Below are 144,179 nucleotides of genomic sequence, written 5' to 3'. Positions count from 1 at the left end.
TTAGACATGCAAGTTATGATGATGGAGAAACCAAATTTCCACTCTTAAATTTATATAGTATAACTAGTAACAAATCTATTCAGAAAAATATTTTAAAAAGATTTTAGTGGTTAAGCAGCACCTTCCTTTCTGATGACATAATGCTATTCTTTACATCAAATCCAACCTCACTCAATAATTCCTTTTGATATTAAAGCGGAGCCTAGTAGTATGAAAGAATATTAAAACTGATGCAGAATTTAATTTTACATGCTCTTCAAGGCAACTTTAAAAAGTGGAAAGGTAGTCTTGGTATTGGAATCCAGTTTCTTTGCTAGTACATGAAAAGTCTTTAAAGGACTCCTTTATCTGGAAAGCAACAACATACTAGCATAATGCTTACCAGTGAATCTTGTAAACCAAGTGAAAAATGTACCCACTGGATCTCATGGCTAAGGAACCAGCACCAGAATCATTCTCCTTTTGATCTCTCTGCTAGGCTCCATGAAACGGCCTATTATAACACCAAAGAACTCAGGAGAACAAAGACCCGACAACCCTATTTTGCACATCGTGCCCACAGTCCCAAGGTTTTTGGATCAAAGCAGTGTATGCTGTGGAAAAGTGTGGGGCAGAGGTAAAGTGGAAAGCCCGCAGAGTATGTCCTACCAATGAGCTCGCCATTTCTTCTTCTAGGTGAAGCCTCATGTAAAGGGAACACTGCTTTTGTGCCAAAGCTGTAATAACATACAAAATAAATTATTAACCTAAAAGACTAACCTTATAAAAGACTACCCTAACTCCCCTCTTAAGGAAATTCTTAAGGAAATTCTCAAGGAAATTCTCATTCTTCTCGGGAAGTACCATATGCTGTTGGATGTATGGAGAGTGAGCATTAATTATGGAGAAGGATCTAAGTGCTGTACATGCACAGAACGTAAATTTGGTTCTTGCATCAGAGAACTTCCAATTAAGTCAAGGTCAAGAGAGAAGATGTAGATCCAGGCAGACAGGTAAAGGATAAAAGATGCACAGGGACAAAGGAAGAGAACAGCCTTGTGAAAGTACCTGCAACAAGCTGTAGACAAAACTCTTTGTGGGCACTCTCGCAGAGCAAAGGCTCAAGGAGGATTTTGCAGGAAAATATGTGATCTTGTATGCCTACAGAAGAATCCTCTGCCCCAGGAGCAGCAACAGTAGAAGGGAAGCTTGACGTATTCAGCATATGGCAATGCCTCATTTTTAATAGTCTTCACTAATATAATATAGCTCATGAAATGTCACCAACGTACCTTGACCACAGGGTGATATTTTTTAATTATCTTTATTTGTTTTGAAATTTCAGCCTTTAGTGTTTACATACTCTTTAGCATTAACGCTGAACCAATCTGGCTTTATTTTAGCAAGCAACACTTCATTAACACTCTAAAACGTCAAGTTTCCTCAGAAATGCCTTCGACATGCAATTTGGATGACAGCCAGGCATGAAAAGCCACTTCTAACTGAAAAGCATTAAAAAATGGAATGGACTTTGGAATGGAGAACATGTAAGTTCAGTTACCCAAGTCTTATGAAAATACAGCAAACATGAAGAGTAGGTGGTGTGCCTCAGGGAAAAGACTTACACAGGTTGATAGCCTAATCAACACTTCTTTCATGGACGCCGTCTCAGTCACAGCATAGTGGTGACTAAAGCAGTATCAGTGCTTTGAGTTACATTCACATGACACTTCAAACTTTAACTGTATTTAACACATTTGCCTCAAAGGAGAAACAGTCCCATAGTATTCTTACAGTCTACCTCAATCACCCCACCTCAGGCACCCTACAACCGAGGGGGGATCACTTTCTGCAACATAAATGGTAGAGACAAAAGGCTAAATATGATTTGAAACGTTTAGCTAGCAAGTTTTTAAAAGTAGTTTACCTTGAATACGCATCCCGTCTCCCCCCGCCATGCTCTATCAGCATGGCAGAGCTGACAGCAACACGGTGGTGACTCTCTCCACTTCAGCTCCGAGGGTAACTGTAAACCTTCACAACCATGTTGTGCTCTGGGCCGTTTGCTTCAAAGAGAAATGAAAAAAATAAAATAGAAAAAGCAAAACAGGGCACAGCATTAGCACTGCCCGTTTCACTTCTGTGGCTGACCAGGTGTGAGGATTATCTTCCTTTCAGAAATCCTCTAGCCTTTACAGGCCTGAAGAGAAATAAAGAAATTTTGCTTGTTCCTCTTCCTGTGGGTTTAAAACATGACCAGATTTTAGGAACTGAACCAACAGGAGAGGAAAAGTGTTCTCACAACTAAGTGCCTTCCTTGCATTCTTTCCCAGCATTCATGGAACAGAAAAAAAAGCCAGAATAAAGTGCTTACCCTGCCACACCTGGTCGTTATTAATTACACAGTTAATCAAACTGGAAAGGCCACACAACCTAATTTAAGCTTTAACCTAATTTTAAACTTGGACAGAAATCACTTTTTTTACTGTTGATCTTCCACTGCTTTGTATGTGTGGGTTATCAGAAGCTGTCATTTTCAGACTGCACAGACGGGCAAAAGCCAGAACTGACATATTTAACTTGGGAGGGGGAAAGGTGAGATTTATGGTGAATGGCAGGAGCCAGTTAAAAACTAAACACCTGTCATATTAAATAGAAAGAAACCTGCTACCTACCGAAACTCTACTCATCAGAGTCTGACCCCACCTACGGAGAGCTTGAATTACAGGATATTTGTTATAACAAACAGAAAAATAGCTAGGGAACCCAAGCCAGGAGTCAGGCTGGGCAGTACGTTGCAGCTCTCTCCCGAAGGTGACAACCTTTCCCCCAGTGCAAAGAGCAGCCCTGCCAAGGAAGAATTTGTTATTTGCGCAGCCAACCTCCTTTTTCTCCCTTGGCCCCAAGGTTAGGAGGAAGGTAGCTGTGCTGCTGTTCGTGGCTACGGTCCCATGGGAAGTGCTGCCTACTCCTTATAAATGTTTTGCATGAAGTACAGAGATTCTTCAAAAAATCTTCAGACAGGGGAAAGGATAGGCCTATCGACTGGAAGAAACTCTGTAATACACATAAGGCGTCAGTTTATAGCAGCAGAGAGAAGTGAGGAATGTCCTTGCTCCTTTGCTGCCCTTCACTTGAAACACAAGGAATTTATAGTAATGCTGTCACCATTTGTGCAAGGTGAAAAAGCATCTGTCACCATCCTAAATCTCTAAATGATCACGTGGGGAATGCTTGCAAATGACCAGCCCAAAGGTCCTTACCAGAAGAAGCTGGGGAACTCAGGACCTCACGTGCACCCAGGACAGGTCTAACACGGCACGAAACAGGATTGCCATGGGAGGCAATGCACTCACTCCTTGGAATTCAGCCTATTGTCTGCCATGTTTCATGGCTGGCTGATGAGAGAGTATGGCCACAACTCTCTTACAATACATAAACCAGAAACAAATGTCATCAGAAGTATTACAGCAGGGCAAAGGCTGTAGGAAAAGGGAACACGCTCTGTGATAACTTAGTATAATATGGGTGAGAAAATAGATCCCAGCTTAGGGAACTGCTATACAAGGGCATGCCAGGTGAGACCAAACAACTGGTTTAAGTCAACATCCTGCTTCTGATGGTATCCAGCAGCAAATGCCTAGGGTAGGTGTATGAGAAACATAGCAAGAATAAAACAATTCTCCTTGAGATATTCCCTCTTAGCTTCCAGCAATCCTGAGTATTATGGGGGCGGGGGGAATACAGAAAAAATCAGATCACGTTCCTGCTGATGTCCTTTATGAACCTGTGCAAATCACCATCCTTGGGTGTCTACCCTGGATTGACCTCCTTCCCCCAAGTTTTTCTCCTACTCTTTAGACTGAAGAACACCTGGGCAAGGGCTGCCTTGCAGTACATACGAATGGCACTTAATTCAAACAAACCCTCATCTTGGATGGCCTTCAACAAGCTTTACAGAAGAAATTGTAGGTTAAATCCCATCCTCATCCAGAAAAGTAAAATGAAAAAAGGAACAACTCATATTCTGCTTCTGCATGCAAAAAGAGAGGGATGATAGATAAACCCCGTCACTATGTAATCCCTCTCCACTTTTTCTGCTGCCAGAAAAACAAAGGAACTGAAAACAAGGTTTTATTGCAACTTTTTCCTTTTCCATACAACATCAGTAGCATAGAACAAATTCAGAAAGTAAACTCAAATACAGCAGATACAAGACAAGAGCTACTACAGCTGCATTTGCAAGAACTAAACAATCTGATGATCCATTAGAGAACTAAGACAGCACAGAGGATTGAGAGGCCAATCACTGCCTTCCATATACAAACTGAATATGCTATAATTGTTTTCATCTTACTTACAAATAAATCAAAATTTTATTTGAAGGCATAGTTAGTCTTAGGAAGCAATGGCAAGTATAATCCACAGCCTTAGCGAAAACTACTTGCTTTCCAGGGTATTTGGATACCATTATCAAAAGTGCATGCATGCAGCTGAAAGGTTGAACAGCTATAATTGAGGGGAAAATCTGGCCTGGTCTCTAAAATCAGGCTAAAATGATAGTTAGATCCATATTAAGTACAGCTTTTTTTTTTTCCTTTTTTTTTTAAAGCATCAAAACCATTAGTTTCCTAGCTTAAATCTCTCGCTGAAAATGCACTTTAAAATCTGATACTAAACATCCCAGCCATAGTCCTGATACAAAATACAGTACTACAGATGACACACTGGGAAAAATAAAACAAAATTAACATACCAATGTTTGTGGCTGAACCACTATACCATCACTGGCATTTTGCTTATGTAGTGATTCCATTGGTGTTTTGCATTACATGGCAAAACCATAGGTTCCCCTTCTAAGAAAAGAATTGCTTAATGTGCCAAATGGTACATCTGGAGAGAAGTACTGCCAGCCTGCAATGATAAAAAAAAAAAAAGAGGAAGAAAAAACCAAGATTAATCCAATGCCTGGTGGCTAGTTTTCTAAATGATGATGCTCCTCACAATATTCCTATTGAGAATCACATTTTGGTAATGTATTGTCTAAAGCTTACAAGCTAGAAAGCATCTTTAATCCATTATTCTATGGCTTTTTATTTTTTTGGAAAATCCTGTAGCTGCAGGGGAGACGACTGTGGTTTTGGTGAGATAACATGTATTATTAGTGCTTTGCTTTAGCTTTTTAATTAAAATATTCTGTTGCCTTCCGCTGTCAGAGACTCTATCAGGCAGAGAATTTGTTTGATCTTCAAATGAGTAATGTAAAATCAAGCCTTTTCCCTTACAGTGTGGATTTAGCATCACACGGTATTTAAGGTTCAGCACATACATCAGAGAAAACAGGTAGAAAGGACCTATTAGATCATACGTGCTCCATTTTAACAAATTTTTGCAAAGCGTATTACATACTACTGTATAAAGTCTAGTTGGCCCTTCCAAGCAGTGACTTCTGCTACTTCTTTGGAAGGTAACTACACAAATCAAGCTGTCACTGGCAATGGGAGAGGTCCCTGCAGGGGGACCTCTGTGCCCTTTGTCTACTGTTACAGGGCTCTGGGCGGCTAAAAGGCTCCGACTGTGCAACTCCAAGTGGAGATCTGAGGTGTAGCAGACCTCCACCTGAAGTTTTTAAACTAATTAGCTTCAAATTATGCCTCCTTTTTAACAGTACTCTCTTCCTGACATTTTCACAGAAAGAAAGGAAAAAAATCCCAAGCATTTTAGACTCTGGAGACTCAAGTTTGCACAGAACGATACAAGCAGCAGCCAGATCTGCTGTGGTCTAACTCCAGTGATTTAAAATATAACCTCTATTAGCAGAAATAACGTTAACAGATGTTGTGGAAGATGCTACTGCAGCAAGGCACACAAGTAACTCATGGTAGGTTCAAGACATCACCAAACACATCTGTCCCAGCAGACAAGGCAGGGATACAAAGACGCCACGGAGCAAGGCTCTGCATTGCTAAAGCTGTGCCAAACCATCCAAGAACACAACTGTGCAAATCTGCAGCCGTTTCAGAAGCTGAAGGAGCTCTCTGGTTTTGAGGTCTGTAACAGTCCCTGCATTACAAAAGGCCATCCAAAGAATACGGATGGTTTTTTTTCCACTAAAGGTGAATGATTTTCCAACTGAATAACCCCCTGATTCAATGGCTCTAGGCAGGCTTTCTGGAGGTTTTGGAAAGAGACCTACATTATAGATCTCAGAGCAAAAGTTCCCCAAAACATTGCTCTGGAGTTGTTCGTAAGCAATCTGAAATAGCCTGTGGACCATATTAAATACTCAGTGGAGAAAAAAGGTGATGCCTTTTCCTAAAGAATATTTTACACCAAAAAATTCCAGAGAGCAAGCTGAGATAGCTGAGACAGGGTACTTAATACGGCAATACAAATGCTTCAGGGATGACGCATCAGTGCATGTGACAATGTAGACACAACACAGGTAAAATTTTTGAAATTCTGTAAAAGGCTCTAGGTCATTATTACCCGCTCACATTGCTAGGTTAGGGCTGGGAGGGTGAAATGAGAAGAGACATGCCTTTCAGGGTTACATCCCTTGGAAGTTGCCTTTATGCTGTGCAATTTCTTATCGTTTAGAACAAAGACACTGATGAAGTCGGCTTGGTCAAACTGCTGGTTTTGAATGGCACGTGTATGGCCACACTTCACCTGCGTCCCTGCCAGTTTAGGTGTATGTAATTGTGCTACAGACGTACCTTCAGCTCTGCTGGAAAGATACTACTCCAGTATTCAACTAATTAACACTTTCCATAGTATTAATGAATACTGAAAAATGGAATTAAACCCATACTGACCTTTTCAAAAGTCTCTGTCATCCTCCCCTACATGGACAAATTGTCAGCCATCACAGGAAGCTTCTGCGTTTCCTAATGTGAGTAGTATAAATTGCTTTGACATATATCAGTGCTTCCTACATCTGGAAGCACCTCCTCACAAACTGAGTACACGCATTAAAAGACAGACCTGAAGTTTGCAAATAAGTCAGGTTTTGCAAACAAACTCACCTGTCCTCCAAATATAGTGACATTTTTCATCTCACACAGCAGTTCCTTTATTTTCCCAAAGATGAGAATTTTTACATTCCAGGAGGTAGTTTTCAGGATCGCTCTTTAGTTCCTTCCTGAAGAAACATGTTTGAAAATTGATCTTATCTAAGTTATTTCCCTTCTCTGACACAGAATATTAATGGAAATTTGAACAAAGAATTCAGAGCAGCATGCCTGTCGACAAGTGGATGAGGAGTGCCTACATTTAGACACAAGCTACTGAACTTTTCGAACAGCTTTGGGATACTGATCTCTGGAGAGCCTGATATTATTTGTTTACTTTTGATGTCCAGACCTGTGCTTCATCTTCTTGAACAATCAGCTCTGAAGTCTTTCCAGTGGCGTTTAATGTGCATCTCTTATTTTAGTGTCAGACATAAGATCTACAAGTATGGCTCCCGCAGCGTGTACCATGAATTGCTGCTTAACTTGTTTTTATATAGTGAAAACATTTTTTTTCCTGAAAAACAATGTAACAGCAAAAGAACAAAGTTCACAGTGAAAATAGATGTGGCATAGTTTTATCCTACGATAATGTAACAGTTCCTTAATATTTAACTTCTATAATAACAGCTAAATTAGATACATGCTTTCAGAGACACAAACTGTTCCAAGCCTTGCTGTTTCACAGATGGTGGATGCAGAGATTAAGTGACTGGCTGAAAGTAACACAGGAAGTCTGTGGCAAAGTCAAAAACTGATCCAAGAACTCCTGATTCCCATCCACTGTCTGAACCACAAGTCTGTTCTGTCTTCCAACTTGTATTATTATTTTGTACCTGTATATATTGTTTGCCCTTACCATGCTCTCTTAAAAGAGCGCTCGATACCATTAGAAAATACCAGCTCTCATGTCTGATAACCCCCATGATGGGCCTCACAAGCCCTAACTGCAGCTCAGACCTGGACGGAGGTCCAGGAGCCCCTTCCGCCACCGTTCCCAGACACACAGCACTGAGAGCCCACCTCTCGCCAGTCCTATGAACACAACCCCAGAGACCTCCCACCTCCTCCATACCTCTTGAACACGATCTGCCTCACAATTCATTTGCTAGACCTGCAAATCTGGCAGCATAGCTGCTGACTTAAGTGTGGTATACGAGTCTTCTCTGTCCATTAGTCTACCTTAAAGGTATTTGTGGTTCAGAAACTCCTTTCCTATCTGGTCTGGGAGGTCCACTCTCATCCTGGTGAGCAGCTTCAATTCAACCAGCTCTGGAGCTTGCTTAGGAGCAAGCTGCCAGCGCTCTTGGGGGGGGACCATGCAGTAAATATCACCTCTGCAAATACATTTTTGCAGAACTTAAATTCCAGGGAAGAAAACCTCAAAGCTTTCACCTTTTATTTGGGATAACTGAGAACATGAAAACTGAAAGACTGTATGGGAGGGATTCAGAAAAATACAACCAGCTGTTAAACACTTCATATTACTGCGTGTCAATGGGAAATAAATACCAGACGCGTGTCTTCGAAGCCTCCCTGATGTTATTTGTCTAGAGCTGCAAATCGCACACCAGAAGTATAACCCAGGAATTGCACACCATCGTGTCCTGGCACTGATCACCACAGAATGGCTTGCTGCACCTCGCTTTCACACGTGGAGTGCCTCAGGTTCTTGCTAAGTGAAAAGAAATCACAGTGGTTCAGAAGCCATCAAATCCAGCTACCACAAATGTGCTAAAAATGCTGGGGGGCAAAACCAAAACAAACATGAAAAATGTTTGTGTAGAGCAGTAAAGGAATATGGAAGCCTACAGTGCATATAAAATTTAAAATTAATCACCATTTTATAAATGGTGATTATTTTCCTTTTAAAAAATTCCTTAAATTTCACAAACACACATATCTGCGTTTATTGTTCCATAAACTAGCTCATACAGATTTGTTCCTATTAGCCAGATTCCATAACTTACAGTGGACCAAAAACGAAAAGATGGATCCTGTCAATGGATGCCAGATAACTTGTGATTAAAAAAGATTTTTGGGATGGAGTTTCCTGAGTAACCATGGAAAACCCACATATTGATCATTTGAGTTCAGCATTTTCCCTTTCCCAAGGGAAAGAACATAAAAACACGCATTTGTTTACATCACTTTGAAAGGAAGTGGTAGAAAGAATGACTGTAATACTGCCCTGTTCAACATTATTTCCTGGCTCCCTCAGCATCTGCTGACGCTTGAACTGAATCTGCATAAAGCGTACCTTTGCTAAACTTCTCAAAATATATGAAATCTCAACCACTTCTGAACAACAAAACCAAAATAAGGTGATAATGGATATACAAAACAAATGCCACCTTCTCTCTCTCTCTTAGTCCACCCAGCAGGAGGTAACAAAGCCTACCCAAATTTGTATCCGAACCGCACCAGCACCAGTGGGAATGTATTATTCATAAATCTCAGAACAATGGAGTTTATTTCAATACTGCCACTAATTTCTAGTCCCTGTCTCCAGCTTGACCAGTTCCCATAGAAAAGTGAGGAAGCTGTGGAATAGCAATGACAGCAGACAAGGAAAAGAGGCTTATCATCCAAGAGATTTACCTTACAGTGATCATTTGTCAATATTTGAGTTATGCCCTCCATTATCATAGCATTGGCCATATACTTTCTATTATAGACATAGAAATGCTGAGGAAATATTCATTTCAAACTATTAAGTTATCCCAAAGGTGATAATTTTGAAAAAATAGAATAACTTATTCGTGCTACTCATTAATTTACTTGCACAACATAGAAAACAGGACTGCACTATTCCTAACAAGCATGAAGTGGAAACAAATAGGTTTCATGTGGAAACTCATGCTGCCAATTTGATCAGTAATCCCTGGAAGACACTCTGTCATTGGCATATTATCCTCCTGGTCCACAAGACATCCAACAATTTATCGACAATTTATTTCTCTGACAATTTGCTATTACTCCAGGGTGTGCTGGGCAGCCTCCAGTGTGCAGCAGGCTCCAAAAGAGCATGCTCCTGGACTTGCAGTGCCTCATAGGCTCCAGTAATGATTAAAATGAGAAGGGACAAGATGCTGAGCATTTCCTGTGAGGGTTCTCCTGCTTAACGAGTGACCAAAAATTGGATTTGTAATCCCATTAATTTTGTTACCTCCATAATCATAAACAGGATATTTTTTTAGCTTTTTTTTTTTTTTTTTTTTTTTTAAGGGACTGATAGGAGATAGCAGGACAGCAGTAAATGAAATAGAACGTATCTGTTTGGCATTCAGTTCCTGATAGTTGCTAATGTAGTGGGTTGGAACATTTTAATCTAGAATTTCCCTTAAAAGTCAGAGAGAAAAAAAAAAGGTAATAAATAAAAGGAGATATGTGACTGTGGTGAAGGAACCCTGGGGGTCCCGCATTTGGAGAACAATCAGTGGACTGGGCACTCAAGGAGAAGCAGCACTACCCTTCCTTCTGTACCAGCTTCCACACAATCCTCCCCCCCCCATCTCCAACACATCCTTCACAGCAACAAGTTGTCCTTGGCATGACCCATGTTTCCAGCTAGTAAAGTCCTCCTCTGTTCCCCCCATTCCCTCAGAAGGCATCAGTTTTCTATTTTAAAAATATCAAGTCACCCTATCTCAGCTGCATTATAAACAAACAAAACAACCCAAAACAGTTTTGTGTGTGTGGAACAAGAACAAAACACTTCAAACCCAAAGAAGTTTCCAATAAGTCACTCATTGAAATTCAGGAAGAAAAAACCCCAAAGGGTAAAAATACCCCCACGTATCCAAGTTCTCTGAGGCCATTTCTTTCCCTCATCTGTGTTCCATCATCTTCTTCCTTATCCAAAAAAGTTGCGGTGTCCGTGGGAGTATGAAAAAACATTGGTGTGACCACCGAAAGGAACTCTCTGTCTGGCAGCATAAAGCCACGCGTTATCCCGTCTCCAGGAACTCAACCCTGCTTTGACGGTCATAAATATTCTCTGATGACAAAGCAAAGGGTAGTCATTCATCCAGACTGAATAATACTTTAAAACCTTGAAAGGCACACTGGGATCTGTTTTTTGACCCTGGCCAGAACGTAAGATCCAGGGGAAACAACCCCTGATTGGCCTTGCATGTAGGACACCCAGCACTGACCACCTCCACCTTCAAGGTGACCCAGGCAGGACAGAGTATTGGGCTTCTCCCTTTCAGAGGTCCCAACCCACCTGGTGGCCATTAAATTTATCTGAGGATAGTATGAAACTTTAAAACCTTCACAATTCCCTCCCTTGTAAAAATACTTTTTGGGGTTTTTGCTTGCTAGCCTCATCCTATCTTGAACGTGTATAGGAAGCCAGTCTTCACATTACGTAGGCATCACTAGAGGTAGTTTCACAGGACAGCGAATTAAAATACCATACCTGTGAGAGTAATCTGCCTGAACTACATCACTGAATGACACGCAGACACACAAAGGCTGAAGAAAGCACCCAAGCACAGGCTATCTGATTAATGATAGCTAGTGATCAATATCAAAGCGTACCCAGAAAGTTACATCACCTTTTAAGATACACTCTGCCCTTGGAAGTTTTCGAAGCTTTACAAAACATTTACGTACTTGTTTTTAAAAGGGAGGAAAAAAAAGACTCATTACAATATTAACTGTACATTATACTGCGTAATCAGAGATCTCCTAATTTTCAAGAGTGCATTACTTGGCATCTTGTTGCATAAATATTCTGCTTGTACAAGCAGATCCATGAATGATCAGTAATGTACGTCATAGTCTTGCAAAAGCTACTGATGAGAAAGTTATCTTTATGACTAGCGTTCATTTAGTCAGTTTAGAAAAAAAAAGAAAAAAGATGTAAATGTAAACCATTCTCCTCTTTTGGCCTCCCTTTCCACTGCCCATCCCAGAAGTTAATAATATATTTACAATGAATAAATAATAACTTTATGCTTACCTATATGCCTTCTCCTTTTACAGTAGTCTTTTAAATTAAATTTAATCTTGCCATTCAAGGTAGAAACAGGTAATAAAACTGACCTGTTTATTGGTTTTAGAACTATATTCACATTTCTTCCTTTGAGAATGTAACTGATTGTTGACACAATGGAGGCCAAGCATGCATTTATGGTGCATGATATCATTGTGTGGCTAATAGAGGGAGTTTACTTATTCCACAGATGACTGCCACAAGAGAATGTAATTGCTCAATAATATGTCGATGTACCCATGGGAAGGATTTAAGTCATCTGAGACCTGTATTGGGAACTTGCCAGGGACCCCAGCACTACCTCTAATTTGCACGAAATGGAGGAATTGTGGCCATCTTCTGCAATAAGGATAAACAAAACAAGGGAGGGAGTCAGGAAGAGTCAAAAAAGCACGCCAAATCAAAAGATCGGTTAGACTTTCAGCTGACATGAATAAATCGGAGGTTTAGTGATTTTAAAAAAAAAAATCAAGTTTAAGTTTCTACCCTTAAGATTAAAAAAAAAAAGCTTTTAAAAAAACTTTAGTTTTTATTTTTTAAGGGGTCCAGGATGTAAAGAGTGTTGCCACCTAGCCATAAGCTCCTAGCCAATGTATATGTCTCCTCGTAAAAAAATGATTATTACATGCTACTTTAAGAAAAAGAAAAAAGAAAAAGTATTTCTCAGAAAATTGAACGCACCTAGAAGGGAAAAACTATTGGCCAGATGCAGGAAATAAAAGCTTTAAGAGTAACAAACTTCCAAGGGCACAAGTCAACGTAAGTGTGATGTACTCCAGTTACACAAGATGATCTGCATCAGATAGAAATTACCTCATGAAAAATGAAAGGCTCAAAACCAGATACAACATGAGACTGAAAAACTATTTATGGACAATGAAATCTTTGCAACATTTGCACTATGGCTTTATTTTTTAAATCACGTATCAAGTTAAAGTGGAACATCTGATTGATTACATATTAGTGTGAGATAAATAACAGTCAAAGCAGAGTTAAGAGCTCTAAGAATATTGCAAATCAAGCAGCACAATTCAGGAATGACTTAATGAGTGTTTTCCGTACTTCTCAAGGATGCAAGGAGTCACAGGCTGAGATTCAGCTTGGTGGATGTCTACTTTTAAGTACATAACTCCTTCCATTGATTTTTGAGAAAGCTACCCAAAATGCTTTAGTTCAGGTACATGCATAAAAAAAAAAGTATCTATCTGGGTGAATGAAGGCTTGGTTAGGAATTCATCACTGGATGCGTGGAGAAGCTTTTCAAACCAATGGAAATTGTAACTCCCTCCAACAAGACCCATAATAATGTAAAGATACCCTTGTTATAATACCCTTACGTTATTAAGTTAAAGTGAGAATGACCAGACAGCCCCCACTGTCTAGGGCAAAACTGGAATTTAACATCTCTCCCAGCATCCTGTTGGAGAATTTTTCCTGAATTTTCAAAATGGTTTACAGGATGTTTTCTGTCCACCTTTCCTCAAGACGCAGCTCAGAAGAACCTGCCCGGTCTTAGCATGAAAGAGTTCAACTCAAATGATCCGATTCAATGAGATGCACTGTGTCATGATGTGATGCTCAGCTCAGGGCCTATATGTAACGTACTCCACTTAAAAAAAAAAAAAAAAAAAATCCTATACTAGTTCTGCTAATTTCAGGTTAGTTTTTCAAATTAGTCCTTCCTGCCAGCCTTCCCGCTCTTTCTCCCTCCCATCCTGATCTGATTTTTCCCATTTTCAAATAAGATTTAGAAAACTGCCCAATGGCAGGTGGGTGGAGGCGCTCCAGATACTATGTTTGTTGGTAGCCCAGCAGTTATTTGTGGTTGACTTTTTTGGTTGCCCACAGGAATTTCCAGGGTGGTGTAAACAGACAGATGTGGGTTCTTTTCTGCTATATAGATGACACCATAGAGAGATATCAAAGGAAAAAAACAAATCCATGAATAATGCACTAGTGGCAGCGTTTGAAGCTCAGAACTTTAAAGACTGGCCTCTGAATTTATTGGTTTAATTATTGGGTATGGACATTTAGGCCACCAGATAGCTTTTGAAATCAAAACATCACTGAAAGACTTCCCGAATATTTAAAAGTTCATACGAAGTGAAAGTGGGCTCAAGTACTGGCAAATTCAAGGCTGCTCCTGCCCTGACAGCACTGCCCTTGTGTTAAAAGTTAAAATGGCTCTTTCCTTCTTTTCCTCAGTATCATATTGGTTTGCTTTTTACTTCAGTGAGGCATCTCAACAACTATTCCATGGCTCTTCGCTACTATAACATTGTCAAGCTAAAGGGGAGGGCTTCAAGGGTATGGGTGACAAGACAGACCTTTTGCTGGCATAGGTTAGTAAAGCTCCACTGATCTCAGGCTAACTCACATTAGCCAGGAAATTCTGCTCCTTGTTCTCTTTTTCTTTTTTGTTTTTACTGGTACCACTAAGCAAAAACCACTGTTGCTGTGTGATTTTTGTGTGCCTTGTGCTCACACAAGTAAAACATCACGGCATTTTTTCCCTTGAGATTAACAAGCAGCACACGATTAAAATCACGTTAACTCAACAGTGCAACTTGCTAATCATTCTTACTCTGGAATTGCCAGCTAAAGCTTTTTTCATCATTTATTTTTTCAGGAGAATTTGTATATGTTTCTGTCAGTCTATTTCAGAGCATGGCAGGTTACAGAGGCGTTTTGATTCATGGCTGGACATAGATTATTTTAAGTGGAAGGAAAAAGGAGTCTTGGTTTTAACAGCATTGCACTGTCATCTTGCGGTTGCAGCGCTCGGTTCCTAACCCTTATTTGGAAATGCCTTGAACAAGAATTCGATGCGAGCAGGAAGAAACGGTGATTGCCTCACTCCCGGGGCTTCGGTTTGTTTGGAGGCCTCCTTCCTGCCACTCTTGTGACAACATGACAGGCTGACCTTGCCAACTGTTTCCACTTCAGTTCTTGCCATCTCCTTCCTTCGCGAGAGGAGAGCGTGACCTCCTCCATAAAACCATCATTATTTAGAAGGCTTCATCTCCTCCAGACTTCCAGTACTTCTACTGTGAATGCTTACTCGAAGACACATTTTCAGGGCAGTGTTGTGTACAGTCCTCCTCCCTGCCTGAGCTCTAAAGAGGGAATGCTCTACCACCGTCAGCTCCTGATTAGTTATACATCTATTTCACAACTCAGGCAAATCACTTCAAACACCTTCTTGGCTTAATTCACTTTTTCCAACTTGTAAACAGCAACCTTTTTTTTTGCTTCTTTTTCTGGACGGCTCAAGATACCAGCCAGTATGGGATTCTCCTTGTAGACCCTTCCAATGAGCTCAAAAGAGTTAATTTCCTGAGCTTGTCCAAAACAAAAGAGAAAGCCCTGAGCTAGGCTTCTCTTCTCTTCCAGCTAGAGCACTGCTCTCCCACCTGCCTCCTTAAATCCTCCTGCTGGCTAAAAAGAAACCATATTCCTGAAAGATACACAAAATGAATCCAGTCCCAGTGAAGACTGACCTAATCATTTATCAGTGGATGACTAGAAATGATGAAATGGTAGTCAGCCTAACTAGTTACTTGGAAGCATGCAGCGTGATGCTACCCCTAACTTAAACCACAGATTCCCAAACCTGCAACCCTGTCCTCCTCTTCAAAAGGCAATATATGAATCTCCTGTTATACAGATTCTTCCTTACCATTTTACCAATATCAGGAATCAAAAGCTTAAAAAAAATCTACATTGTTTCTGTTTGTGCTCTTCACTTTAGCCATTTCTGTAAAGTTAGAAAATAAAAACTTCTAAGGTCACTATTGTTACCTTCAGTGTTAGCTTTTGTATTTGGGCTGCCAATACTTTGAGGGAATATTTATTTTTGCAGAAACCACTGTTAAAATTAAAAGTCGGGGGGGAAAAAATCAGAAATGGGTTCCTATGGGGCTTAATTTAGTACTTGGGAGAAAAAACACTGTATTTTGATTAGACTTGTGTTACTATTGTTCCCCTGAATGGAATTCAGAGTATGCATACTGAATTCCCCATTTTCAGAAAGAACTGCCTACAGCTTAAAATGTTGTAAACCATGTTTACTTCAACTTTTTTAACAAGTGAAAATTTTAATGATCTTGCAAATGGATTACCATGGGTAGACTTAGGCATCGACCCAAAATCTTACTACCAGTAGAGGGATCCTCTGTGAGCTTTGGAATCCATTAATGCACTATTCAGAGTACATGAGGGTTATATTCTAACACTCCCCAATACAAGATATTTATTGCAAAACTCTTTTTATTTTTGTTTTAGGTATAAGGTATTTTAAAAGGTCAGAATTATCTATTTCATCCTCACACTTTCAAAATGACTAGTTTCGGTTTAGCTTCAGAAAAGAACAAAACTTCTTGCAGAGATAAAATGGAAAAACGCTTCAGAAAGGGGACTGCAAAACGATGGGGGGTAGTAATGGAAACTTTTGGAACTGACAGCTACCACCAGTGCTATTGCCATTATGAAACAAATGGACTGAAATGTGAAGAATCTTATTTGTGGTAGATTTAGCGGAGATGTTAGGAGACTAATCTGACAGATAAAGGGTGTGTGGGAAAGACCAGCCACCAGGTATGGAGATGCCGCTGAACACAGGAATAGATGAACTGCAGAGGGCAAAGCAAAACCAAACCAAAACGGGGATACGGCTCACAGCTCGATACTGTGGGAGTAAAAAAAGTTACAGTCTCCCCAGAGGGAGAAAATCCACATGCACACACAATCCAGACGGCGTCAAAACCAAGCCGCTGCTGCTGCAAGACTCCAAGAGCTGGGTGCCTTGGCTCTGTTTCGGGGAGACCACCTCTAACAGCAGAAGACAGCTCGATGGCTAATTCAGTCCTTCGCCTCACTTACCGATACTGCCAACAAGGCTGCTAATTAGTACTAACTGTGACGGTGGTTTCTGTGATGTGGACAGCTGTTTGTGAAAAGCTGGACTGAGACCACCAACTCACTTCAGACAGGCCACTAAACAGCCATCTGAGGGTAACCACTAGGTCGCTGGCAACTTGGGTTAGATTCAAACTAGTGACTTCGAGGTGAAAAGGCTCCGTATTCAATTACCAGTCCCCTGAGTCATCCCATCCACCCTCTATAGTTATTTCAAAGTGCTTTGGTAAGCAATATCTGAGGACATTACATGTGTTCAAAATGCTAAAAATACACATCTAAGAGGGCAGGGAAAAGATCAGATCACCCAAAAGTTTTCCTTTCTGCTTAGGAAAAAAAAAAAAAAAGAAAAAAAATCACAATTCTAACACTTTAAGCAGGTCTTTTTTTTTTAATATATAAAAGGCCTCCTCCACACCCCGCTTTGCCATTCCATTTAATTTCTTGCAAATATCATTAGAATACTAAAGAAAGAGAGACTGTCCTTAGAAAAAAATAATAATATTCCTTTTACCTTTGTATTTTCTAAATAGCCAAATCAATAGTAGAAAGAAGGGGAAAGTACTTGAGGGCGGAGGGTGTGAGAAGGGTAGCAGGAACAAAACAAAACGCTAAAAGATGGATTAAAAAAAGCCCCATGCTGAAAATGACAACTCCCAGGGATTCCACCCAGGGCTTCTCAAACTTGCAGATTTGTTTTAAGAGCGACGCTGCCCTCTGGTACCCTGGGATATGGTACTTTCAATGCAACTCCAGAGGGCCACCAATCTATTTTTGTCACCTATCCTGGGATCTGACAACTCTCACCAGGGGCTCAGTTAAACAAGCCTCCAGTTTTTAAACAAAGTGGATTTTAATTGAGAAGCACCTGTGGTGAGAGGGTCTGCTGGCATTATTAAAAAGCAAATTTATCACAGTGAATCATAGAGGCAGGGGGTGAGGGAGTGAGCTGGGGGGGGGGGGGTGTCCACACATACGTCATACCTGCAACACAGTACCATTCCTTTCATAAAACTCCCTTGAAGAAATGTGTAGGATTTGACTGCACCCCATGAAGAGTGTTTTTCCCAACAAGCTGTTCCCAGGGTGTTGAAAAGCTATCATTCATAAAAAATTATTGAGGGGGAAGGAGGTAGCAAAGGGGAGTTCAGAAGGCCAGGGACGCCAGTGGAAACCACAGAATGAGACCCTCTGTAAAGCACGCACCTGTTTATGGCCACCATAATAGCTTAACTAGAAAGCTTAAAGTTCCAAATTGTGGGAGGGGGAGAAGGGGGGAAAAGAGGGAAAACATAATGAAAGCCTGTTCTAATATCAAAATACTCTTTAACCCATGGAGTGCAGGCTCCCAACGGATGACTGCAATTTAAAACAAAGCACTGACAATGAAAAATACGCAGAATTCAGGAGGACCCTCTTCAGACACATCTTGGTATCATTAAACAGACATGGGCTTGAGCCAAAGATCAGAAGTGCACTACTTTATAAAATATGTGGCCAAAAAAACCTGCTCATTAAATAATATTTAATGTTGGCCCAGAGAGCAGCTGAGAGTAGAGAGTAGGTGCCAAGGTCTGTCTAATTGAATTAACAAACAACTTCTGTAACAAAGAATTTACAAGGAAAGGAAAAAAGAGTGAAGCCACCCTGCAAAGACTTGGATGATACACAAATGTTTAGAATGACAAAGAATGTGCTGTAATTTTAATGACACTATTAGTAAAACCCCTGTGTGATTTGTAACAGTGTTATGTATGCACTTTGCCTTCAGTGAGTAGTAAAAGTGAGGTACTCAAGCCTGTTGGTCCAGCTGAGAAGACTTGCCATTAAGGATGAGACTCCTCCCAGGTATTAGTCAGTAAGGATGCTGGTTTTTCCCAGGAAGGAGCTAGGCATTTTCATCCCTTATTCCCTTATGAAGTGGCTTTGTTGACATTTTTGCCAAAACGTTTTGAGAAAACAAATCTCAAATTGAATTGAGGGAAAGCAAAGGCAGGGGAAATACACACCTCCCAGAGAGAAGGCGGGCTTAAATTTTTTATCTTAAGTATTCTGAGCAAGGCTGGAAGGCTGCCTTTGATGCAGAGCACTCAGTCTTGTTGACAAACTAACACTTCTGGTAGAACCTATAATGGTGGGCCTATAAAAAGCAGAACAGGAGGGCTGCCTCAGGAGTTTGAAGGGGAACTTGCTGTAATATAAGACAGTTGTAAGCTTCTTTTCATTAATATTGTTGGCCCAACATTTTTCCATTTATTAGTGCACACACAATACTGCATTTGTTTTTGCCTTGTTCATATAGATCAGCCTCCTGAACCTCACTTTTAATCAGAAGTAGCAACAGTCTACGATGTGCAGAAGAAAAGAAATGCATGGTGCAGAAAAATGAAGGAACTGAGCAGAAATATCACACTATGTCTGGGAAAATATTATTTTTAAATGGTTTATCAACAATTTCTGTGGGTTTTTTCCTTTTACAATCACCCCCAAAGTAATAAGCTACTTTTGCCCTTTCAGAGGGCTTTGATCTGCAAGGCTTGCCTTAACTGTTTTTTTTTTTTATTTTTAGAAAACACAGACAACTTAGACTGTTTAGATCTGTATTTCTAGGTCTAATCTTTTTTAGTCAGCCTGTCTTGCATACTCTCCCAGCATGCTCTTCCCCTCCTCCACTTTAATTCTTACATATAACATTAACAGCTGAAAAAGTTCTGTACCAAATGTAGGCAACTTCATCCACAGTTAACGAACAGGTAACCTGAGACAGCGAATGGATGCTTCTCCCCTGCATCCCGCCAAAAAAGCCCACAAAAATAAAACACATCACAAAGCCCAGTACAAGACACTGATCTAGCAACATGAGACCACAAGTCCAGGCACTCCAGGCAGAACATGACAGATTCTTATCGCTCTTTCCATCGCTCTTCCTAGGCATCACTCTGCCCAAATTGAGTATCAATTCCTGACATTTCCAATAACGAAATACTTTCAGAAATTACTGGGAAAAGATCATCCCTTACCATTTAGCTAGCCAAGCTGTGAATTATATAAGTAATTAGCCACAAGACAGTCCTTTGTCATGAATCTTTACCTTCCTATTTTTTCCCCAATTTGCCCATAAGCAGTTTATCTTACAGCAGTCCATATACACGAGTTTCATGATCTGTTCTGTGAGAAATATGTCAAAAATACATTACACGCTAACGCTCAGTGTTAAAGTGATTTCTCATTAAAGTTATTTAAATATATTTAAAAGCAGCAATATATAAAGGATTTATCATGAAAACCCGAGAAAATGCTTTTATAAGCATTCAATAAACAGCTCACCAAGGGTAGATTTTAAAAGGTATGTAACAATAGAAGGATTCAGCTTTATAATAACTTTCAGTAAACACAATTTCAAAACCCAAATTGCCCAAGCTAACAGCTGAAAATCCCCTCTATACCCAGAGTATATATATGATATTTAAGATGAATTACATAATCCATATTTTTTTCCTTATTATTGTGCTGTGGATACAACATAAACATGCGTTTCTGCAAAAGTGCTCCAAAGTAGAATAGCTATCTTTACCAACATTTGTAATACTTATGTTTCAGTGTTAACATCACCACTGAGACGCCTGTTCAGTTCACACATTTCAGATGTATTTTTGAGATATTTTTTTTTCCTTAGGCAACATAGCTTTTGTGCCTACTTTGATCACATTTTCAAAACCCCATGAGAAGAAAACCTCTTAAGAACAACCCCACCAAAAAACAAATTAGAGATTGGACTGTTCATCTTATAACAAATACTGACTATGAACATATGTCAAAAAGTGTTAAGATATTCAGAACTTTTGAATTATTACAAAACATTCCACCAAAACTCAAGGCATTGCATAACAACTCTACAAGCAGGCGGACAGGCTGAAATACTACTTGAATGAATAAGTAAAAATTCAAACAGAAATCCCTTTTGTGCGATTGTGTCTCTAAATTTATGTTTGCTTGTACTCAAAAATGATAGGAAACTTTTAAGTTTAGCCTAAATATGTTATGGAAATTACCTGAAGTTTAAACAAGATCAAGTGCAAATTGCAGTGGGTCTTACTAATGAAGCTTCAGTGATGTATCTACATCACTACTGATGAGGCACTAGCTGTGCTTCTGAACTGAGGTGAGATGCCACGCAGCAAAAGAGGATGAGGCAAATTTTAAATGCTCTAGACTTCCATCTGTCTTCACCTCCATCTGCTTTTTCCCTTCCTATGAAAAGACATGAAAAATTAGAATTCTCTGATTTATTTATATATTTTCTCTTTTTGATTTAAATATTCTAACTATTTAAGTATTTTCTGAATTATATACTAGTTTCAGAGTAAGCTGTAAGACTGCAGAAAATGTTGAGCCAGATAGCACAGTATCCTTGATTCCGATAAGGCAATTAAAAGCAGTACAGAGCCAATCCTATCCATAATAAATTTGAAGTGAAAGTGGACATTGCTTTGATCCTAGTCTGGAGAGGGGAGGCTCTTCCTACAGGATATCTTTTGGACAGCAAACTTACGCAACTGTCAGAGTCTAGGAGGAATGATGTGAAATAATCACACTCCCTTGTTTGTTTTACATACAGACCGATAACGCGTTCCCCATCTTCCAGTAGTCATCTCTCAGACCTAAACTACTCCCTCTCTCAGCCTCTGAGATCCATTTTTATTTGTTGCTGCCTTCTCCAGTCTAAGCAGTTTCTAACTCCATGTTAGACAGACACCACCAGGCAGCTCTCAGAGAAGTGCAGAGAATCTCTCAGTTCTTGATCTCTTTTGCCAGCACCACACTAGTGAGGAGCAACAGCTGTTGAAAATGCCCTGTACAGACCCTGTATTCATGACTGGAACAAAGAAAATAAAAAGCAAGTTTAGCAAATTTAGTAGCTCAGCTCTCACAAGTCTCTACTTACACTGTATAAACTAAGGATTTCCAGAGTTTACAATGTGGCCAAATTTGGACTGCATTATGACAGAGGAAAATGCATAACCTTCATTTATATCGGGAATAGTTAGTCTTTAAAAAAAATTATTTTAGAGATACTATTAACGTATACAAAGAACAATGCCAGTTTTTCATCCTCATAAACTACTGGATCGTGTCAGAAATCACTGAGAGAGAAAGTTCCTGTATAGAAACGAATTAAGCTTAAAGCACCATAGAAAATCTCCACTTGAATGGTTACAATTTGGCCAAGCTACAAGCAACTGGAACCAGATCTTAACATGGAAAGCATCATTTAACCCTAAACAGAGACACTGCTAACACATCTGCCCATAAACAACAAAGACCTAAATATCTTCCACATGTAACACAGTAAGAAGTATTTTCTTTACTGAAAGGGTTATCAAGCATTGGGACAGGCTGCGAAGGGAAGTGGTGGAATCGCTATCCCTGGAAGTATTTAAAAGATGGGTAGACATGGTGCTTAGGGACATGGTTTAGTGGCGGTTTTGGCAGTGTTAGGTCGATGGCTGGACTCGATGATCTTAAAGGTCCCTTCCAACTTCGACGATTCTATGATTTGTCTTCAAGTATACTTTAAAAACAGCACGCACACCGTTACCCAGGTGTGACCTCACCACACTGCAGAGAAACTCCAAGGGCAAACGAGGAAAAGGGTGGCAACAAACCCACGACGTTTCTTTCCGCGTGAAGGGCCACCGGAAGTTTGCAGAGCTCTCCTCACGCCGAGCCACGGGCAGTTTTATCAGAACCTTGGACAGCACTGAGGGGACACCGGCGGCGCCGAGCTCCGCCGCGCCGGCTCCGGCCACCCCGGCCCCGGGAGGGGCGGCCACGCCGCCGGCCCCCACCGCGCTCCCTACCCCCGGCTGCCACTGCCGCCTGCGGGCACCGCAGCGGTGGATAATCCATAAGGAAGCCTTAGGGAATTGAAAAAGGAAGTGAGAGGCAAAGGAAAACGCGTCCTTCTGCATTACTTCATAAATTTCCCAGCCCCCCCCCCGCCCCGCTTCCCCCGGCATTTAATACGAAGACTACTTAGAATTTGCTGTCTTCTTGCGGTACTCTAAAGTCAACATAAACCAAACAATGATATGCATAAGGCTAGGTACAAAGAAACATTTAAAGTGATTTTGGGTGTAGCTTCACATTTTTATTGCTTCTTCATTTGCAAATAGATGTCGAGGTTTTTCTAGAGTCTTGCTATTCAAACACAGCAACCTCAAAATATAAAATCAACTGTGATATAAAGACCGTGACAATGGCATTAATTGCTTGGGATTTTATTTCTGTATACAATGTATTTTACAAGCCCTTTAGGCAAAACAAACCTAAATTACCAGAAGCAGTAAAAATTCAGAGCTTTGCAAACATTTAAGTTCATTTCTCACAATTTGCAAGAAAGCTCTTTAAAAAATCTATCCACTTATGATGAAAAAACAACTCCCTATTCCCTTTTAATAAAAAATAGACCTTAAAAAAAAAAAAAGATCTGATCACTATTGTTTAAAAGCACTCGAAAGCAATGAGATGGTCACAAGACTTGATCTGACTGTTCTGCCCCTTTACAAAACTCAATAAAGCTTGCTTTTTATGACTGATTGCTGTGCTGTATTAATCCCCTAGCATATAAAACAAGCCTATTGGAGACTGCGACTCCACTGGGGGAGGACAGGGAAGCTGTTGTGTTCTGAGAATTAATCCATCTAGGAAAATCAAAAGCCAGCCACTCACAATACAGTAATCAGCATGTTCTCCACTGTGAAAGCCCTACATTTCCCATTTAGAAAACACAACTATTACTCCATTATGTACTGAAACACACAACCCCCTTTAATTTATTTGTGTTTGTTATTATTTGGCTTATATTTATGCGTTTGTGCATATTCCATTGGTGGGTATACAACCATCAAGTTAAAACAAAAAGCCTGCCTATACCCAACTGCTTAAAAGGAAAAAGGGACTCCCACTGCTTTTTCCACAACCAAAGTTCTTTCTGGATTTGCTTTGTGAACAGGATTTTAACTCTTTATTACCCTAAATAAAAGGAAATTCTTTGCATTTTTTCCTTTCACAGAAAGTTCATTTTCTCTTCAGGATAATGATGTTATTTTTTTTCTCACTTTGTTAAATTACCTACCATGAGTTTTGTAAGTAGAGGTGCTAAAATAAAAGTGTTTGAAATTTTATAATTTCTCAATTGAAAATGACTTCACTTTTCTAGATGTTACTATATTTGATGCTCCTTTGTTAGCAAAAGTTTAATTCTTTCCTTTTAAAGTTGAATGATGCGGCCTTCCAAATAAAACTTTTTTTTTTTTTTTTAAGAGTAAAATTCTCTTTTTTGCCATTTAGGTGCTAGAAGTATGAATTTTCCATTGTGTTATGGAGATAAAGATTAAAAAAAAAAACAAACCACAAACAAAACAAGCTGTAAATCTGATGTGACGCAGTAATTAAACTGCTAAATGAATTCTGTCCTAACACAAAAAATAAGGCTTATGGAAATCATTGAGAAACCACAACCTGATAGACCATGTGCTCAAGAAACAAAACCACATAGTCTTTTCCATTCAACTAGCAAAAGGCATGTACCTGTATAAGAAATGACTCTATATACCAGCACCTAAACACAACAGTTTTTAATATCCGCTGAAATGTCCCTGTCAAATTATTTTAAAAAAGCCAATTGCTTATATTTATTCTTTGCTAAAACAAAACAAAGAACACTTTTCTCCACCATTTGTTTTTTAAAGTAAGAAGTCACTAAAAGCAACAAAAGTTAGACTCTTTGTTCCTATTGGCATTATCCCTTTATATACATCCTTTACTTAACAAATGGCTAAAGCCAGCAGTTTTATATCATTGCCTTTAAAACCAACAGATGACTAAAATCCAACTAGGTCAATTCCACAGTCCCACCTGGTCAGGATGGCAGACACTGAAATCTTACGGTTAACTTAAAAAGATCTTAGTAGTCCAGCTATACTCACCATCAGTTTTAAGTATTACCATATATTTCTCATAGTTCAAAGTACGATGTGTTTTTTTTTCATTTTTAAATCAAAAAACAAATTGTATGTGCAAAAGCTGATGCACTTGGCTGAATGTTACATGCACGTGCAGTTTTAGGACGGAATCTTCCCTTCCCATTTAAGAATGGGATTAAAAGATGACAACAACGTGAACAACTTAGCTTTTCTGGGACTTTCCTGTTAGACACACCTGAAGATAACCAAATGACAGCAAGGATACACAAGTGCTAGTCATACTAAGCTGTAATTGTTTTTTGTAATTCTTGTAATGCTTATGCACGCAGGATTACATTTCTTGGCTACCAGGGCAAAGCTATGGCGCACACAGTGTTAACCACGTCCCCGTCCCCCCACCCCCCCCCAGCCCTTTCTTCACCCCCCTTTTCCCCCATCTCATTCATGCCACATTCCACAGTGGCAGGGTCCAACAACAATATAGGAGGGTACCCAAAATGAAGAGGCAGGGCCTTCCATTCTTCTGCCTCTCTTGAATTAATTAACTGGAAATGAGTTTTGTCAATGTTTTGGAAAGGCAGAGGGGTGAAAAGAAACTGCTAGAATTAATCACAGTGAGAAACTACCTCTTCAGCAGTCTGCCAGAGTTCAGAAAACCCATGAGAAGTGCAAAATAAAAGGAAAGTGGGCTGACTTACCATCCAAAGGAACAAATAAAATTCAAACAAACACCCAAGTCTCCAAAACAGAGACATGCCCCAGTGCAAAGGAATGTAGCATCTGTTGCCACAACAGCTTCAGCTTTGTTTTTAATATACTTGTCATGAAGACAGAAAGGTAACAAGGTAGAAAAGACAATTTACTAATAATTTAAATACACAGAAGGCATGTTGTGTTTGATTCACTAAGTATTTATGTACATCCAATGTTCCACTGATCGTTATATAAGAAGAGATATTAAAGCACTATGATTGAAAATGAGTAACTTCATTGTTTAGCCCTGACTCAACACAGATCTTTTAAATGGAGAAGGCAGGCTGCAAAGTTATTTCTTTCGTGAGGTTTTAATGATAGTTATTCTCCAGGTTCAGCAATGGAAATTATAACAACTCAATACTGCACACATGATATCTTTCTACTAAAAAAAACAAGAAAGTAATGAAATTTCAACCATCCTAAAAGAAGGATTTTTTTCCTTGGTTAATTTACCTAGGTATTTAGAAAATGTGTAGGTGTCCTTTTGTTTACAACAGTGAAGGTGAAGTATCATTTGGCAGTTTTTCTGAGAACAAACGTAACACTTCCAGCAGACTGGAACTAAAACTGAAGAAATCTTGATTGTCTGAGCAGGGAAAAATATTTTAAAAGAGAAATCCTCTTGTAATGATTTGACTGCTCTGAATTTTTTGTTCATGAGGGCTTTTTCCTGACAGATCTCAGAATTAACTTGTCATCTCGTTTCTCTATCTCTACACCCATACTCTCCAGAGCAGAATTGTCTGCCAGCCCCTTCTCCTCCATCTGCGCAATAAGCTCTTGGTTTCTCTCATTCTGTTCGGTGAGATTTCGGATAGCATATACTGCCCACTGGTTCACAACTGTTGGACAAAGTTAAGGATAATTTATTTATTTAAAGATGAAACAATGCTTATTTTATTACTGCATTCCCCTCCCTCTGCCCCCTCCAATCCCTCAAACCTAGAAAAACAGTAGAAATCAAGGGTTTGAAAAAGTAAGACATTTACAGGCAATGACTCTGAACCTGCAAATACTTGCATATGAGGTAATTTAAGTTTAAATGAGGTATGTCCATTAACTTCAGGCAAGTTCACTAGGTTTTATCTTGAATTTAAAAAAAAAAAAAAAAAAAACACCAACCAAAACACAAGCGAACTGCAGGAATTAAAAGGACATATTGTTTAAAACCCAAATTACAGTTAATTGAAATGTTCCAATGATCTTCCGAGTGAGATTAAAAAAAAAAACCCACAAGTCAGTCACTATGTTTACAATCTGCACACTTCAACACCACACTTCCATGGACTGGCAAACAAAATGAGCCACAAATCAGGTACAAGAAAGATGACAACTATTATTGTTACTGTAAAAGTTGAAGAAATGTAGAAAAAGAGAAATGTATCTTATCCAGGTTAACAGCTGAAAATAGCACAAATCGTGTGGGAGACACTTACCAATGTTTAACTCCTAGTGTTATCTAAACTCAGTTCTTTGTGCCCGGGTGCTTTTACAAACTTGCCAGCAGAACAGACACTAGGATCACCAGCAGGTAGCTCCTGCTCATGTTTAAATGGGCACAAGCTGCAACTTATTCACCTTCTAAGGTGGTCCCTTGAGGCCAGGACTGAGGCACATGTCAGGGCCGTAGACAAAGGATTTAAATTCCCAGGATTATCAGTCAGGCATCTTCCAAGTGAACTACAGTGTTCATTTTATGAAGTGTCAGAGATGTTAGTCCCAATTCTGCAGCTGAAAAGCTATGTTATGATATAATCTTTCCCAAGTTACCCATATGGGAGGCAAGCCATTCTGAATCACACAAAAGTGGTTTGCCTGCAGGGCACCAATTATTTACGACATGTAGCTTCACATCCAGTAGAAGAATATGCATAATTTACTCATCTCCTTGACGTCTTTTGGGTTGGACAGTGTCTAAGCACAGAGATAAGATACTGTTCTTATGGGCATTTGCCAGAGGGTGACTGGAGGGGAGAAATCCTCCATTGTGGAAGATGGGAACTTCAGCCAAAAGAATAAAATACAGGAACTGGACTTCCTTACACAATCTGTCATGACAGCATTTGGAAAATGCAGTACCACTGCATGCACATTCTTACAGTAGCGGTCTTGCCATTTTCTCTGTGCACTTTGCACTGACTGTTGCGCCTACCTTGCTGACGCCTCCAACTACCCCTTAGGCAGTCTCTCATGCTGGGTTGTTGGATGCACCAGGCAATGTGGATGAACAACAGAACGCAGCAGAAGCAGCTTTCTTAATATGAGACCCGGCCTTCAAAAGCTTACATTTTAAGAGAGAGGAAGTGATAAACTGAGAATACGGGGGACAAAAAAAAAAAAAAAAATGACCGCTATACCTAACCGCAGTGCTACTTAGATGCCAAAAGAGAATAGAAAGAAGGGACTGAAATAAAAAGCACATGAGGAATCATCAATAGAGAGAGAAGGGTTTAAATGAAGAGCAACTTGAACAAACATCCCAGGAAATATACATGCTAGGGAACAATCCTGCACTGGCATCCACCAGTGAAACAGCCCCCTGTCTTTTAATAGCAGTTTATATTTATTTTCACATTCAATCAGCCCAGAACTGAAAATCAAAAATGGCAAAGCAGTAACAACTGTAAGGCGCTTTTCCGACTGAGTTCTTTAGACCTTGTGAGGAAACATGCTGCATTTCTCCTTCATTAAAAAAATTCTGTCTAAAGGCTGGATCCAGGTGGGGTAGTAACAGAGGAGAGAAATCAAGAAAAAACAATAATTACGTACCAGATCAAAGCCTTAATAGGCAAACAAGACTGAGAATATCAATGCATTCTCCTCTTTCAGCACATCTCCACCATGATTAAGTGAAAAGACAACTGCCAAACTGTAAGTTACATAAACTGAATATTTGCACTGAAGACTACATTTGAGTATATAAAACAATAAAATACCAAAGAAATCAAATCATATATAAGCAGAATCTCACTCATCAGCTCCAATGGTAAGAATAAATTTCAGAATAGTAAAGTATGCAAGCTGACGAAGGTACATGAACAAACAGATGAATAAAGGCCGATACCTAGCAGGTCTTTCTGAGGTCTGATTTAAGGCATTTCACGAGTGCCAGGAAGTAACATGAAGTTCTCCCAACGGACTGTGAGAAACATGCTACCACCCTCCCCGGCTCTGCTCCTGGGATGAGAAGCAGACTTGCTGTGCTCCTAAAATACAAGTCCGCATAAAATGGAGCACTTGCATAAAAGAATACCTCCTAAAAAAAAAAAAAAAAGTTATTTTCAAAGAGTGACAGTTCTCAATCATGCAAAGTGCCACACAGAGAAAAAGTACTCTCAAAACATTTTTTTTATGTATTAGCCTTGGGAATAATCCTGTAACCATCATCTTTATGTCCTTCAACACAAAAACACTGCTAAACCCCACAGCAAATGATGTTCTCCTATTATCATATCCATTCATGCTTACATAATATCTAAGACATCCCCATTATCTTATGAACTCTATCATCATTATGGCATTTATCATTATTGACTACTGTAGCTGAAGCTGCAAAATGGTTTCAATAACGTTTTCACTCACTCAAAAACTCTTTTCTGTATGTAGGTTTTCCATTGTAAATTCAGTCATGAATATGCATGATTTCCCTTGTTCGCATGCTGTGTGAGGCTAAGACCTTTGGATGGCTGTATGCAGACCTAGACAGACTTAAGTGTCAGCAGAGATTAAAGCTAGTCCCCAGCTAATATTCACATTACCCTCTTGCTCCTCTCCAAAGATAGAGACACAGAGAGAAAATTAAACATATTCCAGAGTCTCTAATCCTACCAACACTTTAAGCACTTTATTGTATGCTCAGCTTTAGAAAGAGAGCTTCTAAAGTTTCCATAGTTACTACAAATAAGAGCATGAGCCTGTTTGTTGTGAAAGTGCAGAAAAGAAAAGAAATGCAGCAAGCACAGTAGATCAGATCGCGCAGACTTGTCTGGATTTTTCCAAGAGGACACGCCGCACTCTCAAATTAATTAATCTTATAGACAAGAAGTGAAGATTACAATATCTCTGTCACAGTGCAGAAGGCATACAAAAGAAAAAAATTTTGCTTTCGTTTTGCAGGAGCTTCATTACTAGACTAGGGAATGAAAGTAAACATTTGTACGCGTTTATAGCAATTCTTTTTCAATATCCATCAATACTGTATGCTATGGGATTCTATGGTAATTTTCACTTATATAAACAACAACAAAACTGAATCAACTTGCCTTGTGTTCCATACTTGTGTAACATCTTCATACAGCAATTTAAAATTTATCATCTAAATTCCTTTGGGTCGTAGCTTCAATTGTCAGGGAGGGGGGCATACAGGGAGAAAGGAAGAGAGCTAGAGAAAATGTACTGGCAACCTGCCCTAGAGGATGAAAAATTTTACTATCTGGAATCAAAATAAAGCATGAAAATCTATGCCACTAAATGCTGTGGAAGTTTTGCCATTGACTGCAAAGGAACTTTACACGATTCTCTTGTTTCTTTTAATATGGATTCTGCTACAAGAGGTTGCTAGAGCTAATGCTAGCAATAGCACAGTGACTATTTTATAAGTTTAATGGTGTGTGAAAACACAACCACATACTGTCAGGAGTCGCTAACCAATACCATATTGCAATGCATTACTGGAGCGGACGACTTACAAACCATTTCCCAAAGAGAGTATTCCAGCTTTTAATTCTCATATTAGGAGGCCCAATTTGGACTAAATGTTATTGGCAAGTCTATTGCAGCCATCAGGATCCCTATGAATTGTTGTATAAAACAATTTGGATTCTATGGATGAAAGATAGTAGACATAATTATTAATGAGTTTTGAATCTGATGAGGTAGATATACAGCAATGCATAAGTAATCTTTCAAGCAACATACTTTCAAAAGGCAAGTAGTGAGTTTTAGAAGTTAAGTATTATCATTAACTAATATAGGATACTGAAAAGTGGTGACAAGGAGAATGAAATACATACATCTGCTTTCTTAAGTCTCCTTAATAGTTATTAATACTAAGGAATTTCTAAATGTAACATCCTTGGTGGAGAGTTTGATTTACTACATACTGTAGATACTTCTTTTTTTAGTTAGAACATTTCCTGCACTACAGTTGATTTTCAATGATTAAGTGATTAATTAGGAAACCTTCTTTCTTAAGAGTCATTTGGCCTAATGAGAAAAAGAGGATACTCTTTGCCCAATTCCACTACCTCATTTAAATCAGATTTTTGACTATTTAAATATCAACTACATTTTAATCAAATAGATTAAATATTTAAACAAACAGATGATCTCCAGAGGTCCCTTCCAACCCCTACCATTCTGTGATAGGAAGAGATATAAAACCTTACCGAGAAAGACAAACCGCATGGATTGGAACCCTAGTCAAATGGGCTGTTTATGCAACAGCTAAAGCCACCCAACTTCTCCAAGAGCTTTTTTTGGAACAGGTCTATAGAGCTAGAAACCAGAGATACTGAAAATACAATTCTTGTAAATTATATTTCTTTATGGTCTTCAACAAGTAATCCAATTATCACTGAAACTTCTGTAGACAGGAATGAAATACTAAAGCGTCACGTTAGAAGAATCACTTCCACTTACAGACCTGACTGGACCACACTGAAAAGACATAAACCATTTCCCCTTCAAGTCTTTCAGTCCTTTTAAGTACTTTTGTTTCACAGCAACACGAAGATAATTCTTCTCCCCATTAAAAGAGGTCTCTAGGCAGCCACTGCAACTGTTAATCACGGTTTGGACCAATGCACTGTGATTGACCACACGTAGTAGACAGTCAGGATTTTGGTCCCTCACAGTCAGCCAAACTGCTTACAAAGCTCTACAAATTTCTTCCTGTTGGGGGTTTTAGTAATTGTATGAAGTCCTAGAAGGTGTATACGATAATAGCAATTCCTTACAACTCCTTTACACGATAATAGCAATTCCTTACAACTCCTTTACCTTTTTTACATAACTTGTGCTTAAGACATTATCAAAAAACTAGTCACAGAAAATGTAAAGAACAAAAGGTTTTTATCATAATTTATTTACTTATTTTAAAGAAGCTAATTCATATTTATACCTGATGTTAAATTATAAGCATCAGAAAATTTCAGGAATTTAACCTATACAAACTTAAATTACTCTGCCTAGAAGTTAGAATAAATAGGTCTAAAATATTTCACCCGCCTGTATTTTTATTCCATAGCAGTTACCAGCTATGATTGCAGTCACTGCATTCTGGGTTTAAAAGACAGAAACAGGCAGTGCTGTATCAGCTGGAAATGTCCTTCTGTCCTTCCCCTGCTTGACTTGGCTCTTGCAGAGCAGACACAGCACAGCTCATTTAACCTAGAAGCCTCCAAGGTGGAGAGGCACCATTTGATGATGGAAGAGGCATTTATTCCTGATCACGCTTTTTAGGGATAAGATTTGTAACGCTGGGGAAGCTAAAGCAGAGGTTCATTTCTGCTACAGGTAACTCTCATCTGGTCCAAGAGATCAGTAGGAAGGCTGGACCATCCACCGCCAAACAAGCTTCAATCTCCACCACTACGTGGCAGCAAAACTTCACTGGAAATGCATGAACTAAGATTCCTGCAGCCAGCCCTTTCTACTCCTTACTGGGACAGGAAGACCAGGGTGGGCTGCTCATGCTTACTGCAAGCACTCTCCATACAAATTTGCTTCCACAAAATATTTTGGTAAAGGCAGCAAGCCCATCCCCAATAACCTGAACAGCTCTGTAGAAGACCATTGCTTTGCCAGAGAAAGATCTCAAAAGATACCATCTCATAATAGACAAATGGGCAAAACTACTCAGTTTAAAGCAATCAAAATGGTTTCAATACCAAGGCAACATTCTCTGCAATTCACAGCCTACAGAAATTAGGAAACATCCATAGCAGAGAACAATCGTACATGAAATACTTTTTCCAGTGCCCAAGCTTTCACTAACCTGCCACACCAGTAATTATCTCTTCCTCTAGCAGACAAACACCATCTTTCTGGCTACCTGTATTTATACCTGTCTCTGAACATCCTTACCTATCATCTGTAATGATGAATCGACTTCTTAAAGTGTGCCTTGTGGGAGAGAGGTTTCTTTAAAATGGGACTGATATCTACTGTATAATCCAGACAGGCACGTTGTATCTTATGTATAACTTTCAGTGAAAGTTCACCCATTAAAGTATTTATGGCCAACAAATACACTTTAGGACCAGAATGGACAATTATACCTCTTTTTCCCAACAGTTCTGCACAGAACACAGACGACCAAAAGTCAGTCACTCTTGAAATCAATTCTGTTTCACGTACAAGATATTTTCAACACCTTTTTCTGAAAGACACCCAATCTTGACCAGATTTCACTGTGTCCCTAAATAAACTGTTCCAGTGGCTAAACTCATTACAGCCCATGATTTATTTCTGGTTTAGATTTGTCTAGAATTATTTCCAAACACTGATTTTCATTATAGATTTTTTAAAAAGTAATTCACAGGTGATAATCAAGGCACTCAGTAAGCATCTTTTGCATGAACTAAAGACAGAAACTAAGGGAGATATGCCAAGCGTTGCATAATTCTTGTACCTCTTTCTTCCATTCATATTTTTCAGCATCCCTTTTGAAGCATCGGCATCAGAGCTACATAACAAATTGTGCCAAAATTTGCTATATGGCTGATTACAGGTGCAATGCAGTTGCCTATTCCTTCTGCCTATTAGTAATTCAGAAAAAGTGAAAAATAAAACCTCAGAGTATTCAGTTTCCCTCTCACTCCTAGCTACAAGGAATGCCACAAGTAGAGCCCAAATTCTCCAGGTCATTCAGAAACACATTTTCAGCACTGTCCAATTCTGACACCCAGACCCAAATCATAAGGCTCATTCTTAGTTCCAAAGCTTGACTGCATTTAACTACATATTCTTCAGTGATGTCCAGCTAAACAGTACACAATGTTCATTAAAGAGCTGCTTACTACTTCAGAAATGTGGGTTACTAAGACATGCCTTACCTAGAGCAATGTGGGGATTTTTCTCCCCAGATCACTAGTATTTCTAGGTTAACAGATTACACAAGACACCAATGAACAGCATTATATACCCAGACTGCTAGTAGTCTTTAATGCCTGCCAGCTAAATGACATTTAATCGATATTGCGTGCACCACCTTTCATGTTCTGTGGGACTTAAAAGCACAGTGCCAACACACCTTAGCATACTATGAAATTAAACACAAAATTTCAGCCAAGTACTCCAGAGCTACAAAAGCCATACTACATGTTTAGCTATGTCAGGCTATTTTTATTATATTGTCTCTTATGCCAAAACTTACAGAACTTTAAAAAAAATTAAGCCATAATCTCTAGTTTGTTTTACTTTTTCCTATACTCAAACTTGTAATTCTAGCCTAAAACCATGAATATGACACATTCATTTTTGCTGCTTAGGCTGCCAATTTTCAAAAAAATTACGACTTACATTTTTAATAGAAACCCATAATTTATGAGTAACTATAAATCATCTGGTTTTAAAACAGAAAGAATCACACTCTTGATCAATCTCAAGCTAATGCTCCACAGTTACAATATTCTATTCTTCCAGTCCCTTCTATTACACTAATCCTATTTTAAGAATTCATGAAAATTAAATCTGTTAGTTATCTGTAAGAGGTACTGGAGAGTTAGCAGGTTGTTACATTAAAAAGAAAAAGCTTCAATTGCTGTTACCTAACTGTTAAAAATGCCTTAGCTTATCTTATTTTCCCAGGTACAGAAAAAAAAAAAGGCAAAATTCCATTAAGTTGAAACTCGTGTATCAAATTACTATTAAAACCTACCACAACATTGAGATGTAAGGCACTAAAGCATAGGGGGATAGCAATTGTGTTCACAAACTGATTAAATATCAGGCAGACCGTAGTCATTTTGAATTTCCTTGGACATGTAAAGAAAAAAGCTCCACCTACACAAAGAAACATATTAATGTCCATTTATATGCATACATATGGAAATAAACAGCCCTTCTAAAATGCTGTAAATGAAAGGTACAGAAGTCAAATAAAACTTTCAAAAATTTGGCAGTAGTCTCAAAAACCCAACCTAGTTAATACCTGAGATGTCGTCAAGCTAATTATAATTTATCCCTCTAAGGCAGACGACAAGATAAGCTGAGTCACAATTTGGACAGAAGCTCTTTTTCTATTTATAATCTGTGGAGATTAATCTATTTATATAGATTCAACAAGGATCTGTATGCCAGTTTATCTATCAGCACAGTGCTTGAGTATTTTATTGATTCAGGGTTTCTGAATAACTTACACGGCATAACTCCCATGCTTGCTGCTTTTGGTAATTTCAAACATCCCTTTATGACAAATAATCAAAACAAGGAAGGTAAATGAATCTCCAGTTCCAGTCTCATAGACATCAGATGATGTCCAGTGTGCATCCAAAAATAACAACAGCTAAATAAATGGGTGCTTTGAAAGATGCAACTGAATTATAACCAACTAAGGTTTTTCTCCCATGTTTTGCAAAATAGCCATTAGCCACAATTGTATCTGCTACAATTTCAGGAAATGGTTGCATCTCCTTGAAGAAATCTCAGAACACCAAGAGACAAGAACAAATGAACAAGGTCAGCGGAATGGACTGCAGAATATCCTTAGTAAGAAAGAAATGGTTAGACTTTGGAAACCATTTTGGAAATAGAAAAACAAACTCTAAACAAAGATCTGGAGAAATGAGAGAAAATGATTTAAGGATCAGGAAGGAGCTACATAGGACAATGCATTCACCAGCTGAAGTTACAGATTGTTTTAATAATAAAGCCTGAAAATAGGACAACAGAAAAATGTCAGAATAAAGATATTATGCAAAGCATTGGCTATATGACATCTGAATATTCTTTGGAGGCATGCAACATCAAGACAGACTGAAATATGATAAGGCGGTTGTAGAAGGCATTCCATTCTCAACAATATTTTTGAACCACTCCTAGCTTTATTTAAAAAAAACAAAAACGTTTGGGTCTCAAATTTCTAGTGCTCTGTCTCAGCCCAGAGGGGAATTTTTCAAAAGAAAGTCTACAGAAAAATCAAGCAAGCTGTTTGAGCTATAAAAGCAGTGAAATATTATATTTTCTCTGTTTCTTTTTTTTTCCTTTTTTTTTTTTTTTTTTCTTCAGTGCTCCTGGTAACTAAAGATCCGCTTTCTTTCAAGAATTCAAGCCTGTCATGGATTTAAATCCACCAAGAGGATTAGGGCAGAGGACAAATATGACAATATTTGGTTTAGAAATAGAGTTATTAACTTTAATTCCTCACTTTCACATGCATGAGTTGGTGCCTACAGAGATTACTCTTCTCAAGGGATTAGAAATATTATAATGTAACATTTGAAAGAGACTTCTTGCATTCTGTACAGCTCTGTCAAACTTTCTTCATCTCTAAGGGGGACCCTGTACATCTCACAGGTTTCTTAATGATGGTAGTTGTATGTACTGGAGCTGCGTAGAAGTGAGATACTGAAGAACAGACTTAATATTTACATCTCTGCAAATCTGCTTCAGTAATTTATATACTCTCAAGGAAATTAATATTCCTCTGGCCATGAACTCTGAATTTCAGTATTTTAATCATTCTGCAGATGCACTAAATAAATTGCATCCTGAAATTATGGAACCAGCAACCTGAAATCTACCATTAGAAACTACAAATTTGTTAAATGTCCAAACACAAAACTTAATCCGTGGTCATTTATGGAAGAAAAAAAAAGAGACAGCGCTTTCATTTCCCAGAGCACCTTTTCCTGTGCTGCACACTGCGTTCCTCTTGTGGTCTTAGTCTTTTTCATGTTACGGAGAACTTTGCATTTGACACGAGAAAATTAGTTTTTGGGGAACAGTGTGGGTTACTGATATAGGTAGTAGATGCAGAACATCTCACAAGAAAACGTCACATTTTTGTTTTCATTCTAAAGTAAACATTTTCTTAGAACAAACATTTCAGAAGCGCTGTTTTGAGTCATAAATTAAATCTAGCAAATATCATGCTTAATCCTGATGTGGTAGGTTTTTTTTTCTTGATTCTTCACTTTTAGGTGAGTTCTGTTCCAAAGAGTTTGCAATATACAGAAAAGATAAACAATGGGTTCAGGCATGGCAGTTGTATTATCCCAACTCTTCAGATGCAAAGCCACTGTCAAGAGTAATTTACAATAGGATTAGGTTACACAAATGCCTCCTGTACCCTACCCAACAGGGACTGCGTACCTAGTTCCTCCCCCTGCAGAGCTTTACAATAATTACCCTTTAGAGACTTTTCTCAATATCATCTAGAAAAATCCTACTCAGAATGAAATCCAGACCTCTTCAGTCCATTAACAGTTCTGCAAGAAAAACCCCAGTTACTTCCAACGCTTCTTTCAAGAGTGTAAAAATGCCCTGATGCAGAGTGGCAGAAATAGGCACTGGCGGTGGGCAGATGACTTCCCCAAATAAAACCAAAAGCACTGTTTGGGAATAGCTGTGTTTCCCCCTTTCACCGTGAAAAACAACAAGAAGGTTGAAGACTCTTGGGAATCATTTAGGAAACTGGCCCACCACTGCAGCTAAAAAAACCCCTTATCATACAACACTGAGGGATTCCCTGGTGAGCCACATAGCTCCATCAGTATCTAACAAAACATAGCTATAAGGAATTCACAGCAACTTGCAGGAATGGGATAGGATTTGGTCTGCTGAATAAGGTGAAAGAAATAAGACCCTCTCAGAGACTGTTCTTGCTCAATGAATAACCACACTTGTACCTGTTCCAGTTTCTAGTCTGACCAGTCCATCTGAATATAATTGTAAGACATAAAGAAGGAGCTAAGGTTTGTGCATATGCCACAAACAGAAATCCTCCACACTCTCCAGGGTTTTCGAGAAGAATTCTCAGCGTGTAGGAGTTGAATTGGACTGAATTGGAGTATGGCAGTACAGCGACTTCTTCTTGCTTGACCATTTTTTTCATTCTAGTTCCAACTATGGTAGTTGGCTGCCACTCAGTTGATATCTTGTGTTGGTTTTGGCACTAGGAACCTAAAGGTTCAGGCCAACAAATTTCTGCTCTTTACCTGTGCTAACAAGTCTCATTCTTCCACTGCCAACCTCTACCACTGCTAGGTTGCTAAAAGCTTACTATCTACTTTTTTGTTAAAGTCATAGTGACAATCGGTACTGGTTTACAGAAAATAATCTTCTAATAGTGTTCTGTCTCCGAGGATAAGGGCTGCAGCTGCAGCAGCCTGTAATAATGCAAAACTTAAGCCATCTACCAAAGAATACACTTCTATTCAGCCTAGGTAGACTTCAAACTTACTTGAGCAGCAAGGCAAGTGTCAAAGGGATGAGGAAAAGCGCAATTTTTCCCAGGCGAACAGAACTTGACTGGGCATGAGGAAGTCATTACTGCTTTCATCAGTAGTCTTGGTCTTTTGCATTGACCATATCCACTGAAATAACATGATTTTATGTATGCTTATGGAAATATAGAACCAAATAGGTCACCTCAAACTACTAAATGCATTGGCAGTGCCTAAAGTGAGCTTTCCAAAGAAAGGCAGCCATTACTAATGTAACATTATGCTGTATTTTCTTGCCAACATACATGAGATAGATAGCCACATTTACGTGAAAATGCTCAACTCTATCATGGTTTACTCTAAAAAGTTAACTCACACTCCTATTTTTGCTTTCTACTGGCTTCTATTCAGCTGTGAGGCTTTTTTACAGTATGTGGCCTATTTTAGGTTGCACTCTGTAACTTAGAAATAAAATGTCTGTCAGCTCCCCCCAAAGTCTTTGATGGCATCTCGCAAAAACAAACTGCCATTGTTGTAGACCATTGCAACTTGATTTCTTCTAGCTTTAGCCAGAAGTTTCATGAACCACAATTATACTTGCTGCTGCCATGAAGTCAGAAGTATTTTCAATCTACCTCTCAGATGACTTTCAAACCGAATATAATAGAAGAAGCTTAGGGAAGGAGTATCTGAAAATTAACTTATATTTTCTACATTTTCATCCATTATTCCAACTAACGGGCCTGTGTATGGATATCGACAGCAACCACAGTTTTTGCTTTCACAAATGCTGAAAATTCTTACTCTTAAAACATAGCCAGCTGGGTGTATACTCATATATATAAACATATATATATGTGTGTGTATATACACACACACACTACACAGCAGGGTATTTTTTCTTCAAGTATGACTCCCCCTTTCTGCTAACAGAAAAACATGCCTGATTAGGGGTTAATATAATATGGGCACTTGCATACGGTCATTCCAATTAAATTCAGACATTCACAAAACCAATTTATCAAGAGACCTACTAGAAGAATCTCAAAAGGGTAAGACTGTCAAGCATCCTGAAAAAACAAGAATATTCCATCTTCAAAACTGCATTTAACTTCTGATTTTCAAGTTTTATCAGTTTAACTAACAGCTATTACGTTTTAGTACTTTGGATAATACGTCTTTTTTCCTTAACTTAGTAACAAATATTTTTAAGGACAGCCATTAAATAAAAAAAAAAACCAACCAAAAAAACCCAACACCCCCTCCACCCTCCCCCCCAAAGCAGAGAAGGCACATCTTTGTGTGTTACCCATGACCCTAAATGTTAGGGAGGAGCATAAAACCAGACAATTTAGTTAAGGTAAACTGCAAAGCCTTCAATAATAAACAGGCTAGTTTATTTAAAGTCTTCCATAAGCACCTTTTCTGTACGGTTAGGGTCAATAGTCTTTTGATCAGAACGGGCTGGCCTCCCTTCTTATGTTTGCCTTAAGCCAGCGGAATCTGCGAAAGGTCAGAAATGAAGCTGAAAGGAGCAGTAAGTGATTAGCATAAGGTAAAAGACAAGAACAAAAAGAAGGGCTCTTGTCTGATGCTACAGCCTGTCAGAGATGAGGAAGATGGTGGCTCAGAGAGCAAAACAGAAGAGATTTTCATTTAGAACACCTTTTCAACCCAAGTAACCTGAAAAGCAGGATCTGGAGTAAATTTTTTAGTGTTATTACTCAGAGAGGCATCTCCAACCCCCTCTGCTATTCTGTGGCAGGATAATTTATTTGTTTTTAAATACCAGTTACGTAAGTAAAGCATGACACTCCCAACTTTTCAGAAGCAGAACAAGAAACTGCATTTTCAAAACCAGAAATTTATCTCATGAAAGAACCTTTCCTTAATGCAAAGGCAAACAAGTCCACTTGCATTTTGAAGCACCCTTTTTTCTTTTGAATACAGAAGGACCGTTATGATTAGGATACAGCCAATCCAACATGGAAGATTTAAAGGGTATACGAAAAGTTAAAGTGACATTCAGCCTCCTCTGAACTTTAACTCTTCAGACCCCAAGATCTGTAATGAACTGTATCTCCGCAGTCTCACTCTACCTTTTACTCTGTGCTGAAAGACTGATTGCTACAGTTGAAAATCTGGCATCTTTCAGCCTTTCTCCATTGAATTTACTTGGAACCATGCAAAGTTATAGTAGCTGAAAATTTAAAATACCAGTTCAAATAATCTTTGCAAGAGGTACAGAAAATTTGTTCTTAACTGTCCATAATCATCTTCATGTCTGTTACTAACAAGGGTGGGGTTTTTTTTGTTACTTTTACTCAGGAAATATCCATAAGGAAAAAGTACCATTTGTTAGTATAGTTGAAGACGACACAAGTCTGCCTGAGATGTAATTAGACAAGGTAACAGTTCTCCCAAAATGGGCACTGAAAGACGAATTCAAACCTAAAAAGCTAAAGCAATGCAAACACGTCAGCTGAACTTCAGCTAGCAATCTCATAAGCGATGAGCCTCCTGATATTTTTACGCACATTACAAAACTGTTCAGAACCTCAAAGGATGCAATTTTAAGGTAATGACAGGTTTACAAAGGAATTTATTTTGGGATAAGAGCAGACCCATTTCCTCTTTCAGTATGCTTCCATACGCTACAAATAAAAAGATTTATCAAAGGATTTCTCCTCTCAAAGGTAATAAAAAGCTCTTTTAACATCTAACATGGCAGTCCAGCTTCTCCTGATTAATTGCATACTTTAGGGAAACTATTTTTTTTCCCATCCAGAAAAAAAATCCCATCATTTTTACCACAGAAGTTACATTTTTCTTTGGAAAATTTTGTATGTGTAATTTGGAGGCAGGACTTAGTTACTAAAATGTAGGAAATCAGTATATCAATTCTGTGTTCAATAGAAAATATAATGACATCTTATCTGTCGACCTTGGGTGTCTCCAAAAAGATAAAGCTCAAAGAAAAATGTGTATCTACGAAGACTTTACTAAAAAAAACCTAAGACATTCTTATATAAAAGGAATCTGGATGAAACTTTTTCCAGTTAGCTTTATCCAAGGAGAAATCCGAGTAACACAGTCTGAAACCACAAAAACAGGCACTAGAAACAAGAACGTAGAGAGAAGTTTCTGGACATGACTCCCTGAAGGAACCCTGGCTGAACAGCTACATCGAGCTTTCCCTTGCAGCTTTCTACGTCACCTTGGCAAACAGCAGCCCCACTGAGTGATCATATTTGAATTTTGGCAACTCTCTCAACACCCAGCTCAAGAGGTGCCGAAATACTTCCTTTTAATTAGTCTTCCTTGAAATGAGAAAAGTGAAGAAATATATTCACTCTGGATCATAAAGTTACAATGGGGGCAATTTTAAGATGTTCCAGTTTTAAGCAAGTAGGCTTTCAAATCTTAGTAAAAGATTCCTCTGGTTTACAAGCATCACAAAACAGATTTGTCCCAGACAGGGGTGGGTGCAGAGAGGGAGGAGAGAAACAGTAGAATCTCTTCAGAAGATTGTTATGCAATGGAGTCAGGCACCTACATGCTACTAAGGACTTGGTTTGTAGTGTCTAGAAGTAGCAGTGAAGCCGGTGAAAGTAAAGACAAATTCAAACTGCAAACTCCTCTTCTGCTTCCCTGCATAAGACATGCTGAGAACGCAGCAGATGAGGAACGTCAGAAGCAGGAGAGCAGCAGGGGAGCATTGACTTCACATAGCACAAGAACACCTGGAATAGCTCTAGGTCAAAATGATAAACAGAGCAGCAGCCAGAAGCTGTGCTCCAAAAGCTGACGCAGCAAACTGTGTCACAGCAGGCTAGTCCACCCTCTGCCCAAGCGCTACTTACTTTTTCGTCTACCTGAATACCATACACTACAGATCAGTGGTGAAAGCTCATATTAAGAGGTGTCATTATGTCTAGTAAGTCTTTATAAACCAAGTAAGCAAAGTTTTATCCTCTGGTAAGAAGTTTATAGTACAGCCATAAAATGTCAGCCTGTATCAAAAGGTGTAAGAAGTTCCACATTGCTCAAAACGCAGTAAAGGCTCCTGTGGCATTTTATTTTCATTTCATTCCAGATCGTAAATTACAACTCTACCCTTTGAAGGCCTCAAACTTTATCCTCTTTTATTAACAGCTAAAATGAAGGATTAATCCTAGAAAGAAATTCTGAAAGTCGTTGCACAGCTGTGATTTCCAGCAAAGGAAGAGTAACTTGGGATTGAAATTCCTTACTAGGTTTTCTCAGACCTGATCTTCTGCTTAGGGAAAGGTAACTTTCCCTGCCCTTCCCACTGCATCCAGGAGTGCCCCTTACCAGCATCGGACTGCGGAAATAAAACTCTGCTACTCAGTGCACTGTCAAGAGACACACCGTCAGACACACTATTGCAACTATAGGAATAGCGACGAATGTAAAAACCTTGCATATAAAGCAACCAAGTGAGTAACTCAGAGGATACTTAACACCCTCCACCCAGCTTGGTAACATTTTGCTATCACCTGTCCCCACATTATTTCATCCTTTTAAGACATATTTATATATAGATGATGTTCTACAGCACACAATTATGAGAAGAGGCAACATTTTCACAACTTTTTTTGTTTTGTTTTATGATACTTGTTAAAAAGCAAGCTTTTCTCGACAAATTGATTTAAAAAACCTGTTTCTCATGTTCAGTATAAGAAAGCTGACATTACTTTAGACAGGAAAGGCATTTGATTTCCAGATGCACTTATCAGAAACTTACAAGGAGCTAATGATTAGATGACAGAAAATAATAGCTCACCCACTGAACAGACCAGCAGGATTACTATGCAGTTCATGAAGAGATGGCTAAGTCTGCTTAACAACTGTTTATCTTCAATGTAAAGTTATTTCCCTCTAATAGTAATCTATCTTGGAAAGTCTCTGCTCTTAAATCACAGGAAAAATAATCCCAAATATGAAGCACAACGACATTTATATTAAAATCTCCCCAACATTTCAGTAATCTGCGTCATTAGTTCTCTCCATTATACACATTTCATTACAGCTTGCTAGCCTTGTGTCTGTGCTTAGAATAAGTTCTCCAGTCAGAATTAACAAGCATAGAGAATTGATGGGGTACTTATTTCAGTCTACTGAATAGATTTCAGTTGAAGGAAAAGCTCTGAGATCTGACACAATGACCAAACGTAGTCTTAATTAAGATTTCTGCCACAGTTAGCTCTCTGAATTGAACATTTGTAAACCAGTAATATTTATTATTTTAGGAAATAGAATATAACCACAGTTCAACTTCCTTAGACTCCAGTTCACGAAAGCATATTTATGAGTTTGCTCACTTCTGAATCTAGCATTTAAATACAACCTAGGCCAGGCAGACTTAGGTATAAGTGAAAGCAATGCTGGCATAAATATATTAAACCCTCACACCTTTTCTTATGAATCATATTCAATAATTAGAATTCTTTTGTAAAGGATACAAGGATTGTTGTCATCAATGCTGCAGTTGTCCAGGATCAAGGGGATGCCATCTAACTCATAAACCTAAATAAAAACAAAAGTTTAATTTAACAGATGTCTCAACAATTCTGATGACGTTTCATGCAAGAAATACATAAAAACATAACAGGGATTTTTGTTTCATCCAAAATATTAAACATATTAACAGGAATTGCAGAGTAAATCTGGTATTATCACCAGTAAGTATCAAAAAAGAGTAACACAGGCAGACATTAATTTCACATTCTTCCTTGATTTAGCATGTGTTTTGACTGAGGTATTGTCTGTGTCATGCTTCTCACACCGAGCCAGAGAAGCTATGCTTATTGGCAGCTCATGCTTGCTTCCAGAAGGAAGAACCACGAAAAACTGCTGAGTGAAAAAACAGGAAAAAAGAAAAAGTTGAAAAATATACCTACACATGCACAAGAGTCAGCACGGGGACACATGTCTTCTGTATGTTCTGTATCTATACAACCTTCAAAAGCAATGGGTTACCTGTATGTACCTAAGCACAAATTCTTTATATCAAATAAGAGCCACTGACTTTTTTCCTTGGATAAGGTGTTCATTACGTTACTAGCAAACCAGCAAAGATGAGATTGACAATTTTTTATCTTCTATATATACATATACATGTGAATTCACAGATTACGCTAATACGTTTTTGTGTGCGGATGAGGTAATAACGTATAATCCTAACAGACTCATACCTACATACACACCCACACTACCAAGAACTCAGGGCAAGCTGATGCTAACTATAAATGTGTAGCATAATTATCTTAAGAAAAGTATATTCCATAAGAAATTTATCTAGACTTCTAAGGTACGCTGTAACACCATAAATGATCATGTATGTTTATAGCTCTAGAAGGTGTCACGCATTTAAATGAAAACCTGTTCTAAATTACCCGCAAAATTTCAACCTTGGAAATAACTTCTTAAGACATATAAGCATTTTTTTTTAATTACAGAAGTATTTTTAAAAAGACTTGAGAGCATAAGGATTAATTGTTTAGATTCTTATACCTGTATATTATTTACATTCTTCAAGCCACCTGGCCATGATCCTGGGCAACCTGATCTGCATTTAAGCAGGGGGGTTGGACAAGAGGTTCCTCCAGAAGTCCCTTCCAACCTGAACCATTCTGTGATTCTGATAGCTAAACTGTGCTTGTCGAAATCTTAAATTCTTTAATTCCTTAAAATTAAATGTCAAACAAAAAGCTGGTGGGCAAAAGAATTTAGACAGAATGTCAGTTTAGGTTGTGGCTTGATGATTGTTGTCTCTTCCATCTTTTTTTCCCAAAACAAGGTACACTTTTATGTACCATGTCAAACAACAAATGAAGTTTACACTGCAGGATGGATCAGATTTCTGAAATGCAAGTTCTATGGTAAGAGAGGGAAGTCGGGTAGGAGGAGATTCAGATGTGAAATACAAAACAGACTATCACTCAGCATAACTGAATTCAAAGACAAATCTGAGCACATCCCTCTTACAAGTTCCTTTTCAGATAATCTTATTGCAGCGTCTCAAGCTACAACATGAGAAAGTAACAGTAACAGAGACGGAAACAGGCAAGGCTTACGTATAACAAAAACAAAGAGCATCACTAGCTCTTAAGACCTGACTGGCACATCTGTGCTAACATACATAACTATACCTACATGAAATACAGTTAATAATACAAGTTTTAAAATAGCCATTCTTTCCACAAAATTTTTGTGTTTTCTCCAAAAGTCATGCATCGTGTATGATGTCATACTTCAAAGCTTGAAGAAACAATGACCTTTCAGTAATACAGTACTTGCACGCGCTTGGGAAACGTTAGTTCTTTGATTTTCACGCTGCAGCCAAACTCAGATATGCCTACAATGTTACCTTTTATTTTCCATCAGTGAAATGCTGAACAGTACAAATTAATCTAGATTAAGCGCTGTCAACTGAAATAAACCATGCAATCTGTTCCAGTTCGATTCAAATGAGACGTTTGGTTAACAGAGTAAGTAAGCATTCGGGGAAAGTAAAATTTTAATTAAAATCCACACATGCTCCAAAAAGTTACTGCGGGAATATAATGAGATTCCTTCAAGGTTAAGCGGGAACAGAAGCAGCAAACCACAGCCTCAGGGATACCTTAACGTAAAAACCAGTTGCTAACTACCACTGCCTTATACACCCACTGAGAGTCTCTTGAACATCGTAGAATTAAGCTGTACATATAATTTGACCGAGTTAGGCATAGTTTTTGTAACCATGCTTTAGTATGTCACCTGTGACTTACTACAGAATGAAATGAAGCAAGGAAAAGAAACCCTACGATGTTCTCACCCAAGACAAATCTACATACTTCTCAGAGTGACTTGTGAGGTGAAGAGCTCCGATTCCTGAGCAACCACCACTAGAGAAGTTCCAGTCCATGCCCCAGCTGTTCCTGAACCACCAGCGATCCACTGAAACAGCATTTTACAGTAACCTAAAATTCATGCCAGTGTTCTGTAGTGTTCTGGGCTGCAATGTGAGACAATTCAGGAATTGCTCTGCATGTAGCAGAGCCATTTCTGCAACGATAATGCCACAGACAGTCAAAGGTAGGAACACCTGTCCCCCACCAGACTGTCCCACTTGTATGCTGAGAATCTCTCAAATCTTCTCACTCTCATCTGCCTGTAATCTCCCACACCAGCAGATTTTGTAAACATAGAGAAACCATCACCCTAGATCTCAACCTCTTACACACATTTATTGGAACTATACTGCCCAATGCGAAGAGGCTAGTGAATTTTTCCAACTAATCATTGGCCTCAGAGCTTTTCCTTTGAAAAGGAATGTCCGTGAAATGCAAAGTGCAGAGTAACGCAGCGGACTTTTTGCAGGGATCTTCTGCAGGGCTTGGGAAAGGAGTCAATATTGCACAAGCCTCAAATCTCACTTTAAATAAGGTGCAAAAGTATCCTGGGAAGAAAACCTGTAGTGGCTGGTGTGAAGCTGGCTGTAATCCATCCAGATTTTGGAAGAAATTATAGACAGAAATTAAGTAATAGGACAGTTCTGGTGTCTGTCTTGTAAACATAATTACGCACATCGGCCTGTGTTACAAAAGATCACTAAATTTATTCTCCATTTACATTATTAACAATATAGCTGGTCAATAACATGGAACTGCACTGGACTGTAACAAAACCACAAGGTTATTTTATTATGAAGAACTGTAATACTTTGTTCTGAACATTTACTGAAACAGTAAATGAAGCTGCAACCTATGTGTATGCTGAAATCTTGATCACATTTAAGTTAATTACAAAGGTTACTTAAGACAACTTTAAAATAAAAAAAAAAATAAAAATACAGCTCTACGCTAGTGATCTCTAGTGCTTCAGTCAAGGCAGTACCAAAAATTCTGCCCTAATGTTATTATGCCAATTTCTGAAATTGTTTTCTAAAAAGCAGAAAAATAGAATATCCAGCATGCAAAGGCAGGTATCCATCTCTGCCAGTTAAAAAAGACATCTTTCACAACACAGCTTTATATTGCCATCCCGCTTGTCTTCTGTACTTGCCTTTGAAACGTAATGAAGATTAGTATCACGCCAGTGAGAAATTTACATGTATTACACTTAAAAGAAAATGCCTTTGCCAGTGACAAAGTGACCACTAGGGTTTTTTCCTCTTTCTCTGTAGCTGGAATTTAATAATGTATTTCAATTACTTAAACCAGATACTAAACATAAGGTCATGTAGGCAGAGGTTCTGTATAAATATTAAACGAGAGTTTATGAAAGTGACCAGCCCAGACCATATATACTGCTCTCACGGACAAGGAAAAATAAAGTGTTTTATTTGGATGGTTTGGGACATGTCAGTCCTGAGGAAAAAGCTATGCTTTTTTCTCTTGATAACCAATGAAAACATTCAGACCAAAATTACAGTTTTTATTTTATTTTACAGAATTCACATTTATTGACCAATATATAAATAAGGTCACCAGCATAATTAAGGATATCTGCCTGAACAGAACTACTTCTGATAATCTCCCACTATTTTCTCATAAAGTTCACAGAAGTAATTATCATTAACACAATCATACACAGCAGAGCCCAGAAAAAGTATAAATTAACCATAGGCTGTTTCTTGAATCTTTCCCTCTAGCAGCAATGGAGCCAAGCTCAGGGGCAAGACTGCAAATTCTCTGAGCATGACAACGCTTGTCGCTGAATCGATGTGCATCTAGTAAAATGCAACTACAAACCTCCAGGTCTGGTGACTCTATAGCCAGTAACAGAAAACCTTGAGCAAAAATAACCTCTTCAAAGAATCATTAACACTTCAGGCATTGGAAACATTACTTAGTCAACTAAAAGAGTACTATTATGCAAAAAAAGAGTACTATTATGCAACCTTGGACTTCAGGAGGGCTAACTTTGACCACTTCAAGAAACTTCTTGGAGAGATCCCGTGGGCTAAGGCTCTGGAAAGTAAGGGGCTCAAGAGAGCTGACTGGTAGTCAAATACCACTTTCTCCAAGCTCAGGATCGGTGCATCCCTAAGAGCAAGAACTCAGACAAGGGATGCAGCAGACCTGCATGGTTGAGCAGAGAGCTTCTCAAAAAGCTCAGGTGGAAGAAGAAAGTTTACAGCACATGGAAGAGGGGACCGACCACTTGGGAAGATTACAAGAATGCCGCCAGAGAGGCATGAAATGAGGAAAGCCAAGGCCTCCTTGGAATTAAAACTGGCGAGGGATGTGAAGGTCAACAGGAAGGGTTTCTTCAAGCGTATCAGAGGCAAAAGGAAAACAAGAGAAAAATGTGGGCCCACTGTTGAATGAGCTGGATGCCCTGGTGACAGAGGATGTGGAGAAGGCAGAATTACTGAACAGCTTCTTTGCTTCGGTCTTTACGGCTCAGGCCAGACCTCAGGAGTCCCAGAATTCAGAGGTAACAGGGAAAGTCTGGATGAAGGAAGACTTCCCTTTGACTGAGGAGGATCAAGTTAGAGATCAATTAAGTAAACTGGATATTCACAAGTCCATGGATCCCGATGGGATGCATCTGAGAGTGCTGAGGGAGCTGGTGGAAGTCATTGCTGGGCTGCTCTCCATCATCTTTGAAAGGTCCTGGAGAACAGGTGAGGTGCCTGAGGGCTGGAGGAAAGCCAGTGTCACTCCAGTCTTCAAAAAGGGCAAGAAGGAAGACCCAGGAAACTACAGGCCGGTCAGCCTCACCTCCATCCCTGGAAAGATGATGGAAAGGCTCATTCTGGGCGTCATCTCAAGGCATGTGGAGGAAAAGAAAGCTATGAGAAGCAGTCAACAGAGACTCACCAAGGGGAAATCATGTCTGACTAATCTGATAGCCTTCTATGATGGCAAGACTGGATGGATAGATGAGGGGAGGGCAGTGGATGTTGTCTACCTTGACTTCAGCGAGGCGTTCGACACAGTCTCCCACAGCATCCTCATAGGGAAGCTTAGGAAGTGTGGGTTAGATGAATGGACAGTGGGGTGGATAGATAACTGGTTGAAAGACAGACCTCAGAGGGTTGTGATTAGGGGCACAGAGTCTAGCTAGAGGTCAGCGACGAGTGGTGTTCCTCAGGGGTCAGTACTGGGTCCAGTCCTCTTCAACATATTCATCAGTGACCTGGATGAAGGGATAGAGTACACCCTCAGCAAGTCTGCCGACGTCAAAAAGCTGGGAGGGGTGGCTGACACACCGGAAGGCTGTGCCGCTGTACAGAGAGACCTGGACAGGCTAGAGAGTTGGGCGGAGAGGAACCTTATGAAATTCAACAAGGGCAAGTGTAGGGTGCTGCACCTGGGGAGGAATAACCCCATGCACCAGTGCAGGTTGGGGGCTGACCTGCTGGAGAGCAGCTCGGTGGAAAGAGACCTGGGAGTCCTGGTGGACAACAGGGTGACCATGAGCCAGCAATGTGTCCTTGCGGCCAAGAAGGCCAATGGCATCCTGGGATGCATCAAGAAGAGTGTGGCAAGCAAGTCAAGGGAGGTCATCCTCCCCCTCTACTCTGCCTTGGTGAGGCCGCACCTGGAGTACTGTGTCCAGTTCTGGGCTCCCTGGTTCAAGGACAGGGAACTGCTGGAGAAGGTGCAGCAAAGGCTACAAAGGTGATTAGGGGACTGGAACATCTCTCTTATGAAGAAAGGCTGAGGGGTTTGGGTCTCTTCAGTCTGGAAAAAAGACGGCTGAGGGGGAATCTTATCAATGCTTATAAATACTTAAAGGGTAGATGTCAGGAGGATGGGGCCAGGTTTTCAGTGGTGCCTACTGACAGGACAAGAGGTAACGGGCACAAACTTGAGCATAGGAAGTTCCACCTAAATGTGTGGAGGAACTTCTTTACTTTCAGGGTGGCAGAGCACTGGAACAGGCTGCCCGGAGAGGTGGTGGAGTCTCCATCTCTGGAGACATTCAAAACCCACCTGGACGCGTTCCTGTGCAACCTGCTCTGGCAGGGGGGTTGGACAAGATGATCTCCAGAGGTCCCTTCCAACCCCTGTCATTCTTTGATTCTGTGAAAAAGAACATTTATGCCTCTAGTCAACAACAGCTTGAACATATATTATTCTTCCACCAGAATGTAACCAGTTCTTTGTCTTCAATCGATGCAGAAGGCAGAATGAGAAATGTGTTTGTTTCAGCCACAGAAATACATCAATTTCTTAGAAGTTTTGTTTGTTCTAACTATAGATAAGCAAAAGGAAATGCAAAGTCCATGTAAGTGGACTACTAACAGTTTGAATAATCCATACTAATACCCACTCTTCCTTTTACATGTTACTGATATGTACATTGACAAATAGAAAAACAAATTTCTAGTTTAAAAAGCAGTTGGGGGCAGAAACTACAGCCTAAAAACAAGTCAAAAAACGTGAACAAGCAGGAACCATTTATATGGAAAAACTCTAGATAAGACATTCATTACACATTTCCTACCAGAGAAAACGTGTCTCCAATAACATTTAGCTCCAGAGTACGAAATTACAATTCACGTTACGTAACTTAAAAGAAAAATGGTTTCTGGGAGCAACAAAACTGGCAAACTTCACATTTTTACAGACTTGGCTCCTTCACTCTTTGCAGTGCTCCTAGTTCTGTCACACAGCTAAAAATGACGAAAAACACCCAAGTTGCAGCACATGGTTCATAGGTACAGGTGTGCTGATGGGTTGCCAAACGTCAGCCTTAGTTTGCAGTTGATCAGGGATTAAGCTGCCGCTACCCAACTTCCCCTCTCAGGAGCACTACTTCAGGTTTCATTTGCTGAGTCTCACGAGGCAAAAAGTAGGGGTAAAACAGTATTTCTGATACCCACACTTCTCTGACAAATTTGATTTAAACTGTCTACAGGATATAAAAGCTAGAGGAGGTAAAGTAAGGGAGAAGGGGAAGAATAACACAGCTGGGATGGCATGACCTAAGAAAACGAACCTATTGACTATATTTTCTGTTTTCTCTTAGCACCCCAGATTACTGAATTTATTATCTTCTAACATAGTTCTCAAGAGCTGAATCATCAAGATCTTAACATCTGTCTTACATGAGACAACAGCATCCTAAGCTGTACCAACAGGAGCATAGCCATTAGATCAAGGGAAGCAATTATTCTCCTTGGTACTCATTAGACTGCAACCTACTCAAGGGGCTGAAGCTATGCCACGCAAAGAGAGGTTGAGGGTACTGGGGTTTTTTAGCTTGGGGAGGAGCACTTGGTGGCAGCCTTCCCATACCTACAAGAAGCTTACTAAGAAGACAGAGCTGCTCTCCTGGCTTGGGTCCACAGTAGTGTAAATACAGCAAATATGATCATAAAATGAAACTGAGAAGGTTCTGCTGGAGAGAATAAAAAATGTTTTACTATGAGGATATGGAGCAGGTTGCCCATAGACACTGCGGGCATTCTGAAGGTCTTCAAGACTTGTCTAGATAAAGCCCTGAGCAACGTGCTCTGAATTCAGCTTTCAGCAGAAGGTTGGAGAATGGACCTTCCGAAACCCCTTCCCGCCTGAATGACTGTGTGAGTCTAAGACCTTTCCATCTCACTCCAACAAAAGCAAAAGGGCTAAGACCGTGGAAAGAAGCAGAAATCCATTCTTTTCTGCACATTAGCTCAAAACCAGATTCTTTCTACCCTACTATGACCTTTTCTGGGTTATAAAGCCATAAAAAAGTTGTCAGAAACAATTTATCAGAGTATGTAGCAAACAGAAAGAGTTCTAGAAAAAAAAAAAGTTTTGAGGAATACAGTATGATCTATTATCTACATCCAGGAGAACGAGAAGTAATGGGCCTAACGAACAGAACATTCACATTACACATTCAGAAAATATTTTTAACAGTAATGTTTAGTCAAGCCCTGCAATACTCTGAAATATGAGTCTCAAAGACTCCTGGAGCAGTCTCCAATATTGCAAGTCTCCACAAATGACCTGAAAAATCTTAACCGTGAATACTCTAACAAGTCCTGCTCTGGACAGGCGAATAGTAATGACCCTTCAAGTCCTTTCTGTCTCTAAGTCTGCACGACTTTCTCAAACAGAAAATCATACTAGAATAGATTATGCCAAAGAAAAGCGATTCAATGAAATACACATTGGGTATTTGTTGACAATCTTTGCTCATCATTAAAGATATGTTTAAGTCTTATTCCTTCTGAATGCACCACATGAGGATTACATAATGACTATGTAATGAGAAATATATCCTTCAGGCCCTGCCACCAAACAGGCTGACCAACAGGAGTCAGTTTTCCTCGAAGACGTGCTCAACAACATAGGTAACTAATAATTAGACATCTGGGTACAATCCAGCATTTTATTTGAGTAACAGAACAGCTTAATAAGAGTAGGAATATATCAACTGGTTAGGTTAACAAATTGGCTCCTCTGCAGCTATGACGGTATTGAAAAGTATTATTTCATTTTGTTCATTTGTGTGTCTTGGTTTGGGTTTTTTTTTTTCCTTTGTTTTTCTAAGCAGCAGAAGTGACAGGAGATACACAGGAGATTCTACTTCAAATGACAAAAGAACACTTTAATCTGTTGGTGCTAGTGGATTCCTAGGTCTACTGCAGACTACAGGCACTTTGGCTTAGAATAGAGGCAGCTGTGGCTTGTGGCAATCAAGTCTATTATTGGAGTTCACCACATCCTGCAGATCTACTGAAATACTTGTGGACAGAGGCTCCTTTCTCCAGGACATCACAGCAGACTTGCTTAGCTAGTTTGAGGGCTCCTTGCACCAGTATGAATGACTTTGAGAGCTAAGAGAGATCTTTATGTCCATTTCAGTCAAGGCAGTGTACAGAGAATACTCTTCCACCTACTACACTGTTTAGGTAAGCATGTATTTAACATTTTAACATTTGAAATTCAGAAATCATGGCAACAAAACTTGATGCTCCTGCTACATTATTTTCAAAGACACTCTCCCTATTTCACCATTATTCCCCAGAGAGACATGAGGTTTATTTCAACTCCCCTAAAAGAGTTGACCCTTGCCTCTTTCTGGGAGATAAAAAAAAATAATTAAAAAAAAAATATCTTAGAATCTACAAGTGGGATTCCTTTGTGCTGTCCTAAAACTCTCCAACGAGAACTGGTTTAGAAGATGAAGATTTTGGCCTTACTGAGGGGGAAGGGAAGAGAAGAGAACACGAAGGTACCAAGCACACAATCAGGACTGAGCCAAAACAAGCAGAAGCTAGAGTGTCCAGCTACTAGGAGTGGGTAACAAGCCATGTCAGCTGCTGAATAATTTTTTCCACTAGTCTTTCCAAAAGCAAAACACAGGAGTTTCCAGCCATTGAGATGACAATATAAACACTTGAGAATTCAGAATAGGTTCCCGCAAGAGACAGTAACACAACTGGTTCATGTGTTTTTTAAACAATTCCGTTTTCATCATCCACTTATTTACAGTTCCTGAAACAGAAGCCACTTTTCAGTAACAAACAGATGCTGCTCTGAGGAGCAGGCTCTTAGCTCTTTTTAGGTTTGGATCTGCTATGTAAGATGGAAAAAGTAAGGTCTGACACAAGATGAATGTCACTTGAAACACCCAATATTTGGTAGTGTGTCTTTGCCTATCCTGGCAGCAGCAGTAAAAGAAAACAACAGTGCTAAGTATCATCCAGTATTAAACCACTGTGCTTGATATCAGCTGAATTTGTACAAATTTGCAACAACAACAGAGTATATGTTTCTCTACTTCTAGTCACTCATTATCCTATTCTCAGTCCACTAAAACCAGTAATCAGATGGTCTTAGTTTGCTGATTTCAAATCATTGCTATAAAAGAGGTTCTCTTAATTTTTTTTCTTTCATCAGAACACAAAAAAAGAAAGGAAATTAAGTGTAAGAATTAGCTACGTGACTAGATCTTGGCTGAGGACACCGCTCATATAAGATCATGAAAATTTCAAAACTGTGTTTTGGTCCAAAGCAGAATGAAAACTGAAGTCTTCAAATTACTCTACAATTCTGAAAAAATACAGAGATAAAGGTTGTGTAAGTCACATGATTCATTTCAGCCCCTATAATCACCAATTGCAATAGGAAGTTCCAAGTCATTTTGGCAAGCCTCCACTGTTTTGGCGGCTACAGTATTTTTGTCAAGCTTAACAAAGCATTTTAAGCATCTCACAATTAAAATGAAGGTCTTTGTTTTATTGGTTGTGTGTATACTGAGTTTTTTTTGGGGGGGAGGGGAGCTGTTTGTTTGGGTTTTTTTTCTTCTCAGTCTTACATTTTATATTATGTTGGAATAGCTTGTCTTCTGGAACAAAAATTCAAACAGTCCATAAAATATCCCAATTTTAAAAATCATTCACATTGATAGAAAAACAGACTACCACAGAGCGTTTCCGTTGAAGATTTCCTCATTAGTGTTCTACACATGGTCACACACGCATCTAGCTAAAAATCAGCACAACAGTCTTGTGACTCCCTATTAACCTCTTCACACTATTACTCACGCCAACTGTGGTGCTTAACTTCATTTCCTCCCCAACAGCCTGCACACCTTCTTGTTACCGTGTTCTCTCAATATTCCAATTGTTCCTTGAAATCCAGTTCAGCAGAAATATCCCCCGAAACTGCCAGCCGCTTACAACTTAGAGTGAGTGGGAATGGAACAGGAGGAAAAGCAATTCAAATTCATACCCTCTTTTGATGAATACATGCCCTCACTAAAGCCATACGTGTCATCACTCTCCCACATTACTACTGTATTCCAAAATTGCTTCCACTCCCAACATCAGGGATTACAACTTTTCCTTGGAAACTTTTGAATTCAGCAAGCAAAATTAAATGCCAATCAGATGTTCTGTGTTCTAGTAATGACTTTTGGGGTGTCCAGCATTACTTAGCATTCTCCTTTTATTTCACTTTGAACCAACAGTTTAAAAAAAAATTCAATGTCAGACATATAAATTCATTTGTGGTAAAGACAGCAACAAACAATATTCAAATGATGAAAATAACGTGAGGAAAGATCTAGGATGATTTAAAAACATACAATGATTTGTGCTAGTGATTGCTGCATTCCATGGTAAAATTCTGCGGCTAAACACAATAGGATGCCACATTGAATTGCAGTGCTTTGAGTGCACTGATAAGATTCAAGACTAGAAGCAAAGTATGAAAAACCACCCAAGTGGTGGCAGTTTCCCATAATTCCCCAGAGTTTCCTCTTGCAATTATCAAGTGACTTTATTAGTGATAAAATTTTCTAATGAACCGTAATGATTAAGTTATTGAGTATATTTTTATCACTCCTAACTTCACAGCCAAGAGGGTGGGGGGAAATAAAAAAAGAAGAAAGTTAGTGGGCTTGAAGATCGAAAACAGCCCATCGATATTATTAATGGCATTCACTATTCTCTGTTTCCACATTCCCTCACATGCAGAGCTTCCAAGATTTTAGTGACGGGTCAAAGAACAACCATTAATTTTCTAGTACGTGTGTAAAAGACACGCGCTCCATTACACATTAAGTATAAAGCTATTCTTGATGATAATTACATTTTTCACTAGGTTAAAGCATAGTAAAATAAAGCGTTTCATGAAAGGAGTGTAAAATGCCTTTCTAGAACTCTACAGAAATTGTAAATGGTAGACTGCGGGACCCGACTGACTACTAAAGCCGGAAGACAGTTTAATGGTGTTTGCTGCTTGTGTTTTAAATCAGACCAGTCAGGGAAGCCTTCAGAAGTCTGAAGCCAGCCATACAACTCCATCACTTAATACTGCCATAAATAATGGTTCTCACCAAGCAATGCCAATTTCACACTCCATTTTATATGAAGCGTTACATTTTCCAAGAAACATATAAATAACAGAACTATGGTCTTCTCGAAAGAAAAATCTCCAAATCTTGCAATTATAATAATTGCTTTGTCTCAGGACTAACAGAGGTGGTCTCAATTTACTAGAGAGCAATACGTACAGCCTACTGGGGACGGTTTCAAAGGAGGTTAATGCAGGTGCAAATCAAGTCTCAAGTTGGGAGAAAAGAAGCTTTAGACATACACTGTACTGCTGAGACCGATACGCCTCTTCTTCCCAATAACACCTTCCTTTATGATACCTTCAAGTCACAGAGTAGTCTTCCTCCAAAATAGAACAGGCGGCACATTATTTCAAATAGAAGGCAAAGCAAGTACACTTTCTTTAATTTTTCAAAAGTAATTAGTTGGCTTCCTGTTTATTTTGTAATCCTGTACAAAATATCAATCCTGGTCTAAGCACTTCCCTGTAAAGCCCTTTCATTTCTTCCTCCAAGTAATTTTATAACCAATTTAGTACAATTTTTATTTACACAATGGCTCAGTACACAAATAAATCCCAACACCTTTCACTGGAACATTCAAGAAAGCTAAGAGAAGGTTGAAGTGTTCAGCTTAACTTCATAATAATGACTAGGTCCTCTTTTAAACACGATCAAACACCAAGCTCCTTTCAATCCTCTTTCACAAGCTCTGTATACTCAGCTATCACTTTCTGCCCATATTACCTAGAAGAACAGCAATTAAAACCTACCACATTTACTTTATATATAGCAGCAACAGACTGACTGACAGATGCTGGGGTTCACATATTTAAGTTTCTTATGCCTCTCTTTGGTATTGTGCTTTTGTAGAAAACATCTGCTGCAAAATAAAACAAATTGTTTGTAAGCAGTTACCATAAATTAAGTGATTATAAAATGAACAGGGTAACTTTTGATTCAGGTTAGCATTGGTTACAAGTCAGATCGAATTTATTTCTTCAGGACTGAAATAATGCCAGGAACTACTTCAGCAACATTTTCACTGAGACAACTATCGTCACACGTTTCATGAATAAAAAAGCCTCATGGTTCAGAACTTTGCCTGAAGATGATACTCTCTTCAAAACAGAGTATCCCAGATGGACCAAATGATTTCTGACATGCTGAAACTGAACAGTAAAAGAAACGAGAAGACTCTCAGTGACATATTTAAAAGACTTCATAGTATTAATGCAACTGTGGCATGACAGAAACATTTTTCAGTGGAAAAAGTGTTCAAATACATTAAGAGGGGCTTTATTCAAGTTAACAATCAGTAACACGATGTGTCTGTTCTCACTTTATGGTGCCCTCTGAAAAACAATGACTTTCACTAACAAATGTTATTTTTTAAATTTTTTTTTTCCCTAAATTAAATTTGATTTGATTTCTCACCAGGTGTGTCTTATATAAACTAGTCATTTAATGAGATGTAGGGATGTACTAATGAAGGTGTTTTGAATTGCCAACCTATTACATATGCTAATATGTCACATGGAAAATATCAGTGTATGGGAAGATGATAAACAAGCATTTTCTGTCATTTAAAGAGAAAAATATTAAGCTAAGGTTTGTAAACTGGCATAGTTGCATTAAAGTGCTATTCTTTATCAGCTTAACTAAGTAAGTAGGGGAAATCCCTACGCACGCATGCTATTCAAGCATTTAATGTTCCTTGTATTTCAGAGCAAAAAAGGGTTTTACTTTGGTTTGGGTCTTTTTTACAGCTTTTAATACAAACAGAAACAAATCCTCAACAATTCCAGGATTTTGTTAGTAATGGTGTTCTGTTTTTAACTGAGAGAGAATGCTGTGATGTGGATGTGAGCCATGCCAAACTCTGCAACTTGCCCTCAAGGCTAGAAATGGTCCCTAACATATTTTACTTGTTGTACCCACTATGGACTGTCCCAGTCCTCACGTGACATTGACTGTGTTTCTTTGCTGATGATCCAGACTTGCAGAAAGTTGAGCAATTATTCTCTACGTTTACCTGATATTCTAAGAATACACATTTTCTTTTAATGATTCACCAAGTATAACCTTTGCACAGGATCAGATTCTCTTATTAAGATAAATTTAGCCACCTTGTTGAGATTAAGATCAACTTTACATTTAGAAAACACAAGAATCCTGATGTTGTGATTTATATGTCTATAAAAGCCATATATTTAGTATGCATGATATACAATAACTCAGGTATGCATGCTCTAGCACTAAATTTCATGCTGAAAGCTTGCTAATGCCTCAGGCTATTGAGCGTGATGATACATGAAGTTGTACATAAGGAGACTGCATACTAGTTTCTTAATTTACCTCTAAATTACAACTACCAGAGGATTTTTTGAGTATTTGTGTCTCTAAATGTTGTGCTGTCTGGTAATAAGAACTGCAGGGACTATGAAAATAAAATTCTCAGCTTCTAGCTGAACTCATATATTCATCATGAACAGATTCTAAGCTTTTTAATTTGTAAAGTTGTTGTTCAAATTGTTTTTAAAATTCCATAATAAATGTATCCTTTTATAATAGTATTTTCATGTAAACTGACCATATACAAAACAAGACGTGTATATATATCCTCAGGCACTACGGCAACTGTTTATAAAATTTTAAATGTTCTGTTTAGCTTTATTTATACTGTTATTTCCTTTCTTGCAACAGATCATTAATTTGATTACAGGTCTGTACCTATAAAGACAAGACTGCAGGTTTTAACTGAAAACTAAAAAGAGTTTTTGTTTCAAGACACAGTTTCACTACTTTACATTAAGTATACATACACACCATGTCATTAAAACTTCATTAAAGAAAACTTCACATGCACAGCACTCTTCCTAGCAAGTCCATTAAAGAAAAAAAAATCTCATATGAACAGAGCTGGAGGGTACATTTCAGAAGCTGAAATCTGTACCAAAATAAACGCAATCATAAAATTAGAAACATTTTTAAAAAAAATCTTTAAGATCTACAAGTCACTATTTTTTATTTTTTTTTTTAAATAACAAAGAAAACTTCTATAGGAGTTTATTAATAAACACTATTTTCTTTGAAGTTGATTTTCAAAGGCACAGGTCGACACTTTTATAGAAAAGCCTGCAGGAGCAGGTTGACAGTAATGGTGGGTCAGAAGGTGAGAAGAGAAAAAGTGTTGAATCAGAACCTCAATCAGCTGCCACCAGATTGATTTATTGTAGGGACATTAAAAATGACATTTTTACTTTTGAATTTAAGAAAGCATTTTTAAGCTTTTTTTCTCAGCAGCTACAAATTATAAAAGCACTTTCAAAAACGCATTAAATGGTGAGGTGCTCATGAAATTGTATGACGCCAGCTGGAATTAAAAGGTGACACTCCCAACCACCAAATACTCCAGCTGGATCACAAGTTCCAGAAGAACTGACAGTAGGGAATGTCCTCTTAAATTGCATCAGCTTCTCATGACTGGAGCTGTGGTGAACAGGCAGAGCTGAGACAACTAAATAGACCTGGTTGGAAAATACTAAGGTATTGAGGTCTAATTAAGTTCAAGGGAACATAATTTAGACGCAAGTTCAGGGGAACTTACAGTTCTATTATTAATTTTCACTGAACTGTTTCCATTCCTGTTGCAGGCAAAACACTGCATTTCATTTCTTTTTTTTTTTTTTTTTTTTTTTTTTAACTACAATACCGAACAATTGCCTGAAATAAAACCCTTCTGTATTTCCAAATCCAACATAATGTTAAGTTTGCTGGACTAAAGGGCGAAAGGATTTTTAGAAAAGCTGGAAACTGTCCTGTGGAAAATTCCAAGCCCTGAACAGCTCCATGAGTAGCACCCCTCCTTTTCTAAAAAGGCAGGAAAAAAATCGATTTGGAGGTAAATGTTGCAGTTTACCCTTACTAAAACTCAACAGAAATGTTGCCGACTTCAATATGAACTCACTGAGCTCCATAATCATGCTCTAGAACAGTAAATTCTAGACCAAAAATCTAAATCCTTCTTATCGTGTCATAGGTAAGATTAATGTCAAACCAAAGCAGACTGCAATGCTAACACACACAAAAAAGAAAGCAAGCAACTCAAGTATTTTAGTTTGTGAAGAACAGAAAAACTTTTATTTTCTCAAGATGAAGATAATCCTCATATTAAGCCCAGTTTCAATATTTCACTTGAAATATCAGTCAGATTGTAATAACTTAAAATATTAAAGCAATATTGCACATATCACCTCAAAAATTACTGGACTGAAATGAAGCACACTGGGTATTTTTACTTCAGAGGCAGTAAACAATCTAAGTTGGTTTTCTTTTTTTTTTTTTTTACACTTAAAAGCAGCAAAATTATATTTCTGAAGTTACACAAGCAGAATGGATCTCAAACTCAAATTAAAATACTGCAACGGCCTCAGTTATACCCATTCGTATTGCAAATAGATCCCTTTAACACTGGGTGTTCTGTTCCTCAGGAAACCATTACCAGGGGAATATAACTTCCATGGTTTGTATCATATCTAAATTGCACCGTGAAATACATTGTTCAAGGCTCATACAGTTTTGGCATTTGTAATTTTCAAAGTACTGTTGGCTTGCAAAGTAAGATTTTTTTTTCACCCTATGTAAATTCAAATAATTTATGTTCATATGAAATTTTTCACGTTTTTCAAGTATCACTGTTGTTTTTCTTTTTTCCTTTTCACATCATTAAGATTGCTCCATAGGTCATTTTTAACAAAGTTCATTGAGAGATGCCAAAAGACAACATATTGCCACCAATGAACAAAAGATCTAACAAGGTACACAGAACTAACTTTTTTTTTTTTTTAAATTTAGCAATGCAACTTTTTTCCCAGGAATGGAACAAAAGTTACGATTCCTACTCAAGAGATTAATTAGTCTCATATTTGAAAATATCTTTCACAGCATAATATGAGCAACACTATCTAAACTCTGCTTGTGGAAAGACTAGTAAATCAAAGATGTACAATGCAATTAGTTTCAACCAAAAATAAAACCCCTCTTTGTATTTTTTTTCAAAGAAGCCCACACACAGTAGTATACTGAGGAACTGATCAGTTTGTGTGTGCGTGTGTATGTATATACATATATCTACGTATGTATGTATATAGAGTCACAGCATGGTTTGCGTTGGAAGGGACCTTTTAAAGACTGTCTGGTCCAACCCCCCTGCCATGGGCAGGGGTAGCTTCCACTAGATCAGGTTGCTCAAAGCCCCATGCAACCTAACCCTGAACACTTCCAATGACAGGTTATCCACAATTTCTCTGGGTAACCTGTTCCAGTGTCTCACTACCCTCACAGTAAAGAATTTCTTCCTTATGTCCAATCTAAACCTACTCTCTTCCACTTTAAAACCATTACCCCTTGTTGTTTCACTGCAGGCCCTGGGTAAAATGTCTATCTCCATATTTCTTCTATGTTCCCTTTAAGTATTGAAAGGCCACCATAAGGACTCCCCAGAGCCTTCTCTTCTCCAGGCTGAACAGCCCCAACTCTCTCAGCCTGTCCTCATAGGAGAGGTGCTCCAGCCCTCTGACCATTTTCGTGGCCCTCCGCTGGACCCGATCCAATAGGTCCATGTCTTTCCTGTGCTGGGGGCTCCAGAGCTGCATAGAGTATTCCAGTTGGGTGTCTCATGAGAGCAGACTAGAGGGGCAGCATCACCTACCTGCTGGCCACGCTTCTTTTTCATGTATATATTTATATTCACATATATATTTATATATTATATATATACACACAGGTGTCTATACAAAAAAATAATATACACACAGACACATGCCTATATATATATATAAAATTATCCATATTGCAGATAGTAAACCAGAAAATAGCTAATTTCTACGGATTATCAATTTCCCTCTTCCCTAGAATTATGGAAAATATTCCATTTCATAAATGGAATACTGAACAATAAGACATGGAAATGCTTGGAGGAAGATCGAAGGAATCTCGCTAGCAGTCTCTAATCAACTAAAGCTTAATACATACAATCAAGCCATCACCTTGGCTTTGGCAAATCTAGCTAATTCTGCATTTCACAAACAGCAGAGGATTAATTCAACATCTTCTTGCTGCTCTGACTTTCAGCACAGAGATCACTTCAGGCAGTATTTTGATGTTGCTCCCACTGCTACAGTATCTGAATACAGGCAGTGCTCCATTTAAGGAACTTAAACAAAACTCCAATTGTTTTTCCAGTGTCTTCACTAGATCGTTGGTCAATGCCCCTTCAAAATCCTTCCAGCAAACCACTTCTGCCATAACAAACTGAACAAGTCTGATTGATTGCAATTATGATGTGTGAACTTGGAGACATGCAGTTTTAAACATTTAAATGCTCACTAATGAGGCAATTTTTATCTTTGACACTTCTTTATGGAAATATTGAGCTTTCTGATTAAAGAATACAAGTTTTTCAAAAGCACAGCTAATGTGAATTGCCAAAATAAAGATATCAATAGACCATAAAGGGAATATTAAGTCTGGTCTCCCTCAAAACACGGACAGAAGATTCTCACTATTTATGAAGTCCTCAAACAATGTGAGAGCTGAGATATTTTTCTAAAATCTCCTTAGGGATTACAAGAAGTTTTCCTCTCTTCATCTGTTCTACCACTGCATAGATAAAAGAAGGCATGAAAAGCTAGGTAGGTTTCTTCCAACCATTGGCTGTTGACAGCAAGGAGAGTAGATAATCTATACTCAAGAAAGAGGATGCAAAAGTGGTCACCGCTCACTTTTACGTTATTGCAGCCCTCTAATATTATCAGGGCTCTTCAAAAAGCCATGCCTTTCAAGCAGAAAAGATAACTGAATGGAACCCTGCAATAACAGCTGAACAGTCAGAACCTTTGCCTGCACAGACATTTATAGACCCCCTCCCTCCTTCCCACATGCAAACGAACATGTACATGTTCACCTAGTGAGGACAACACTTAATACCTAGTCTGTAACTAGTTTAGGAACAAAAGAGCGAAATGTGGATGTGGTCAATACTGAATGCTAACTAGAATGCACTTTTCTGCATTTATTAAACCCTTAGCAATGGGCAAGGAAGGACTTTGTCTTTCATATTATTCTTTTATAATTCTGCCTCCTCAGAATCATCTATTCTTGTTATTTATTCCTAATAAATATCTCAATTAATTATCAGGGTTGGCACAAACATTTCCACAGTTAGCATTAATGCACAGTTGCAGCACGCACTTCTCTTTTAAAGAGCGCTCTTCACAGGCTACCTGCATCTCAAAGTACTAGAACATCATTCCCCATTTAGCATATATTCCAATTGAGTATTTTTTTTTTAGATCTAGTTAATTGCTATTGTCCTGCTGAATATACATTAAGTGGACAGACAGCTTGAGCTGAGCCGCCTGTGGCCCACGACAGGCGAGACATTCCTCGCTCCAGAGCTATGCCCCTATGAGGTCTACAAGTAGCACCAAGAGCTCAGCACCACAGGGGCAGCTCTCTCCGCTTCCTGCAATTATACTGCCATGGAGAAATCACAGCCCCACTAAACTGTTCGAGGTTGCAAAGAAGGAACACTAAGTGTGTCACCTTCCCAGTCCTAGGTATTTCTATCTTTCCATTCCAACTGCCCATTTACCCCCATCCTAGCTTGAGCAACAAAGGACTAATTTCTCTTCTAATGCTTGGGAAAACTTCTAGAAGACTCTAGTCTCTGAATTTGTGAAAATATTTACTTTATAGCCAGCTAGGCTATGTGGGTTCAAGGTCTCAGTGTTTTCAAGTCTTGCCAGGTGCAGGGATGAGAAGGAGCAAGACCCAGGCAGTTGACCCAAGCTGGCCAACAGGATCGTTTCATACCATGAATGTTACATTCAATATAAACTAGAAAGTTTGCTGAGGAGTTCTCTCTCCTCTGTGATGGCTGCTCCAGAAAATTTCTTGCGCTGGTGCCAGACCCCTGAGCCTTTCCCTTTCTCCTGAAGCCGTAGCGCTCACAGTGTCTGACGTTTGCTGTCCACTGCTGGGAGTGCACAGCTTCCTGCTGATTTCATGGGGTGAGTATAATCCTAGTACATTTTACATTGGTATTGGGATCGATACTGGTTCTTTAGTGTTATTGTTAATTATTTAGCTTTATCCTATTAAATCTATTTATATTTCAAGCCTTGTGTTTCCTTGTTTTCCCCAATTCCCCTTCCCAGGTGAGGAGGGGTCATCGGGTGATAGAATAATTGTCTAAATGACAATAAATTGTTATGGGTTTCTCAAACCAGAATGCTCCCAAAGGGTCAGGAAGCCTATGCAGACCAAAGCGAGACGTGGGATTTTTTTCCTACTTTATAAGCATGACTGAAGAGTGTAAATTTACAGCCATTAATCACAGTCCATCACCTCTTGCTGCAGAAATGACAAAACCAAATTAGAATTAGGCTTTTGTTAGCACGTGTGCTACAGAAAGGATATACTGTAACAGTAATGTGACATCAGTATATCAATTCATTTTAGCAAGTATCAGAACAAAAGCTCTTTTCCATTCTTTAATATTTCTCAAGCGTAAAGCACAGACAACAGATTCAATTTTTAAATACTGCAATATACACATATAAAAAGGATTTGAGGTGCATAAACTTCTCAAACGCCTAAAAAGAAGAAATTTTTGCTGCTATTCTTGACTTACAAAGTAGATAAGAAATTAAATTTTTACCAGAAAAAGACAAATATAGCATATGAAGTGTTGGTGTAATTGCTCCTTTAGGAGGAAAAGAAGGCTTTTTTAGCATTGTATCTCATATTCTTCATGTTACTGCTACCACCAGCAAAACACAATAAATGTAGAAAAAGCAAGCCACTGCAGAGTCATTTAATGTCCCCATTTGCTTATGTAGGAACATAACTATTTTCAAGGTCTGGAATAGGCAGTTTTCCTTTTACAAATCTGAATGATGTTGGGGCTCTACAGAAAACTTTGAAACTTCCAAAGTTAACAGGAAAAGTCAAGCTCCAGTATCCAGACATTTTAATATCAACACTCTCTACAATATGTGAGGTACCCCTTTTGGGGGACATATTTAGAAGCTTGGTAATAAATAAGTGAAAAGAAGAAAATCCTGGAAAGGACTGCTTATGTTGGAAATGGTGCACAATTTCACTAGACTCATTTCCTCTATGACCTAACATGATTACAACACGCAGGAAAATCCAGGCTTACTACTCAACCAGGTAGACCCCCACTGCATAACAGAGCACAATTTAAAAAAAGAAAAAAAAAAAAAAAGGATGGGGATTTACACCCCCATCTCCCACCCCTTCTGGTTCAGTAGCCTTGAAAAATAAGACTATTCAAGTACTTTGGTTCCCTCTGGGCCCTGGCATCACCAAACTTCCCTCAAGCATCACCACACTGAGCAGCAAGAATAATGCAGGTCTACAATTCAGAACAAACAGCATCACCCAATGGCAGAAATTCAAAACTGCAGATGACAGTCCCTGCAGTTGCCTTTCTCTTACCGAAGACACAAAGGAAAATGGGAGAAAGGAGGGGAAAAAACCTAGGGAAACTAAATTCTTCATCTCTGTCTGAAAACTTGGTGCTCTGACATGGGCTTATGTCCTTCAACAGGAGTTTTAGCAAACAATTTTCAGGGCTGGCAACAGAAGTTATACTGGCTTGAAGGCGTGTAGTCAAAGAGAACTGAAGGCTCACAGATGCTTTTGCAACAAGACAAAGCCAGGCTGAAGCCTGGAAGACCTTACACCTCTATTGAACCTGATGACAAGGTGACACTGGAGTGGAGGGAGTTAAGTAAACTGAACCCCACTTTGAAGAAACAAACTGGACACCAGACTTCTGTAAGCACATTTGTAAGCTTCTGTCTAGCTTGATGCTTCTCCGATTCTGGTGGGAAAGTTAATATCAGGATTCAGCAACCCTGCTTGCTGATGGTAAGGGATCTTCCACCACCCCCTTCCACAAGCCTTCACACAAAGTCTCCCCTCATGTCCTCCTCACCCTGAATGCTGCACAGAGTACCACTAAAACCAAGAGTTACCACACTAAATTCATCATAAAACATAGTCTATCACATATGACATGTTTCATTATTTCCTCAATGAAATTATTTTACTAGCGCTTCCAAAATGTGAACTGAACTGATAGATTGCAAGTAGGGATGACCAAATCTCAATACCCAACAAAACAGAAATTCTTGCTTTTTTTTTTTTTCCTTCTGCCTACGTTTACAAACTTTAGGACTGTTATAAAAATACAAGCTGAGAAACTTCAATATCTCACAGTAACCAAAACTTAGTAACTACCCAGGAAACAGATGAAAAGATGGCCTCACAAGATAATTAAAACAGCAAACAGCCTATTCTAAGTGTAAAGGAAGAGAAAGTTTTATGTATCCAAAAGGGATCACGTTCAACACTCACAGGATTGTAACATCAGCCCATGGTGAAGTCTGGTGCAGCTTTAAAAAAAAAAAAAAAAGGAAATAAATTGTATGTGTGATGGCAGTTAAGAAGAGATGAGGGAGCTCAAAGTTCATGCTGAGGTTAAAACAATGAAAAACAACATAGAAAACTAATGAAACTCCTTGTTACAGTAATGGAAAATATATGTCACTTGTATCTGACACCAGTAACAGTGGAATGGATTTGGACTAAAAGTTCAGATCTGAGCTGAAGAAAAATTATTTAGAAAGGCAGACATTCTTACACCTATGGTGGTTTTGCCCCTAGCAATCAGTAACACTGGCAAAAAGCAGGAAACGCAGATAAAGCCCCTTCCTGCAATACAGGGTACTGTATGCCTTCTGAGCCTTTTTTAAAATATTTTATTAGCCACTCCAGAAGGTCATTATTTTAGTAATAGCTTTCCTAACATTGAGTACCCCAAAAAAATTCAGTTCTTCACCACCTAGTAAATGAGCAAGAAACATTTTTAGTTGATACAGTGATCTTAACTGAGAATGATATATGGAACAACAGCAACACAAATCTCTTAATACCTCAGAATGTTTTGCAAGCTACTAGAACTTTAACTTACCAAAGCATCTGAATCCAAGTGGGAGAAAGGGAAAAAACAAAAGTTGTCACAACTCCCAGACTCCTTTTTGTAGAGACTGGGCGACATCACCTCCCATGTTAATAGGCCTCAAAATATACACCCGGAAAAAGAAATTACAAGGCTGACCAAGAGCTGAGGAAAACAAAGACATTTTCTGATTTCAGTGGACTGTAAACCAGGGCATTTTCCCAGCAGATGCTGAGGCTATTCTTGAAGAGAGAAAGGACCTGCAAAGCCCAAGAGAACACTCCTCTGTTTCACAAATGGGGTAACACACAAAGAACCACGTGTGATATCCGCAGCACAGCTGTAACTCCCTCATTATATAGGTATCAGTTCATTGCTCCAAGCAGTGAGGAAGGTCTGCCGCACAATACATCTTTCAGGTAAATACTACATCAGACCATTCTGCAAACCAACAAGTCTAAAAAGCTTGCAACAGCATGAAGCACTCTTTGGTGAACACTAAGTTTAATTCTTGTCTACCGCATGTATGATAACTACTACTCATCCCATCAGAACAAGAAAGGAGTCGCAGGAACCTCTGAGAATTCTTCCATATAAAGATCAATACCTTATTTTTAGATTTCAGTCTGGCTTAAAATGAGTATTTTTACACGCTCTGCTCATCTTAAACAGGCATATTAAATATCAATGCTATAGATGCACTTTCAACACTTCGCATAAGTGCGTATTGTGAGTTTGAGAAAGGTCTGGAAATGGCTGTTTGACAACGGCGTGCTGAGCTTTCCTTTAAAAAGGGCTACAGTCCTGTGCTGCGCCACAATGGTAATAGGGTTCAACACCAAATAGGGTTCAAAAAATCGTTCGAGTCAGGCAGAGGCCAACAAGCCTGTAAGTTGGTACTGACTGTTGGGAAATGTATGCAGAACCAGCTTGTTTTAATTTTGAATCTTAGAAGACATCTAGTCATCTTACCCTTTTCTATCTTCCCTCTCCACTATAAATCAAAGCAATTAATTTAATTTCTAAAGCTATCCAACATCTTAATTTAAAACACTATGAACTTCACAAGAATAATCCTCCTCCCACAATCTTTCTTTTACTCCAAAATGCCCAAGTCCTGTTCTTGCTTTTGGCAAACGTATGTTGCATAAAATCATCATTCTACAGACATCTTCACATTGGCAGAAGCCAATGTAGTTTACATTTATGTATATTCAAGGTTTGGTCAAAGTCTCAGCCTATGATTCATGAGAACATAATAATATACAGATTGATCTTCATATCCCTTTATCTGTTAGATGGTAATTATGGTAATCCTCCACATGAAGCAGGCCAATAATATACTAGAAGGGAAGTATGGTATTGTGTGTCTGTCAGCCTTCATGTAATCATTGAGGATATCCAGGCAATCAATATATGAAGATGTCTCTATGTAGTATGCAATTTAAATATCAAATGGAAGCTGTTTAAAATAAAACCTAAAGAAAAAAATAGCTTATACACTATAAGTGCATCTAAGTTCCTTGCAAGAGAAAACGAGAAAACTTTCTGTGCGTTGTATGATCAAGGCTTCGAGTGAAATTGGTCAAACCGGACAAGTCACAAGGAACGACTGGATCAACTGTATCAATTGCCAAAAATTGGTGGGGCAGAAGGGGGAACAGGAGCAGGACAAGAGGGAATATTAACTCGTTGCCTATAAAGGGGCAGCACAACACAATAAAGTTTTGTATTATTCTGTAACAACAAATACATTACATTGTTGTAAAAATAATTCAGCACTTTACAAACAATACTGCATTAGGCATGCATCTCTGAACTCAGGGCAAAAAAACTCCACACCAACCCTTTATTGCTCATATTGTCCCACCACTTAGAGATCTCATGATTCTTTTTTGTTTAACAGTCTCTAGCACTTTCATGAAAATCTTGGCACTTTAAGGATTCATGATTGCAACACAACTGAAGACTAACATAAAATCCATATGGGACCAGGACATAAAGACAGTTATATGTTGCAACAGATCTAAAGCCACTCTTGAACCACAGACACTTTTCAACTTGACGTATCTCTATACTAGTTAGGTAGAGATCTCATTTCCACAGAAAAACCTAGGCTTTTAAAACACTTCTGTGAGAAAGTCCATTTTAAGTTTTACTGATGTTTTTTACAGTGCTATAGCTAGACACCAATTAAAGGGCTGAGTCCTGCAACACCCTGAATGTTTTGTCCTTATCTAGCAAAGCATTAAAACATACAAATAGCTACAACATCAGAGTAGCCCCATCCAAAGAGTGGAACCATGTAGAACTTTACAGTTAGGTGTGCAGGAGCTCACCAATTCAGAGCATCCAGATCCCAAAGGATCCTCCTTTTTTTTTTTCAACTCTAAACCAACAATCTCTTCCATTTTAGGCTTATGTTTAAAATCAGGAAACCATAGTAATCACAATTATGTGGGTTTCTAATAAAGAAATCAAAGTGGTTTATTTCTCTCCTGCCTCTCTCAATAGCACATACAGATAAACGTGAGATAATCTTCCCCAAATCCTGCCATGCCAGGAAGAATGTAATTATTTCAAAAAGTTAAACTAATCCTGAAGAAAAAGAACAGATAAGCTCATACAGTCTTTCTGAAAATGATAGGGAAGAAAGAGCCAGTTGTTAAATAAAACGAAGTATTTGTCTTTAGTTTTAAATTTTCTATTTTCTAATCACTACAGCAAGAAGATTAAGTCAAGGAGCTGAACGGTGACAATTTGATCTATGGATGATGGCACCTTTTTCTAACTGTATTCTAATAGGATTCATTGCACACCCTGCTCCAGTGAAAAAAAATAATGGAAAACTGAATTCCAAACAAGTCAAATCTTGTTCATACTTTTCAGGCAGAACAGTTTTCAAATTAGGGAGCTAGTCTCATATAAAACAATTTAGCTTAGACGTCTATAAAAATAAATCCAAGTTACATTAAACAGTATCCAGATGTTTTACTTGCTACATTTATTAAGATTAATTTTAACTGTAGAAGCTTCTTCCCCGTCCCCCCTTTTCTCCCAGAAGACTTCCTTTCTCAACTCTCCATTGACAAAACCCAATATAATTGCATTAAAGGAAACATTTCTACTACCTCAAACAAAAAAACAGGCACGTAAAAAAATTTCTCACATAAATTGTTCGCCTCATTACAGTGATTCCATTTAGGTAAGAAGGTGCCAGTACCAAAGACAACTCAGTATTTAAAATTTTTTGTTCCTACATAAACAACAGAAGAACTTTACCAATGAAACACGCACATGCCAACATTAATATCCTACCATTGGGTCCATGAGCATCCCCAGTACCTAAAATGTCCTTGGCATAAGGATATGGATTGTGTTCTTTACCTGAGGGGATCAGTTCTGCTTTTAGCAGGCTGATTAAGAAAGAGATATCTCAAAAACATACTTATGTGTATTCTCTATTCTGCAGGGGACAGAGATCTCTCAGCGTGTATCAAACTGTCCCAGCACACTAACTGTATTGCTAGACAAAGTAAGCAGGTAGCAATAAACTACCTATCCGATCAGTAACAAGAAACAGTTAAAGACAGCAAAGCCAATGCAACCGGATTACAGCACAAAACCCAAGCTAAGTGCTTTGTTCTCACTAAGTGAGCCTTAACTTTGCATTCAGAAACGTCACAATTTTTCCCTTCAGGATGGCTCTCAAAAGGCAGTGATCGGTACAGCATGATCTCAGCACACCCATGTTCTGCCAGCTGGCTGCACCCCCATTGCAAGGAACACAGCTCATGTCTCGCATCTAGCTTGTTCCAGACAACGTTGCATCCTTCAGGAATAGTTTTCACAGGACAGAACCCCCAAGCAATTCAGATCTTCCCCGTTAGATCTCAGAGGTAACAGTGAACTAAAGTGAATAGTGAATAAAGACTGCAATTAAACTTTGTCAAGCTTTCTTCTTCCTTTCAATTCTCTATTTCCAGCAAGGTTACATGATTAAATCTATGTAATTCCTCTCTTTACAAGAGAGGAAGGGAAACAATGCAGAATAAGATCTACAGCATTCCGTTGCTTATTCAAGTACTGATGACACACACTTGCAATTAAATCAAGTATTTTAAACAAGTCATACTGCATAAACACCTCAAAAACGTAAACAACAGTTTTAGGGAAAGGTAGTAAAGTTGCGCAGAGCAGCGCTGTCACGCTAAGGCAGAGATTAGTCATCTCACCTTCCAGTACATGTTCTTGTAAATGAACAAAGAACTAGGGGTGCAGATTATTGCTATGACTATTTTGTATTTGTTTCATTTCCACAATAAAGGATTATATCTTCTATACTTCATTCATTAGGTTTCTTTCATGAATTTTATTCTTTATTAAAACAGTTTACTATACTAAAGCAGCAGAGAGAGTTGCATTGAATCCATAACTTCATAGTTTTAAAAGTGATAGTGGAAAATAAGTGCCTAAAGCCTCCCCCCAAGAAAACAGTATAAATTCTGTCTAGATGATAAAACTGCGGTGTTTGGAAGGCAAGTCAAACAAGGTGAGGCGAGTATGAAAGAATTTTCACATTTTCCTTCTGATAACTTCATTCAACAACTACCACCCAAAACCTCCAGTCCTTGCTCAGCCTGACAACCCACCTCCTTCCTTCAAATGTATTTAATAAAAACATACAATGCACCTTTGTGAAGGAGACATAACAAAGTACAAGCCACAGGACTGTCTCACACGTATGACAGTAACTCTTGACAGGTCTTCCTCAGAGATAGAAAACAGGAGAACTGCACATCCATTGCAGACTCTTGCCAGATTCAACACAGAACTAGCTCAACACTTGGTGTCGTAAGTACAGCACTTTTATCCGTTCATTTCTCCTTTTCATGCAAAAGTGTGTGCAACTCAGGACATGCATGTACCCAACACTTATCAGTCCAAAATTAACATTTTATCAGACACTTTTCTTACCAATATCAACCCATCCAGCCTTGCAAAACACGTAAGTGGGCAGAAAGCCTGGCAAGACCCATTTTAATAACTGCATCTCAGTTTACAGCTCGAATGTCTGCCCACTCCCTTACATCTTAAGAACTTGTCACAATAGTGTAAATAAAACTACGAGAAAGAAACGATGTAAAGAATGCATTCCTAATGCTAACAGAGTACAAGCCAATGAACGCTTTTCAAAAACAAAGAATGGTTTTAAACAGAAAGTGAAGAAGCAATAAAGTACTAGTAAGACATTTCTCTGTTCCAAAGCATTACAAGATTTTTCACCACTGCCAAAAAAACAGTGCACATAATCCCCTGCAATTATTGTTCTTATAGCAGGTGGAGACCATGAACAGAGATGGAGAAGCAGCCTTTACCGAGCAATTATCCTCCCACCCCAGGTATTTGCTGTTGCTTTAACTCTGTCACCAGCGCCCCATGCAGTAAGACTGCACCATCGTACTTCAGGAGACATGCACTGCGTGAGGCGTAGCCTGGCTTGAGACCCACCTCCCAGAGAACAAGCAGGTTATCACTCAACTCTTGAAGAAGCTCCTGAAGATAGTGATGCAACTCTGTCCGCTTTGGAGGGCTTAGCCCAAGTCACTGTTGGAGCCTCAAGTCTTTTGAGACTACTTACATTTTCAGAACAAGTCAGGCAGATCAACAACAACCACTAAGGTTATATTATAAGAAAACAGAGGCTCCATTTTCTAATGCATTATCACTATTACCAGGAAAAGAGCTCTACTGGGATCAGAAATTACAGGAAAAAAAATTAGAGAAAACAACCGTGAAAGCCTCAGTTTATCAAAGAGTCAGAATACTAACAGTGCTGTTCAAGAACCTTTGGTAAGTGATGTGCAACCCTCTAATGCCAGGCAACCAACTAAATGGACTGAAGAGAAGGCCACTTCCCCAGCTTGTGCCTACAATTCACGTGGTAAATCACCCAAAAGCAATGGGTAAATAGTAAAGCCCAAGGTCTCTCAGATGCATTGGTCAGTTGGCTCATTATGTTAAAAAAAAAAAAATCTTTTTTTTGTTTTTAAAAATTACTTTTGATTGAATATAGAAAGCAAACTCTGTGTAAAGCCATTAATGGATATAAAGTAAGTCCTATATTGTGAAATACTACTCTGAAGAGACATGTGGGAACCCAGGAACTAACCCCATCAGCACTCAGTTCTAGGTCTGACACATGCACCACTTTGAACAATTCACTCCCATCTCAAAACTTCAGTTTTCTTATCTGTGCAATGATATGGGCGGCTTGCCCTGCCCTCACAAGCATGCGTTTATGCACGGAAACTGCCTTAAAACGACAAGTGCATTTATTAGAACCAATTTGAATGTATGAAATAAACTGAAGGTACAGACAAGATATCATACTATTGGCATTTCTAAAGTTTCAACGGCACTTAAATAATGTTCCATGATATCGCACACAAGAATCTAAGTAATTTTCAAGACAGCATAAAGCAATAATATTTGCAGGCAGTTTAAGGCAAGTTAATACCCAGCTTCCATTGAAAACACTAAGCCTGCATGCCTAATTGCTCCAGGGGCCTTTGAAAACCCCAGTGCAAATGAACAATAAGCAGTAAATCAACCCTTTCAAACTGAAAGCAACCCCCTCCCCTCCGCCATCATAAGGTATTCCACAAAAATGTATTTCACTTACATAAACACATATTACATCATAATGGGTCAGAGCCAGACTGTGCAAGAGTGATTAATAGGATTAGTAATATTTTTCAGAAATATTAAAATCTTTTATTATATACTGTAATATGAATGGGGAAAGGGAGGATCACTACCATATTTCCCATCTATATGCCCATATTATTAGCATTTGTCAGACAAAGCGGGTAGCATTCTTCAGATTTTCCATTCCTCTGCCCTGCATTAAAAACAACAAGGAAATGCAAGCACTCCCCTCAGACACTATGAAAATGCCCTGCTGCCATTATAAAAGTCTAACTTGGTAGATACTGTAGCAGTTGAAACCAGCAGTTGATGGCATCGGTACCAAAGACTGTATTATCTTTATAAAATGAAGTAAACAACAACAACAAAAATATTTAGAAAACAGATGCTTCTAACAGAGATTGATTTTGCAGTACTCAGTGTCTCAATAGCTCCTTGGCAATGCAGAATTAGTCTCCAAGTACATCATCATATGTAACTTCCTGCAGAGCATCCAGTACTAATTACTGTATTTTTGGTACTTGCTGCATAGGCCTCATTTGACAACATGAGAGAAGTAAAAACACTCCATTATCTCCTTTACTCCCTCTTCAATACAACCTTTCTTCTATGTTTTTCAGTTTCCAGACTATAAATTGCTTCCTTGAGAGCAGGTGAAAACTTTGATTCAAATTAATTCAGTAAAGAAAGGAAAACAATCCCAAATTTCCCCGTTCAATAACAAATATCAGTAACAATGGCTACTCAAGACCGTTTCCTTCCAGGACAAGGCTGCCATAAGGCAAGACACTTCTAAGAGAAAAGGAAGGTACAGGAATCAACAGAGGGTTTCTCTGCAACAAGAAACTCACAGGGAAGAACTAGAGAAACAGAAACCTTTCATAAGCTGAGGCTACTGTAACACACTACACACGGTTGCCAAGGCCAAATGAGAAAAGTAACCTACTTGATTTTTGGAAGTGCTCAGATGAACCTTAAGACAACATTATTTCATGACTGCTTTTCTTGCTGATATTAGGTTAGTCTAACAAGTCCTGGAGGAAAGCCACGTCTTTTATCACTCTAAGAAAAAAAGGTTTCGGATTTAAAAACATGCTGCTGTTTCCTCTTTTTCCTCAAGTGGAAACAAACCTAATTTTTCATACAGAAATTCTAAAGATAAAGGGTTCAAAGTGATTTGATGGAAGCAGACCTACATTTTTAAAGTAGCATGGCAAAATTTAAGGAGGGGGAGGGAGAAAGCATTAGAAACTAATTCAAGGATTTAAAATTAAGTTCATGCAACAATTCCCATTCATTTCCCTTCAAAGTGAAGTTGAGGTTTCGTCTCAGACTTTTGCTTTTCAAAGAAAATGCAAATGTGAAAATAATAAAGGAATTAGGCACTGGCTTGCATTCTTTAGGACTGAAGTAAAATGCAGACAGGAACACACCACGTTGTTATTAAAAAGTTAGCATACCTGTTACAGTAGCTCAAAGACACTAAAAAAAAAAAAAAAAGTACCTCCTTTACATGACCAATTCTAATCTCTATTTGTACATCAACAATATATTTTCACCAGTAAAGCCCTGGTCAGGCATATACATCTGGTCGCATGTCAGAGTTCTGCCAGAAAAATGCATGAACTTACCTTGTCTTGGTTTTCCTTATTTTTGTAACACAAATTTCCAATCAAACGAATGAGATGAGATTTAAAACCCACAGCTGGATGTGAAATTTCTTCCTGCCCTGTCATAGCGTGTGTAGCAGTGAAAATATTTACAGCCTGCTTCCCAGCAAGATGAGTTAATCTCAGGGTATCTACAACAAACAAAAATATTTTGATTAATTAGCACATGAAAATTAGTATCACTTTGCACAGAGCTTGAACCTAACAATTAGTAGTAATAGTTAATCAACAATTTCAGATATTCACCAATCTGTCAAAAGAACTTTGAAAGTTTTCTTCATTTCTTAATTTGTGCTAGTATAACCATAAAAGGCCATCTCCAGGTCAGAAGGTATTTTTGCATCCTTTATACACACTTACATAGTTCAGACACGAAGTCTGAAGGTTGGTGCTATCAGTCTCTACGTGAAGAGTCAGAATCTGTAGGCTGTTGATGATTCTGATACTGTAAATATATTTCTAAAATCAAGTTTTTTTAGAAAACTTCCTTTACTTCAAATTTGTCACAGCAACACATACTAATTAAAGAACTGCTTTTTTTTCCTCCGCTATTCTCCAGTCTGTTCCTAGCTCTGTAGTACGAGAAAAGATTTCGAGTACAACTAGCCCCTTGACACACCTTTACAAATCCTTCAGTGCCATAATCTCGTCAACCGAGAAATACTAATGTTCCCGTATAGTAAATGCTAATTTACAGCAACTAGGATTTTTTTCTACAATGCTCTAGAAAGAAGTCAGGGAGAAGGGAAACTGAAATCTGTGAAAACAACATTCCACAAAGAGACCACACCCAGAAGCAAAGTTGAAATCATGTGAACCCCTGAGAGTCTATACTAGCCGAGTCACTAAAGGCTGTGCCTATATTTAAAAATTAAGCAAGTCTTTCTCCTCTAAGCAATCTGCAATACTGATAATTGGCTTGGCATGCAATTGTCCCCAAGATGCTTCATGCAACTTACACTGGAACAGTAAAGACATAGCAAAACCAGGTTATAGCACAGGGCAGTAATTAAACCCTATGCTACCTCTGCTCCAGATGTGACAACATCTATAGCGCAATGGGCACTAGATTTCCTGATTTAAATTAGAGAAAACTTCACAGGTCCTTATATCACAGTTTCACTCCCAGGTGGCTTATGCAGGAGAAGAAAAAAAAAAACAAAACAAAACACAAACCTCTGTGCTGATAAAGAGGTAACTATATTTTTGGTAGTATTTTTAAAATACAAAACTATAGTATGGCCTAAAGGCCTTCCGTATTAGAGCTACCACTTATATTTGTTCATATTTTGAACTAAGAAAAACCAATCAATCTCCTGATTGCCCCTAAAAATTGTCATCACAAAAGAGCTTTTAAACACAATCTCATTAATAGAAATTTGTTTGCTTTTGTAAACTCATAAAAATGGGCAGTCTCACATCCTACTTGTGGCATTAATTTTGTGTGCTTCCTTGCCTTATAGGCTTAGTATTCTCCCACACCACAGACACGTAAGAGGGAATTCCATGGTCTTCCCAAACCTTCTGCCTGCCCTTAAGAGGGACTCCTGAAGAAAAGGATTAAAAACAAAAAATAAAACAAAACAAAAAGACCCACAAAAAAAAGTAAATAAAACTCTTCAAAATTTTATTACAGTGCAGACAAAAATGCAATAAGCAATGCACCTACCTGGAAAGAGAAGTCCAGGAAAAGGTGAAAGAAAAGCAGCCGTTTTCCATGCATTATGCTAACACAGAGAGAACAGTGCTCCTCTCAAACACTGCACATCACAGCGCAGTGAAACACAACACAGCAACCGCTCCTGGGATGTCACCCATGTTCTCAGCTAAAGGGCACCCCTGTCTGCCATTCTCTCATTATCCCAAAGAGCAGCTCTTCCAAAATGCCTTTTCATTAGCCTGGAGACGGCTGCAGAGGAAAGTCAGTCTGCGCACAGCTAGAGCAAGGACGACTGGCCTACCAGCTTCTAAAGTGATCTGCAACTCCTCAAAATTCTCATTTAAGTTGAAAGACTTATACAAGCATTCAGATGATACAATGCATACCTTTGAGTTCCCTCAAAACACACGCACAAAATAGATCTTGTTGGTAGTCATTTTACTATAAGCAATAAAACTATGAACCTGTCATCAAAAATTCAAAAATAAAGGGTTTGTTGGGGTTTTGTTTGTTTGTTGTTGTTTTTTTTCTTACAGCAAGGACTCTCTGCACATCTCATAGTTAACAGCTACTTCAGCCTTTTTCTTTTTAACAGAATATTACATATTTATCTTTAAAATCCATGAACTTTTACGATTTTCTCAGAATACGGTGGCATACATCAGTTGTCTCAGAAAGTGATAAGATCTAGGAAGGCACAGGTCAGTATATGTGTATTTCCTCCGCAGGTATATAGGGTCTCTCTGGACCGCCCTGGCTTAATTTTTTTGTGTGTAAAGCCCTTCGCTTCTTGTTTCTTAGCAGAAGAAAGCTTCTTTTAAACTGACCTATAAAGTCACTGAATTTGGTTAAGAACATTCAAACTGTACTTAGTTTCAAGTTTTCAGGAATTTGGGAAACAGAAGAAACAGGCATGGAAAAGTCCTTTTTCTACTTTTTAAGGCAATTATTCCATGTACATTCAGCCAGTGGAAGAACATAAGAAGCAGCTGTCCTTTGCACAACTCTTACTGTATAAATAGCGCATTGCTGACAGTTGAATCAAGGCTCTGTTGGGTAATAGGAACCAACAGAGCAACTAGAGAAGCAGAAAAATTCCAGGAACAAATCAAATATTTGAAAATGTAGATTAACTCGATCTCCTATTTACTTATTTTATTAAAAGGTCAGAATCATAATTACCACCAGTTGTGAAAAACATGTTTTCATTCACAGAGTAATGTGATTTGGAGCAAGCCAACAGTTAAACCTTGTGGGTTTTCACTCACCTATGGCTGTTTCAAGCAAACCAGGCAAAGCCTGTAAATGCTCTAGCTGTCCATTGTTTGATGTCATTTCACAAAGAACGTCAAGAAGACGAATTGTAACCAGTGCTTCCTGTAAATGAAGATTACATTTCTGAAAATGGCTTATGAAGGACAGCGTAAGAACAAAAAAACGACGATCTAAACAGAAGACAGGAACTCAGCACCTCAGGCTCTTTGCGGGTCTTCTAAACTGCCAAGAATAAATTTATATAAAATGAGGACATCTTTCTACAATAACAATAATGTATTACACTGTAATAATTGCTTTTCTACAGTCAGTGTTATATGTGCCCTGAAAAATCATGGGGAAAAACCAAAACAGAACCATAAGGGATAAAATTTTAACAAAAACACAGTAGCTTCCAAAAGCAGAAATGCAGAAAATTACTAGCTGAGAAAATTATTTCTGTATAAATGTTTTCTTTGAGTTTATTCAGTAGGAGCGTCCCACTTTAAAGACACAAACACCGCCTGCAAGACACCAATTTGTTATCCGCAGGAATTCTGTAAAGTTCTGTGGTCAAATGAACTTTGGCTGCGAGAATTTACATTATTCTTGGGTAAATAGGATTGGGATCATAGATGCAGCATTTTGGTTAGGTATGAGACACACAATTTTATTTGCATATTATTTATTCAGCCAGAGAACTATTTTTTTCTCCCAGGCTATGTTGATGAGTGCTTATAATGACAATCCAGCATTTAGAGAAGTTACCTTAAGAGTGTATGGCATAATTTGGAACACCACATATTGCTCAAGAACCAGACTGTCACTGCAAGATGAATCCGCACAAGGTGTGGTACGCAAACTGCAAGGAGCCTTGCAAAGGCTCAGACATAGGTCACAGCAACTATTCCTGCCTTCTCTGGTGCAGGACAAAGAGACATTTGCTTACCAATAGTATAATATTTTTGAATCCATATAATCAATATAACTTAATTCAAATAACCAGCTACAGCGTTCAGTAATTAAGTACTATGATTATATCCATTCTTTGCTCCTTCCTATGCTCCTTGAAGACAACAAATCAGTATAGGTCCTAAAGCTCTATTATTTTTTTTCCCCCTCACACAGGTGTAGGAAGGTACAGGTCTTGCCCTAAGTTATTCAATAAATTGCTTTCAACAGCACAAAAGTAGCCTCTGAATACATTGGTAACTGTCCTGTTAAAAAGTGAGAATACCTGAACTGTATTTCGTAGAATCATATAATGGTTACAGTTGGAAGAGGCTTTGAAGATCATCTAGTTCCAACCCCCCTGCCATGGGCAGGGATACCTCCCACTAGACCAGGTTGCTCAAGCTCTATCCAACCTGACCGTGAACACTTCCAGGGATGGCACATCAACATCTCTGTGAAACCTGTTCCAGTGTCTCACCACCCTCACAGTAAAGAATTTCTTCTTCATATCTAATCTAAATCTACCTCTTTCAGTTTAAAACCGTTACCCCTTGTCCTATCACTACACTCCCTGATAAAGAGTCCCTCCCCATCCTTCCTGTAGGCCTCCTTTAGGTACTGGAAGGCCACTACAAGGTCTCCCCAGAGCCTTCCCTTCTCCAGGCTGAACAACCCCAACTCTCTCAGGCTGTCTTCATAGCAGAGGTGCTCCAGCCCTCTGATCATCTTTGTAGCCCCCCTCTGGACTCGCCCCAACAGGTCCATGTCTTTCCTGTGCAAGGACTCCCGAGCTGGATACAGTACTCCAGGTGGGGTCTTATGAGAGCAGTGTAGAGGGGCAGAATCACCACTCTCAACCTGCTGGCCGTGCTTCTTTTGATGCATCTGGCTTTCTGGCCTGCGAATGCACATTCTGGCTCATGTTGAGCTTCTCATCCACCAATACCCCCAAGTCCTTCTCTTCAGGGCTGCTCTCAATCCATTCTCCGCCCAGCCTGTATGTGTGCTTGGGATTGCCTCAACCCAGGTGCAGGACCTTGCACTTGGCTTTATTGAACTTCATGATGTTTGCTCAGGCCCACCTCTTTAGCCTGTCAAGGTCCCTCTGGATGGCGTCCCTTCCCTCTAGTGTGTCAACGGCACCACACAGCTTGGTGCTGCTGGCAAACTTGCTGAGGGTGCACCCAATCCCACTGTCCACCTCGCCAACAAAAACGTTAAACAGCACTGGTCCCAGTACTGATGCCTGAGGAACATGACTCGTCACTGGTTGCCACTTGGACATCAAGCCGTTGACTGCAACTTTTTGAGTGCGGCCATCTAGCAAATTCCTTATCTACCAAGTGGTCCATCTGTGAAATCCATATCTCTCAAATTGGAGAGCGTCAAATGCTTTGCACAAGTCCAGGTAGAGACAGAAGCAGTAAGATTTCAGAGACAGTGAGCAGGTATTTACAATTTTTAAACCATTTCGCATTGTTACAAGACAGTACCTTAACCAAAAGCCTCCTTAGCTCATACACTTAACATTTACCTTTGCACAAGAAAAGTTTACACGCTTTACAACTGTAAAGCAAACAAGTATCAATAGGCAACTATAAATCACACCAGTAAGGTACAACAGCCCTTGCTGCCTATATGTACCTCATTACCCACATACATAATGCAAGCTCTGTAGCAGCAGATACTATGAGGTGTGGCTTTTCCTTTCTCAGCAGCTTTATTCTTTTCCACCCCCTGCCTTTTTTTTTTTAAATGTATTTCTTCACTGTCCTTTATGTATTTCTTCACAGGGTTTTATACTACCATCTCTCCCTTTCACATATCCCACCATCTGTCTCAGTTCAGCAACTGTTCCATCTAGATTTGATAAGAACAGATTATATAAAAAGCACAAAAGAACCCCCAAATTCATATCTACATGTGAAACTTGATATTTTCAAACGACATCTCTGGTTGGGTTCTCCCCACCCCAGCTTTCCAATTATTTTTTTTTCATCCTTCACCTGTACAAAAGAAAGGCAACAAAGCAGAATACTTCCTTTTTAAGTTCAGCAACAAGATGCTGTTCAAACTCAAAAATACTTTGAAATCTGACAGCCATCTTGATGTGGACACAATCTGAAAAGTAAATAAAGAAATAATTGAAGACTTTTTAAATAAACATATTTCAAGAGAGACTCAGAAAAGATGTTCCTTATAAATAGACGAAATAAGAACTTGTAATCCAGGGAAGGGTTTTATTTTGTGAGTATGGTTGAAAGTTAGTGAAAGCAAACTGATGCTGAAGTCAGGCTTATAATGGAAAAGCTATTTTAAACATTGGTTTAAGCACTGCAGAAGCATATGATTAGCTTTTCATTGGTTTGAGATGGAAGCTACAAGACCTGAGGTTCCTTAGGGAAAACAGGCAATGTCTACATATAATAAATTAAACACAGGATGGGATACCCAGACAACATTTTGGGAGTCAGGCCAGTTTAAGGACTGTTCCCAAAACACAGTTTTCAAATGTGGCCTCACAGTTTTGGAGGCTAAGACAGCTTACTAGTACAGACATAGCCTGACCAAGGCACTTGGCTTCAGGGCCACAGAAAAGTCCAGCAGAGCTTAGCTGAATATCACAGATGTTGCCCAAAGCATTTTTAATGATAGACTCTACATGCACAATTGCATTTTTTTCAGTTAAGGACAACTCTTACACAAAAACAAAAATATTTATATAATCAAGAAGAAATTGGTGCAGTCTTTGATCATTTCTAGTACGAAAAGAAACAGTTCTATGAATTTAAGCTGGAATTTCTCTTTTCCCATGGCAAGCGTGTGTTATGAATAAATGTATACACACTCTTTCAAAAAACTATTCTTGTCATTGCTCTCCACTTATTCAGCTATTATGACTTCTATTTTGTGCTCATTAAATGATCCACCAAGTTTCCCACCAAGTAAGTGATACTTAACTTATCAGACATCACGTTTGTGTAAGAGAAGGATAAGAGTCAGTGTCAAGCACGGCAAGTTATATAGTAATATTCTCAGTACTGCTGTCCCAGCACCTTCAAGTTGGACAGAGACCTCATTCTGCTAGGTGCAAACAAATACATTTTTTTTCCAAGAACTTAAACCACAAAATACTTGGAAAGTAACCACACAGCACAAAAAAAAAAAAAGAAAGAAAAAGGGGGGAAGGTGGGGGGGAAAACAAAAAGATGTAATTGTCTCACTATACATCCTCTTACTGCCAAGCTGATACCTTTTCCAGAAGTAGTCAATTAAGTTTTCTAACATAACTTAGACCAAGCAGTTGGGGCAGTGGGGGGAAGCTGTGCTTCTTGGATACATAGGAAGAGACTGCAGTATGGTTGTTTTGGTTGGTTGGGTGTTTTTTTTTTTTTTTTGAATGCATCCAACTATCACCTCCTAATAAAGTGATTTTTAATATTTTTTCATAACATTTCTCAACATACATTTAAAATTCCTGTGCTTATTCAAACAAACAAAAAAAATCAGCAAGTACAACACTAACATTATCATAAAAAAGCATTTAAAGATCAATATTTTCCCCTTTGATAGTAAATTAGTTATGACAGCTGTTCTCAAGAGTTTCTACAAATCAAACTATTACAGGTTAATTTTGTTTTGAACAATAAAATGCTTCTGACTGCATGTATATTGGGTAATGCAATTTCAATATACCACTGTGGTCACTTGGCAACACAGAAGCTAGATGTGACTTTTTAAAAAATATCTTTTAAAATATCTTATTAGGAAAATATATTAATTACACTTCTGAAACTAAGCACAATTAATCAGTGAGAATCGGAAACTAACTAATTCTATGTTGACTAAAACATTAGATTTCTGAGGCTTTAAGTTTTCTGGCTAATAGTCTTGAAAAAAACCCCAAAAACTCACGCACCCCTAAATCAGCTGAAAACATTAAAACTTTATCTATATAAGAGGGATCAAGAACTGAGACTAATATGACCTGGCACTACCTGCTCACAATACGATGGCCTAACACAGCACAAATAAGGTCATTGCAAGTTATGGTGCAAGTTGCTTTCTACATTCCCAACGGCGTTGTTAGATCTTCAAGCAGCTTGTTGAAAGCAAGAGGAAAAACAGAACACCAGATTATTTGAAAAGACCTCTACCCTTAGATGGCCTAAACCTCCTTAATGCACTATATGGTGTGGCAAGTAGCCAGCAACTCTTGGATACTTCACAAGGAGGAAATAAAATAAGGCCATCCAGGACTCAGCTCTGCATCAGAGGCTCCCAAAGTGCAACCCACAAACCATCTGTGACCCATAAAAGCCTTCCTATTTAGCTTGCAAAGGGACTTCATTGTGGCCATCCTCAACAGAACCAGTTAATTAAGTCTGAAGCAATAACAGATTTCTTCCAAGTGGACTGGGGTTGGGGCAAGTGTCTGGGTGCTCAGGAGACAGGAGCTGACTGCCACTAAGATCCCAGCAAGCTCTGCAACTTGATGCTGTGGACACTAGCTAGCCCCAAGAGTGCTGCCTTGTCAGAGCCATGCAAGGTCCACCAGAGATCCCCAACTCATTGGGAAATGGGGAAGAGTCAGTAACGAAAGCCCTCACTTGCCGAAAGGATCAGTATACCTTTCAGACAGCTCCCCTGCACTGAGCCAATCCCACCCATGCCACAGCGCTCCGTGATCAGAACTTGATGTTCCAGGTCTCTAACAGATCAGGAACACCTGCCTTACAAATAGACAAATGCATTTTCAAAGAACTACTGTCTGGAACCTTAACGATGTATTAATCATCAAGTTATCATCAGTTAAATTTAAGTTCTAAAAAACCCCCAAGATTTACTTACTTTAGTACTGCTAGAAAAAAAAGCATTTATTCCATTTTTACGCCAACTTTGGGGGGGGGGGGGGGGAGAAAAAGAGATGCTGCTTTCCACCTATAAATAAAATAAATATTTCCAGTTTTGATTCATATTTGAAGAAAATATAATTCACAAGCCAAATAAATTATAGAAATGATCCTTAGTAAGAACATAATAAAACATCCAAACAAGTGACAACTTGAACATTTAGTAAATGTTGAAATCTTTAACAATGTGGTAGATTTATTTCTGTCTCAATATACTGTATTCTTTGTCATCCTCAAATTAAAAGCCAAATTGAGCTGCTGTCTTAGAGATTCTACTGTGAACTCTGCCACTGCTTTCCCAATATAAAGTAAACCGGGAATGTACACAAGTGCCACTTGGGTAATAGCGGCAATGAAGATTCACCTCTTTGGATTCAAGTACTATAATGTTTTTTATCAGTCATACCTCATCTTCTGCATCTGCTGCAGAAGTCAACTTGAGCACAGCTTCACATTTCTCCTGGAAACAGCCTGCAAGGAAGTCAGCATGTCTCATGAAGACGTTCATTTCTTCACTGTCAACTGGGTTCTTCTCACTTACTTTCACCATCATCAGCTCTAACAAAGTAACTCTAGAATCAGAAAACAACATTTTAATCAAATTCACTAAGCCATATAGAATTATCAGTAGAACAAGCAGATACAGTTGTTGAAAATGATACAAACAATTAGCATGCTAGTAACAGAGACAATTTTAAAAATTAAGGAATCTTATGAACACTGACAATCAGTTCCTGTTTGCTGGTTTATTTCTTCACACCGTTAATTTAATTTATCATTCAATTAATACAATCTGGCCAGACAGTCAAGTCAATATTTTTCTCAAGTCTATTTCAATTTCTAATTTCTTGTGGCCTAACACAACATTACTGTGACTGCATATTCCGTATGTCTAAAATTTCCACCAAAACAGCTCTTAACAGCTGTTGTTAAGTTCAGCAAAATAAACACAGACTATTTGACAGCTTCCATTTGAAAATACCAGCTTTTCACAGCTCTTGCCTTGCACTCAGTCCTTCACTAGTTCTCCTCCCCAACCCCAAACCAATTCTGAGCAGAAACAGGGGAAATAAAAATTGATACGCGCAGTCGGTTCTTTACAGCTGTTTTATAATTGCCATTAGATGGATTACAGTAAATCCAAGTTAATTACTCATACACCCAGTAAGAGTTACTCAGTGTATTAAACCAGCAAGTAAGTGGATACATAACGAAGCTGCTCTATAAAGTGTACTTGGGTCATTTATTTTAACAGCTTTAATGTTGTTTTATTTCCGGTATCCCTTCATGCTGTTAGGGCAAACTAGGAGGATTTTGTGGAAGCAGGACTTTAACATGGCAGAGGCCCTCCTACAGCTTCCCTGTACAACTCCAGCACAGAGGAGCACACGGGTTAGTGAAGTTTCACTGTAATTCTCTCAACCTGAAAGAGTGCTATTTATTGAATGAATTCAAGACCAGGCTCAGGGCTTTCTTTCACTAAAATATTTGCAATTCAGATGGAAGGACTGACATTTAAACATGTGGAATAGTTCAAATGCTTTTTCTTTTTTTTTTTTTTTTTAATTTAAATTTACCAAGCAGGTTGTCACAAGGGGAAGAGAAATGTCTTTTTCTGTGGAAAAAGCACGGTCACTGCTTTATTAACCTCCAAGAACCCACCTCTATTAATCACGTAACAGCTACTCAGTTCTTGCTAAACTCACCCCTCAATGTCATTAATACAGCTGCATTAAACAATTATCTGAATGAGGACAAAAAGCTTTTTCAATACGGTAGCTCACATTTGGGAAAGGGTGGACTCCAGACAGAAAGCTGTCAAACACTGGTAACCTCTCTCACAGGCTTCGCTTACACATGTGACAGAGCATCAACACAGAACAGTTGTTCTGTTTGTTCTGCAGGTTACAGCTGACTACCACACACTTGCGCATCTACCAACTACCAGAGTCCGGTTACCCAACACCCCTAACTGAAGGAAGGCTTTCAGATTTGGCATACTATACAACAATCAACTGCACAGACATGTCGTTCATCCCCAAGACAGGGCTAGATTTTACATGCAAGTTTTTACCAAGCTTAGGGCCTTTCACACGTATGCTCAGCTACGAAAACAGGCTGCTCACAGACTTTATCGTGACAGGAATAATTCCAATAAAATATTATCTCCTGCATAACAGAATTCCAGTCAGCTATTGTTGCACCAATCATCCAAATAATACACATTTAAAAGTGACAAGCAATTGTTCTGTAAAGTTGGAGGGTCACCACAGACTTCCATAAGCTGCATCAGTAAGATGTTGCCAATAGGGAAGTTCATTGCATTACTCTTCATCTTGCAATATAATTCTGTGCCCTTTTAGGCAACCATAATCCTTCCAGAGAAATAGGAGTGACATTAAAACAACACCTGTATGTAATTTCTTTTAAAGTTTTCTGTTCTCTTTAGGCATTCATGTCAAAACTATTTTCCTGAGTTTTCTTCCAGGCACAATCACTCAGGACATGCCCATCTTTTCCCTTGAATTTCAAACAAGTCTTGCCATTCAGCCAACAATTTCCTGAGAGCAATGCTTTTTGTTCTGATTCAAGTTCCCTCACATTCCTTTCTTCTATTGTTTCTCTCAGTTTTCTTCCAAGACTCACCCGAATTTTTCCAAGTTAGTTCCCACACGCAAAGCAATTTGCTCATTTCTTTTAAACAATCTCACAACTGTTTAGCCATTCAGATGACAAAGTTTGTTCCTACTTGATTGCCTACAGCTTAGTATAAGAGATATGATAACTGATGGTATCGGTTTTAGCACGTCTCATCATCAATTTTTGTAACACTCAGTTCAATATCTAAAATATAATTTGGTATATTATATTTATGATTGTGTTTCTACTTGGAAATCATTATGCTGTAAGTGTCATCTTCCTTTTCTTTAGGCCTCACTTAGGAATACTTTTTGTCAATCTCTTGCCTTTTTATTCCCCTAGACAAATTTAAACCAGTTCTTCCTGAAGCAGACCAAATTGGCAAGAACTTAGAACAACTACTATAAAGTATATGCAGTCATCAGTAAAACACATTGCTGTCTCCTATAGTCTGCAAACAAACCACAGCATTAGAGTGCAATTTAAATCTGGAAGCTCATTATTACAAAATAAAGTGAAGTCCTGCTAAGCCTGTCTTAAAAATAGTATTGTTAAATTCTATCAATTTTATTATTGCCAAACAATTTTTGCACCAAGTGTGTTTGGTTTATAACCTCTTAGCAAGTGCCAGACACTTGGGACATTCTTTCTCTGAGACTGGGACTTCTCTTCCCTGAAACGCTTCACTGACAGCAATGGTTCTACAAGACAAATTAGGTCCTTCCTGAAACTTTCAATTCTTTCGTCTTTGAACAATACTTGTAAGCATCCTAGTAAATGAAAATTGGTAAATTTGCGAAGGACACTAATCAGACGCTACCTTCAACTATTCTATGTCTGTGAGCATTACTAAGAACAAAAACCCACCACAACACTGACATTAGCAGCCCTGTGGCTGAACATAAGCGAGCAGCAGTGCTGCTTACTCTACTTGAGTGCCCATTCCCTGTCTGGTAATTCAATGGCTACATCACTCACTGAGAACACTTCACATGAAATAACACAAAAATCAAAAGCAAAGATGCAAGTAGTTGAGCATCTTAAAAACACCTGAAGCTATTCGGTTGCATTTTTGTTGCTGTTAATTAAAGCAAGACTCCTTCTTAAAAGGGACAACACAGATGTACTCATTTTGAAGATTTTACAGTGTAATTAAGACTATCAAGGCATTAACTTACCTTGTCCACGCTCAAGGCTAACTTGGATTAAAGCAAAGCAGGCTTTTTCTAAATACTTCTGTCAAATACTTGCACACACGTGCAGGGAAATCTCAAACATGGCAAAGAATTCAAGAATCTACAATCATTTTGGCTCAATACCGTAGCCATATGTTTCTACAATAATCACTTGCAGAGAAACAGCAGGCATTGACACACCATCATACACTTTTCAAAGCCAGAATATCATTAAAAAAGCTGATCACATTATCACAGCATTTATGTCAGGCCATTTGCAAACTCAGACATGCAACAACAAAGTGCTTAAGTTTGTTTGGAAATGAAAGAGAAAGTTGTCCAGAAGTCAGGAATTTGTCTTCTAATTGAAAATTCAGATTCCAGATCCACTTCTACAACAAGAACTATGTCATGGCGTGCACCACAGCCACTGTAGCACAAATGCAGTAGACTTCAATTACAGGAAATACTTTGAATAGTGCAAATACTGCAAATAGTGCAAATAACTGCGGTTATGCAACTGCATATACTTTCGTTATCTAAGGCAACTGCCAATTTTAAGAGTCACCGCTAACATATGTATTTGCAAACTTTCTCAGCATAGTTAATTTTGTTTCAGTAAATACATTTAAAAGTAAGTGTATTTAATGTGCATGACAGAGAATCCTGTAACTAAGAGTTACCATATATTCATGAGCTCAAGCTGCTTTCCCCAGACACCTCAATACCACGTCTGTCCTTTCTTCATTTATATGTCTTAGTCAGCCTTACTGGACACCCAATGCGGCAACTCTTGCGGTGAAGGCTCCTTGTCTCGTTTTGAAACAATGAATTCCCTATGCTTTGGTTTATACGGTTACTTTGTTCTCCGGTTAATGACAGTCAAAATGTTTTTATCTGAAGTGGATTTGTCTCCTCATATATCTCAAAAGAATGCATTCTCACACATGCTAACATTATACAGGAGGATGCCATGGCAGGGTTTTCTTCTATAGCTCAGATGCAAAAGGACTATTTCTACACCACTTGCTTCCATATGTTTGACAGTAAATTAAGCAGTATCATATTCATAATAAACTGTACTGTTATTATGTTTTTGAAAAACTTAACTGAGTTTACTTTATTTGCAGAACTTTGGGGATTGATAATAAATTCAGCGAACATGCTGTGACTAGCCACCCCACATGTGATCATCCATATGATGCCTACACCAAAAGCCTTTCAGTCGAGGCAGCTGATCACAGACTGTAGCATGGTGCATGCAACAAATCCAGCTGAGACCTTTCTAGAAACTAATTACATAGATTGCTTTAAGCACGATTAAACACCCTAACCCAGTCCTGGCTGTCCTCAACGAGGTTATGAAAGCATACAAACAAATTGCCATTCATGACATCCCCCAAAAGTATTAAATCTAGGTCTTTCACTTAAATTAGTCTTTCCTGCTGACTGGTTAAGAAGCCTCTACTTCCAGGCACAATTAGCACACAGCGCATATTCATCCCCGTTCGGCTAACCTGAATAAAGAAGGAAGACAATATTTCCCTCCTTATCATTCCCATCCCTTGTTTTCCATCCCATACCTATACATTAATGATATTTTATCTATGGTTCTCAACCCATCATATACTCTTTCTTTGCCTGCCATGCCTTTTGTTTCGTTATAATCTCCAATCAGCGTCTGTACTCCCACTTGTAGTAACACTGTGGCTTTAGTCACAGCAAAAGACACAGGAAAAAAAAAAAAACATTAAGGGGTTGTTTTGGTTTTTGCTTTGTCTTTCACCTGCAAAAAATACAGGGGGAACTTGCAGTTTCCCTGGGCAAATGGGGAACAAAGTAGCCATGTTGAATACATAAACAAGATCACAAAATATTCAAGCAGTTGGAGCAGCTGTAGAATTATAGTACAGGATTCCCCAAAGTTAATTACTCTAAAAACCAAATCTTTTTATCTTCCCCAATTCTTTATCAAGGCAATTGTAAACGAGAGTTTTCCCAGTTATAGCAATGGCCATTTCCCATCAATTCAGCATACGTTTACTCAAAAGCTTGAAGGAAAACTAGGTAAATTTCTTTCACAGTGAAGGTTTGTTGAAGCATTTTGTATTTTCAATAGTGGAAATACTAAAAGATTAAGTAACCATGGGCATCTGCACATGTACATTTTTTAGGTTCTGCTAACCAGTATTAGAGACTCTTCCAACTTTAGTAAAGGCTTCCTTTTAATTTCTTGTAATTACAACAGGAGTACGAACAGCTGAGGACATTTCAAATACAGCTGTAAAACACTGCAGGGTGTGGTGCTCTTATGAAATCAAGACACAGGCCTGAAATCTTGTCTCTTTTTTTTTTTTTTTTTTTTTTTTTTTTTGAAGTATTTCTTTACCCAGTAATGGCGCCAACCTGGATTCTGCAACCCTACATAAATCACTGCCAGTTGTGGCTAAGCTGTAATGTTAACCAACCAATTTAAAACCATTACTGACATAGAAACATGTATTTAGAGATTTTGTGCCAACTATGAAACCACACAGTTTTTCAATCATGTGAACAGGATACTCTATATGGAATGCTAAATACTAAAAGCCACATTGGTTTTTGGGGTTACCTTTCTTGATTGCTCAGTTTGGCATAGAGGGCTTTTACCAGCTCTGGACATTTCAGCAAATGGTCTGTAACAATCAAGAACCTAAAGAGGAAAAAAAAAAAAGTGTTACTGATGCTACAAAAACAGCATCTACATTTTCTCCAAATGGTGATGATTTCACTTGTAGATGGCCATGTGACACGCTTCTGGTCCTATTTGCTAATAGATACAAATTGTCGCAAAATAATTGTGCATTACTCTGCAGTATTTTTTCCTAATACAGCAATGGCCATTTCCCAGCAATTCAGCACACTTTTACTCAAATGCTTGAAGGAAAGCTGGGTAGAGTCTTTTGCCCATCATACAAAAGACACACAACAAGTCAAATAATAAAACACTCATCCAATTGTTTATGCGTCTTAGCAAAAAGCCGAAGTTCAAGCTTGAAAACTATTATGCTACTCATCACAACAGTGTTTGTAAACACAACAAACAGTCAAAAAGGTGCCCAAATAATTTCTCTTTTAAAAAAAAAAAAAAATCCTAACAAAGCATGAAAGCAAATGGAAACTTCTTTGTCAGACACAAGGCAGCAAAATACTGTTCTCAACTTACAAAAAATACCCTCCTTGTGTAATAGGAACCTAAGATGATAACCAAATCTACCTCCTTGCTCTATGAGGCAGGTAGGTGTGGTCAGTCTGCTTTTGTGCTAATGCCAGTATTTACACTGATCATTTTCCCAAGCACCATTCACAGCAGTCAATACCAGATGCTAGTCATTTAATTTCAACCCAGACGTACTCTCAGCATTATGGAGAAAAAAACAAAGTATGTAAAAATACTTTTCTCCTCAAATTACATTCCTATGAGTACTGACAGGGTTATATACGCTGCATAGGCATACACATACTAAACTATACATTTTTAAAGCAGTGTGTCTACCTACTAAGTATAAAATAACTATAGGTCAAATCTCTGAGCATCCTCTGAACCGATGAAGCTATGAGAAAGAATAGCTAAAATAATATGAACCAAGCGATTTAAATATTCCCTCCACCTCCTCCCTGCTTTTCACTTTGCTGACAGCCTTTTATTTTGTGTATCTGTAACCCACTACATAGCTAACAGGAAGATCACATAGAAGCCTTCCAACTGCAACGAAGTATTTTTTGGACAAATACTCAATGACAATTGGGGAAATAGAAGAATAAGAGGTCCAGAAGATTAATAGCTATTATATTTCTAACGGTAACTGTGGACTTAGCCAGCATCTGGTTCAGTTACTGTAAACTAGGCATTTTTAAGAGGAGGGAAAAGAAAAGCTATTTTGTGCTGTGCTTTTTTTTTTAACTGATATTTATACACACATTCAAGGAAAAGAATAGTATAGGCATAGAGAATCATCAACTTAAAATTGGCATTCTGAGCAGCCTAGCATTGATTCAAGAGTTTCTCAACACAAATTTGAGCCTACAGACTTCCCCAAAGTCAACAGCAGAAATGTATTCCAACTGAGCAGCGCAGACTCAGACATAACAACTGAATCAAGCCATCTGCAGGGCAGTCAAGGGGAGCACTTCTACTGTTCCTGAACTAACAATTCATGGTATACGAGCCATCCACAGTTAAACCTTCAGAATGGTAACATCTGACTTTATTTTTCAGGGATTTGAGTAGAAGCAAAGGCTTTTATCTGGAGCTGCAAAAGAAAAAAGCATAATAATCGGAGTTGTGCAGAACACAGCACTTAACCTCATAATGTACAAATTTCAGCTGACAATGAATTATGGTAAAACTGCATTTAAGGAGACAATCCGAAACCAGATTTTTCAATTTTGCAGTTGGGACTATGAATTTAAATCTTAATTTTCACAACTAACATTACTTTGAGGAAATCTTCTTGACTATTTGCCGTGTAGTTAAAAAGTGATCAATACTTAACACAAAAAGATCTAATGCTATTAGGTGCACACTAGTTATTACCCTTTCGAAGTGGAAGACCTGTATTTTCGTCATTACTTGGGTCTACACTCTTGTATTTATTCACACACATCTTCCACATTCTGTGGACTAGACCTCTATTGGTTCAGGAGCTCGCAGAATTTCAGAATAAATTTTCTGCTTATAAAGGAGCACAGACTTCTGTATCTGCTTCTTACTCTTTTAATTTCACGACATGATGTAACACCTCAGAAATTTCTGCTTCTGCATTTTAGTTTCTCTTTTACGTTTTACACTTCCTGCATTACTGTATCATAAAGAACAGAGCACCAGCATATTTTGTAAGAGCATCATCAAGAGATAACAGAAGAATTAGTAGTGGAATAAAGCACTTTCAACTCTTGCTACCATGCCCAGAAATTTTAGTGGTAGTTAAGCAAGGATGCCTCAAATTAAATCTAATATCTTTAGTCCTCAGCTCTCCTGTTTTTCATTTGGGGCAGGGGAGAAGAAGAGGAAAAGTAAGACCATCCACAACTTTCAAGTAAAAAAAGATGTTCAGTTTTGGGTTACCAACTGAATATGGCATTTCAGATGCACACAAAAGACTTTGGTAGGAGATTTAAACTCTCTTTGGGGGCCAACAGCAGAACCACTGGGATAAACTGAGGACCACTGTAATTTAGCAAAGGAAATGGTGAAAACTAAAGTTGTTATGCAAGCGTAACACAGTAACAAATGAACAGTGTTAAATATGCCAATTTTCTTTACTTTTAAAAAATTGTTTGGCTAAAATCCTAAAAAAATCAAGTGCTTACATAGTAGATAAATACAGGAGGAGATGTTCAGTTCATACACTGCACAATAGCACAAGGGCTGCATTGTACCAAATTGAATTTGAGAAGCAGCCAAGATGAAATGGTATAAGCTACATTTGCGTTCACTATATTCCAAATGACCACTCAGCTTGCTCCAATCAAAGCCGGGTGTAAGCAATCAACTTTATCATCAATTGTCATGCTCCATATTAAGTTGATTTGATCCCATTAGCAAGTTCAGAAAACAGTGTCCTCGGTCTCAGAAAATGAGGAAGAAACCCCCTACAAATGTTTTAGAAGAAAGAAGTAAAGAAATGGCAATTCTCTATTTGATCAGCAAACTTCTGATTTCAAAACCAAAGGCATTTTTCATCATCCTACTGTAATGACAGTCTATCCAAAATATTTTGTAAGAATGAAACAGCTATTTTTACTGTAGTTTAACAAACAAATGTAACAAATCACCCAAATTTTGAAGAAAAAAAAGAAGACAGTTTAAACAGATAACCTTTCAAAGCTGTATCACCAGCCTTTTTAGATGCTAAAAAAGCAATATGCATGATGAGGAATTGTTTGGGACCAGAACATATTTTAGAAGTAATTTTTGTCCTTCCACAAGAATATAAGCACCCTATCAAAACTATTTAAAAAACAATTACAAGTATAAAGCTATTTAATAACAAATGAAACACATTTGCTGCCACAAAGACCTCCGTAAACTAGATAATTCATCCTGCTTAAACAGTGGCACTTCTCACTCAAAAGAAGAATAAGGAACACATTTCCAGATTTAAGGCTCAACCCCATGTATCACATACTCCTCTCCTGATCTGAATCAAGCACGACAGTGAACATCCTTCCATCTTCAAAAGGTGTTATCCACAATGAATGCATCCTCTTTACAGGCCACCATACTATCCACCAAGTCAACTCTCAGGTCAAGAAGACTGAGTTCAGATTATCTGTAGTAGTTCTCTGACTCGGAAGACGTTCCCATTCAATTTGATAGCTACATTTGAAAGGCACTAAAAAGAGAGCTATTGTTACTTATGCACGAAGTTGTAATAATTTTCTTCTGAAGAGATACAAAGAAAAAAACTGGAAGATGATTAGCAATACAATCACTTCCTGCTCCCCCTTCTCCACAACATATACAAGAAGAAAGAGGTGACAAGATAAATAAACGTGTGGGGTTCGGTTTGAAAAACTGATGAAATCTGTGCCAATACGCTGCTACTGCAAATAGAAAGCAGAAGGCACTCAGATCTCTACAATTAAGAAAATTAAGGAAACTTTTCCAGTTGTCAGTACTATTTAAAACTACAGTTGAACTTGGAACCTGCAATGTAACTCCAACTTTCCTGGAATTAAAAATAATAATTACTTTCTGGAGAGTAGAAGAAGGGGGCAGGGAACACCCTAAACTGTCAGTGAGAAGAGACAGAGTTGACAGCCCCAAATGAATAAAATAAAATTTAAGAAAATAAATTTTAAAAAAGGTAACAATTTCTGGTTTCTCCACCACATGCATACCAATTAAGCAACTGAGAAGTTCTATCTTTGCCTTTAAATCGGTGCCCACAGGCAAGACTCCTTGCCACAGGAGCACTAGTTTCTGTCCACACTTCTTTCCATAAGCCAGGACAAAATAACCAAAGGCAAAAAACGGGGAGGGGGAGCCCCACATCCTAATCTTTACAGTCATCATTGAGCTGTGGTTTCAAAAAGAAAAAGTGGATGTTCAAAAAAATCTTACTTCCAATGCCAAACAGCTGACCACACTCTTAATATCATTTTTCTGGAAGCCAAAAGGCATATTACGCCTCCCATTTTAAAATGGAGGATTTTTTGTTCCTTGCTCTTCAGGAATCAAAAATACAACCTGTTTTTTCTTTCTATAGTAGCTACACTGCCCCATGCACACATTTGGAAAAACTGATGACACAAGCTATATTCTCATCTCTAATGGAACCACCAAAGTATTTCTAAAATAAACAGCTTTTAGAATACACATTGGTCTCGGTTAGGATAAATTATAATGTAATTTTGTACTACTTTTTCCTAATTATTTTACAAAACACATATGTTTGCAGGTTCAATATTCTAAAATAGATCTCTCGTGGCATTCTGCGCTGGTTTCTCTTCTAAATACAGTAGCTTCTAAACTGTGTGACACACTTTTCTGCTGTTGATTAATACAAACCGAAAAGGGAGTGGATGTGTGGGGAAACACAGAGGAATGACTTTTTAAAGGCTCCATAATTTTCCAGAGCCTAAGGCATAGCTCTCTGCATGTTTTAAGAAAAAGCTTTTACTGAAGAAAAAAAAAAGAAAAAGAAAAAGAAAAGGCACTGCTTGGCAGGCCTTTAGCATATTGCACATGTGACACAAGATGCTGCTTGTGTTTTCTTCTTCCTTTGGAACAGCAAGGGAGTTTGGTACAGAAGACTCATCAGACCTTTTTTCAGACATAGACATTAAGAGTGAATAGGAAATACATTTCAGTTACTGAACAGTGCATTCCAGTGTATGTAAAGGAAGGATATGTCCAGTTCCCTGATAGCATCCTTTGTTAGGCAGCAGCTTTTGAAAGAAAGCAGCACTAGGAAAAGAGAATCAGCTTATGGAGTAAGTATACTTGCTTACATGTTTTAGATATGTTCAACTTAGTACGTCAACACTTCAGAAGAATTAAATCAGCATACCACTACAGAGGTATATTGGAAAGACGGGAAAATACACAGAAAATAAATTATTGTCTCCCAAGGGCTTGAAAATGATGCTCATCCCTTTGAATAGAAACAGAAGATGGAACATATGGGTAGGGAAAGCAGAACCAAAAGAGGCATAATGCATAAAGACTGATCACAGTTTGAGACAGATCTTCTGCTGTTAGGGAACAGATATAAAGGAACTAAGTAATTCTAAAAGAAAAAATAAAAGAGATCATAAGAGGGTGTAAGCAACAGAACCGCAGTTGAGAGGTTTAAAAACCTTCCATGTGCAAGGAAGTATTTTAGAGAGAATGCTAATCCCACAACTGTGATCATGAGCAGAGCAAGCTGGAAGCAACAGATCATAACCAACCCATGAAAGGGGGAGCCTATGTTGAAGGACAAGGTCTCAGGACTAAAGATGGGACAGGAATGGTCACTCATGCACCAGGCTGTAGCAGCATTGAAGTTTTTCAACAAAGTTAGAGGGTATTAATTCTTAAGCTAATAACCTAGATAGTAGCTGCATGTTGCAAAGAACAACACATTTTCTAGAAGACAAATGCACAGCAAAGAACCGTCAAGGAGATAGGATCATTTAATTAGTGCATGCCATAAATCAAATCAAAGAAAGGAAACTAACTTGTTTCTGCAGAGCCAGTGTCTCTGCAAAGACATACGCTTTGAAGTATGTTCTGTAACATCATACTCCTTGGAGCTTTCTGAGAGCAGCAAGCTCTGGGCACTCTTTGCAAGCCCAACTACAGATCCAACCATTCAGGACAAGACAGGTAAGTTTCAACGGCTTTCATTCCAGAAAACTTCCAGTTTCTTCTTGCTCTAAGATATTAGCCAAGAGCTACAAAACAAAGGCGTATACAGCCAGTCAGGCAGTGTTTTGAAGAACCTCAGTTGGAGATACACAATCTGCCTCCTCAGACAACTGCTCTTGGGAATTAGACCAGCAGCAGCAACCTCGGAAGAGCTCCTAGTATTCAAGATTACAGGACTGCTAGCCTGAAACAAGTTCAGGAGCCATGTTGACTAGAAGTTTAGAGGCAGTTTAAAAATACATTGACTTATATATGTTAATTAATATTATTTTAAAATGCCACTCAGCATCTAGTATTAAAGATGGCAAAGGTAGCAACATTAAAAAAATCTTGGAGCTATTTAGAGGATCAAGCTTCTAAAACAAAAAGAGGAGGAGGTATCAGTTCTTAAATCAAGAAAATATTTATTAAATGTGTGAATTACATTTGCAACTTCATAGATTTCAGTGATAGAAGCATTTCTGATGCTTTCAAGTAACCACAAGCTTTATGAAATGCGCTTTCAGACCATCTAGTCTGGATAAACAGGTATAATCATACAAAGACGGAATACAAAATTTGACCAGGGCATTCCTTATAGAACTGACTTCCTTCTTAAATTTATTAACTATTTCTTAGCTCGTAGCACGCCACAGAAAATACTTAATAAAAAGTGTATCACTCATGAAGACACACTTAGGCGTGCACCACAGCACTGTTACCTCCCTTTCTTCCAAGTTCCGAGGCAATTTTTGTTATGCTGTCAATCTATAACCACATTCTAAAAATGCATCAGTGCTTACAGTCTCAAGATCTCACTATGCTGATCTGCAAAATAGCTCTCCTCTGTTTCAAAAATTGCTTAGAAAGTGGATAGCTTGGTTTTCCATCATTGACTAGATTCAGAAGTCATTAAACTGAAGCCTTATCTCCCATAACCCACCCCTCTCAAGAAGTATAGCCAACACTTCAGAAATTCCCTCTTCCCTGACAGAAAATCCTTGTCTTCTACTGAACACTTTGTGATTCAAGAAGTAGGTAACTGTGACAGGAAAATTCCAGAAAGCTACATCCTGCCTTTAAAGTCGCTTCCTCCACTCTCTTTAACTGGGAGAGGGGTTTATGGCAGACCGAAGAGGAACTGCAAAAGGCCCAACACCAACAGCTCCTTCTAAAAAAGGAGCTCTGAGGGACTGCTCAAAATAATCTCAGATTTCCTCTGACAAAATCTCCCTACAGAAGTACTCCGAGACTGGAGGGAGAAGCAAAAGGCATCACACTTGGAAAGAGGTTCCTCCTGAACTTTCCCTAAGGACTCTTCCAGCTTGGAAATGGAAAACTGGACTCTAAACATGAACGTGGGATGATGAACAGAGGAGGATTTCCCAATTCACCAAAAAAAAAAAAAATTTAAAGATGTGCTTGCCCTCCTGTGATGGGTGAAGAGTAGAAAACCCAACATGTGCTAGCCAAATGGTGTAGTGAGGACCCCTTGGGAGAGACTACAGCTCAGCCAGTGACCTCAAATACAAATATTTGTCCTGGATGTCCTCTCTCTGTCCTAACGGTTCATGGCAGCAACAGTAAAAATAACTTTAGCATCATTAAGTGTTTATTTGTGGAATTCATTGGATACTAACTTAGAAGAACATTAAGTCATAAATTTCAGTGCACAATAAAAGAAAAGGGAATGAAATAATGAATAAAAGTTTTGCCTATAGCCAAAACTTGCCTTGTTATATTTTCAATACCTAAAACCAGCATTTGACAGCAAGAAAGCCCAGCCAAGAGGAATAAACACACGTGGCATTCACTTTTTATTCACTGTAATACGAAACCGGATGCTCCTGCTGAGAGACAAGAAGGTAGGCAGGAATGAAGTAATACTTTTAACTTTAAAAGTAAGAACATCTTAATTTCAGTCATTTGTGAGTCCAGCAGTGAGCATAGCCTCCTGGAAGAAGAACAGTTTGTATTTTGGCTCAGCCATATAATGCCGTAACAGCCGCTTAAAAATGGTTGCTGTGATCTTTGTTAGCTGTGGTGCAAGGGACCCAAATCTTTACAACAGAGTACTGGCTCTGTTGCAAATACTGCAGCTATGTAAATTCATTTAAGCAATCATAGTGGTATGTACTACAGTGAAAGATGAAGTACAGCTCCAAATTTTCAATTAATTCCTGACAAAATATTTTTTCTACAGTCCAGCCAGAGGCGCGTCCAAAGCTTAGCTTCAACTTCATAAGAAATGGGACAGAAATCTTTTTACACACTTTTACCCAAGTATGTCTCAGGCATACTCTTCCATATCACAAAGTAACATAGTTACTTGATTGGTGGGGCAGGGGGGAAAGGGCAGTACTTTACCAATGAATCAAGAATTTGTTCAAACCTCTAAGATTATACGCAACGATAAAAATCGACACCAAAGCAACAGCGCTAATACACCAGAGTCCAAACTTAGTCTAAACATATCCTCAAAGCAGCAATGACTGTGTCTTTCATACACCTATTCACAGAAAACTGCAATTCATTCAATATCCAAACATGCTTAAGAAATAGAAGGCTCTAATGAAAGGACACCTATTACCGGCGTACGGCACATGCAAACCTACACAATTTCACAAACTATCCTAAAAGAGACAGCATTACTACATGCGAGGACTAACACTGACCCAAGGACAAAGCTTAGCTTTTCACTCATCATTGTCAAAAAAAATGTTCTTATATTCAAGACAAGAATGTTCAGCTTTCATCAGCCAAAGTAAATAACATTACTTCTACCAAAATGAGAAATTCTGTTTACTGTTCAGCTTTTGTGTTCACAGCAACGTATGCATTAAGAAGCCATTTCTGGACACTGCCTGCTCTATCTGATCACATGAACAGAGCAGCACTTTACGCTAGTAAATGGAGAGCTGTGAAAAATTCACAACAGTTTTCTACAGAAAATAGGTGCAACATGGCTGGCACATTCGGAGAACCAGCAGAGAAAACTGCTCTAGGATGCCAGACACAAGAAAGTCAGCAGAAGAGCTGGCTACCTTGCTTCCTGCTGCTTAGCAATAAGAAATGAAGCAAGCAACAGAAGGTATCATCACTACATTACACAACTGTACCCATCCATGCTTACCTCACAGTAGAAAGATTAATGCTAATAAAAGAAACAGGCTTTCAGACTCAACTCAAGACTACCCTCAACACAAACCAATTCTAAGATTCTAGGAAAAAAGAGAAAACTGGGATTTGGACTGGGAGGTTCAGCCATGTGACATCAGGTGTAATACTCGTAAAGACTCATACAGCACGTGCTTTACAAATGGAAAAAATGATAGAAAGAAGATAGAATAATGATAGAATGATAGAAAGAAGAGGGAGAGAAAAATGATGCAAAGAAGAATTTGAGTTACAAGCAGCAGGTACCTTGTGAAAACATAGTCAGCTATTCAGAGGATTAAGTGAATATTAATTTAAGTAATGTAAAGTCAAACTAAGAACAACCTGTTACCTATGAAATACATGCTGCATTAATACTGCCACGATAACAAGAAAAAAGTCTCTCGATAACTGCAAGACTTTACAATGATTGATCTACTTGTAACAAGACTACTGACTTTGTATGCCCTTCCAAACCTTTAACTACGCAGAAATACGCCGCACCGTACAGCCTCACTAGCTGCATGTATGATCTAAGATAAAAAAACATTACATTAGTGTGACACGCTGACCTATGGCTAACTGGAAAAGGGGAGAAAAGAAATAAAAAAAGAAAGAAAAATCATAACTAAAACCAAGAAAAAAAAAAAGACTTTGTTTAAGTAAGCATTGTGTAAGGAATGGTATGCACTAGCAGATTTCCATTGAAAATATTAAAAATAAACCTCTTACATCAGCCTTTTTTTTTTTCTTTCCAGTAAAAAAGGATGTGAAAATGTTACTTTCTTACCTCCCTGTCCCAAGTACACCAGAGATAACTACATGTATTCTAATATATAAATATCTTACTTTCTTTCAGGATGGAATAACTTTTTTTTTAATTAAAAAAAAATCTGATAGGAAGAAAGAACATATTTTGCCATTTAAATTACCCTCAGCCATGACAAATATTATCTCACAATAAGAACAGATGAACATGAGGGAGAACCAAAGACTAAATGTGTTTCTTGAGATGGGAGATACAAGAAATGGAGCATTAGAAGAACAAATTAAGTGAAGATCAAGAAACAGGGGAGAAATAAGTACAAGATGAATCACAAAAAGGTTACAGAGAGACAGAAAAATCACCCCCTTCCTAGCAAGGAATGATCTTTTTCATTTTCAATGTAATGCTGTTTGAATACCTATTCAATGCTTGATACTGTACTGCTATAATACACGTTTTGGTTTAGATTTTGCACTTGTGAATGCACTTTACCTATGTTGACTTGAAGACAGCGCCAACATTATTGAAACACTTCCATTTATAATTCAGTTCAAGACGACTGTATAAAATGCCAAGAAACTTACACTACAAACTCATTACTTTTTCTTTCAGTTGCAAAAACTGATAATGAGCTTTGAGACTTAATTAGCCAGTGTTAAAGTACTATGAAAGAAAACCAAATGTATTGGCTTTTTTTTAATGTCTGGAAGATATTCAAATGCCTTTTTGTATATTCCCTATATGAGGAACTTGGTGTTCTGACATTAGAGGGCAAACATTCTTCAACTGCCTTATGGCAGGACTAGAAATACTCTTTTGTCTTTTCCTTCCTCGTGGTCTTATATCTTGTATGGAAGTTTGCCCCTTTTTAATTTCAAGACTACTCCGAAGAGAGACTGTTTTCCACCCACATCAAACATCCATAGTGGAGGTAAGACATTTTCATCATAACATCAACAGAATAAACTTCAGACTTGAAAGATCAGGGAAATTGATACTTCAGCGTTTATTTTGATGCAGCATTTATCCTGCAATTACCTCCAAAATATAAATTTAACACTGTAACAACCTCTTCCCACTCTTCCTGGCTTTCATATCTCAGCCAAAATACATTTCAGCATATCTTCAATACATAAAGAAAATGAAGGATAATCAAGATAATTATCTGAAAAGCAATCTTTCACATGTGTTTATATTGACAGATGCCAAAACTAAAGACTCAGTTTGTCACTTTTGAAATAGAAGTCTGGTTGCCTAACCCTGCAACTTTAAGTCTCCTTTCTGAAAATTATTTATGTCCTAAGCAAATTGACCTGGTTATGAAAAAAGCCCAGCCACAAACAAATTTTAAAGTCATTTTTTCAGTACAAAAGCAAACTAGTAAATGACATTTGCTTTTCATTCAATCATCTTAACTCTGTTTACAGACTTTCCAAATAACTACTAAAACCCTGACAATTCTTCCTAATTAAATTTTGAATTTATACATGACTATCAAAAGAATGCTACAAAAACATACAAACTATCCTTCCCCCCCGCCCCGGAATGCATCATATGACAATTAACTGAATGTGCATTCCTTGCTGATGCAGGGCAGAACGTTTCTCAAACACATAACTGACGACAATATGTACAAGAATGGCCACTAACAAAAAGTACAAAAGCTCAATGGAAGAAAACCACTGATTAGGTGCTCTTAAAGTATGAAAATGAAACATGCAAGATTCACAAACAAAACATATTCTCTGTTTTGGTATAAAAATGATTGCATGTTGCACTAGAGAACAGATCTGTTTTAAAAAATAAAGACAAAAAAAGAAAAAAAACCCACGTTTTATGTACTACTCAGAAGCATTAGTCATACAAGTCTTCCCAGCATGACCCAATAACTGAACTCTGTACAGACTATATTCTGTGTTAACTGTATTTTAAAAATCTCCACAAACCAGCACACAAGTATAAATTAGTTTGCATTCTAGAACTGTTTCATTAAAAAAAGACCATGATTTTAAGATTCCTGTCAATATCCTCAACAAAAATGCAGTCTTACTTTAGCAGCAATCAAAACAGTCAGTGAAAGTATCATGAAAATTATCTCTATACCAAATTACTAACTTCTAAATAGATCTTCATTTACTACTTAACAGTTTAACAAATTTAGACATTTTAATACAAAGATTTACACTAGAAAACCACCCAATTAAGAGAGGGGAAAAAAAAAAAAATCCAAAGATACATACGACCACTCAGACTCCAACTGCTCTTTGTAGACTTTCAGGACACGAAGAGCCACAGTCAAGTTCCCTGGATCCAGTAGTTCTCTCACTTTCTCTGAATTAAGGCAGGTGAATAGGACCATACAACAATAGGCAACAATTTTCTCATCACTGTACATTAGGCATGTCCTTCAAGAGAAAATAAGGAGTTCAGAAGGTAAGTTAAAACTGACATTGGAAAAACAGACTAGTGGCATTCAGCTTGTCAAGTTGTTCTTCTGTGCTGTCTTTTAGAGAACCATGAGTTTGTCATTGCCTAAGAGGCACAGAAGACATCTGCAAATAAAAACATCCAACCCCTAACTGAAGGTCAAACTTAACAGGCAATTTACAAAAATAATGATAAATTGGAGCTAACTGGGGATCTAGAAATTGGGTAAAACCATAATAATCATCTGCTTCTATTATCATAAGGTCTTTCTACATCCAGTGCGGATAAGTGGGCTCCAAAAACATATTCAGAATGATTATCAAATTGAGTGAATGTGCCTTTGTTACTAGCTCACTACGAAAAAATTGGCCAAACCCATCAACAATACTGTCATGAGTTTGCACAAAATAATTTATGTAATATTTCATATGTCATCAAACCTCCAGGAAGATATTCTGGTGAGGTTAGGGAGGGTGGGGTGGCAAAAGGACTGCAAGACACGAAGATTAAGTCACTTTTACTGACAGGTCTACAAAGCAGCAAAGTGAATAAAGAAAAAGCTATGTTCTCGGAAAGGAGTATAACTACTTGAAAACACCTCCGAAATAAAGCTTATGTTTGAAGCGTATAATTTGAAATAGAGTTTTCTTCCAGTTTCTGTTAAATGAAATCAATTTACTGTTAGTTTAGAACAAGTAGGTTTTTTAAAAGGTCCTGACCCCTGTGGTTGACTAACAAAAAAAACATCTACAGGATATGGTCTCAACCGGCCCATTCTCACCAAAGTTATTTTTCAAAGCTTCATGGTGCTAGTAGAGGCACAACTATCATGTAAAAAAGATTTGAATATAACCACAAAAATTACATTAGGAAAAAAACCCGCATCCATGCTTACAAGAAGAGATCTGGGAAAGCACACTTCCAAATGCTATTCTGGGAATCTCCGTTTCCTGCTGCAACGTTTCCAAGAAACTGGAGGCTACAACGAAGAGCTGAAAAAAAACCAGAAAATATATTAACAGGAATCCAAAGAAACACTAATAAATTTCATATAAATGACAAACTTCAACATTACAGCTATAATTAAGCTTTGGGTGCAGTATTTCACCTCTACTGTACTTAAATATTTGAATTTTCTCTTCTAATGCAAATAATTTCACAAAGTATTCTAGAATTATACCCAAAACAAATCACATTTTTCCTCAGTTAGACTTTTATTAGAATCAAACATTTCTTACTAGTGACTACAAGAACTAATTGACTCTGTCAAGGTTTAAGACAGATTGAAATCAATGAAAGCTTGGAGCTACAGTTAGCACAAACTGAAGCAGACCCATGCTGAACCAGTGGCTGCCACATGGTAGTGGCCATTTTGCCTCTTCTGGATCTGAGGTGGCTTTCTTCCTTGTATTAAATTAACACAAATAGGCCGCCTGTCATCACCTCAACTCTGCAAGAGCAGCTAATAAGAGAGGTCTCCGGGAACCCTCCCTAAGCTAGCCAAAGATGGCTTGAAAATTTTGTTACAGCAGGTAGAGCCAGAGCAAGAGAACTAAATCTATTCCCTCACTATACACATTAAATTCTATTTAGCTGGACAAATAATTATACAATATGATTATGTGCTCAATACTTCCTGATTTCTATCCCAGAAAAATTAAAGCCAGTACTTGAAGTAACTTTGCCTCCAATTTTAACACTGAATTTAATACGGCAGATTTCTACTATTACTACAAAGGATTTATTCCAGCCTCCTCTCAATACAGACTTAAAATATGGGAAGATGATATTTCTTCATACAAGTTAATATCCTAGAGCCCACCAAAAGATGTAAAATCATGAAAAATGAAAGCATGAACCCACAGACCTCACAAAATTAAAGCACTTTTTTGGCCCTATTGACAGCTCTCTATAGGCTGGCCCTTATTAATATGTTGGCAAAGAAACTTAAAATTAAATGCTAAAATGCAGTTTAACAGGTATCACAAAAGCAGCCTATTACAGATGGAGGTGGCTGATATTGCCAGGTTCTGAAAATAAAATCAGGTCTCTTTGAAAGGTGCTGTGCCAGCTGGCAGCCAGATTTCCTATAGACGTCTGGCCATATGTCCTCTTGGGAACAAAAAGAAAGCAGGTCACTTGGGCTTAGGGAACAGTAACTTGGTTTTTCCCAATATACGTTTTTTAAGCCCAAAATATATATGTCTTCTCCACAATGTATTTTGAATCATCTTCTCCTTTATGCATTAGTTCTTAAGATTTCTGTTCTCTCTCCCTGCACATCTGCACTTTTTTATTATTTTCTGCCCATCATTATGTTTCCGCTTTTCCCATCCATCTGATTCCCATCCTGCTGACTCAGAATTTTCCTGAAGGACAGCAAGCATGGGCACGCTACTTTTCTAGTAGACATTTTAAGGAAATACTTCCCTGTTACAAAGAAATAACAAGGCATTACATCCTAGGAATAGGTATTATTTCTCTTTGTGAACTCCTTACCTACTCTATTATGAGAAAGATCTCAGATATGTGAGGTTGGTTGATTATACTCCAATCTCCAATTGCTTGACCCTTTTCAGCTATCAGTTACACTTTGGTCCTTAGAGACTAAGCCGACAAAAAAATTCTACGGACTAGGAAAAAAAATTTAAACATCTTTTAAAAGTTGCCATTCTTACTGTAACAATGATGAAATGCTATGAACGTATTTGTAATACAATAATAAATATCTACAAATTCTCCATTAATCATACACTGGAGTCTTAATATTTGTGAAAGCAACCAACAATGTCCTTGTTCAATCGTGATGTCCGGAAAAAGCAAGAAGGATCCAGGAAAAGGTCAGAATTCCATGGATCTACCATGGAAAAATAGAGTTTTACTTTAAGTGCTTGTTTTTAACCAGTAACAGTTAACATTTTTCTTTTAATTAGAGCACACAAATCAATATATGGGCAAGCAGTTAATCTGTGAGACAAAAGCAACTGTACTTATTCACAACTAAGTAGAAAAAGATGATGTCTTGATAATGCAACATTTCCCCATGGAAGTAATCTCATACGATGAATCTCAGTAATTCAGAAGAAAAATGTGATTCAATAAACACCTAAGGTAATTAAGCTACATCAGGAGTATGAATTACACACAACAGGACCTAGCTCACAGTCTCTCTCATTTCAGAGTACTTAGTGCAATCATTATGCCAGGTCAATAACATATGCCAAATATGGTTAGTGTACTGGAGGTTATGATTAGCGTATTGACACAATACCTATGTTTTGGCTTGTATGATCATGGACCTGCCTTGGAGAAGCCGTGTATGCTGGGAGCTGATAAGATTCACCTGTTGAAGTGGGACAAGAGGGTCTTCACTAATAAGCTGGACAGACTTACACAATGAGACCCTACCTGGAGTATTGCATCCAGCTCAAGGTTCCCAGTAAAAGAATGACATGGACCTGTTAGAGTGGGTCCAGAGGAAGACCACAAAAACGTTCAAAGGGCTGGAACACCTCTCCTGTAAAAAAAGGCTGAGAGAGTTGGGGTGTTCAGCCTGGGGAAGAAGGCGGCTTCAGAGGGACCATATTGCAGCCTTTCTCACAAAAATTATGGAGGGAGACTTTTTACCAGGGCCTGTAATGACACGACAGGGGGCAACAGTTTTAAACTAAAGAGGGTAGGTTTAGATTAGATATTAGGAAGAAATTCTTTACTGTGAGGGTGGCGAGACACTGGAACAGGTTGCCCAGAGAAGTTGTGGATGCCCCATCCCTGGAGGTGTTCAAGGCCAGGCTGGATGGGACTTTGAGCAACCTGGTCTAGTGGAAGGTGTCCCTGCCCATGGCAGGCAGCTTGGGCTAGATGATTTTTAAAGGTCCTTTCCAAACCAAACCATGCTATGATTCTATGTGCCATGTCCAGCAGTCACAGATGGAAAATCAATGATGAAGAGGGGCAAACAGCATTAAAAGCCATATAGCACCACAACTAGAGTAGCTCATCACAGCATGTTCTCTGAATCACATCACAGTAGTATCTGAGTGGTTATACTCAAAAAACCCCAAACGCCGCACTTTTATGAAGCTAAAAATAATTGTCAATCAATCTTTCCAGTTGCATTAGCTAGTATTTAGGAAATACAATTATAAAAAAGTATGTCTTTTCCATAGGACTGATTTAGTTAACATCTTAAGTCCACCCCCTACCTGCTGGTGTCTGTAAGCACTGACTTTAACAAATAATTCTGTAGCTGTCGGCACAGCAAAATTTTTACTTAAAAAACATTACACTGTGTGTGGTCAACAAGACTATTTTTAACCTGATGGTCGACCACTGTGAAATTACATGTACTAAGATGTGACTTCTGATACACAGATTGGCCCTAGAGCTGACGAAACTTCCCCCCCCGCCATTGATATTTCAATAGTTCCTATAAAGGCAGGATATTTTTTAGCAAATACAAATACTCAGATTACATGTTGCTTTCACAAACAGCCTGCAATAGATTATGGAGAATTTTCTAGGTTCTACAAAAATAACCTCTTTCTACAACAGGGCAACATGTACAAATGGGAACACTGACTCCTCTCCTAGTGAATCTTGGTACCTAAATGTTTGTCTACACATAAACTGATCTTTTAGCGTCACTCAAAGCCACCGATGCAAAAGGTGAGGGAGCTGATACTACTTTATAGCCCTGCATAAGGACGGCTTAAACGCACTCCAGCACTTCAGTACCTTCAAGATCACAGCTCCATTTGTTCCTTTCAATCTCTTATGACCACACACTAACTGAACCAAGCTCTAGCACACACTTTTCATTTAACAATTATATTGCAGTACTACCCAGATGGTCTGAAGGACCCACATGAACCTTCCAAAGGCCTGACCCTGTGTCTTGCTTCTCACAAAGAAATCATTTCACACAGTGTCATTTGCAGAATCAGATTGTATATTAGATGAAAAGTTAAATCCTTGACATTATTAGGACAAAGATTTTAAGCATATGATTTAAAAACACAATTTATTGTTTCCTTCTGCCCCACATGGTTAGGTGATAATATTTATTCATTTATTAAAATTTATTAACATTCCAGTACTAAAGTTAGAAGAGTTTATTGCTGGTAAGCCTTTATCAACAAAAGACTAACTGCAATTTCTCCCCATCGGTATCTTTCCCAATTTGACTGCTACACACAATTATGTTATTACACAACATATTTTGCTCTAGTGTATATTATTTAAATGTTTATATCCACACATATTTTTACATCTTCCTTACAGAACATGAGTTTTCTCCTGGTGGATTATCAGACTTATCTTTCAAAATCCTACTACAATTTCTCTGCTCAAGAACAAGAGTACATGAACTTGCTCACCAATCACTTCAAAAAATCTTGACCTCAGCTGCTGAGGCTTACAACAGTCACAAGAGATTTCCATTCTTTTTATTTGGGGCATGCAACACAGAGATAGTTATAAGTATGACCCTTTGCCTTTACTGGAGTTACACAGAAATGTAACGTAAATCCAGTAAAGCCTGTATGAAAACAGTAAAAAACTGGCTGGATGTCTGGGCCCAAAGAGTTGTGGTGAATGGAGTTAAATACAGTTGGTGGCCAGGCAGAACTGGTGGGATCCTGAGGGATCAATATTAAGGCCAGTTCTGTTTAATATCTTTATCAACAACCCCAACCAGGGGATCAAGTACACCCTCAGTAAGTTTGCAGAAGACACCAAGTTAGGCAGGAGCGTTGATCTGTTTGAGAGTAGGAAGACTCTACAGAGGGATCTGGACAGGCTGAGGCCAAGGGTACGAGTTTCAACAAGGCCAAATGCTGGGTCCTGCACTTGGGTCACAACAACCCCATGCAGCGCTACAGGATTGAGGAGGAGCAGCTGAAGAGCTGCCTGGTGGAAAAGAACCTGAAGGTATTGGTTGACAGCCAGCTGAACATAGGCCAGCGCTGTGCCCAGGTGGCCAAGGCGGCCAACAGCATCCTGGCCTGTATCAGGAATAGTGTGCCCAGCAGGACTAGGGAAGTGATTGTCCTCCTGTACTCAGCACTGGTGAGGCCCCACCTCAAATACTGTGTTCACTTTTGGGCCCCTCACTACAAGAAAGACATTGAGATTCTGGAGCATGTCCACAGAAGGGCAAGGAAGCTGGTGAGGGGTCTGGAGAACAAGTCTTACGAGGAACAGCTGAGGGAACTGGCGTTGTTTAGTGTGAAGAAAAGGAGGCTGAGGGGAGACCTTATCGCTCTCTACAACTACCTCAAAAGAGGTTGTAGAGAGCTGGCAGTCGGTTTTTTCTCCCAGGTAACAAGTCATAGGACAAGAGGAAATGGCCTCAAGTTGCTCCAGGGGAGGTTTAGACTAGATATTAGGAAAAATTTCTTCACAGAAAGGGTTATCAAGCATTGGAACAGGCTGCTCACGGGAAGTGGTTGCACCACCATCCCTGCAAGTATTTAAAAGATGGGTAGATGTCGTGCTGAGGGGCATGGTTTAGTGGTGATTTTTAGGTTAATGGCTGGACTTGATGATCTTAGAATTCACTTCTGATCTAGATGATTCTATGATTCTAACATCACTTGCCAGACTGCAACCGTAAGGCTAGCAAACTTCCAAATCTCTCTTTAATGCTTTGCTAACCATTAACTATGCGTACACAATATAGCTGGTGTGTCCCACTTACATCGGGGACAAGCACAAAGGTTTACAAGTACTCAGACCAAATCACAGCCTCCTGACAGCCTGTACACCTTTTAAGTCACCTGTGAGCTCTATAGATCTGAATTGTGGACGGCAAGCCATTACAACAACCACCTTTTGTTGTTTGTAAACAATGGCAGAATGTTTTGTGATATATTGCCATCCCTGGAAAAATAAAACCCTCAGCTCAGCATAAGGTGTAGACCTCTATTACTATAAAACGTTAGTTTCCACCACGATCATCCGGTCATTGACTTGTTTCCTTGTGGCTGCAAGTTAAAGCAACTTCCAGTCATAAAAAGAGTTATTTGCCTCTTCACCACCATGAATCATACCACAAATACTGATGAAAATGTATTTTCCTTGGAAAACATTCTGTCTAGACTACTCAAATTGAATGTACAATACATATATGGGCTCTGTCATTTAAAGTTATTAAAATAGTGCTTAGTATTTTATTTCTGTAAATAAAATGAACGTCTAGCTACCGATTATATTTCCGCCTTGATCATACTGCACTTGCTGCAGTGCAGACTAGTAACCCATTTTTACCATCTGTGGAATACCAAGAATGTTGTGTTTAATAAAGTTTCTGTTCCCACTCCTCATCTCCTCCACCTCCAAAAGAAAGCAACACTCAATTTTTTTTTTTTCCCTTCAGAAATGCCAACTCTAATATTAACAGAACATTATGTGCAGTGACTGGACAACCATTCTGTTCTTGGAAGATAAACGTCTAGGCAAAATATCAACACTTTCTTCTTACTATAAAGAAGAACTTGACTCAAAGACAAGAAAAATCCCCACCACGCTATTAAAAATGTGAAGTTACTAGTGAATTAGAAGGGAGCTGGAAGAGACCATCAGACCACTCAACGAATTAGCCTGTGATGCGAATTAAGTTCTAATGAGAACTCATAATGATAGATTCAAAAAGGACTCCCCAGGAAAAGAGTCAGTTTGACATCCCACTGCCTGACATAAGGTTAGTGTCATACCGACTCAGACTCATCCAGCATTAACGATACTTATTTAATACAGTAACTGGATTGTTCTCTTTATCTTCTGGTATTTTAATTGCATTGTTTTATTTTCAGAAAGTATCCATCGTAAGTGTGTTCATTTCTTTAATAAATTATCTATTAAAGTCTAAAAGCATAATAAATGGGACTCCTGTTATACCCCCACAAGTAGCAAAAACACATGCCTGAGATTACTCTCCTATGTGAAGTAAAACATATGTAAGTGCTTGCAGACTTGGGAACTGCATTTATAAGCTTCCTGCATGTGTTCAGATGTAAAATCTTTTTCTTGAATCAACCTAAAAGCTGAGCCTAAATCTAACAGACAATGTCTCTTTAAAGACCCTGGTCTAGCAAAATCAGCAAGTTTGAAGTACTGGGGAGTTTCAACCTGGACTTAAACCATGCCAGGAAACCATGAAAAATAACAAAAAGGACTGGCCACCCACTATGTGTTATTCATGGTATCTAACCATATGACACACTACTACATGATACCTTGTACAGGTCTTAAAAAAAAAAAAAGAAAATTATTAACATGTAAAATACTAACCGAGATTATGAGCAAATTTCTCCAATTATTTTTGATGGCATACTGTGGATGTTGTTTCATTTAAACCAAAATTTCCACTGAGGTGCTTATATTTTCCCTAGAAAAGCTAAACGATCTTTTTCTGTAAGTCTGTGGAAAGGATATCGGACTTTTTTTTTTTCCCTTGGACCATTTATATTCTGTATCTGGCTAATAAGGATCATGGTCCTTTTGCAATATACTGAGATCAACAAGTAAACTTACATTTAGTATTTTTACTTGGACATCCACATTAATATACAGCAACAGTTTTAGCATCCACATTTTTGGGCATCACAATTTATTTTTAGTTATTTTTTTATACCTATAAAGGTAGTTTGCCTCTTCTCATTGCTTTGTTCCAGTCCCTTCCACATCAAACGTGATGTGTGTCCAGAGGATGGAAGAAAGGAAAAGATCTTGACATCTCCTGGTACAAATCTTCTAACTTTTCCTTTCTACACTGGCAATATTCTCTAAAATTCTCACTGAAAAGTGAAGGTTAGACACAAAGCATTTCTATCCCAGCCCAAACCTGCTAACAAAAAGGATACTGCAGAATGGAAAAAAAGTCTTGTAGCTTGTGTCTGGGAAGCCACAGTTACAGATAGTTCTCTCCCATCCCATCAGAACAATGCTCATGTAACTGGAGAGTCTGGATGTTGTGCTGAGGCAATGATTATCAAAAGGTCAGAAGAATGCGATGGTCAACTTTTACATAATTGTTAACTACTTGGGTTTTGATCCAAACAGGCAACAGTTAACCTGAAGACAAGCAGATGCCTCACATTACTCTCTTTGCCTGGATCTTCCTCCAGCGCCCTTTCCATCCCCTGCATCTTCACTTTCCCTGGAGGAAGAACTATAGCACTCTCAGGCCTCCGTGACTCTTTAGTAGGTTCATTTCCTCGCAGTACATGTGAAAATAGCTAAGCTTCTTCTCCCTACATTATACTTAGGATGCTCTGTCTTCATGAAGCTCTCTGCGTTACAAGGTTTGTTTGTCCTGTTCTTTCCACCTTGACCTTACTATCCTGACATCCCTGACGGGAAAAACAAAAACAGCCTAGATCTGGTCATATCACATAAGAACATAATGTAATCTTTACAATAAATGTATCCTTTATCTCTTCTCCTCCATCACAGCCATAAGACAGGGAAAAAGCATGTGACCTGCACTCTGCCTATCATCGCCAATAACCATAGAATCAATTAGGGACAGTATATAATTGGCAAACCCCATTGATGCCTGCCCTTTTCTGGCCAAAAGCCTAGCAGCAGCTTATGAGATGAAGACTGGTTCCTCTTCCTGCCTTTGATGTAGAGGGAAGCTAGAAACAGACACTGAGCAGCTGCTGCAAGGTAAGATGATCAGAAATATGATGGCCCTGCTCACACAAGAGCTGCCCCGTGCAGCTGCCAATTCAGCACACAGTGTCAGAGCAAAGCAAAAACACCACAGCCTTTCCATCAAAAGAAAAAGTCAGGGAACAAATTTTCCATCCAAAATAGAACAGTTAGGTTTTTGCCCCACACCTTTACAGTCAACCAGTGGTGAAAATCTTAAATTTACAGATATTTCTGCAAGTTTTGATTCACATATACTTATGTAGATTAGAAACCCTCCTCTTTATGAATCTTGTTGACATTATTTGCTGGTAGGGTAGGGGACAGTAAAGAGCGAGGAAGGAAGGAAGAAAGGAAGGAAAGGGCTTACAGAACACTGTATTTAAAGATCCACAGAAATATAGGCATTACTGTTCATTTCAAGCCTCAACCAAAGTAACCAGAAACCATGCTAATTAAATAGACATCAGCAAACTTCCATTTCCTTTGTGCTCCAAGTGGATATCAGTCCACATTATAAAACCACTATGCATGTGTCATAAATCAGCAACATCTTGGCAGGCTGTACTAGAAAGCCTCTAAACTGCAGGAGCAAGAAAAAACCAAGACATCTATACCCACTGCCTAAAAGCAGTATCAGCAAGGCGAAAAGGGAAACCTACAAGGCAGCCTATCAATCTACCAATTGTTACAACCTAAAGATATTAGCTCACCTTAGTCTCTCTCCTAGAAGGAGCAGAATGATTTATATTGAGACAGTCACTGCCTCTGTTTCCCAGCACAGCACTCAAAATTTTTTTCCATGAGTATCATGAAAAGGACAGTTTTGAACATCAGTGCAACATACACCAAACTGTTGGAAAGCACCAGCTTTTCTGTCTCTATTCATAAGTCTGCTTTCAATGCCATGAACGTCAACAGCATCAGACAGATGAACCTCACTAGGCAGGATCCAGTCCATAGTTCAAATTGTACCTCAACAAGCCACTGCAGTGATATACTTTTATACTCATAGTCCACAGTCAATGAAGTAATTCAGCTGAGCACAGCTTAAATCAGTCAGTCACAGCAGATGCAACACGACTCAAGGAGAGAATCAAGCCCAAGGTAGGAAAAAACCTCATTATCAAGAACCACTGGATTCAAACTTGGTAGGACATTTAAACCAGTTAGGAAAAGGTTTTCAAATAAGAGGGGAGTATAACAATCTTCCACAGGACTAACAAGGAATAAACAGAAAAAGCTGGAGCTTACTACATTCAGACACAAGATCCTACAACTGCAGTTGCCTGTGGTACCAACGGTCTAGTAATGATGATTCAGGCCCTTTTCGAGCTTTTATTCTCAAGTTAGAAGCCTCTCTTCCCTCTCCTCCCTTGCCCCCTCCCCCTTAAGAGAAGAAAGCGTTGCATTTAAATAGTGCCCCTAGTCCTAAAGCTGCACTTCTTCAGTGGATCTGAACTTGCTCTCCTCAAACCTCACTCCACTCCAGATGTTATGAAATGAGAAAATGAAATTAAGGCATGTGTAAAGTTTCCACAGTAATACCAGAAGTCACAGCCAAGCCATATACACGAACACAGATGTGTCAAGGCTGCAAACAATTCTAACACTAGCATTTACTCAAAATAACAGTTCCTGCTGTATCACATAAATATAGCTTGCTGTACTAGCCGTGCAGGGCACAGTTAGTTGTGCCTGTATGCACTGCGCAAGATTCTAAATGTGTGACTCTCAGCGCATAGAGCAAGAGTTAAGCACTGCAGAGGGGCAATACTACATGCACAAGAGCTAAAGAGAATTCAGTGTTTGCTAACTCAGGACAATTCATCAGTTTGACTCGTCTTAGTCCAGGTTTGGCTCTTTTCCTTCTGCAGACAGCTGAAAGAGGTGTAAAAGTTGGCTCCCTACTTTGCAGTTTCTGAAAAAAGGCCAAAGAACAAAGACCTGGAACGCTGACCTGAACCAAGGCCCACCAAAATTAAGAGACTTTCCACAGCCTTTAATAGACTTTGGACCAAACTATGAGGACGAAGAAAACCTTCTTGCCCACGGAAGGTGGCATCAGGTTGACACCCTTCCTAAGAAGGGTGAAGCCTGCATGGCTGTAATCCTTGCTGTAGATGTTCTGAATTCAGACAGTTCACTAAAAAGCTGCGGCAATATTAACCAAAGCACAGCACAGACAGAGCAGCTGTAAAGTTAAAACTGCAGTATGGGGCAGGACTGAAGTACCAGTTACGTCTGGTAACTTACCATTGCCCAGCAGCAAGACTGCCCAAGTCCTGCCTGCACCATCAATTGGCAAAGGGGCAACTGCTATTGTTAGAAAACCTCGTACTTGCTTCCCAGCACAGTTGTTTCTGGGAGATGCTCACAGTCACCCTTGAAAAGCACTCAGACTCACTTTCAATTAAAAAAAAATAAAATAAAATAAATTAATGAGCTAAACACAAAGGAAGAAAAAAACCCAAACAACCTAACAACCCTAAATGGTACCACGAGAACAAACCAATTACTTAAAACTTTCCTGTTCGGTAAAGTAGTAAAATGTTCTGAGCTATAATAATTAGGGGATAGCAAAACTAAAAAAAACACAGGATTTTCTTAAGCTATGGAAACACGAAACCAAAACCCCAATACAAGTGCAAATAGCAGTTTACTTCTACCAGATAGTGTATCAACTGATTGTTAGGGCATACACTTTGCAAATGCTACAAAGACCATGAAAATCCCAATATTATTTTTACAGATTGGAAAAACACAAAGGCCAAAAACAACATCAATAACTCAAATAAAAAACTCATGCTTATGTTTACATAAAAGTTTGATGAGTATAATATATTCGTCACACTCCCACAATTATTCCCCGAAAATACTATAAATATTATTTTGACAATGTAATTATAGTTTTTACTTTAACAGTGGCAGCAAAGTACTGGCACCAGTCCCCCATACAAAAAGCCTAGACAGACAAAGCAAAGATCACACGTGGAAACTGGCAACTTAAGATCAGGGCTGTCCCTTATTTATAGGGATAAAAAAAGTCTGTTTAAATTAGCATCTGGTTTATTTAAGCTGTAAAACATAAGTAGTTTAATTATGCTAGCAGTAAGCAAAAGGAAACCCCAAATACAAAAATAAATGGAAGTGCAGATTTTTAAATTCTCTTTTCTTCCAAGCAACTTCATGCCGCTTTTTGGGAATTAACCCCATGGACTGTGGGTCCATTCAGGAACCACTGTCTCCCACTTCCTCCCTTGAAAGGAAAGCTAATATGAGTAGGAACTTAAATTGACAAGTGTCACCTATTAACAGTTCATGATGTTTTGACTCTGTATGACAAGTAAAATGGTTCAAGCTTTATAACCACTTACTCTCTCATTCCACGTAAATTAGCATGTAACATATGACTCGTACAACAAAACTGCAGTGTAATAATTTACAGTATTTGCTCACAAAAAAAACCCTCAAAAACAAACCAACAACAACAAAAATCTCCAACAAAACAGAGATTTTGTTGCTTTCTCCTCTAAATATAGAGGGCACTGATGTGGGAAGAGAGGAAGGATTAACTTTCCTTCCTCAATCCTGTTGGTTTAAATTTAGTAGCCATTGTGTTTGAGAGTCTCCAGGATACAATTTACAAGTTACATCTTCTGCAACTGTAGTCACGTTCAATCAAATCCATATAACCAAGCCTGTGTGGAGACACTTGCTGTTCAGACAGCAAAAAAGATCTCTGTTTATAGGTAATAAAACTTAGCAATGATTTCCCAAATGCCCTGGATGAGCTCTGGATATTCGCTCTGCTATGATGTCTGTCTAGTAAAAATTTACTGTTCCATCACACTTTCCAGGCATATTTTAAAATATTTATTTTTATACAAGCAGTAATTTGGAACTGAAACCATTCGGTGCAACATGATTAAAGGATTACAAAAAGCAGTGAAAGCAGAATGCAAATTTTTTAAGAGAAGAAAACAGAAACATGAAAGATACTGAACAGGAAATAAAAAAGAAGCACAAGAGACAAGAGACAGACTGCCTTGGTCAATATTGGCATTAATTAAAGAATATTTACGTTCCATAGTTGACCATTCTATTTCTCTTTCCTGTTAATTTAAAATACATTGCTGAATGACCAGTCATTTCAAATGATAAGGTACAGAAAAGAAGAAAGTATCAAAAATAGGCCACAGATAGATAGACTCCTATGCCAGTACATAAGCCCTAAATGCCCTTATTTTCAAGCTAACTGGTTCTGAAAAGGTACCATTCAGATGCATTCTGAAAAGATGTATTTACTTATAGCTCATTTTCCTATTGGCTAAGATATAATCTTTTTAATGGGACCAAAAGTAACAGTGCTGCTGCTGCCATTGCCTTCTAGGTGAAGAAAATAAATAGATAGATATTTACAAGAATCAAGAAATGGTTGAGGACACATGGCTGTCCATTTAAAAAAGAATAAAGGAAAACCAATTTAGTATTCCTTGGTAGGTTTGGGAACATCACCTTCCCCTGCTTTTCCATACCCTCAAAATTAGCTGGTCTCAGTTTTCCAGTGCAATTCCAATTTGCAAATGGTTGAGTGCAGAACTAAGAACAGGTCTAAGAAAAGAAACATCTTATGTTTCATTTCACTGAGTGAGGACAGAACTCAAAGGTTTATTTCATAGAATTATAGGGTTGGAAGGGACCTCTGGAGATCATCTTGTCCAACTCCCCTGCCAGAGCAGGGCCACCTAGAGCAGGTCACACAGGAACACGTCCAGGCGGGTTTTGAATGTCTCCAGAGACAGAGACTCCACCACCTCTCTCTGGGCAGCCAATTCCAGTGCTCTGCCACCCTCAAAGTAAAGAAGTTCCTCCTCACGTTTAGGTGGAACTTCCTATGTTCAAGTTTGTGCCCATTACCTCTTGTCCTGTCCCCGGGCACCACTGAAAAGATCCTGGCCCCATCCTCCTGACATCTACCCTTTAAGTATTTATAAGCATTGATAAGATCCCCCCTCAGCCGTCTTTTTTCCAGACTGAAGAGACCCAAATCCCTCAGCCTTTCTTCATAAAAGAGATGTTCCAGTCCCCTAATCATCTTGGTAGCTCTCTGCTGCACCCTCTCCAGCAGTTCCCTGTCCCTTTTGAACCAGGGAACCCAGAACTGGACACAGTACTCCAGATGTGGCCCCACCAAGGTGGGGTAGAGGGGGAGGATGACGTCCCTCGACCTGCTGGCCACACTCTTCTTGATGCACCCCAGGATGCTATTGGCCTTCTTGGCCACAAGGGCACATTGCTGGCTCATGGTCACCCGGTTGTCCACCAGGACTCCCAGGTCTCTTTCCACAGAGCTGCTCTCCGGCAGGTCAGCCCCCAACCTGTACTGGTGCATGGGGTTATTCCTGCCCAGGTGCAGCACCCTACACTTGCCCTTGTTGAATTTCATAAGGTTCGTCTCCGCCCAACTCTCCAGCCTGTCCAGGTCTCTCTGTATGGCGGCACAGCCTTCTGGTGTGTCAGCCATCCCTCCTGGTTTGTGTCATTGGCAGACTTGCTGAGGGTGTACTCTATCCCCTCATCCAGGTCATTGATGAATATATTGAACAGGACTGGACCCAGTACTAACCCCTGGGGAACACCACTCATCACTGACCTCTAGCTAGACTCTGTGCCCCTAATCACGACCCTCTGAGCTCTGTCTTTCAACCAGTTTTCTATCCACCCCACTGTCCATTCATCTAGCCCACTCTTCCTAAGCTTCCCTATGAGGATGCTGTGGGAGACCGTGTCAAATACCTTGCTGAAGTCAAGGTAGACCACATTCATTGCCCTCCCCTCATCTATCCATCCAATCATTCCATCATAGAAGGCTATCAGATTAGTCAGACGTGATTTCCCCTTGGTGAATCTGTGTTGACTGCTTCTCATAGCTTTCTTTTCCTCCACATGCCTTGAGATGACGCCCAGAATGAGCCTTTCCATCATCTTTCCAGGGATGGAGGTGAGGCTGACCGGCCTGTAGTTCCCCGGCTCCTCCTTCTTGCCCTTTTTGAAGACTGGAGGAAAGCCAATGTCACTCAGGCACCTCGCCTGTTTTCCAGGACCTTTCAAAGATGATGGAGAGCAGCCCAGCAATAACTTCCAGCAGCTCCCTCAGCACTCTCAGGTGCATCCCATCGGGGCCCATGGACTTGTGAATATCTAATTGATCCCTCACTCGATCCTCCTCAACTGAAGGGAAGTCTTCTTTCCCTGTTACTTCCCCCAATGCCTGGGATTCCTGAGGGCTGGGCCGAGCAGTAAAGACCGAAGCAAAGAAGGCATTCAATTTCTCCTAGCCTCTCTTGACGAAGTAGAAATCACCCGAATCACTTAACTGGTATTCATTCATTTTTGTATTCAGGAATATTTTGCAAACGTAGCAACTCATAGCTTCCTGTTTTACTCAGATTCTTCTTCAGGAAAACAAAGACATTTAATTAGACATCCCCATTTCTGTAAGCCTTTGAAAATGACTTTAAATTAATAACTTTTTAGTTGTTACCCAATGCAGCTCCAGGGAATTTCTGATCTCTTCCTCATTTCTTTCCAGGGATCACTCACAAGGAAATGTGAACATGATTTTTTAGTACTAGATGAACTCCTACATCTTATGATTCAGTGGCTTTTTAACACAGCATGACTTCACCTTTAAGCATTTACAAAGAAATAAAGTATCTTTCTTTGCTCAATAGTGTGATGTTCTGCAGACCTCAGGAGAAAGTTTTTGTTTTGTTATTTCATCAAAGATGAAATGCTTCCATCGCATCTGGCTTTTGCAAGAAATAATATCTCTGGAAACTATATATAGCCTAGGTTCCTTACCTCTTATGTTTTAAGCACTTGCGCACCCTTATGCTTTTTTTTATTTAAATCTCTATGAACGAGCAATATTGTTTTTATTTTTACACAGTTCTGAATTCCAAGATTACTTATTGCCATTTCTTCTGCAGAGTAATTCTCTTACACACTGACAGATGAAAAAGCACTTTCCAACAAACTTTCTTCCTAGAACATGATCATGCCACAAGGCAGAAATTGGTCAAGAGCAATTGTTTCTTCCTTAACAAAAAGAAAATATGCACAATAGCTGATCAGGCCCAAATCAGTTTGAGTACTTAATGAACACTGAGTGAAGCTGAACCCAAGCTATTATTAATTCTGCTGGCAGGCAGAGGGGAAAAAGGCACTGAAGAAGTTTCAGATTCATTGTCGTCGTCTTTACCTGAACAGCATCACAGGCCTTCTCCTCTTCTGCTCAAAGCAAGAAACATTTCTTTATAGCTCCCTTGTAAGTACATGGCATTTGGAGTATTTTCAAAATGTTTAAAACAAGATAGTCCATATTTTCCTACACATCCTCCCCCAAGAAAGGAGGTGTGAGCAGGTGTTAGACATATGATATTCATGTTGCCAAACATCCTACCACAAAACGCTCAAGTTATAATAAGCGCAGTATTAAAAAAAAAATCTACATAGAGTTATCTTTCATCACGGCTTTTAAAGGAATGTTTTAAGTTCTGTTCTAAATAGGGTATCTGTAGCAGTTTAACTGCACCTGAACACTTTGCAGAAAATAGGAAGCAAAGTCAAATTCCTGTTCAAGGATTCAAGCTTATCATTCACTACAGTTTGTCCAGCGTTTCTGGATTTCATAACATTAAGAGCAGCGAATGACCTAAACCGTTGAACACCAACTTGCACATCTGGATTCTGATTTTGAATGAGATCTCCAGGAGTACCCATGACATTAACATAAGCTGTTAATATTCTCCCATTAATGCATGCTTATGCAGCTCACCCTGGTTGGTTAAAACCCCTAAAAAACTTCAGAGGCATGGCATCAGCACACCATAACAATAACAATACCCATGCTACTTCGTTTAAAGCTAGCTCAAGTATCACCAGCAGCCTGGCATGAAGGAACGCTGGTGCGATGCTCCGAGCACCCCTCTGAGGCACACTCAACAGTGCAGTACGGCTCTGCGGCTGATACGGCGCAGTTGCACTTGGTTCTGCTCAGAAAGGACAATCAACTCATTCAGAGAACTTGCACAACAAATTGTCCCACGCAGGGCAACTATCAGGCATTCAATGCCTTTTCATCCTAGAGGAGAGAAAAGTATTTTGGCAGATACATACTTTTTAAGCAATTATGTTGGAATTCAAAGCACATTCTTCAGCATCGGCAATTATTTTGAAGCTGTGAAAAGTTTGAGAAGATCTATGTACAAACAGAAAGATTAAAGCTCCTTCTGTCCAGGATGGGGTGGGGGTGGGAATCAATGAAAGGATCAAATGGGACACAGCCTATTGAATATAAGCTTGCTTCAGAATAGGCATGCCCTCACTGCAATTTATTAAGGAGAAACAAAGCTATCTGTCTTTTCCAGATTTCAGAGTAGGATCCTAAATCCAGATCTCACACTCTGGAATCTAAAGATCCATCATCTTGACAAACTTCAATGTACCTTCCCAAAGGTCTGTTAGATTCTGCTGGAAAGCTTAAGATTTGCCATTGGAAAAAGGAAAATAAAACCCAAAAAACCAACCCAACAACCAAACCAAGACACATGCTATGAAGTGAAGGAGATTTTCTACTTGGGCTTCTGACAAGGATATTTCCTATGTCTGCTGCAATCCCTAACATACTGAACTACTTCTTAGCTCTTAAGAGATCTGGGTCTGCTTTAAGTTCAGTTAAAGTTCATCTGGCAGCTTCATCAGCCTGCTCCTCTGGCAAGCGTTCTTGGTCTTTGTACCCACAGCAGAAAAAAACCAAAGCAGCTTGCTACGGTGAGGCTTTTTTAAAAATTAAAAAAATAACCAAAACAAAAGGGATGTGGATAGGTTATTAGGAAAATTCCGTTAAATCTATATTCTGCAGAGACTTAATTTTTTTCCTAAGACTAAAGTAAAAATTTTAATATCTTATTAGCTATTTGTTGGAAGACTGTGGTCTCAAATCAATTAACAAAGAAATGTAATGGACCTTCTTGCACGAAACATTTCCTGCATCTTCAACCCCTATTCAAATTAATTCTGAACTGGGGAGAGAGGCGCAGCATTTCTCATCTTCCCTGTCTTCCCACTAGGAATATGCAAGCTCTGTAATCTAAGAAGTTAAGTACCTCCTTACACAACCACTCACCTTCAGCATTTATAGTTTTAAGAACACTGAGGTGAAGTCCAGTTTTTGGATACTGTCCAAGAAGTGTAGCCCTTGAATTTTTCTCTACTTGACTGGGAAGTTCTATCTCTTGCAGAGAGCAGGAGAGGGGACTACTGAAGCAATAAGAAAACAGCACATTTACAAGTACGTGTGACTTATCTGACACAAATCAGTCTTGACACTGCTCAGAAGAAGGGCTATGAATTGTTAAACACTTCCTAAACATCATTGCCTATGATCTCCCTGCGCTCATCTAGCTGTTGCCTTTTGCTGTGTAACTCCTTAAAGCAGGTTCCCTTCTCTAAATACTACAGAATATGAACTGGTCAAGACAAAGTACTACTATGTATTATAAGCAATTATGAGAGGAGAAACTAGGCTATGGAATGCAACTAAAATTAATTTAGGACGTAAGAAGGGAGGAAAAGTATGGACAAACAGCTACCTGTAGCAACACCATAGGGAGAGGCCTAAAAACATTCTTTTAATATATGTATTAAAAAGAAAGATTATTATTACAGCGATGGCTGGCTTGCACGTGGGGTTGGAGAATCTTTATATGCCATATGTATGATTTAAGTAGTTATTTTTAAACCTATCTGAAGCCTTAAAGATCTATTCCAGGACAGATATACTAACTCACCTTTGGGTTTTCTGGCCCATTGCCTTTGTGGCATATCATTTACTCAAAACAACAGCTTTTTCCACAGATGGCTGGTAAAAGTACATTAGAAGCACACAGGAATTTAACTAACTTTTTATAGCATATTCAAAAAAAAAAAAAAGAGAGATATGCTGAACACTTGCACTAGAGTTGTTTCAGTAAATATACAAATACAAATTAACCATGTATATAACACTTGGGCCTAAGATAAACTATTAAAAGAAGTATTTCTCCTAGCAGAAAAGATGCAAAGGAGTCTGGATTTAACTGAATGAATCTTAGCAACAGTTTTTAATTACAGTACCTTGCACAGCACCTCCTTTTTTGCTGCTTTGATCACTAATATATTGTTAGAACACGCAGTTTATACCCTCCCTTAGAGCCATCACGCTGGTCACAGTCACGGCCAGAGAATATATACTTTTTTCATTTTTCAGAATATATACTTATTTCATTTCTGGTTTTATCCATTACAAACTGTACTACACTAAACTTTCCTACAAAAAGTTACCACACCACTCAGAGACTTACCAGTCTTAACAGTTACCAACGGATAAAAGAATAAAAACATACCACAAATCAGGTTAAAATAATTTTTCAGTCTGCATAAAGAAGTTTCAATCATCATCTTCATAAATACAGTAATGTTGGAACTTCAAATTTATTTAGCCTACAATGATTTGCTCTGGGAATTTTTCACAGGGACAGGAACTGAAACATTATTTAGTATTGTTCACTCTGCACTACAGCATCACCTTTTTATCCTTGTATTTTGTTGCTATGGAAGGAACATGAAGGTATTTAAAATACCTTAAGGATATAAACAGGCACCAAGAGGGATCATCAAATCCAAGCAGCCATTTAAAGGAGAAAACGAGACACATATCCAAATGAACAACTTGAAATATTCCACTTAACACCTAATTATATGCTAGAAGAAAACATACATGCTACTGTAGCCTATTGACCCGATTTCTTGTACGGAACGTGAGGAGGAGAATCATGAAGCAGAAATAAACACGGGAACATTTACTAATTTCATGGGCTGCTTTTGTTTCAACAGTGCAATTAGACCATAAAGTCTTATTTAGCAATTTGCCTCACTTTTGAAAGTATGACTAATAATCCACAGTTGAATGTAACTGTTAATTTCTGAGGTACACCCTGCATAAGGGGATGGTGCTCTAGGCACAAAGTTCATCAGATCACTCAGCAAGGAATTAGCATCACTTGCTTGTCTAGAAATTTTTGTTGTACTAACATAAATGGAATACCTAAGCCATGCTCATCACAGATGTTTCCCAATGAGATGAATACCATATACAGTACCAAACAAACCATCTATCATGGGTCAATGCATCAAATACATCAAATTTATAGCTCAACGCCTTTGTTGAATGGCTATGTAGAGTAAGAGTGACAAAACACTTTGTACTGAAATACTGTTACAAACTTTCTGGTCAATGCCCCCTTAATTTTCAATGTCAATAAAAAGAGATTTTACAACATCCTCTGGCTAGGAAAAGGAGTCTGAAACAGTTAATCAAATTACCGGGTTCCACCCCCTCCTTTCTTTTTTGCTGAGTAACATTCACTGCTGCTTCTTCAGATCCCAGCAGCAGGAGAAAAGCACAGACACATATGATAAACCATCAAGGAGGCGGTCAGCAGCCACAGGACTGAAGGGGAAACCTCAGGCCATGCATGTAACCAACAAGGGGTACATCCTGCTCACTCTCTTGCAGATGCTGGGAGGCACCACTGAAAGGTAGTATTCTCACAACACAATTCTTGATGCTTTGAGTAAGCTGAAGGTGGGAAGTCCACTTCCCCAGGACAGCCTTTTCAAGCCTACTGCTGTCATGGACCCTAGCAGGGACAATGTCAGGCTGGACAAAACCAGCATTTTAGTTCCCATCGCTTTTCCTTTTCCCTTACTGGTCCACGAAGGGGTTCACAACTATGCGGCAAGACATTCTTGCCCTCCATGCCAGTCCTCCCTGTCCAACCCTGTGACACAGCTTGAGAGTCACTCCTGTGTGCTATCAGTTCCTCCTCTTTACGGTCATTGAGCAAGTCCTCTTTTTGCCATCTGCAGGGTTTAGTTCTGGTTCTCCCACACTGAAGGACTGTGCTAGCATCAGTGATCCTTCCCTGGAAGAAGGATTCCAGCAGCTGGTGAAGGAGTGAATGTGGCTTAAGCATAATACTATCACATGCCTGAAAGGCTTCATTTTGAGCCAAATACAGGAGCAAAAGGAAAAAAGCAGTACCTTGGACTTCACTATTCTTTCCCAGCTTCATAAAGTTGTCTGAGGGCAAGTTACTGTATGACAGTAGTTTCAAATTGCTTTCACAAAATGATAGAAAGGCAGCAACAGGAACCCAGTAAAAACCTCATCCAAGTAAAGGGATTGAAAAGAAATAAAAGTAGCAAGAGAAACCAAACGTTCCCTTCTCTCTGCAACCACAGACAGTAAAGACTGGGGTCCAATGCCCTGTATTAAGCTCCACATGCACACACAGTGAAATGCAGCTTGTGAAGAGATTTACTGAAAATGCCTTAATATCCAGTGAAATAAGCTCATTAGAAATCAGTAGCAATAACCACCATTAAGGAGGAAGGATACTACAGTCAGATTTTCTCCTAACTGCATGAAAAGAAAAGAAAAAACTCATCCATTAAGGAAATGTGAACACTACTCAAATCAGTACTTGGTTCTTGGCAGGTATTACCCTGACTGGCCAGCAACCACAGTACAGAAATGAAAATTAAAAGATAATTTTAAAAAGTCACAGACAAAATTTGTTTCCTGGAATCAGATAAATTATTTCAAGTGTCATCAAAATAAAAAAGGAGTATTTTTACATTTCACTATGTTCACAGATCAAATAAAAAGACAGCAAAACAGCAGAACATATTTTGAATGGAGGTATTACAGCAACTTTTCCTTTTCACAATTCAAATATCCTGGTTAATTTTAAAGAACTTTCCACATATCTTTCCTTTAACAATCCATAGAGAATAGTTGAGGGGAAAATACGATGGGACTAGACTTGGGGTCGAGATTTTTTTCAAGCAGCATAAGAGAAGGCGTCCCAATTCTTAACTGCAATTCAAGAAACAACTAAGCTTACTTATTAAAAAAAGCATCAGTAAGGTGTCATCATACCACCACCTGGCTCCCCACGTAAAAAAAAAAAAATCATGCAGACTACGCAGACTATATATTCAACAAAATCCACAGCCTTACCAGTTAATAACAATTCTTCTTTGATTTGTATTCCATGAAGCAATTTGATCAAATGGACAGATGTAGAGATGAGACCCAAGTTCCTATCATTAAATTGGAAAAAAAAAATCACTTGATATGAAATACACTTAAGTAAAGCAAAAATGCTTTTCACTGAAGTTAACAAAGTCTTCAACATCTTCAGAAACTCTGAAATAAAAAGTGGTTTCTTCTACTTAACTGTGCCTAACTATCAGTAGCCACACTACTGCCATCAGAAGCAAAAGGAACAGGTTTACTGCATTAGCCTACATATTAATAATTTTGGACACAGTACCTCCAGAGCTAAGTACCCTTTCTTTTCTTCTTGCTAGTCTTCTAAATCAGATGTTAAAAATTAGCAGGTTATTCCTGTAATTTAAACAGCTTTATTTGTGTAAAAATTTTGCTTTGTTTGATGTTCCAGTGTTCAGGGAAAGCATCAATGTACGTTACTTCGTAATAACTTTGAAGATTCTAAATACCAACGAAGTGATTAGTGACTGCCATTATACTGTTATTTTTCCTCCTAAACATGAGGAAAAACTTCTTTAACTTCTTTACATCAAGGGTGGCAGAGCACTGGAACAGGCTGCCCAGAGAGATTGTGGAGTCGTCTTCTCTGGAGATATTCAAAACCCACAAGGACACGATCCTGTGCAACCTGCTCTAGGTGAACCTGCTTCAGCAGGGGGCTTGGAATAGATGATCTCAGAGGTCCCTTCCAACCCCTACCATTCTGTGACAGCCATAAAATGAATGGGGCCAGTTCAAAGGGAAACACACAAAACTCTCAGAGGGAAGCAGGGAAGGTGATGTAATCATTTATCCTTTCTCCAGTGAGAAGGGATCATAGATAGAATCTCAGAAGGGTTTGGGTTGGAATGGACCTTTAAAAAAGTAAAGCCATTTGGAATGAAAAACACCAGAATAATGCTACAGGTAAAGATCAGCAATCCTGGAGGTAGATAACATACATGCCAGGATGTGCAAGCAACAGGAATAAAAAATGAAAGTCAAAGAACTCAGTATAAGCAGATGAAGTTTTCAGCCTTAACTCATTTGTACTTTAGTAGTTAAGCTTTTTGAGAAGGGATTAGCCAAGACAGAGTGGCTGAAACTTCGGAACATGGCAATACCATTTCTACCAAACCTATGCATGAGTTACTTAAAAAAAATATCATCACATATGAGTGCTGAATAATTGTCTTCCGCAGATGTTTTCTAGACAAACATATACTCCTTCTCATTGAGCTCTAACAGAGAGAAAGATACATTTATAAATATATAATACACGCATGCACACTGGTATACATACAATCTATTAAAATCAAAATGTTGCCCATTCCTTCTGACACCAAATTTCTTAACAGCACACAAAGCACAGAAACTGGCCCTGGAAGGAACAAAGCTTCATATTTCCCAATAGCTTAAAAGCTGTTACACAATCCTTGTGTTTACAATCTTTGCATTCCTTCCTAGAAATAATCGGTTTTGATTTCGATCAAAAAAACCTGTTGTTTGAGGGGTTTTTCTGAATATCTGAATGTTTCACACTTCAACATCAAAGGCACATAATTTTCTTTCCATTTACAACTGTTGATCATTCAGGACATTTAATTCCTAAACAAGTTGTGCATTCGCAACTGTTTGAAATCAACACAAACATATGGCTAATACACAGTGGGCTCAAAGCACCCAGTGTAGTATTAAAAGGAGCATAAATTCTTATGCCGCTACAAAGCCAAAACAGTATCCGATGAGTAACCCATTGAGTCCTTCACTGTTAGAAACATGGTGAGAACTTTCTGTCCACACAGGCCTTCCCCTCCTGCAGTCTAAAGGAAAGTATAATTAGCATCCAGCTTCCAAAATAAGCAAGGCTATGCTAACTGCCTAGTGAGGGCAAGTATGCAGCACAGGTATGACCAGTGCAGAGCACATGTTTGTTTAGAAGCAGGTTGGATATCTGAATTCCATTAGAAAGTAAAAATTACCTGAATTCCATTAGAAAGTAAAAGCTATCTGTAATTAGGTTGTATTTGTCATGCTACTGAAAAGGGCAATCCTACCAACTCCCAGCCATGCAATTCTGTTTCCCCCTTTTTGTTAACGTGAGTAACTGTGGAGCTACAGTAAGTTACAATAAGGAACCCAGTCTGGCTGAATATCCATCCAGCAAAACTTTATAAACAAGCATATAATTTTCTGTCAGATCAGTTCTTTGACCCACAACACAATCACGAGTGTTAGCACTGCCAGGAACAAAAAGGTAAGAGCTTGAACTTAGATTGACCTTATTCTAAAACTAATGCCTTCTAAGAAAAGTCCTGCAACTTTTGTGGCATTAACAAAATTCTGCCGCAGCACAGAAGTTGCGACTTTGTCCCATGTCAAATTTATATTTAGTTCAATAAACCAAATTTGACCAGTCCTAAGAAACTAAATTTTAAGACTGTAAGACAATTCTTCATGATCTAACAAACTTGTAACAGGGCTTTTTTTGAGAGGTGGGGGGGGTGTTTGGTTGATTGGTTTTGGGTTCTTGGCTGGGAGGGGGGAGGGGTGTTTTTGTTGGTTGTCTCTTTTTTTTTAAAAAAAAAAAAACAAACAAAAACCAAACAGCAGGTAGACTACCAAGTTTTCAGTAACTACAGATGGTTGCATCCCAGCCCCTCAATGTTGCAACAGACGCAGGCAAAAAAAAAAAGAGAGGCTAAATAACTTAAGGAGCCAGCCTGACTTCTTATTATCCATTAATATCAGTTTACCTATATATGTATCAGGGTTGATATGCACAATTCTACATGCTATACTTCGCCATGAGTACCAGACAGATCTAAATGGACCTTAAAAAACCCCATACTAATCCTGTAACTGATAATTAAGACTATTTACTTATTCATTATGTTATCCAAAAAAATTAAAGAAACGAAAGAGAAAAAAGGATAGTTCTACAGTCAGACTTCAAACGGCTTACATCATTTGCATAATCAACTCGTACTAAGGACACAAACACTTTGTTCTATTATTCAGCAGTGCCCCCAACTCTGACCTACAAATAGGTCAGCTATTTTTGTTCCTTGCATACTTCATTTCAAGTGATTGCATCAAGCAGGAAATACCAGTTAATAAATCAACTAACACAGCAGTGTAAAATAAGAATCTCTATATAAAACCACACAAACATCAGAAGGTTATATTTTTGTATGGGTTAAAACGGATCATAACTATACCTCATGACATGTTGATTCTTGGCACACTCAACACAGGCATTCCTCAGACATCTGAAACACTCAGCTATGAGCAGCAGGCAGGTGTCTAGATCTACCAATTCACAGGAGTCCTTGTAGACCTGCTCAATTTCATTTGAGGCGCTCATCAGGATTTCCAGAAGATTCCGAAATACACTTTCTTCTGCCATTTCTCTGAAATAAATAAATTTGTAGTGAACAAAAAAAAGTGTGCCACTGTCAAAAAGCATCCTATTATGGCAGTTATGCTTCTTATTGTAAACCCTAAGATGTTTCTGCATCAATCTGTAACTATCCTTAGTATACAAGGTCTTTCCAGTAGAAAACATGTATGCACAAAGTTGTCCCACTAGGCTTTTCATAAAAGAGGCTGTGAGGGAGTTGTGTTGTTGCCTTAGCATTCCTATAGCTTTCCAACAGCTCTCTGGAATCCAAAAACCAAACAAACACAAAGTGTCCCTAATGCATACAGACAGCACGATTATACATGACACTGCATGTTGTTTTAAGAATCAGGAATTGATTTAACTAATGAACACAGTTTAGATGTTTAACACTAGATGTTTCAGAAGAAGGAGGCATCAAAAGCTCCATTATAAAATAGCCTGCCACAAATTTCAACAGAGGGAGAGTCATGAAGAACACCTGTGGCTGCACTAGCATCATTCTGAAGTGTGTGAATTAAAGCCAAAGAAGGAAGTCAACTCTGTCTACTTCAGCAGAAAACTACACATAAAAAAAAAAATACCATGCCACTTCTTAAGAGTATCAAGACCTAGGAAAACAACACTACAAAACCATAAGCACATAGACAGCTATTATACGAACGGATAAGAGAGCTGATGCTGCTGCATCAAACTCCCCAGGAACAAAGCACACATCTGCAGATGATCTGTTACACAGATACACAAAATGCTTCCAAACTACAGCTATTTACACACTCTCTCCCCTGATTTTATGTTCAGAAAGGAGATGAGGGCAACACAGTACTTTTGATCAGAGTCAAAAAAAGGAAAATCCAGACACAGCTTCCTTGAATCTTAAACAGACTTGTACTCAAGATCAAACAGGAAAATTAGGATCTGAGACATAAGGTTGGGAAAAACCTGCTAAGCTATAAACAGAAGATAGTGGGATGAAATGGAAAGTAATATTCAACAAAATACCTTCTCACAAAAAACTTTTATTAAAAGAGAACTTAAAAATTTCATGATCAAACATTAGTAGATGATACAATATTACCTGTGTTCTGCTACTTCCTCAAATGTCTAAACGTTTGCACAATTAGAAATTTTACCTACCCTTCAACATAAGGGATCGCTTATGCGATCACACCTCCATAAACCAAGCCATTGTAAACAATACCATTAAATTACTCTAACAATAGGTATCAGATCTCCAGGAAATACGTATTTTTTCTACAACCTCACAGTGGATCAAGACCGACACACTTACACAATCTCAAGCTACGTAAAAAAAACCCACACGACAGCACCCATGAGAATTATCGACAGGTAGGGGAAAAAAACCAACCAAGCTACATTTTACAGAGGTGTAATACTGAGGGGGCAATATACCAAAGTGGCAAAAAGACAGACTGAAAGCAGACCTGGTCCTCAGTCACAAAGAAAACAGTGGAGCTATATAACCAGAGAAGATTGGAATTGGTCTGCAATTCTTCCATAACCTTTCCGCTAATCTTTAAATATTAATTTATAAAGTTAGCAAGGAGCCTCTTCAGAAGCTTTCAGGAGAAAAAATACCTTCTATTATAACTAGGCCTTGACATTCATTACGAACTGCTCTCTGGATATTCCAAAAATTTCTGTTCCCTATGTTTTGTTGCTTAAGACAGGATGTTCACAATTTGCTGCTGCCACCTGTCCTTGATTTCAGCATCAAGTATTCTACAGAAATAGAAGAGGAAGCAGAAGCAAAGTGTACAACAGCTGAGCCCTCAGACAAGGAAGACATGCACAATTTCCCATTAAGTCAAAACAAAGTTAGAATTCACGTATCCATGCCAAAAGGAAGACTACTGTCACTCCTTGTAAGATCTAAGTACTTGATTGCTAAAAATAGAAACTAAAAAAAGATAACTTCCTAGTGAACACAGAGTTAAAAATATTAATGTAACCCTGTTCAAAAGACTAGCGCTCCAAAAATCATGAAACTAGCCGGGAATTAAGAGAACAACCCAGAAGTTTGCAATTCTATGTTTTAGGTACTTACACCATTCCACTCCTTTAGGCTGAGTACATAAAAAGCCTTTAAAGTATTTATCTTCACAAAATTCCTAGTATTCCTTCTTTTTGTAGAATAATAACGGAAGCATAAAGAAATTGGGTCATCCAGTGAGCACTGGGTCATCCCAACTGAGCACTTCCAGTGCTCAAAAGCACTGGAAGTCTCAAGTAAAGCACACAGCTGAATTCAAGCCTCACAAATTCCACACCAGAATCCTGTAGTTGAGGCATTATTTTACTCACCTTATTTGGTTCTGAATTACAGACTATCAGAACTCACATTTTTAAATTGTTTCCACAAGCATTGAACAATCAATCACGTCATAACAAGAGAATTGTAACTGAATACCACAATTTTAAATACCAAACATCCATTGGGTTGTGTCTTCTGGTTCAACAGCACCAATGACAGTATTTTCCACAATTGTCAAATTTATTGCCAAAGTTGCTCTCAGATCCATTGTGTCATGTCCTATAGGATATAAGCTAACACTACAGCCTTGTCTTTCTGGAAGGGGAACTACAGTGTCTATCTTCCAGACCACCTGCACTCATAAAACTTGGCTATTTTGGGGAATAGCTACTCCTCTGTCAGAGTGGCAGAGGTTTCAGGGAGAAAGGCAAGAAACAGGCAGAAAAAGCATCAGCATGTAAGCCAAAAATATGCACAGGTCCTCCTCTCTTCCTAGAAAAATTGAGATGAACACCAGAAGGTCTCCTGTACACACAAAGGTCACAAGGGAATATTTGTAAGCACATCTTCCTCCCTGCCCCCAACTTTTAAATATGAGTTTAATCAACAAAAATAGTATTGGGAATTAAAAAAAAAAAAAAAAAACCTAAAAAAACCAACACAACTTTATGATAAAAATTTCGATTTCTTCTTTCTTAGGTGTTATAACCTTCAAACAGCTATTGCTAGGACGAGTGAGCCTGAGCTTCCCACCAAACTACGCTGCCTCCCACCTTCCAGGAGAATGCAAACCACTACTGTATGTCCTGTCATGCAACTGAACCTCTGCAAGCCCAGCCTCTGCCAAAGCCTACAGTGTTGTGTGGCATAGCAGAGGTTCCCCCTGACCTTACAGGAATAGCGATGCTCAACACGGGCTCCCTACCTTCTCCGGTAACCACATGCTTTCCCTCCTTTCCCTTAAAGCCACTCAGGGGCATCCAACCTTTCCTCCCACTGAAGCCACGGCTGCCCATCCTGCTGCTGCACAGCATGTGCCCTGTCGACGAGACCTACAACCACTGCCCTCATCCCAAGGCCTTACCCTCAGGCAGGCAATAAGCTGGCAGCCAGCAAAGCCTCACGCAGGCACGTCTTACCCACTTCTTGCCTCCGCAGATGGCTCACCATGGCTTTCTGCCCCACAGCAGCTATTCCTACAGCTACAGCCCACCTGAGCATACCTGCCTATAAGGGCAACTGTTATCGTCACTGCGACTGGGAGAAAAGCAAAAGCAGAGCTTTCCTGCCTGCCCCGAGCCTGCCACAGGCACCGGGATGCAAACGGACTGCCAGCTCCCCGTGGCACCCCAAGGGAAAGGAGGGGAGAAAGGACAGGTCGCCCCCACCGGCCCCGGGCCCCACGGGTGACCCCTGGGTCCCACACGAACAGCCCCCGGGGGGGTGAAGCGGGGAGGCGCAGAGACTTCACAGCAATAACCGGCGGCACCCTGCGAGCACTGCGGGCCCTTTCACTGCAGACACCCGGAGGGACAAGACTGCCCTCGGAACGTAAGCGAGCCCTGCCCGCCGGTACACGGGGGAGCGGGCGGGCCGCCGCGGGGACCACCCAGGCCCGCCGTCCCCGCCGCTTCCCGCAGCCGGAGCTCCCTCCCCCGGCCCACGTGGCCGCGGGCGGCCCCTCCTCCCCACTACCTGGGCTGCGCCTCCCGGAACAGGCCCGCCAGCCCCCGCACGCTCTCCAGCCGGGCCTCCGGCGCGGCTGCCATGGCGTGACCCAGCCGCGCCGCCGCCGCCGACAGCGCTCCCGCCGCCGCCATCGCCTGTCCCGGCGCGGCCCAGCTCCGCCCCGCGGAAATGGCGGCGCAGCGCGGCCCGGCCCCGGCGGGTGAACGGGCGGCGCGGCGCCCCGAGGGACCCGGCGGTAAAATGGCCGCCGCGCTTGTGTGAGGGGTGCGGAGGGGAAGCGTTCGGTGTCGTGCCTCGCGTGGGGCCGCCAAGCCTTGACTTTACGCCCCATCTCCCTCGTGAAAAACTTAGGCTTGGGGACAGCTTTCAATTCGGCCTCCTTCGGCAGGCTCACAGGCTGCCCCTCGACTGTCCTGAGGGAGCAGGGAGAAGGCCGGCTGCGTGCCACAGGCCTGGTCCTTCTCTTAGTCCGGTCTGCTTTAAGGAATGCTTGCCTCTAAATGGTCCAAATAAGTATTTCGGTGTCTTCTAAACATACATATGAAAAGCTAACATACACACATCGGGGGAAAAAAAAAAATTAAATTTCCCGTGGGGCTTTGAGCAACCTGGTTTAGGGCGTGGTGTCCCTGCTCATGGCAGAGGGGTTGGAATTGGGTGATCTTTAAAGTTGTTTCCAACCCAAACCATTCTAACTAATTGTGGCCAAGTACTGTAGAAAGCCTCATTAGACTGGAACTGAACTAAATTTACCAAAGACAGTTGAAGGAACCTGAAAGCAATGCCTCCAACAGGAAGCCTATGGCAGGAAAACCTGCCATAGCGTATGGCAGGAAAGCGTGTGGCAGGGGATTCGCTTGTCTCCGTCCAGGCCTTCCTCCACTTTTCCCCACGTGACCCTGGCATCCCCAGGCCATGAAAGCGGTGCCTGGCGCTGGGGGGAGCAGAGGGGACGTCACCCCCATCCCAGAGCTGGCCCCGACACACCTGGTGGCTGAAGGCAGCATCCCTCTTTTAGAAATAAACTTGCACGTCTTGGGTTACCAGTGGGGCAGGCTTTTTATTATGTTGGCTGCCGAACTTCTTCGTACATTAGTAAGTGCCATTTCCGGGCCTCTTCCTGGTAATTACTAATGCACAAACAACTCATTCTTGACGGCTCTATAGCAAAAATAACTTCAAATAACAAGTAGAAATTAAGTAAAAGATGCCAGGCAAGACCCCTTGCAATCGTGCAAGTTCTTGCTTTTAACAGTTCCTATTACTTTTAAGAATTGCCTGTTTGTGAGTAAAGAGTCATTTGTTTCAACTGCAGTGAAACTCCAGACTAAGAATTGTGAGGCACCAGAAGTGTCCTGGCAGTGGCTCAGTATGTTGTACCCAACGGTGATGACTCCAGGGAAGGTACGGCTACAGCACGAAACAACATTGTTCTGCCTGTGCGCACTCACCACAGATTCAGTAGGTCTGGACAACCAGCAGATCACAGCTTCAATGAAGGAAGCAGTAGAGTACACTGAAATCCAACAAGGTAGTCACACGTACTGCGTGAAAATTACCCGCAAACATGTAATTGTGTATTTGGTTTTATCCTACCCTGTTTGGGAAGGGATACAGCGTGCCCAGCATCTGATTTTATTCAACCTTCATCATCTTTTATTTGCCATTTTGCCTGTCTTTTGTCAAACACAAATGTTATAAGCAACAATTCTTTGTTTACCCCTTGTAAACGTTTCTCTTTAGGATTTTTTTCAGTGACATCTGATGTTTTAAGGTGACTGATAACCAGCTTTTACTCCATTAAGTGTACAGATTTTTCATGTAGTGTACCGATGAGTCACATTGCAAAATATTTCAGCTCAAATAGCTGAAAGTACTGACTAGACCATAGATGTCCAAGACATTTGTGGGGATGCATTAGTTCTCTAATTCACACTAGTGCATTGTTAAGGCTTTGACGTAACCCCAGCTGACATAGAGGAAGACAAAAGTAACTCACACCTTGCCTGGGGCAAGGTTAGATAGCATACAGCAGCTTAACATAGAAATATTTTCTTTTTAATAACACTTAAAAAGCAATGCAGAACAGAAAAGTCTTCTTTTTTCTGGCAATCTTAACCGACTCCTGATCTTGGTGATTGATACCTTCTTCCAACAATTTCCATAGGCCAGCTTTGCCCTGTTTAGTCTTGCTGCCTGTTTCATCCTCAGTCGGTAGTATTGATTATTAGTTGTGGATCCGTGTGAAAAATAGTTTTGCCTGTGTATATGATCTCTTTTGAGTTTTTTTCTGCCTTAAACTGCCACAGGGGCTTTGGTTTTCCTCACTCCAGTATTTCCATGCTTTCGTTCAATCTCAACAACATACTCAAAACGACCTTTATTACAAGGCTATGCAGTACTTTGAGATAAGCTTATCATAAGGGAGTATTGTAGGGTCTCAGGGATATCAATTATAGAATTTAGTCATTTTTACCACATTACTCACAGATGTTATATCTTTGAGCTCATCTGATCTTCCCGGTTCTGTGTCGGAAAGATCCAGTTTTTCCCCCAGACAGCTTACAATCTAAATAATGTTCATTTTTCTTAGCACAGATTTAGAGAACTACAGGAAGGGAAACAATCCCCCTGGAGCCCACTATACCATCTGAAAATAAAATAGTGCAGAACCTATTTTTAAGAGTTCTGCATCAACTTAAGAGGTAGCCCAGTCTTTTGAGGCACTGATGTTTGAAGCTGGACACAGAGAAAGATCCGTCACAGCTGAGACTCTGGAGGGAGACAGTTCCCCCATTTCAGCAAACACTGGCTCTGCAGGAGACAAAGCGGGTCAAAGACTTTGAATCCTTCACATCTCAAATGTTGAGAGATGGCTGCTCATTTTAATCAAAAGATGTATACTAGCCTTGCCTTTTTTTTATTGGAGGTAACTTCCATCAGAAGATAAAATGTGAGCTCTGGAAAAAGTTACTTTACACTAAAGAAGCAAATCCCACAGCATGTTATATTTCCGGCATAAATATTAGTTTTCTGCCTCTTATTTTGGGCCTGTATTAGATTAAGTATGACTTGGGCCACAGAGCTTTGAAGCTGTAGACCAAAGCTTTTATTTTTGGTCTACTATTTAATAGGATCCAGTGAAATTGATTGATGCACTCAGGAAAATGCTTTTGATTAGCCTTTGTTGCTGAGCAGTGAGTCTCACAGCAGATCCACTGAGCCATGGAGCACAGCATGCCCTCATGCTGGTCCTCAGTTTCCCGCTTATACCAGGCAAATTATAGTAATTAGCTGAGGAATTCTGAACACCTGTGTTAAGAGGACAAAGAGCACATCTGAGAGGAGATAGCACTATCTTCTTCACCACCAGAGATGGAACACGAAATAGCTTTTATGTTTTCTGGAGGTATTCAAGAGCAATGAAGAATACATATGAAATGGATACTGGAGACTGCCTTAATCCCAAAAATAGCTATTGCAGTCCCAAGCCAACAACTCAAGGTTATTTGGCTTCTGATGAGATGTTACATATGTGTCCGAGGACCATAAAAGAGCAGTCGCATTTGATGTTGAGATGTGCGTGTCACTCCTTTGTTATGTAATAGCAGAAATAAATTTAATTCTTCATAAGAAAGAAACCCCTTCATCTGGAAAGAAAGCCTGCAAGGCCCTGGAGGAGATGCTCAAAGGGCTTGCAATTCGTCATGGAAACAAATGGTGTCTTCCGAGAAGTAAATACAGATGAAATGCTGTCTGCTGTGCAGTTGTCAGGCTCAGAGTCACTGCAGATACTCTCGCCTCATTTGTTAGATGAGTTCAGTTTCCAGAGTGAATGAGGAATTTTGTAACTGTTGTCTGCCCTTCACAAAGTTTTTATGCCACATCTGCATGGACTGTTTTTTGTCAGGAGCAGCATTATCATCATCATCATGCTGGGCAAGTACATGAGCATATGGAAGGACACAATCCTTACCCTATTCAACATTGGAGAGATGCTGTTCAGGTAGTCTGTTACTCAAGTCTAGCACCTTCATAACCTGGGGAATTTCATTGTACATGAATTTCACCTCATTCATGCACCATTTGATTTATATTATGTAGAATTTAACATTGGGTTTTGGCCTGGTATGTCAGGAAGTGCAGCTGAATTGTAAGAGGGCTGGTGCTAAGTTAAAGGAGGCTATGTGTACACTAACTCACACAGTCCTGCAGTTCTCTGTGTGTAAGGGACACAGAGATTGTCTTACACGTCAGCAGAGTACGTGTCAGCCCTGGGAGTGTGAGGGCTGCATCCACCCTGGCTCATTACCTCTGCACTTCTCCCTCATTCCATTTTTAAATAGCATTGACCAGGAAACACCCAGGGAAGGGTCATTTTTAACTCTGCTTGTCACTGGCTTTGGCCTTGGCAACAGCTGCATCCAAGGACAGAGGAAAAGCTCGTGCTGTTTTACCACCTCCTTTTCCCCATCCCAACCCATACGTGCTGTGCGCAGCTCTGTCCACACACCTTCCATGCATTTCCAAGCTGCCACCTCTCCCATCCTCCGGCTGAACATACCTCTTGGGCTCCTTGAACTTGGATGTGAGCTGGCTGGGCATCCTCTGGAGATGCTAACGAGTGCTTCTCTCCGCCTGCCTTTCCGCTTTCTCCCGGCTCTCTCCCCTGCCACAGAGACCTCTTCCCTCCCAGTCGTTTTGATGTAGTTGTAACAAGAAGCAATTCCCATGCTGCCAGGGCACAAGCAAAGTAAAAACCTGGGCCAAGACGAGGCCTCCCTCTGTTTAGAGGTTTATTTTCACAGATAGAGAATCTCCGTATTACAGGGTTTGACAGAGAGTATGGGATTTATTTACCATCCTGCATGGGAGGAACCCAGTGTCAAAATCTTCTGTATTGCAGGAGCAGCATCACGTACAGGGCTTGCCTGCTTAAAACCCCAGCATCTGACGGGCACAACAGGATCCCTTTTGTCTGCAGCTCATGGCATCCCACTGCTACGTAAGTGGATGCCCAATTCAATTTGTGTGTGCCTGCACGTTTGTTTGCACCTGCTCATCTATATAATCTGTGGCATATCAGAGACAGAGAGACCTGTAAAAAGCATGGGCAGTTATTCTATGTTATTGTGTAGTATGCACTAAATCAGGACTCAAATTGGAACATGGCAAGTGACATTCTTATTTTTGCAAGAGCTGGGGTAAGTACGGGTTGGGACGACTAAGGAGGTGAGCGTGGCCAAAATAGAAAGTGGATGCATACAGTAGAAGGTGGGATACAGTCCAGTTCACTCTCCAGTAGATGCTGTGTATGACATTTTTCTTCTTCCTGTACACTGGGGTAATGCAAACTTGGATAAAACTAACCATGTAAAAAGTCACTGTTTTTTTTCCTCGTTCTGGGTGTCTGTTGACAATCATATAGTTCTAACACTGTGGCAGGGAAAAAAATTCAGTTACTGCATTTTAATGTCTATAGGAAAGGACAGGGATGCTCCAGGCAACACACAAAGCAGGGAAGGACATCTCTCTCCATGGGGCAAGCTGACATTGACACTGACCGTGAGAATAAAGAAGAAAAGATGGATGTGGGGAAGGTAAGCAGAGGGTTTACAGAAAGGCATGACCAGAAATGGATGGTGCTGCATAGAGACAGGATAGCTGAAATAAGTTGAGAGCATTTTGTTTCAGGTTTTGTGGGAAAGGGGGATTCTTGAGGAGGACTGTGAAGGTGAGAGTGTGCAGTTACTAGTCTCCTCTTGTGACCTTTTCAACAATCCAGTGTTATTTTAAGTCCTAGACTCCCGTGTGAAAATGCTCCCATGAGCAGTGCTAAGTTTGAAAGTTGTGCCATATAATACGGATTTCCCATACAAATAGGACCAGATCTCATCTCTCATGTGAAAATCTTGGCTTTTCCTGTGTTTTGATAACAGCAACAGTTTTTTCTGGACTTCAGCAGCCTGGGCAGCTGAGCATCCAAAAAGTTGATATTAAGTACGTGTGCATAAATCACTCCTGTGCTCTATACTGAGCTCACCAGGCTCATGTGCGTACAGGGAGTAACTCTGTGTCACAGGACAGAGAGTTTAAGCAGACTCACCGCCTTTGCATGCAGCGTGTAGTCACTCTCCACGTGCACATTAAACCTGACATGCTTGCATGATCTTTGCAGAGCTGCACATGGGAGACTTACCGCTTCAGGGCTGCACAAGCCACCAGTTAGCATCTGTGTCCAAAATCCTCCAAAATCCTGTGTATGGTCCTGGAAATATTACCCTGATTCTGCTGCTTGGGGAATTTCATTCATCTGCTAAGGCTGCAGTCCAGCCTGGCTCCTTCAGCTTGTCTTCAGTCTTGTAAAAATACTATTGGAGTGGTGGGAATACTTTCTGAAATTATATCTTCTTCACAGAAAATAAAAATAAATATCCCTCGTAAGGAACTGAAATAACCAAAAAGCTCCTCACCACCTGGTCGCTGTCACGGAGTAAAAAGGCATGCACTTAAATATTTTTGAGGAACTCACAAGTAAAGTGGGCCTACTGAGTAGATATGTCAAGCCTGGCCCTTTATGAATGGATGAACGCAGGGAAATGCCCACAGGGAATCCTGCGTTACTTGGTGCTGCTCCCATTTATCAGCATTGGTGGACCTTGTCAACGCTGAGAAATGTGCTGGAGGGAAAAGATAGGGGCTGAAAGAGCAAAGAACAAGAAAAAACAATATAGTGACTCAGAGTAGCTCCTGTTTGGGGTTACTGCTGGTGACTGGAAGTGAAGAATTGTAGCTGTGATCCTGACCATGCTCCTTACTATGAAGTTGGGATTAAACCCCTCCAGCTCTGTCAACAGACTGACATCTAGTGGAGGTAAAATAATGGGCCGCAGAGCTCAACCTGAAATCATCTCTCTGAATGGCTGCTATTCACTGCAGATGTTCAGTTCATTTAATTTGTTAATTCCATGTGTGAAAAAGAAAATAATTTCATGAGTGCATCTATGACTCTTTATTGTAAACTAAAATCACAGGAAAGGGTAGGTAAATTTGCAGCATTTCATTTAGCCTACACAGAAATAAGGTTAGAATCTAATTAAATCACATAAAAACAAGACTTAAAAAGTTTTCCGTACTTTAGACACTGTGTCAGCAAATAAGATTTGTAAGATGAGGGCCATAGGACTGGGGATTGTATCTTGGGTGTTAGAAAACAAATACCTGCAAAGTTTGGTTTCAGAGCATTTGTTAAAGCCAGTCTTATGTCACCCTAAGAAATACCTTTTTAGAAGATGCTATTGGTAACTCAGAAGTTGCAACACACATTCTCTGTCTCTCTCTAAAGGCAAAATATATCCAGTTATATGAAGGAGCTGCTAGACTGACCGACAGATACAGAACTGAGAAATGATGGATTCAAACTTAAATTTTCCAGAATGTTTTTCTTTAATTTGTTTTTTTTTTTTCAATTTTTGCAACTATAACAGCAGCTTAATACTCATGAGAAAAGAGTAGTGAAAATTAGTGAATATTAATTTGATATAATACTGTGAACCACATGAAGATCTAGTTAAAAATAACAGATCTTATTTTCCTAGAATTTGCCTATGCCACCTTTATATTCCCTTGAAAGAAACATGTAACCTAAATTTTAAAAAAAGGGGAACAAATATTAAAGTAACATCTTCAGAAGATTTCAGAAGATTTGTGGATATGAGGACATTTTATTGCCTTTTAATTTCAAAACTGTAACACACCAAAGGAATATCTGATGAAAATGATGAAAGTGTCGTCCTGTAGACCTGAAAAAAAGAAAATTATGTTTCTTTTAAACCAGTATGTAAAGGCGGTCCAAAAAGTTCCTCTAATTATGTATGTGAAGGGAAGCTTTGATCTGTTCATGCTTTATGTGTTTTTCCCACAAGATCATGTCAGTAGACTAAGGTTAAGTGATACATAGATTATTATTTTTTTGAACCATCTTAACTTCCTTAAGCAGCCACAAATATAAATTAAATTAGTTAGGTTCCTTCTGCATGTGCTGATTATAAGATTCAGCCTCCGCAGAAGTCATTATTTGTATTTACGTGACAGGATTCTGATTTTCTAAATTTAAAACCCCCGCACTGTCTAATGACGGAGCCGTAATGCTACGGAGCTATGAATTTCCCAGCTCACGTGGAGACAAATACAAATTTTGAAGGAGGGGGTTGTCCATCTGTTCACCTGTCCTCCTGAAGCCCCAAACTCATACAAATAAAACCAGCCCACTGTGCCTGCATCTGTCTGCCACACGTTATCCACTCGCTAGATCTAGACTGCATGGGTTTTATTAGCCTCTCCCCACATAATTTACAAGCCTCTGGATGTGCCTGATACCTCAATAACGCAGCATGCAGTTATTAAGTAATATAAATTGATAATTAAAATAAGTATTAACTATTAATACTGTGCAAACACAGACATGTTCAAGACACTGTCAGGGATGGGCGAGCCTGCTTTTTGATCTGAGCAAGTCCTGATATTCACCAAATACAAATACCGGTTTCACTGGAGGGGTAAATAAGGAGAAGACACAGTGGTGAGTCGGAGGTGGAGCCTCGGTTGGCAAGAACTGGGTCCAGGAATATGTTAGTCTAAAGCCTCTCGTGGCTTCTCTCTTCCCCTTCCCCTTGCCCAAGATTTTTGTTACCTGGGGCTCTGCAACAGCACAAGACTCTGGGTCTTCCCATTAGTCTTGGGAAAACATCTTGTTTGTCTCCCTTTCTGTGTTGTCTGGGTTAGAGGCAGGATGAGAAGGGGAATAAAGCAGAATATGGCATTCATGTCTGCTAGATCTCATTTTTGTCTTTTACCCATGCTCGGCCCCACACCGATGAAATAGCCATCTCTGCCTGTAGGGTGAATCTGTATCGCAGGCTCATCACACCCCTGGGGCTGTGCTTAGAGATAACAGGCATCAGAATTCATGCTGTTCATGGCCCGGTGCAGGGGAACATGCAGGGTGGCTGCAGGATTGAAAGCAGGGTGAGATATTTCTTGTATAATGAATAATTAATGCAAGGTAAGAGGCCACAATGTCTGCTCTTCTGCTTCTGTTTTATGCCAACCTCATCGAAAGCCAGAGACATATCTTACACAAAATCTGTTGAGTTGCTTTCCCAGCTAGAAACTCCGTCCAGCTGCATCTGGTGTAACTTGCCAGACTAACGTCCCTTTACCTCCTGAAATGTGATTTATACCAGTGCACCCCTGGCTTCTGGATACAGGCTGTAGTTTCCCAGCACCATCACACTCAGTTGGGCAAAAGAGGAGTCACTTAGTAAATCAAAAGCAGGTAACAGAGTCAGTTTTTCCTAGCAGAAGACAAAGGTTTCTAGGACCATCGTTATGTGAAGAGGCTGAGCATGGTGTGCACCTTCATTCCTGAAGCAAGGAGTGCCTGTACCGAGGAATCTGTTATAAATCACATTTTTAGTGAGACTGGCAAAGCTGCATAACTCTGGCCTCGGGGAATCTGTCTAATTTGTCAGCTAAAATTCAGTCTCCTGATAGAAAACTAGTCCATTCATGCTTTGTGAAGGCTAATTACCCATGGAAGGAATCTGCTCAGGGAACTGTCAGCAGTGATGTGGTGTGGCACCAGCACCCGTCTCGGAGCTTCCCAGGGAAGGTCGGTGGAGTTCCCCCTCCTCCTTGTGCTGTGCCTTAGCCCTGCAGCCGCTCTTCCCCGTCTCTCCCTCTATATGTGCATGTCCCTTCACGGCACGGTCAGTGGGATGTCCCGAGAGAGAAGCATCCTGATGTGGCACTTTTGCGTGGAAACTCCTGCTTGCCCAGTAGCAGGCTGTCCTCTGTGTCTGGAAGTAGAGGGAGTTTGCTGTAGTCGGGATGACTTAAAAGAGGCAAGATTTGCAAGAAAAAGTATGTTTTCTTAGACCATTAACAGAGTTGTAAAAACCAGAGGAGTTCTTACGTACCCGTGTCCTTCTTCAGACTTGCAGCAGAAGGTGTTTACAAACTGGCTGTCACGTTTCAAGACAGAAGGGAGGCAGATGACATACAGCAAATAGGAGCTTTCAAAAGTAATCACAGGAAGAGACACTACTTAAATTCTTAATAACTTATCTTTGTAATCATTCACATACATTATGAACTGGAAAAACTCCAGCATTGAGTAAATAGCCACAGATTTAATGCTTCCCCCATCAGAGAATAATTTTTTTTCTCTACTGGACTAATGAAAGTAGTTACAAATATTTTCTAACTACAGATCATAGTTTAAGTCCATTCCATAATGTTAGGCACGTGGTGTATTTTTTTTCTTCTGGGAAATAAACCTTTGTTGTTGATCGTAAACTTTGATGAGCTAAGTAACTCTAGCTCAATTTGTTGCATCTCAGTAGCATTTTTAAATGACTGTGTTTTAGCACCGCTAAATATGTAGCCCAGACTTTGAGTATGTCACTAGAATAGTGATGAAAACAGGAAGAGATGTTGGAACAATGGTTGGATCTTGGGATAAAAATGATCATTCACAATTATTAGCAACCATTAGCAACTAGAGGTTCAGTACCTCTCAAGGCTAAGTCATCATCCTGTAAGAAATCTCTTCAATTGACTGTAACTTACTTTAGGAGTTATTCATCATGCTGTTACAAACAGGTCTCCTGGACTGAATTAATTAATTGGACTGAAATAAACAAGGAAAATAGGGTATGAATAAGAAGATAATTGCTTGGAAAACAGGTATGTCCAGCCCTAACCTATGTATATCCACTTTTTCATTTGTTATTATAGAAGGAGTTAGTTAAAAAATACTGTTACCAAAAATTGTTCGCTGCAGTTAAAAAGTATAATGCACATTGCCCAAGTAAGCCTTAATCC

General features: G+C 39.1%; 1 protein-coding gene across 1 annotated transcript; it reads right to left on the bottom strand.

Annotated features, from left to right (window-relative positions):
- Nucleotides 1-25,346: 25,346 nt before the first annotated feature.
- On the bottom strand, nt 25,347-133,448 carry ATXN10 (ataxin 10). The gene is made up of 11 exons (XM_063322628.1): nt 133,299-133,448; nt 129,147-129,338; nt 125,893-125,975; nt 103,999-104,095; nt 102,917-103,081; nt 90,488-90,568; nt 84,468-84,633; nt 78,209-78,317; nt 75,242-75,411; nt 43,531-43,594; nt 25,347-26,497 (listed from the first exon to the last, which is right to left on the bottom strand). Exons 1-11 carry the CDS (start codon nt 133,421-133,423, stop codon nt 26,310-26,312), a joined length of 1,440 nt encoding a protein of 479 aa, XP_063178698.1. The 5' UTR covers nt 133,424-133,448; the 3' UTR covers nt 25,347-26,309.
- Between the last annotated feature and the right edge of the window lie 10,731 nt (nt 133,449-144,179).

This window comes from Chroicocephalus ridibundus, chromosome 1, assembly GCF_963924245.1.
Source record: "Chroicocephalus ridibundus chromosome 1, bChrRid1.1, whole genome shotgun sequence".
Classification (NCBI taxonomy): domain Eukaryota; kingdom Metazoa; phylum Chordata; class Aves; order Charadriiformes; family Laridae; genus Chroicocephalus; species Chroicocephalus ridibundus.
The sequence above is the reverse complement of the archived record's forward strand: the minus strand, read 5'-3'. Positions and strand labels throughout refer to the sequence as shown.

Excerpts from the sequence above, each read along its gene's own strand:
- ATXN10 (XM_063322628.1), bottom strand. The coding sequence starts at position 133,423 with ATGGCGGCGGCGGGAGCGCTGTCGGCGGCGGCGGCGCGGCTGGGTCAC. Across the intron at positions 125,976-129,146 it reads AAGAATCAACATGTCATGAG|GAACTTGGGTCTCATCTCTA; the intron begins GTATAGTTATGA and ends ATTTAATGATAG. Across the intron at positions 75,412-78,208 it reads TTTGCTTGAAACAGCCATAG|ATACCCTGAGATTAACTCAT; the intron begins GTGAGTGAAAAC and ends TGTTTGTTGTAG.